This window comes from Haematobia irritans, chromosome 4, assembly GCF_050003625.1.
Source record: "Haematobia irritans isolate KBUSLIRL chromosome 4, ASM5000362v1, whole genome shotgun sequence".
Classification (NCBI taxonomy): domain Eukaryota; kingdom Metazoa; phylum Arthropoda; class Insecta; order Diptera; family Muscidae; genus Haematobia; species Haematobia irritans.
This window is the reverse complement of record NC_134400.1, coordinates 113,934,923-114,077,900: the sequence shown is the minus strand read 5'-3', so window position 1 is coordinate 114,077,900 and position 142,978 is coordinate 113,934,923. Positions and strand designations below refer to the sequence as shown.

Below are 142,978 nucleotides of genomic sequence, written 5' to 3'. Positions count from 1 at the left end.
GAATTAAAGTCCTTTTCGCTCTAGGACGCTTAGTTTAGGAGATATGGGCAAAAGAAGTTTTTCATATAAAAATTTCAATTTTTTTTAGGTTTTGGGTGGATTTTTCAATTTTTTGAGGGTGGTCACGAATTAAAGTCCTTTTCGCTCTAGGACGCATATTTAAGGAGATATGGACAAAAGAAGTTTTTCATATAAAAATTTAAATTTTTTTAGGTTTTGGGTGGATTTTTCAATTTTTTGAGGGTGGTCATGAATTAAAGTCCTTTTCGCTCTAGGACGCATATGTAAGGAGATATTGGCAAAAGAAGTTTTTCATATAAAAATTTCAATTTTTTTAGGTTTTGGGTGGATTTTTCAATTTTTTGAGGGTGGTCACGAATTAAAGTCCTTTTCGCTCTAGGACGCATATGTAAGGAGATATGGGCAAAAGAAGTTTTTCATATAAAAATTTAATTTTTTTTAGGTTTTGGGTGGATTTTTCAATTTTTTGGGGGTGGTCATGAATTAAAGTCCTTTTCGCTCTAGGATGCATATTTAAGGAGATATGGGCAAAAGAAGTTTTTCATATAAAAATTTCAATTTTTTTAGGTTTTGGGTGGATTTGTCAATTTTTTGGGGGTGGTCACGAATTAAAGTCCTTTAAGCTCTAGGACGCTTAGTTTAGGAGATATGGGCAAAAGAAGTTTTTCATATAAAAATTTAATTTTTTTTAGGTTTTGGGTGGATTTTTCAATTTTTTGAGGGTGGTCATGAATTAAAGTCCTTTTCGCTCTAGGACGCTTAGTTTAGGAGATATGGGCAAAAGAAGTTTATCATATAAAAATTTAAATTTTTTTTAGGTTTTGGGTGGATTTTTCAATTTTTTGAGGGTGGTCATGAATTAAAGACCTTTTCGCTCTAGGACGCTTAGTTTAGGAGATATGGGCAAAAGAAGTTTTTCATATAAAAATTTCAATTTTTTTATGTTTTGGGTGGATTTTTCAATTTTTTGGGGGTGGTCACGAATTAAAGTCCTTTTCGCTCTAGGACGCTTAGTTTAGGAGATATGGGCAAAAGAAGTTTTTCATATAAACATTTCAATTTTTTTTTAGGTTTTGGGTGGATTTTTCAATTTTTTGGGGGTGGTCACGAATTAAAGTCCTTTTCGCTCTAGGACGCATATTTAAGGAGATATGGGCAAAAGAAATTTTTCATATAAAAATTTCAATTTTTTTTAGGTTTTAGGTGGATTTTTCAATTTTTTGAGGGTGGTCACGAATTAAAGTCCTTTTCGCTCTAGGACGCATATTTAAGGAGATATGGGCAAAAGAAGTTTTTCATATAAAAATTTCAATTTTTTTAGGTTTTGGGTGGATTTTTCAATTTTTTGGGGGTGGTCACGAATTAAAGTCCTTTTCGCTCTAGGACGCATATTTAAGGAGATATGGGCAAAAGAAGTTTTTCATATAAAAATTTCAATTTTTTTAGGTTTTGGGTGGATTTTTCAATTTTTTGGGGTGGTCACGAATTAAAGTCCTTTCGCTCTAGGACGCATATTTAAGGAGATATGGGCAAAAGAAGGTTAGGTTAGGTTAGGTTAAAGTGGCAGCCCGATTAAGATTCAGGCTCACTTAGACTATTCAGTCCATTGTGATACCACATTAACTAAAAGTACCTATTACATATGGGCACTTCTAGTTTTAACCGCTGAACCTTCTTGATTATTTTTCTTTGTTGAACCAACCAGATTGTTCCAAAAACAGTAGCAGACTGCTTAAGTTAACGTTTTCCAGATCCGCCAGTAATCTGAAGCTATATGCTCCTAAAAGTTGCTTGCGCTTTACACAAAATGCAGGACACTCACACAAGAGGTGTTTAATTGATTCTTTTTCCTCCGCATCTAGGACGCATATTTAAGGAGATATGGACAAAAGAAGTTTTTCATATAAAAATTTCAATTTTTTTAGGTTTTGGGTGGATTTTTCAATTTTTTGAGGGTGGTCACGAATTAAAGTTCTTTTCGCTCTAGGACGCTTAGTTTAGGAGATATGGGCAAAAGAAGTTTTTCATATAAAAATTTCAATTTTTTTAGGTTTTGGGTGGATTTTTCAATTTTTTGAGGGTGGTCATGAATTAAAGTCCTTTTCGCTCTAGGACGCTTAGTTTAGGAGATATGGGCAAAAGAAGTTTTTCATATAAAAATTTAAATTTTTTTTAGGTTTTGGGTGGATTTTTCAATTTTTTGAGGGTGGTCATGAATTAAAGTCCTTTTCGCTCTAGGACGCTTAGTGTAGGAGATATGGGCAAAAGAAGTTTTTCATATAAAAATTTCAATTTTTTTAGGTTTTGGGTGGATTTTTCAATTTTTTGGGGGTGGTCACGAATTAAAGTCCTTTTAGCTCTAGGACGCTTAGTTTAGGAGATATGGGCAAAAGAAGTTTTTCATATAAAAATTTCAATTTTTTTAGGTTTTGGGTGGATTTTTCAATTTTTTGAGGGTGGTCACGAATTAAAGTCCTTTTCGCTCTAGGACGCATATTTAAGGAGATATGGGCAAAAGAAGTTTTTCATATAAAAATTTCAATTTTTTTAGGTTTTGGGTGGATTTTTCAATTTTTTGGGGGTGGTCATGAATTAAAGTCCTTTTCGCTCTAGGACGCTTAGTTTAGGAGATATGGGCAAAAGAAGTTTTTCATATAAAAATTTCAATTTTTTTAGGTTTTGGGTGGATTTTTCAATTTTTGTGGGGGTGGTCACGAATTAAAGTCCTTTAAGCTCTAGGACGCTTAGTTTAGGAGATATGGGCAAAAGAAGTTTTTCATATAAAAATTTAATTTTTTTTAGGTTTTGGGTGGATTTTTCAATTTTTTGAGGGTGGTCATGAATTAAAGTCCTTTTCGCTCTAGGACGCTTAGTTGGAGATATGGGCAACAGAAGTTTTTCATATAAAAATTTCAATTTTTTTAGGTTTTGGGTGGATTTTTTTAATTTTTTGAGGGTGGTCACGAATTAAAGTCCTTTTCGCTCTAGGGCGCATATTTAAGGAGACATGGGCAAAAGAAGTTTTTCATATAAAAATTTCAATTTTTTTAGGTTTTGGGTGGATTTTTCAATTTTTGGGGGGTGGTCACGAATTAAAGTCCTTTTCGCTGTAGGACGCTTAGTTTAGGAGATATGGGCAAAAGAAGTTTTTCATATAAAAATTTAATTTTTTTTAGGTTTTGGGTGGATTTTTCAATTTTTTGGGGGTGGTCATGAATTAAAGTCCTTTTCGCTCTAGGATGCATATTTAAGGAGATATGGGCAAAAGAAGTTTTTCATATAAAAATTTCAATTTTTTTAGGTTTTGGGTGGATTTGTCCATTTTTTGGGGGTGGTCACGAATTAAAGTCCTTTAAGCTCTAGGACGCTTAGTTTAGGAGATATGGGCAAAAGAAGTTTTTCATATAAAAATTTAATTTTTTTTAGGTTTTGGGTGGATTTTTAAATTTTTTGAGGGTGGTCATGAATTAAAGTCCTTTTCGCTCTAGGACGATTAGTTTAGGAGATATGGGCAAAAGAAGTTTTTCATATAAAAATTTTAATTTTTTTAGGTTTTGGGTGGATTTTTCAATTTATTGGGGGTGGTCACGAATTAAAGTCCTTTTCGCTCTAGGACGCTTAGTTTAGGAGATATGGGCAAAAGAAGTTTTTCATATAAAAATTTCAATTTTTTTTAGGTTTTGGGTGGATTGTTCAATTTTTTGAGGGTGGTCACGAATTAAAGTCCTTTTCGCTCTAGGACGCATATTTAAGGAGATATGGGCAAAAGAAGTTTTTCATATAAAAATTTCAATTTTTTTTAGGTTTTGGGTGGATTTTTCAATTTTTTGGGGGTGGTCACGAATTAAAGTCCTTTTCGCTCTAAGACGCATATGTAAGGAGATATGGGCAAAAGAAGTTTTTCATATAAAAATTTCAATTTTTTTAGGTTTTGGGTGGATTTTTCAATTTTTTGAGGGTGGTCATGAATTAAAGTCCTTTTCGCTCTAGGACGCTTAGTTTAGGAGATATGGGCAAAAGAAGTTTTTCATATAAAAATTTAAATTTTTTTAGGTTTTGGGTGGATTTTTCAATTTTTTGAGGGTGGTCGTGAATTAAAGTCCTTTTCGCTCTAGGACGCTTAGTTTAGGAGATATGGGCAAAAGAAGTTTTTCATATAAAAATTTAAATTTTTTTTAGGTTTTGGGTGGATTTTTCAATTTTTTGAGGGTGGTCATGAATTAAAGTCCTTTTCGCTCTAGGACGCTTAGTTTAGGAGATATGGGCAAAAGAAGTTTTTCATATAAAAATTTCAATTTTTTTAGGTTTTGGGTGGATTTTTCAATTTTTTGGGGGTGGTCACGAATTAAAGTCCTTTTCGCTCTAGGACGCTTAGTTTAGGAATTAAAGTCACGAATTAAAGTCCTTTTCGCTCTAGGACGCATATTTAAGGAGATATGGGCAAAAGAAATTTTTCATATAAAAATTTCAATTTTTTTTAGGTTTTAGGTGGATTTTTCAATTTTTTGAGGGTGGTCACGAATTAAAGTCCTTTTCGCTCTAGGGCGCATATTTAAGGAGATATGGGCAAAAGAAGTTTTTCATATAAAAATTTCATTTTTTTTAGGTTTTGAGTGGATTTTTCAATTTTTTGAGGGTGGTCACGAATTAAAGTCATTTTCGCTCTAGGACGCTTAGTTTAGGAGATATGGGCAACAGAAGTTTTTCATATAAAAATGTCAATTTTTTTAGGTTTTGGGTGGATTTTTTAATTTTTTGAGGGTGGTCACGAATTAAAGTCCTTTTCGCTCTAGGACGCATATTTAAGGAGATATGGGCAAAAGATGTTTTTCATATAAAAATTTCAATTTTTTTTAGGTTTTGGGTGGATTTTTCAATTTTTTGGGGGTGGTCACGAATTAAAGTCCTTTTCGCTCTAGGACGCATATGTAAGGAGATATGGACAAAAGAAGTTTTTCATATAAAAATTTAATTTTTTTTTAGGTTTTGGGTGGATTTTTCAATTTGTTGAGGGTGGTCATGAATTAAAGTCCTTTTCGCTCTAGGACGCTTAGTTTAGGAGATATGGGCAAAAGAAGTTTTTCATATAAAAATTTCAATTTTTTTAGGTTTTGGGTGGATTTTTCAATTTTTTGGGGGTGGTCACGAATTAAAGTCCTTTTAGCTCTAGGACGCTTAGTTTAGGAGATATGGGCAAAAGAAGTTTTTCATATAAAAATTTCAATTTTTTTAGGTTTTGGGTGGATTTTTCAATTTTTTGAGGGTGGTCACGAATTAGAGTCCTGTTCGCTCTAGGACGCATATTTAAGGAGATATGGGCAAAAGAAGTTTTTCATATAAAAATTTCAATTTTTTTAGGTTTTGGGTGGATTTTTCAATTTTTTGGGGGTGGTCACGAATTAAAGTCCTTTTAGCTCTAGGACGCTTAGTTTAGGAGATATGGGCAAAAGAAGTTTTTAATATAAAAATTTAATTTTTTTTTGGTTTTGGGTGGATTTTTCAATTTTTTGAGGGTGGTCATGAATTAAAGTCCTTTTCGCTCTAGGATGCATATTTAAGGAGATATGGGCAAAAGAAGTGTTTCATATAAAAATTTCAATTTTTTTAGGTTTTGGGTGGATTTGTCAATTTTTTGGGGGTGGTCACGAATTAAAGTCCTTTAAGCTCTAGGACGCTTAGTTTAGGAGATATGGGCAAAAGAAGTTTTTCATATAAAAATTTAATTTTTTTTAGGTTTTGGGTGGATTTTTCAATTTTTTGAGGGTGGTCATGAATTAAAGTCCTTTTCGCTCTAGGACGATTAGTTTAGGAGATATGGGCAAAAGAAGTTTTTCATATAAAAATTTTAATTTTTTTAGGTTTTGGGTGGATTTTTCAATTTTTTGGGGGTGGTCACGAATTAAAGTCCTTTTCGCTCTAGGACGCTTAGTTTAGGAGATATGGGCAAAAGAAGTTTTTCATATAAAAATTTCAATTTTTTTTAGGTTTTGGGTGGATTGTTCATTTTTTTGAGGGTGGTCACGAATTAAAGTCCTTTTCGCTCTAGGACGCATATTTAAGGAGATATGGGCAAAAGAAGTTTTTCATATAAAAATTTCAATTTTTTTTAGGTTTTGGGTGGATTTTTCAATTTTTTGGGGGTGGTCACGAATTAAAGTCCTTTTCGCTCTAAGACGCATATGTAAGGAGATATGGGCAAAAGAAGTTTTTCATATAAAAATTTCAATTTTTTTAGGTTTTGGGTGGATTTTTCAATTTTTTGAGGGTGGTCATGAATTAAAGTCCTTTTCGCTCTAGGACGCTTAGTTTAGGAGATATGGGCAAAAGAAGTTTTTCATATAAAAATTTAAATTTTTTTAGGTTTTGGGTGGATTTTTCAATTTTTTGAGGGTGGTCGTGAATTAAAGTCCTTTTCGCTCTAGGACGCTTAGTTTAGGAGATATGGGCAAAAGAAGTTTTTCATATAAAAATTTAAATTTTTTTTAGGTTTTGGGTGGATTTTTCAATTTTTTGAGGGTGGTCATGAATTAAAGTCCTTTTCGCTCTAGGACGCTTAGTTTAGGAGATATGGGCAAAAGAAGTTTTTCATATAAAAATTTCAATTTTTTTAGGTTTTGGGTGGATTTTTCAATTTTTTGGGGGTGGTCACGAATTAAAGTCCTTTTCGCTCTAGGACGCTTAGTTTAGGAATTAAAGTCACGAATTAAAGTCCTTTTCGCTCTAGGACGCATATTTAAGGAGATATGGGCAAAAGAAATTTTTCATATAAAAATTTCAATTTTTTTTAGGTTTTAGGTGGATTTTTCAATTTTTTGAGGGTGGTCACGAATTAAAGTCCTTTTCGCTCTAGGGCGCATATTTAAGGAGATATGGGCAAAAGAAGTTTTTCATATAAAAATTTCATTTTTTTTAGGTTTTGAGTGGATTTTTCAATTTTTTGAGGGTGGTCACGAATTAAAGTCATTTTCGCTCTAGGACGCTTAGTTTAGGAGATATGGGCAACAGAAGTTTTTCATATAAAAATGTCAATTTTTTTAGGTTTTGGGTGGATTTTTTAATTTTTTGAGGGTGGTCACGAATTAAAGTCCTTTTCGCTCTAGGACGCATATTTAAGGAGATATGGGCAAAAGATGTTTTTCATATAAAAATTTCAATTTTTTTTAGGTTTTGGGTGGATTTTTCAATTTTTTGGGGGTGGTCACGAATTAAAGTCCTTTTCGCTCTAGGACGCATATGTAAGGAGATATGGACAAAAGAAGTTTTTCATATAAAAATTTAATTTTTTTTTAGGTTTTGGGTGGATTTTTCAATTTTTTGAGGGTGGTCATGAATTAAAGTCCTTTTCGCTCTAGGACGCTTAGTTTAGGAGATATGGGCAAAAGAAGTTTTTCATATAAAAATTTCAATTTTTTTAGGTTTTGGGTGGATTTTTCAATTTTTTGAGGGTGGTCATGAATTAAAGTCCTTTTCGCTCTAGGACGCTTAGTTTAGGAGATATGGGCAAAAGAAATTTTTCATATAAAAATTTCAATTTTTTTTAGGTTTTAGGTGGATTTTTCAATTTTTTGAGGGTGGTCATGAATTAAAGTCCTTTTCGCTCTAGGACGCTTAGTTTAGGAGATATGGGCAAAAGAAGTTTTTCATATAAAAATTTCAATTTTTTTTAGGTTTTGGGTGGATTTTTAAATTTTTTGAGGGTGGTCACGAATTAAAGTCCTTTTCGCTCTAGGACGCATATGTAAGGAGATATTGGCAAAAGAAGTTTTTCATATAAAAATTTCAATTTTTTTAGGTTTTGGGTGGATTTTTCAATTTTTTGAGGGTGGTCACGAATTAAAGTCCTTTTCGCTCTAGGACGCATATGTAAGGAGATATGGGCAAAAGAAGTTTTTCATATAAAAATTTAAATTTTTTTAGGTTTTGGGTGGATTTTTCAATATTTTGAGGGTGGTCATGAATTAAAGTCCTTTTCGCTCTAGGACGCTTAGTTTAGGAGATATGGGCAAAAGAAGTTTTTCATATAAAAATTTAAATTTTTTTAGGTTTTGGGTGGATTTTTCAATTTTTTGAGGGTGGTCATGAATTAAAGTCCTTTTCGCTCTAGGACGCTTAGTTTAGGAGATATGGGCAAAAGAAGTTTTTCATATAAAAATTTAAATTTTTTTTAGGTTTTGGGTGGATTTTTCAATTTTTTGAGGGTGGTCATGAATTAAAGACCTTTTCGCTCTAGGACGCTTAGTTTAGGAGATATGGGCAAAAGAAGTTTTTCATATAAAAATTTCAATTTTTTTATGTTTTGGGTGGATTTTTCAATTTTTTGGGGGTGGTCACGAATTAAAGTCCTTTTAGCTCTAGGACGCTTAGTTTAGGAGATATGGGCAAAAGAAGTTTTTCATATAAACATTTCAATTTTTTTTTAGGTTTTGGGTGGATTTTTCAATTTTTTGGGGGTGGTCACGAATTAAAGTCCTTTTCGCTCTAGGACGCATATTTAAGGAGATATGGGCAAAAGAAATTTTTCATATAAAAATTTCAATTTTTTTTTAGGTTTTAGGTGGATTTTTCAATTTTTTGAGGGTGGTCACGAATTAAAGTCCTTTTCGCTCTAGGACGCATATTTAAGGAGATATGGGCAAAAGAAGTTTTTCATATAAAAATTTCAATTTTTTTAGGTTTTGGGTGGATTTTTAAATTTTTTGGGGTGGTCACGAATTAAAGTCCTTTCGCTCTAGGACGCATATTTAAGGAGATATGGGCAAAAGAAGGTTAGGTTAGGTTAGGTTAAAGTGGCAGCCCGATTAAGATTCAGGCTCACTTAGACTATTCAGTCCATTGTGATACCACATTAACTAAAAGTACCTATTACATATGGGCACTTCTAGTTTTAACCGCTGAACCTTCTTGATTATTTTTCTTTGTTGAACCAACCAGATTGTTCCAAAAACAGTAGCAGACTGCTTAAGTTAACGTTTTCCAGATCCGCCAGTAATCTGAAGCTATATGCTCCTAAAAGTTGCTTGCGCTTTACACAAAATGCAGGACACTCACACAAGAGGTGTTTAATTGATTCTTTTTCCTCCGCATCTAGGACGCATATTTAAGGAGATATGGACAAAAGAAGTTTTTCATATAAAAATTTCAATTTTTTTAGGTTTTGGGTGGATTTTTCAATTTTTTGAGGGTGGTCACGAATTAAAGTCCTTTTCGCTCTAGGACGCTTAGTTTAGGAGATATGGGCAAAAGAAGTTTTTCATATAAAAATTTCAATTTTTTTAGGTTTTGGGTGGATTTTTCAATTTTTTGGGGGTGGTCACGAATTAAAGTCCTTTTCGCTCTAGGACGCTTAGTTTAGGAGATATGGGCAAAAGAAATTTTTCATATAAAAATTTCAATTTTTTTAGGCTTTAGGTGGATTTTTCAATTTTTTGAGGGTGGTCACGAATTAAAGTCATTTTCGCTCATTTCAATTTTTTGAGGGTGGTCACGAATTAAAGTCCTTTTCGCTCTAGGACGCATATTTAAGGAGATATGGGCAAAAGAAGTTTTTCATATAAAAATTTAATTTTTTTTAGGTTTTGGGTGGATTTTTCAATTTTTTGGGGGTGGTCACGAATTAAAGTCCTTTTCGCTCTAGGACGCATATTTAAGGAGATATGGGCAAAAGAAGTTTTTCATATAAAAATTTCAATTTTTTTAGGTTTTGGGTGGATTTTTCAATTTTTTGAGGGTGGTCATGAATTAAAGTCCTTTTCGCTCTAGGACGCTTAGTTTAGGAGATATGGGCAAAAGAAGTTTTTCATATAAAAATTTAAATTTTTTTTAGGTTTTGGGTGGATTTTTCAATTTTTTGAGGGTGGTCATGAATTAAAGTCCTTTTCGCTCTAGGACGCTTAGTGTAGGAGATATGGGCAAAAGAAGTTTTTCATATAAAAATTTAAATTTTTTTAGGTTTTGGGTGGATTTTTCAATTTTTTGGGGGTGGTCACGAATTAAAGTCCTTTTAGCTCTAGGACGCTTAGTTTAGGAGATATGGGCAAAAGAAGTTTTTCATATAAAAATTTCAATTTTTTTTAGGTTTTGGGTGGATTTTTCAATTTTTTGGGGGTGGTCACGAATTAAAGTCCTTTTCGCTCTAGGACGCATATTTAAGGAGATATGGGCAAAAGAAATTTTTCATATAAAAATTTAAATTTTTTTAGGTTTTAGGTGGATTTTTCAATTTTTTGAGGGTGGACGAATTAAAGTCCTTTTCGCTCTAGGACGCATATTTAAGGAGATATGGGCAAAAGAAGTTTTTCATATAAAAATTTAAATTTTTTTAGGTTTTGGTGGATTTTTCAATTTTTTGGGGGTGGTCACGAATTAAAGTCCTTTTCGCTCTAGGACGCATATTTAAGGAGATATGGGCAAAAGAAGTTTTTCATATAAAAATTTCAACTTTTTTTAGGTTTTGGGTGGATTTTTCAATTTTTTGAGGGTGGTCACGAATTAAAGTCCTTTTCGCTCTAGGACGCATATGTAAGGAGATATGGGCAAAAGAAGTTTTTCATATAAAAATTTCAATTTTTTTAGGTTTTGGGTGGATTTTTCAATTTTTTGAGGGTGGTCATGAATTAAAGTCCTTTTCGCTCTAGGACGCTTAGTTTAGGAGATATGGGCAAAAGAAGTTTTTCATATAAAAATTTAAATTTTTTTAGGTTTTGGGAGGATTTTTCAATTTTTTGAGGGTGGTCATGAATTAAAGTCCTTTTCGCTCTAGGACGCTTAGTTTAGGAGATATGGGCACAAGAAGTTTTTCATATAAAAATTTAAATTTTTTTAGGTTTTGGGTGGATTTTTCAATTTTTTGGGGGTGGTCACGAATTAAAGTCCTTTTCGCTCTAGGACGCTTAGTTTAGGAGATATGGGCAAAAGAAGTTTTTCATATAAAAATTTTCAATTTTTTTTAGGTTTTGGGTGGATTTTTCAATTTTTTGGGGGTGGTCACGAATTAAAGTCCTTTTCGCTCTAGGGCGCATATTTAAGGAGATATGGACAAAAGAAGTTTTTCATAAAAAAAATTTCAATTTTTTTAGGTTTTGGGTGGATTTTTCAATTTTTTGAGGGTGGTCATGAATTAAAGCCCTTTTCGCTCTAGGACGCTCGTTTAGGAGATATGGGCAAAAGAAGTTTTTCATATAAAAATTTCAATTTTTTTAGGTTTTGGGTGGATTTTTCAATTTTTTGGGGGTGGTCACGAATTAAAGTCCTTTTAGCTCTAGGACGCTTAGTTTAGGAGATATGGGCAAAAGAAGTTTTTCATATAAAAATTTCAATTTTTTTAGGTTTTGGGTGGATTTTTCAATTTTTTGAGGGTGGTCACGAATTAGAGTCCTTTTCGCTCTAGGACGCATATTTAAGGAGATATGGGCAAAAGAAGTTTTTCATATAAAAATTTCAATTTTTTTAGGTTTTGGGTGGATTTTTCAATTTTTTGGGGGTGGTCACGAATTAAAGTCCTTTTAGCTCTAGGACGCTTAGTTTAGGAGATATGGGCAAAAGAAGTTTTTAATATAAAAATTTAATTTTTTTTTGGTTTTGGGTGGATTTTTCAATTTTTTGAGGGTGGTCATGAATTAAAGTCCTTTTCGCTCTAGGATGCATATTTAAGGAGATATGGGCAAAAGAAGTGTTTCATATAAAAATTTCAATTTTTTTAGGTTTTGGGTGGATTTGTCAATTTTTTGGGGGTGGTCACGAATTAAAGTCCTTTAAGCTCTAGGACGCTTAGTTTAGGAGATATGGGCAAAAGAAGTTTTTCATATAAAAATTTAATTTTTTTTAGGTTTTGGGTGGATTTTTCAATTTTTTGAGGGTGGTCATGAATTAAAGTCCTTTTCGCTCTAGGACGATTAGTTTAGGAGATATGGGCAAAAGAAGTTTTTCATATAAAAATTTTAATTTTTTTAGGTTTTGGGTGGATTTTTCAATTTTTTGGGGGTGGTCACGAATTAAAGTCCTTTTCGCTCTAGGACGCTTAGTTTAGGAGATATGGGCAAAAGAAGTTTTTCATATAAAAATTTCAATTTTTTTTAGGTTTTGGGTGGATTGTTCAATTTTTTGAGGGTGGTCACGAATTAAAGTCCTTTTCGCTCTAGGACGCATATTTAAGGAGATATGGGCAAAAGAAGTTTTTCATATAAAAATTTCAATTTTTTTTAGGTTTTGGGTGGATTTTTCAATTTTTTGGGGGTGGTCACGAATTAAAGTCCTTTTCGCTCTAAGACGCATATGTAAGGAGATATGGGCAAAAGAAGTTTTTCATATAAAAATTTCAATTTTTTTAGGTTTTGGGTGGATTTTTCAATTTTTTGAGGGTGGTCATGAATTAAAGTCCTTTTCGCTCTAGGACGCTTAGTTTAGGAGATATGGGCAAAAGAAGTTTTTCATATAAAAATTTAAATTTTTTTAGGTTTTGGGTGGATTTTTCAATTTTTTGAGGGTGGTCGTGAATTAAAGTCCTTTTCGCTCTAGGACGCTTAGTTTAGGAGATATGGGCAAAAGAAGTTTTTCATATAAAAATTTAAATTTTTTTTAGGTTTTGGGTGGATTTTTCAATTTTTTGAGGGTGGTCATGAATTAAAGTCCTTTTCGCTCTAGGACGCTTAGTTTAGGAGATATGGGCAAAAGAAGTTTTTCATATAAAAATTTCAATTTTTTTAGGTTTTGGGTGGATTTTTCAATTTTTTGGGGGTGGTCACGAATTAAAGTCCTTTTCGCTCTAGGACGCTTAGTTTAGGAATTAAAGTCACGAATTAAAGTCCTTTTCGCTCTAGGACGCATATTTAAGGAGATATGGGCAAAAGAAATTTTTCATATAAAAATTTCAATTTTTTTTAGGTTTTAGGTGGATTTTTCAATTTTTTGAGGGTGGTCACGAATTAAAGTCCTTTTCGCTCTAGGGCGCATATTTAAGGAGATATGGGCAAAAGAAGTTTTTCATATAAAAATTTCATTTTTTTTAGGTTTTGAGTGGATTTTTCAATTTTTTGAGGGTGGTCACGAATTAAAGTCATTTTCGCTCTAGGACGCTTAGTTTAGGAGATATGGGCAACAGAAGTTTTTCATATAAAAATGTCAATTTTTTTAGGTTTTGGGTGGATTTTTTAATTTTTTGAGGGTGGTCACGAATTAAAGTCCTTTTCGCTCTAGGACGCATATTTAAGGAGATATGGGCAAAAGATGTTTTTCATATAAAAATTTCAATTTTTTTTAGGTTTTGGGTGGATTTTTCAATTTTTTGGGGGTGGTCACGAATTAAAGTCCTTTTCGCTCTAGGACGCATATGTAAGGAGATATGGACAAAAGAAGTTTTTCATATAAAAATTTAATTTTTTTTTAGGTTTTGGGTGGATTTTTCAATTTTTTGAGGGTGGTCATGAATTAAAGTCCTTTTCGCTCTAGGACGCTTAGTTTAGGAGATATGGGCAAAAGAAGTTTTTCATATAAAAATTTCAATTTTTTTAGGTTTTGGGTGGATTTTTCAATTTTTTGAGGGTGGTCATGAATTAAAGTCCTTTTCGCTCTAGGACGCTTAGTTTAGGAGATATGGGCAAAAGAAATTTTTCATATAAAAATTTCAATTTTTTTTAGGTTTTAGGTGGATTTTTCAATTTTTTGAGGGTGGTCATGAATTAAAGTCCTTTTCGCTCTAGGACGCTTAGTTTAGGAGATATGGGCAAAAGAAGTTTTTCATATAAAAATTTCAATTTTTTTTAGGTTTTGGGTGGATTTTTAAATTTTTTGAGGGTGGTCACGAATTAAAGTCCTTTTCGCTCTAGGACGCATATTTAAGGAGATATGGACAAAAGAAGTTTTTCATATAAAAATTTCAATTTTTTTAGGTTTTGGGTGGATTTTTCAATTTTTTGAGGGTGGTCATGAATTAAAGTCCTTTTCGCTCTAGGACGCATATGTAAGGAGATATTGGCAAAAGAAGTTTTTCATATAAAAATTTCAATTTTTTTAGGTTTTGGGTGGATTTTTCAATTTTTTGAGGGTGGTCACGAATTATAGTCCTTTTCGCTCTAGGACGCATATGTAAGGAGATATGGGCAAAAGAAGTTTTTCATATAAAAATTTAAATTTTTTTAGGTTTTGGGTGGATTTTTCAATTTTTTGAGGGTGGTCATGAATTAAAGTCCTTTTCGCTCTAGGACGCTTAGTTTAGGAGATATGGGCAAAAGAAGTTTTTCATATAAAAATTTAAATTTTTTTAGGTTTTGGGTGGATTTTTCAATTTTTTGAGGGTGGTCATGAATTAAAGTCCTTTTCGCTCTAGGACGCTTAGTTTAGGAGATATGGGCAAAAGAAGTTTTTCATATAAAAATTTAAATTTTTTTTAGGTTTTGGGTGGATTTTTCAATTTTTTGAGGGTGGTCATGAATTAAAGACCTTTTCGCTCTAGGACGCTTAGTTTAGGAGATATGGGCAAAAGAAGTTTTTCATATAAAAATTTCAATTTTTTTATGTTTTGGGTGGATTTTTCAATTTTTTGGGGGTGGTCACGAATTAAAGTCCTTTTCGCTCTAGGACGCTTAGTTTAGGAGATATGGGCAAAAGAAGTTTTTCATATAAACATTTCAATTTTTTTTTAGGTTTTGGGTGGATTTTTCAATTTTTTGGGGGTGGTCACGAATTAAAGTCCTTTTCGCTCTAGGACGCATATTTAAGGAGATATGGGCAAAAGAAATTTTTCATATAAAAATTTCAATTTTTTTTTAGGTTTTAGGTGGATTTTTCAATTTTTTGAGGGTGGTCACGAATTAAAGTCCTTTTCGCTCTAGGACGCATATTTAAGGAGATATGGGCAAAAGAAGTTTTTCATATAAAAATTTCAATTTTTTTAGGTTTTGGGTGGATTTTTAAATTTTTTGGGGTGGTCACGAATAAAAGTCCTTTCGCTCTAGGACGCATATTTAAGGAGATATGGGCAAAAGAAGGTTAGGTTAGGTTAGGTTAAAGTGGCAGCCCGATTAAGATTCAGGCTCACTTAGACTATTCAGTCCATTGTGATACCACATTAACTAAAAGTACCTATTACATATGGGCACTTCTAGTTTTAACCGCTGAACCTTCTTGATTATTTTTCTTTGTTGAACCAACCAGATTGTTCCAAAAACAGTAGCAGACTGCTTAAGTTAACGTTTTCCAGATCCGCCAGTAATCTGAAGCTATATGCTCCTAAAAGTTGCTTGCGCTTTACACAAAATGCAGGACACTCACACAAGAGGTGTTTAATTGATTCTTTTTCCTCCGCATCTAGGACGCATATTTAAGGAGATATGGACAAAAGAAGTTTTTCATATAAAAATTTCAATTTTTTTAGGTTTTGGGTGGATTTTTCAATTTTTTGAGGGTGGTCACGAATTAAAGTCCTTTTCGCTCTAGGACGCTTAGTTTAGGAGATATGGGCAAAAGAAGTTTTTCATATAAAAATTTCAATTTTTTTAGGTTTTGGGTGGATTTTTCAATTTTTTGGGGGTGGTCACGAATTAAAGTCCTTTTCGCTCTAGGACGCTTAGTTTAGGAGATATGGGCAAAAGAAATTTTTCATATAAAAATTTCAATTTTTTTAGGCTTTAGGTGGATTTTTCAATTTTTTGAGGGTGGTCACGAATTAAAGTCATTTTCGCTCATTTCAATTTTTTGAGGGTGGTCACGAATTAAAGTCCTTTTCGCTCTAGGACGCATATTTAAGGAGATATGGGCAAAAGAAGTTTTTCATATAAAAATTTAATTTTTTTTAGGTTTTGGGTGGATTTTTCAATTTTTTGGGGGTGGTCACGAATTAAAGTCCTTTTCGCTCTAGGACGCATATTTAAGGAGATATGGGCAAAAGAAGTTTTTCATATAAAAATTTCAATTTTTTTAGGTTTTGGGTGGATTTTTCAATTTTTTGAGGGTGGTCATGAATTAAAGTCCTTTTCGCTCTAGGACGCTTAGTTTAGGAGATATGGGCAAAAGAAGTTTTTCATATAAAAATTTAAATTTTTTTTAGGTTTTGGGTGGATTTTTCAATTTTTTGAGGGTGGTCATGAATTAAAGTCCTTTTCGCTCTAGGACGCTTAGTGTAGGAGATATGGGCAAAAGAAGTTTTTCATATAAAAATTTAAATTTTTTTAGGTTTTGGGTGGATTTTTCAATTTTTTGGGGGTGGTCACGAATTAAAGTCCTTTTAGCTCTAGGACGCTTAGTTTAGGAGATATGGGCAAAAGAAGTTTTTCATATAAAAATTTCAATTTTTTTTAGGTTTTGGGTGGATTTTTCAATTTTTTGGGGGTGGTCACGAATTAAAGTCCTTTTCGCTCTAGGACGCATATTTAAGGAGATATGGGCAAAAGAAATTTTTCATATAAAAATTTAAATTTTTTTAGGTTTTAGGTGGATTTTTCAATTTTTTGAGGGTGGACGAATTAAAGTCCTTTTCGCTCTAGGACGCATATTTAAGGAGATATGGGCAAAAGAAGTTTTTCATATAAAAATTTAAATTTTTTTAGGTTTTGGTGGATTTTTCAATTTTTTGGGGGTGGTCACGAATTAAAGTCCTTTTCGCTCTAGGACGCATATTTAAGGAGATATGGGCAAAAGAAGTTTTTCATATAAAAATTTCAACTTTTTTTAGGTTTTGGGTGGATTTTTCAATTTTTTGAGGGTGGTCACGAATTAAAGTCCTTTTCGCTCTAGGACGCATATGTAAGGAGATATGGGCAAAAGAAGTTTTTCATATAAAAATTTCAATTTTTTTAGGTTTTGGGTGGATTTTTCAATTTTTTGAGGGTGGTCATGAATTAAAGTCCTTTTCGCTCTAGGACGCTTAGTTTAGGAGATATGGGCAAAAGAAGTTTTTCATATAAAAATTTAAATTTTTTTAGGTTTTGGGAGGATTTTTCAATTTTTTGAGGGTGGTCATGAATTAAAGTCCTTTTCGCTCTAGGACGCTTAGTTTAGGAGATATGGGCACAAGAAGTTTTTCATATAAAAATTTAAATTTTTTTAGGTTTTGGGTGGATTTTTCAATTTTTTGGGGGTGGTCACGAATTAAAGTCCTTTTCGCTCTAGGACGCTTAGTTTAGGAGATATGGGCAAAAGAAGTTTTTCATATAAAAATTTTCAATTTTTTTTAGGTTTTGGGTGGATTTTTCAATTTTTTGGGGGTGGTCACGAATTAAAGTCCTTTTCGCTCTAGGGCGCATATTTAAGGAGATATGGACAAAAGAAGTTTTTCATAAAAAAAATTTCAATTTTTTTAGGTTTTGGGTGGATTTTTCAATTTTTTGAGGGTGGTCATGAATTAAAGCCCTTTTCGCTCTAGGACGCTCGTTTAGGAGATATGGGCAAAAGAAGTTTTTCATATAAAAATTTCAATTTTTTTAGGTTTTGGGTGGATTTTTCAATTTTTTGGGGGTGGTCACGAATTAAAGTCCTTTTCGCTCTAGGACGCTTAGTTTAGGAGATATGGGCAAAAGAAATTTTTCATATAAAAATTTCAATTTTTTTAGGTTTTGGGTGGATTTTTCAATTTTTTGAGGGTGGTCACGAATTAAAGTCCTTTTCGCTCTAGGGCGCATATTTAAGGAGATATGGGCAAAAGAAGTTTTTCATATAAAAATTTCATTTTTTTTTAGGTTTTGGGTGGATTTTTCAATTTTTTGAGGGTGGTCACGAATTAAAGTCATTTTCGCTCTAGGACGCTTAGTTTAGGAGATATGGGCAACAGAAGTTTTTCATATAAAAATTTCAATTTTTTTTAGGTTTTGGGTGGATTTTTTAATTTTTTGAGGGTGGTCACGAATTAAAGTCCTTTTCGCTCTAGGACGCATATTTAAGGAGATATGGGCAAAAGAAGTTTTTCATATAAAAATTTCATTTTTTTTAGGTTTTGGGTGGATTTTTCAATTTTTTGAGGGTGGTCACGATTAAAGTCCTTTTCGCTCTAGGACGCACATTTAAGGAGATATGGGCAAAAGAAGTTTTTCATATAAAAATTTCAATTTTTTTAGGTTTTGGGTGGATTTTTCAATTTTTTGAGGGTGGTCATGAATTAAAGTCCTTTTCGCTCTAGGACGCTTAGTTTAGGAGATATGGGCAAAAGAAATTTTTCATATAAAAATTTCAATTTTTTTTAGGTTTTAGGTGGATTTTTCAATTTTTTGAGGGTGGTCATGAATTAAAGTCCTTTTCGCTCTAGGACGCTTTGTTTAGGAGATATGGGCAAAAGAAGTTTTTCATATAAAAATTTCAATTTTTTTTAGGTTTTGGGTGGATTTTTAAATTTTTTGAGGGTGGTCACGAATTAAAGTCCTTTTCGCTCTAGGACGCATATTTAAGGAGATATGGACAAAAGAAGTTTTTCATATAAAAATTTCAATTTTTTTAGGTTTTGGGTGGATTTTTCAATTTTTTGAGGGTGGTCATGAATTAAAGTCCTTTTCGCTCTAGGACGCATATGTAAGGAGATATTGGCAAAAGAAGTTTTTCATATAAAAATTTCAATTTTTTTAGGTTTTGGGTGGATTTTTCAATTTTTTGAGGGTGGTCACGAATTAAAGTCCTTTTCGCTCTAGGACGCATATGTAAGGAGATATGGGCAAAAGAAGTTTTTCATATAAAAATTTAAATTTTTTTAGGTTTTGGGTGGATTTTTCAATTTTTTGAGGGTGGTCATGAATTAAAGTCCTTTTCGCTCTAGGACGCTTAGTTTAGGAGATATGGGCAAAAGAAGTTTTTCATATAAAAATTTAAATTTTTTTAGGTTTTGGGTGGATTTTTCAATTTTTTGAGGGTGGTCATGAATTAAAGTCCTTTTCGCTCTAGGACGCTTAGTTTAGGAGATATGGGCAAAAGAAGTTTTTCATATAAAAATTTAAATTTTTTTTAGGTTTTGGGTGGATTTTTCAATTTTTTGAGGGTGGTCATGAATTAAAGACCTTTTCGCTCTAGGACGCTTAGTTTAGGAGATATGGGCAAAAGAAGTTTTTCATATAAAAATTTCAATTTTTTTATGTTTTGGGTGGATTTTTCAATTTTTTGGGGGTGGTCACGAATTAAAGTCCTTTTCGCTCTAGGACGCTTAGTTTAGGAGATATGGGCAAAAGAAGTTTTTCATATAAACATTTCAATTTTTTTTTAGGTTTTGGGTGGATTTTTCAATTTTTTGGGGGTGGTCACGAATTAAAGTCCTTTTCGCTCTAGGACGCATATTTAAGGAGATATGGGCAAAAGAAATTTTTCATATAAAAATTTCAATTTTTTTTTAGGTTTTAGGTGGATTTTTCAATTTTTTGAGGGTGGTCACGAATTAAAGTCCTTTTCGCTCTAGGACGCATATTTAAGGAGATATGGGCAAAAGAAGTTTTTCATATAAAAATTTCAATTTTTTTAGGTTTTGGGTGGATTTTTAAATTTTTTGGGGTGGTCACGAATTAAAGTCCTTTCGCTCTAGGACGCATATTTAAGGAGATATGGGCAAAAGAAGGTTAGGTTAGGTTAGGTTAAAGTGGCAGCCCGATTAAGATTCAGGCTCACTTAGACTATTCAGTCCATTGTGATACCACATTAACTAAAAGTACCTATTACATATGGGCACTTCTAGTTTTAACCGCTGAACCTTCTTGATTATTTTTCTTTGTTGAACCAACCAGATTGTTCCAAAAACAGTAGCAGACTGCTTAAGTTAACGTTTTCCAGATCCGCCAGTAATCTGAAGCTATATGCTCCTAAAAGTTGCTTGCGCTTTACACAAAATGCAGGACACTCACACAAGAGGTGTTTAATTGATTCTTTTTCCTCCGCATCTAGGACGCATATTTAAGGAGATATGGACAAAAGAAGTTTTTCATATAAAAATTTCAATTTTTTTAGGTTTTGGGTGGATTTTTCAATTTTTTGAGGGTGGTCACGAATTAAAGTCCTTTTCGCTCTAGGACGCTTAGTTTAGGAGATATGGGCAAAAGAAGTTTTTCATATAAAAATTTCAATTTTTTTAGGTTTTGGGTGGATTTTTCAATTTTTTGGGGGTGGTCACGAATTAAAGTCCTTTTCGCTCTAGGACGCTTAGTTTAGGAGATATGGGCAAAAGAAATTTTTCATATAAAAATTTCAATTTTTTTAGGCTTTAGGTGGATTTTTCAATTTTTTGAGGGTGGTCACGAATTAAAGTCATTTTCGCTCATTTCAATTTTTTGAGGGTGGTCACGAATTAAAGTCCTTTTCGCTCTAGGACGCATATTTAAGGAGATATGGGCAAAAGAAGTTTTTCATACAAAAATTTAATTTTTTTTAGGTTTTGGGTGGATTTTTCAATTTTTTGGGGGTGGTCACGAATTAAAGTCCTTTTCGCTCTAGGACGCATATTTAAGGAGATATGGGCAAAAGAAGTTTTTCATATAAAAATTTCAATTTTTTTAGGTTTTGGGTGGATTTTTCAATTTTTTGAGGGTGGTCATGAATTAAAGTCCTTTTCGCTCTAGGACGCTTAGTTTAGGAGATATGGGCAAAAGAAGTTTTTCATATAAAAATTTAAATTTTTTTTAGGTTTTGGGTGGATTTTTCAATTTTTTGAGGGTGGTCATGAATTAAAGTCCTTTTCGCTCTAGGACGCTTAGTGTAGGAGATATGGGCAAAAGAAGTTTTTCATATAAAAATTTAAATTTTTTTAGGTTTTGGGTGGATTTTTCAATTTTTTGGGGGTGGTCACGAATTAAAGTCCTTTTAGCTCTAGGACGCTTAGTTTAGGAGATATGGGCAAAAGAAGTTTTTCATATAAAAATTTCAATTTTTTTTAGGTTTTGGGTGGATTTTTCAATTTTTTGGGGGTGGTCACGAATTAAAGTCCTTTTCGCTCTAGGACGCATATTTAAGGAGATATGGGCAAAAGAAATTTTTCATATAAAAATTTAAATTTTTTTAGGTTTTAGGTGGATTTTTCAATTTTTTGAGGGTGGACGAATTAAAGTCCTTTTCGCTCTAGGACGCATATTTAAGGAGATATGGGCAAAAGAAGTTTTTCATATAAAAATTTAAATTTTTTTAGGTTTTGGTGGATTTTTCAATTTTTTGGGGGTGGTCACGAATTAAAGTCCTTTTCGCTCTAGGACGCATATTTAAGGAGATATGGGCAAAAGAAGTTTATCATATAAAAATTTCAACTTTTTTTAGGTTTTGGGTGGATTTTTCAATTTTTTGAGGGTGGTCACGAATTAAAGTCCTTTTCGCTCTAGGACGCATATGTAAGGAGATATGGGCAAAAGAAGTTTTTCATATAAAAATTTCAATTTTTTTAGGTTTTGGGTGGATTTTTCAATTTTTTGAGGGTGGTCATGAATTAAAGTCCTTTTCGCTCTAGGACGCTTAGTTTAGGAGATATGGGCAAAAGAAGTTTTTCATATAAAAATTTAAATTTTTTTAGGTTTTGGGTGGATTTTTCAATTTTTTGAGGGTGGTCATGAATTAAAGTCCTTTTCGCTCTAGGACGCTTAGTTTAGGAGATATGGGCACAAGAAGTTTTTCATATAAAAATTTAAATTTTTTTAGGTTTTGGGTGGATTTTTCAATTTTTTGGGGGTGGTCACGAATTAAAGTCCTTTTCGCTCTAGGACGCTTAGTTTAGGAGATATGGGCAAAAGAAGTTTTTCATATAAAAATTTTCAATTTTTTTTAGGTTTTGGGTGGATTTTTCAATTTTTTGGGGGTGGTCACGAATTAAAGTCCTTTTCGCTCTAGGGCGCATATTTAAGGAGATATGGACAAAAGAAGTTTTTCATAAAAAAAATTTCAATTTTTTTAGGTTTTGGGTGGATTTTTCAATTTTTTGAGGGTGGTCATGAATTAAAGCCCTTTTCGCTCTAGGACGCTCGTTTAGGAGATATGGGCAAAAGAAGTTTTTCATATAAAAATTTCAATTTTTTTAGGTTTTGGGTGGATTTTTCAATTTTTTGGGGGTGGTCACGAATTAAAGTCCTTTTCGCTCTAGGACGCTTAGTTTAGGAGATATGGGCAAAAGAAATTTTTCATATAAAAATTTCAATTTTTTTAGGTTTTGGGTGGATTTTTCAATTTTTTGAGGGTGGTCACGAATTAAAGTCCTTTTCGCTCTAGGGCGCATATTTAAGGAGATATGGGCAAAAGAAGTTTTTCATATAAAAATTTCATTTTTTTTTAGGTTTTGGGTGGATTTTTCAATTTTTTGAGGGTGGTCACGAATTAAAGTCATTTTCGCTCTAGGACGCTTAGTTTAGGAGATATGGGCAACAGAAGTTTTTCATATAAAAATTTCAATTTTTTTTAGGTTTTGGGTGGATTTTTTAATTTTTTGAGGGTGGTCACGAATTAAAGTCCTTTTCGCTCTAGGACGCATATTTAAGGAGATATGGGCAAAAGAAGTTTTTCATATAAAAATTTCATTTTTTTTAGGTTTTGGGTGGATTTTTCAATTTTTTGAGGGTGGTCACGATTAAAGTCCTTTTCGCTCTAGGACGCACATTTAAGGAGATATGGGCAAAAGAAGTTTTTCATATAAAAATTTCAATTTTTTTTAGGTTTTGGGTGGATTTTTTAATTTTTTGAGGGTGGTCACGAATTAAAGTCCTTTTCGCTCTAGGACGCATATTTAAGGAGATATGGGCAAAAGAAGTTTTTCATATAAAAATTTCAATTTTTTTAGGTTTTGGGTGGGTTTTTCAATTTTTTGAGGGTGGTCACGAATTAAAGTCCTTTTCGCTCTAGGACGCTTAGTTTAGGAGATATGGGCAAAAGAAGTTTATCATATAAAAATTTCAATTTTTTTTAGGTTTTGGGTGGGTTTTTCAATTTTTTGGGTGTGGTCACGAATTAAAGTCCTTTTCGCTCTAGGACGCATATTTAAGGAGATATGGACAAAAGAAGTTTTTCATATAAAAATTTCAATTTTTTTAGGTTTTGGGTGGATTTTTCAATTTTTTGAGGGTGGTCATGAATTAAAGTCCTTTTCGCTCTAGGACGCATATTTAAGGAGATATGGGCAAAAGAAGTTTTTCATATAAAAATTTCAATTTTTTTAGGTTTTGGGTGGATTTTTCAATTTTTTGAGGGTGGTCACGAATTAAAGTCCTTTTCGCTCTAGGACGCTTAGTTTAGGAGATATGGGCAAAAGAAGTTTTTCATATAAAAATTTCAATTTTTTTAGGTTTTGGGTGGATTTTTTAATTTTTTGAGGGTGGTCACGAATTAAAGTCCTTTTCGCTCTAGGGCGCATATTTAAGGAGATATGGGCAAAAGAAGTTTTTCATATAAAAATTTCAATTTTTTAGGTTTTGGGTGGATTTTTCAATTTTTTGGGGGTGGTCACGAATTAAAGTCCTTTTCGCTCTAGGACGCTTAGTTTAGGAGATATGGGCAAAAGAAGTTTGTCATATAAAAATTTAAATTTTTTTAGGTTTTGGGTGGATTTTTCAATTTTTTGAGGGTGGTCATGAATTAAAGTCCTTTTCGCTCTAGGGCGCATATTTAAGGAGATATGGGCAAAAGAAGTTTTTCATATAAAAATTTCAATTTTTTTAGGTTTTGGGTGGATTTTTCAATTTTTTGAGGGTGGTCATGAATTAAAGTCCTTTTCGCTCTAGGACGCTTAGTTTAGGAGATATGAGCAAAAGAAGTTTTTCATATAAAAATTTCAATTTTTTTAGGTTTTGGGTGGATTTTTCAATTTTTTGAGGGTGGTCATGAATTAAAGTCCTTTTCGCTCTAGGACGCTTAGTTTAGGAGATATGGGCAAAAGAAGTTTTTCATATAAAAATTTCAATTTTTTTAAGTTTTGGGTGGATTTTTAAATTTTTTGGGGGTGGTCACGAATTAAAGTCCTTTTCGCTCTAGGACGCTTAGTTTAGGAGATATGGGCAAAAGAAGTTTTTCATATAAAAATTTCAATTTTTTTAGGTTTTGGGTGGATTTTTCAATTTTTTGGGGGTGGTCACGAATTAAAGTCCTTTTCGCTCTAGGACGCATATTTAAGGAGATATGGGCAAAAGAAGTTTTTCATATAAAAATTGCAATTTTTTTTAGGTTTTGGGTGGATTTTTCAATTTTTTGAGGGTGGTCATGAATTAAAGTCCTTTTCGCTCTAGGACGCTTAGTTGGAGATATGGGCAACAGAAGTTTTTCATATAAAAATTTCAATTTTTTTAGGTTTTGGGTGGATTTTTTAATTTTTTGAGGGTGGTCACGAATTAAAGTCCTTTTCGCTCTAGGGCGCATATTTAAGGAGACATGGGCAAAAGAAGTTTTTCATATAAAAATTTCAATTTTTTTAGGTTTTGGGTGGATTTTTCAATTTTTGGGGGGTGGTCACGAATTAAAGTCCTTTTCGCTTTAGGACGCTTAGTTTAGGAGATATGGGCAAAAGAAGTTTTTCATATAAAAATTTAATTTTTTTTAGGTTTTGGGTGGATTTTTCAATTTTTTGGGGGTGGTCATGAATTAAAGTCCTTTTCGCTCTAGGATGCATATTTAAGGAGATATGGGCAAAAGAAGTTTTTCATATAAAAATTTCAATTTTTTTAGGTTTTGGGTGGATTTTTCAATTTTTTGAGGGTGGTCACGAATTAAAGTCCTTTTCGCTCTAGGACGCATATTTAAGGAGATATGGGCAAAAGAAGTTTTTCATATAAAAATTTAAATTTTTTAGGTTTTGGGTGGATTTTTAAATTTTTTGGGGGTGGTCACGAATTAAAGTCCTTTTCGCTCTAGGGCGCATATTTAAGGAGATATGGGCAAAAGAAGTTTTTCATATAAAAATTTCAATTTTTTTAGGTTTTGGGTGAATTTTTCAATTTTTTGGGGGTGGTCACGAATTAAAGTCCTTTTCGCTCTAGGACGCATATTTAAGGAGATATGGGCAAAAGAAGTTTTTCATATAAAAATTTCAATTTTTTTAGGTTTTGGGTGGATTTTTCAATTTTTTGGGGGTGGTCACGAATTAAAGTCCTTTTCGCTCTAGGACGCTTAGTTTAGGAGATATGGGCAAAAGAAGTTTTTCATATAAAAATTTCAATTTTTTTAGGTTTTGGGTGGATTTTTCAATTTTTTGAGGGTGGTCACGAATTAAAGTCCTTTTCGCTCTAGGACGCATATTTAAGGAGATATGGGCAAAAGAAGTTTTTCATATAAAAATTTCAATTTTTTTAGGTTTTAGGTGGATTTTTCAATTTTTTGAGGGTGGTCACGAATTAAAGTCCTTTTCGCTCTAGGACGCATATTTAAGGAGATATGGGCAAAAGAAGTTTTTCATATAAAAATTTCAATTTTTTTAGGTTTTGGGTGGATTTTTCAATTTTTTGAGGGTGGTACGAATTAAAGTCCTTTTCGCTCTAGGACGCTTAGTTTAGGAGATATGGGCAAAAGAAGTTTTTCATATAAAAATTTAAATTTTTTTAGGTTTTGGGTGGGTTTTTCAATTTTTTGAGGGTGGTCACGAATTAAAGTCCTTTTCGCTCTAGGACGCATATTTAAGGAGATATGGGCAAAAGAAGTTTTTCATATAAAAATTTCAATTTTTTTTAGGTTTTGGGTGGATTTTTCAATTTTTTGGGGGTGGTCACGAGTTAAAGTCCTTTTCGCTCTAGGACGCATATTTAAGGAGATATGGACAAAAGAAGTTTTCCATATAAAAATTTCAATTTTTTTAGATTTTGGGTGGATTTTTCAATTTTTTGGGGGTGGTCACGAATTAAAGTCCTTTTCGCTCTAGGATGCTTAGTTTAGGAGATATGGGCAAAAGAAGTTTTTCATATAAAAATTTTATTGTAAATAGATTGCAAATAAAGATATAAAGAGAAAAAAAAAATTTAATTTTTTTAGGTTTTGGGTGGATTTTTCAATTTTTGAGGGTGGTCATGAATTAAAGTTCTTTTCGCTCTAGGACGCATATTTAAGGAGATATGGACAAAAGAAGTTTTTCATATACAAATTTAAATTTTTTTAGGTTTTGGGTGGATTTTTCAATTTTTTGAGGGTGGTCACGAATTAAAGTCCTTTTCGCTCTAGGACGCATATTTAAGGAGATATGGGCAAAAGAAGTTTTTCATATAAAAATTTCAATTTTTTTTAGGTTTTGGGTGGATTTTTTAATTTTTTGAGGGTGGTCACGAATTAAAGTCCTTTCCGCTCTAGGACGCATATTTAAGGAGATATGGGCAAAAGAAGTTTTTCATATAAAAATTTCAATTTTTTTAGGTTTTGGGTGGATTTTTCAATTTTTTGAGGGTGGTCACAAATTAAAGTCCTTTTCGCTCTAGGACGCATATTTAAGTAGATATGGGCAAAAGAAGTTCTTCATATAAAAATTTCATTTTTTTTAGGTTTTGGGTGGATTTTTTAATTTTTTGAGGGTGGTCACGAATAAAAGTCCTTTTCGCTCTAGGACGCATATTTTAGGAGATATGGGCAAAAGAAGTTTTTCATATAAAAATTTCAATTTTTTTAGGTTTTGGGTGGGTTTTTCAATTTTTTGGGGGAGGTCACGAATTAAAGTCCTTTTCGCTCTAGGACGCATATTTAAGGAGATATGGACAAAAGAAGTTTTTCATATAAAAATTTCAATTTTTTTAGGTTTTGGGTGGATTTTTCAATTTTTTGAGGGTGGTCATGAATTAAAGTCCTTTTCGCTCTAGGGCGCATATTTAAGGAGATATGGGCAAAAGAAGTTTTTCATATAAAAATTTCAATTTTTTTAGGTTTTGGGTGGATTTTTCAATTTTTTGGGGGTGGTCACGAATTAAAGTCCTTTTCGCTCTAGGACGCATATTTAAGGAGATATGGGCAAAAGAAGTTTTTCATATAAAAATTTCAATTTTTTTTAGGTTTTGGGTGGATTTTTCAATTTTTTGAGGGTGGTCATGAATTAAAGTCCTTTTCGCTCTAGGACGCTTAGTTGGAGATATGGGCAACAGAAGTTTTTCATATAAAAATTTCAATTTTTTTAGGTTTTGGGTGGATTTTTTAATTTTTTGAGGGTGGTCACGAATTAAAGTCCTTTTCGCTCTAGGGCGCATCTTTAAGGAGATATGGGCAAAAGAAGTTTTTCATATAAAAATTTCAATTTCTTTAGGTTTTGGGTGGATTTTTCAATTTTTGGGGGGTGGTCACGAATTAAAGTCCTTTTCGCTTTAGGACGCTTAGTTTAGGAGATATGGGCAAAAGAAGTTTTTCATATAAAAATTTAATTTTTTTTAGGTTTTGGGTGGAGTTTTCAATTTTTTGGGGGTGGTCATGAATTAAAGTCCTTTTTCGCTCTAGGATGCATATTTAAGGAGATATGGGCAAAAGAAGTTTTTCATATAAAAATTTCAATTTTTTTAGGTTTTGGGTGGATTTTTCAATTTTTTGAGGGTGGTCACGAATTAAAGTCCTTTTCGCTCTAGGACGCATATTTAAGGAGATATGGGCAAAAGAAGTTTTTCACATAAAAATTTAAATTTTTTAGGTTTTGGGTGGATTTTTAAATTTTTTGGGGGTGGTCATGAATTAAAGTCCTTTTCGCTCTAGGGCGCATATTTAAGGAGATATGGGCAAAAGAAGTTTTTCATATAAAAATTTAAATTTTTTTAGGTTTTGGGTGAATTTTTCAATTTTGTGGGGGTGGTCACGAATTAAAGTCCTTTTCGCTCTAGGACGCATATTTAAGGAGATATGGGCAAAAGAAGTTTTTCATATAAAAATTTAAATTTTTTTAGGTTTTGGGTGGATTTTTCAATTTTTTGGGGGTGGTCACGAATTAAAGTCCTTTTCGCTCTAGGACGCTTAGTTTAGGAGATATGGGCAAAAGAAGTTTTTCATATAAAAATTTCAATTTTTTTAGGTTTTGGGTGGATTTTTCAATTTTTTGGGGGTGGTCACGAATTAAAGTCCTTTTCGCTTTAGGACGCTTAGGTTAGGTTAGGTTATGTGGCAGCCCGATGTATCAGGCTCACTTAGACTATTCAGTCCATTGTGATACCACAGTGGTGAACTTCTCTCTTGTCACTGAGTGCTGCCCGATTCCATGTTAAACTCAATGACAAGGGACCTCCTTTTTATAGCCGAGTCCGAACGGCGTTCCACATTCTAGTGAAACCACTTAGAGAAGCTTTGAAACCCTCAGAAATGTCACCAGCATTACTGAGGTGGGATAATCCACCGCTGAAAAACTTTTTGGTGTTCGGTCGTAGCAGGAATCGAACCCACGACCTTGTGTATGCAAGGCGGGCATGCTAACCATTGCACCACGGTGGCTTTAGGACGCTTAGTTTAGGAGATATGGGCAAAAGAAGTTTTTCATATAAAAATTTCAATTTTTTTAGGTTTTGGGTGGATTTTTCAATTTTTTGAGGGTGGTCACGAATTAAAGTCCTTTTCGCTCTAGGACGCATATTTAAGGAGATATGGGCAAAAGAAGTTTTTCATATAAAAATTTCAATTTTTTTAGGTTTTAGGTGGATTTTTCAATTTTTTGAGGGTGGTCGCGAATTAAAGTCCTTTTCGCTCTAGGACGCATATTTAAGGAGATATGGGCAAAAGAAGTTTTTCATATAAAAATTTCAATTTTTTTTAGGTTTTGGGTGGATTTTTTAATTTTTTGAGGGTGGTCACGAATTAAAGTCCTTTTCGCTCTAGGACGCATATTTAAGGAGATATGGGCAAAAGAAGTTTTTCATATAAAAATTTCAATTTTTTTAGGTTTTGGGTGGATTTTTCAATTTTTTGAGGCGGTCACGAATTAAAGTCCTTTTCGCTCTAGGACGCTTAGTTTAGGAGATATGGGCAAAAGAAGTTTTTCATATAAAAATTTCAATTTTTTTAGGTTTTGGGTGGGTTTTTCAATTTTTTGAGGGTGGTCACGAATTAAAGTCCTTTTCGCTCTAGGACGCATATTTAAGGAGATATGGGCAAAAGAAGTTTTTCATATAAAAATTTCAATTTTTTTTAGGTTTTGGTGGATTTTTTAATTTTTTGAGGGTGGTCACGAATTAAAGTCCTTTTCGCTCTAGGACGCATATTTAAGGAGATATGGGCAAAAGAAGTTTTTGATATAAAAATTTCAATTTTTTTAGGTTTTGGGTGGATTTTTCAATTTTTTGAGGGTGGTCACGAATTAAAGTCCTTTTCGCTCTAGGACGCTTAGTTTAGGAGATATGGGCAAAAGAAGTTTTTCATATAAAAATTTCAATTTTTTTAGGTTTTGGGTGGATTTTTCAATTTTTTGAGGGTGGTCACGAATTAAAGTCCTTTTCGCTCTAGGGCGCATATTTAAGGAGATATGGGCAAAAGAAGTTTTTCATATAAAAATTTCAATTCTTTTAGGTTTTGGGTGGATTTTTCAATTCTTTGGGGGTGGTCACGAATTAAAGTCCTTTTCGCTCTAGGACGCTTAGTGTAGGAGATATGGGCAAAAGAAGTTTTTCATATAAAAATTTCAATTTTTTTAGGTTTTGGGTGGATTTTTCAATTTTTTGAGGGTGGTCGTGAATTAAAGTCCTTTTCGCTCTAGGGCGCATATTTAAGGAGATATGGGCAAAAGAAGTTTTTCATATAAAAATTTCAATTTTTTTAGGTTTTGGGTGGATTTTTCAATTTTTTGAGGGTGGTCATGAATTAAAGTCCTTTTCGCTCTAGGACGCTTAGTTTAGGAGATATGGACAAAAGAAGTTTTTCATATAAAAATTTCAATTTTTTTTAGGTTTTGGGTGGATTTTTTAATTTTTTGAGGGTGGTCACGAATTAAAGTCCTTTTCGCTCTAGGACGCATATTTAAGGAGATATGGGCAAAAGAAGTTTTTCATATAAAAATTTCAATTTTTTTTAGGTTTTAGGTGGATTTTCAATTTTTTGAGGGTGGTCATGAATTAAAGTCCGTTTCGCTCTAGGACGCTTAGTTTAGGAGATATGGACAAAAGAAGTTTTTCATATAAAAATTTCAATTTTTTTTAGGTTTTGGGTGGATTTTTTAATTTTTTGAGGGTGGTCACGAATTAAAGTCCTTTTCGCTCTAGGACGCATATTTAAGGAGATATGGGCAAAAGAAGTTTTTCATATAAAAATTTAAATTTTTTTTAGGTTTTGGGTGGATTTTTCAATTTTTTGAGGGTGGTCATGAATTAAAGTCCTTTTCGCTCTAGGACGCATAATTAAGCAGATATGGGCAAAAGAAGTTTTTCATATAAAAATTTCAATTTGTTTAGGTTTTGGGTGGATTTTTTAATTTTTTTGAGGGTGGTCACGAATTAAAGTCCTTTTCGCTCTAGGACGCATATTTAAGGAGATATGGGCAAAAGAAGTTTTTCATATAAAAATTTAAATTTTTTTAGGTTTTGGGTGAATTTTTTGAGAGTGGTCACGAATTAAAGTCCTTTTCGCTCTAGGACGCATATTTAAGGAGATATGGACAAAAGAAGTTTTTCATATAAAAATTTCAATTTTTTTAGGTTTTGGGTGGATTTTTCAATTTTTTGAGGGTGGTCACGAATTAAAGTCCTTTTCGCCCTAGGACGCTTAGTTTAGGAGATATGGGCAAAAGAAGTTTTTCATATAAAAATTTCAATTTTTTTAGGTTTTGGGTGGATTTTTCAATTTTTTGAGGGTGGTCACGAATTAAAGTCCTTTTCGCTCTAGGGCGCATATTTAAGGAGATATGGGCAAAAGAAGTTTTTCATATAAAAATTTCAATTCTTTTAGGTTTTGGGTGGATTTTTCAATTCTTTGGGGGTGGTCACGAATTAAAGTCCTTTTCGCTCTAGGACGCTTAGTGTAGGAGATATGGGCAAAAGAAGTTTTTCATATAAAAATTTCAATTTTTTTAGGTTTTGGGTGGATTTTTCAATTTTTTGAGGGTGGTCGTGAATTAAAGTCCTTTTCGCTCTAGGGCGCATATTTAAGGAGATATGGGCAAAAGAAGTTTTTCATATAAAAATTTCAATTTTTTTAGGTTTTGGGTGGATTTTTCAATTTTTTGAGGGTGGTCATGAATTAAAGTCCTTTTCGCTCTAGGACGCTTAGTTTAGGAGATATGGACAAAAGAAGTTTTTCATATAAAAATTTCAATTTTTTTAGGTTTTGGGTGGATTTTTTAATTTTTTGAGGGTGGTCACGAATTAAAGTCCTTTTCGCTCTAGGACGCATATTTAAGGAGATATGGGCAAAAGAAGTTTTTCATATAAAAATTTCAATTTTTTTAGGTTTTGGGTGGATTTTTCAATTTTTTGAGGGTGGTCATGAATTAAAGTCCTTTTCGCTCTAGGACGCATAATTAAGCAGATATGGGCAAAAGAAGTTTTTCATATAAAAATTTCAATTTTTTTTAGGTTTTGGGTGGATTTTTTAATTTTTTGAGGGTGGTCACGAATTAAAGTCCTTTTCGCTCTAGGACGCATATTTAAGGAGATATGGGCAAAAGAAGTTTTTCATATAAAAATTTAAATTTTTTTTAGGTTTTGGGTGGATTTTTCAATTTTTTGAGGGTGGTCATGAATTAAAGTCCTTTTCGCTCTAGGACGCATAATTAAGCAGATATGGGCAAAAGAAGTTTTTCATATAAAAATTTCAATTTTTTTTAGGTTTTGGGTGGATTTTTTAATTTTTTGAGGGTGGTCACGAATTAAAGTCCTTTTCGCTCTAGGACGCATATTTAAGGAGATATGGGCAAAAGAAGTTTTTCATATAAAAATTTAAATTTTTTTTAGGTTTTGGGTGGATTTTTCAATTTTTTGAGGGTGGTCATGAATTAAAGTCCTTTTCGCTCTAGGACGCTTAGTTTAGGAGATATGGGCAAAAGAAGTTTTTCATATAAAAATTTCAATTTGTTTAGGTTTTGGGTGGATTTTTTAATTTTTTTGAGGGTGGTCACGAATTAAAGTCCTTTTCGCTCTAGGACGCATATTTAAGGAGATATGGGCAAAAGAAGTTTTTCATATAAAAATTTCAATTTTTTTTAGGTTTTGGGTGGATTTTTTAATTTTTTGAGGGTGGTCACGAATTAAAGTCCTTTTCGCTCTAGGACGCATATTTAAGGAGATATGGGCAAAAGAAGTTTTTCATATAAAAATTTAAATTTTTTTAGGTTTTGGGTGAATTTTTCAATTTTTTGAGGGTGGTCACGAATTAAAGTCCTTTTCGCTCTAGGACGCATATTTAAGGAGATATGGACAAAAGAAGTTTTTCATATAAAAAATTTAATTTTTTTAGGTTTTGGGTGGATTTTTCAATTTTTTGAGGGTGGTCACGAATTAAAGTCCTTTTCGCTCTAGGGCGCATATTTAAGGAGATATGGGCAAAAGAAGTTTTTCATATAAAAATTTCAATTTTTTTAGGTTTTGGGTGGATTTTTCAATTTTTTGAGGGTGGTCACGAATTAAAGTCCTTTTCGCTCTAGGACGCTTAGTTTAGGAGATATGGGCAAAAGAAGTTTTTCATATAAAAATTTCAATTTTTTTAGGTTTTGGGTGGATTTTTCAATTTTTTGAGGGTGGTCACGAATTAAAGTCCTTTTCGCTCTAGGGCGCATATTTAAGGAGATATGGGCAAAAGAAGTTTTTCATATAAAAATTTCAATTCTTTTAGGTTTTGGGTGGATTTTTCAATTCTTTGGGGGTGGTCACGAATTAAAGTCCTTTTCGCTCTAGGACGCTTAGTGTAGGAGATATGGGCAAAAGAAGTTTTTCATATAAAAATTTCAATTTTTTTAGGTTTTGGGTGGATTTTTCAATTTTTTGAGGGTGGTCGTGAATTAAAGTCCTTTTCGCTCTAGGGCGCATATTTAAGGAGATATGGGCAAAAGAAGTTTTTCATATAAAAATTTCAATTTTTTTAGGTTTTGGGTGGATTTTTCAATTTTTTGAGGGTGGTCATGAATTAAAGTCCTTTTCGCTCTAGGACGCTTAGTATAGGAGATATGGACAAAAGAAGTTTTTCATATAAAAATTTCAATTTTTTTAGGTTTTGGGTGGATTTTTCAATTTTTTGAGGGTGGTCACGAATTAAAGTCCTTTTCGCTCTAGGACGCTTAGTTTAGGAGATATGGGCAAAAGAAGTTTTTCATATAAAAATTTCAATTTTTTTAGGTTTTGGGTGGATTTTTTAATTTTTTTGAGGGTGGTCACGAATTAAAGTCCTTTTCGCTCTAGGACGCATATTTAAGGAGATATGGGCAAAAGAAGTTTTTCATATAAAAATTTCATTTTTTTTAGGTTTTAGGTGGATTTTTCAATTTTTTGAGGGTGGTCATGAATTAAAGTCCTTTTCGCTCTAGGACGCATAATTAAGCAGATATGGGCAAAAGAAGTTTTTCATATAAAAATTTCAATTTTTTTTAGGTTTTGGGTGGATTTTTTAATTTTTTGAGGGTGGTCACGAATTAAAGTCCTTTTCGCTCTAGGACGCATATTTAAGGAGATATGGGCAAAAGAAGTTTTTCATATAAAAATTTAAATTTTTTTTAGGTTTTGGGTGGATTTTTCAATTTTTTGAGGGTGGTCATGAATTAAAGTCCTTTTCGCTCTAGGACGCTTAGTTTAGGAGATATGGGCAAAAGAAGTTTTTCATATAAAAATTTCAATTTGTTTAGGTTTTGGGTGGATTTTTTAATTTTTTTGAGGGTGGTCACGAATTAAAGTCCTTTTCGCTCTAGGACGCATATTTAAGGAGATATGGGCAAAAGAAGTTTTTCATATAAAAATTTCAATTTTTTTTAGGTTTTGGGTGGATTTTTTAATTTTTTGAGGGTGGTCACGAATTAAAGTCCTTTTCGCTCTAGGACGCATATTTAAGGAGATATGGGCAAAAGAAGTTTTTCATATAAAAATTTAAATTTTTTTAGGTTTTGGGTGAATTTTTCAATTTTTTGAGGGTGGTCACGAATTAAAGTCCTTTTCGCTCTAGGACGCTTAGTTTAGGAGATATGGGCAAAAGAAGTTTTTCATATAAAAATTTAAATTTGTTTAGGTTTTGGGTGGATTTTTTAATTTTTTTGAGGGTGGTCACGAATTAAAGTCCTTTTCGCTCTAGGACGCATATTTAAGGAGATATGGGCAAAAGAAGTTTTTCATATAAAAATTTCAATTTTTTTTAGGTTTTGGGTGGATTTTTTAATTTTTTGAGGGTGGTCACGAATTAAAGTCCTTTTCGCTCTAGGACGCATATTTAAGGAGATATGGGCAAAAGAAGTTTTTCATATAAAAATTTAAATTTTTTTAGGTTTTGGGTGAATTTTTCAATTTTTTGAGGGTGGTCACGAATTAAAGTCCTTTTCGCTCTAGGACGCATATTTAAGGAGATATGGACAAAAGAAGTTTTTCATATAAAAAATTTAATTTTTTTAGGTTTTGGGTGGATTTTTCAATTTTTTGAGGGTGGTCCTTTTCGCTCTAGGACGCTTAGTTTAGGAGATATGGGCAAAAGAAGTTTTTCATATAAAAATTTAAATTTTTTAGGTTTTAGGTGGATTTTTCAATTTTTTGAGGGTGGTCACGAATTAAAGTCCTTTTCGCTCTAGGACGCATATTTAAGGAGATATGGGCAAAAGAAGTTTTTCATATAAAAATTTCAATTTTTTTTAGGTTTTGGGTGGATTTTTTAATTTTTTGAGGGTGGTCACGAATTAAAGTCCTTTTCGCTCTAGGACGCATATTTAAGGAGATATGGGCAAAAGAAGTTTTTCATATAAAAATTTCAATTTTTTTAGGTTTTGGGTGGATTTTTCAATTTTTTGAGGGTGGTCACGAATTAAAGTCCTTTTCGCTCTAGGACGCTTAGTTTAGGAGATATGGGCAAAAGAAGTTTTTCATATAAAAATTTCAATTTTTTTAGGTTTTGGGTGGGTTTTTCAATTTTTTGAGGGTGGTCACGAATTAAAGTCCTTTTCGCTCTAGGACGCATATTTAAGGAGATATGGGCAAAAGAAGTTTTTCATATAAAAATTTCAATTTTTTGTAGGTTTTGGGTGGATTTTTTAATTTTTTGAGGGTGGTCACGAATTAAAGTCCTTTTCGCTCTAGGACGCATATTTAAGGAGATATGGGCAAAAGAAGTTTTTCATATAAAAATTTCAATTTTTTTAGGTTTTGGGTGGATTTTTCAATTTTTTGAGGGTGGTCACGAATTAAAGTCCTTTTCGCTCTAGGACGCTTAGTTTAGGAGATATGGGCAAAAGAAGTTTTTCATATAAAAATTTCAATTCTTTTAGGTTTTGGGTGGATTTTTCAATTTTTTGGGGGTGGTCACGAATTAAAGTCCTTTTCGCTCTAGGACGCTTAGTTTAGGAGATATGGGCAAAAGAAGTTTTTCATATAAAAATTTCAATTTTTTTAGGTTTTGGGTGGATTTTTCAATTTTTTGAGGGTGGTCATGAATTAAAGTCCTTTTCGCTCTAGGAAGCTTAGTTTAGGAGATATGGGCAACAGAAGTTTTTCATATAAAAATTTAAATTTTTTTTTAGGTTTTGGGTGGATTTTTTAATTTTTTGAGGGTGGTCACGAATTAAAGTCCTTTTCGCTCTAGGGCGCATATTTAAGGAGATATGGGCAAAAGAAGTTTTTCATATAAAAATTTCAATTTTTTTAGGTTTTGGGTGGATTTTTAAATTTTTTGAGGGTGGTCACGAATTAAAGTCCTTTTCGCTCTAGGACGCATATTTAAGGAGATATGGGCAAAAGAAGTTTTTCATATAAAAATTTCAATTTTTTTAGGTTTTGGGTGGATTCTTAAATTTTTTGGGGGTGGTCACGAATTAAAGTCCTTTTCGCTCTAGGACGCTTAGTTTAGGAGATATGGGCAAAAGAAGTTTTTCATATAAAAATTTAAATTTTTTTAGGTTTTGGGTGGATTTTTCAATTTTTTGCGGGTGGTCACGAATTAAAGTCCTTTTCGCTCTAGGACACTTAGTTTAGGAGATATAGGCAAAAGAAGTTTTTCATATAAAAATTTCAATTTTTTTAGGTTTTGGATGGATTTTTTAATTTTTTGAGGGTGGTCACGAATTAAAGTCCTTTTCGCTCTAGGACGCATATTTAAGGAGATATGGGCAAAAGAAGTTTTTCATATAAAAATTTCAATTTTTTTAGGTTTTGGGTGGATTTTTCAATTTTTTGGGGGTGGTCACGAATTAAAGTCCTTTTCGCTCTAGGACGCATATTTAAGGAGATATGGGCAAAAGAAGTTTTTCATATAAAAATTTCAATTTTTTTAGATTTTGGGTGGATTTTTCAATTTTTTGAGGGTGGTCATGAATTAAAGTCCTTTTCGCTCTAGGACGCATATTTAAGGAGATATGGGCAAAAGAAGTTTTTCATATAAAAATTTCAATTTTTTTTAGGTTTTGGGTGGATTTTTCAATTTTTTGGGGGTGGTCACGAATTAAAGTCCTTTTCGCTCTAGGACGCATATTTAAGGAGATATGGGCAAAAGAAGTTTTTCATATAAAAATTTCAATTTTGTTAGGTTTTGGGTGGATTTTTCAATTTTTTGGGGGTGGTCACGAATTAAAGTCCTTTTGACTCTAGGACGCATATTTAAGGAGATATGGGCAAAAGAAGTTTTTCATATAAAAATTTCAATTTTTTTAGGTTTTGGGTGGATTTTCCAATTTTTTGAGGGTGGTCATGGATTAAAGTCCATTTCGCTCTAGGACGCATATTTAAGGAGATATGGGCAAAAGAAGTTTTTCATATAAAAATTTCAATTTTTTTTAGGTTTTGGGTGGATTTTTTAATTTTTTGAGGGTGGTCACGAATTAAAGTCCTTTTCGCTCTAGGGCGCATATTTAAGGAGATATGGGCAAAAGAAGTTTTTCATATAAAAATTTCAATTTTTTTAGGTTTTGGGTGGATTTTTCAATTTTTTGAGGGTGGTCACGAATTAAAGTCCTTTTCGCTCTAGGACGCATATTTAAGGAGATATGGGCAAAAGAAGTTTTTTATATAAAAATTTCAATTTTTTTAGGTTTTGGGTGGATTTTTTAATTTGTTGAGGGTGGTCACGAATTAAAGTCCTTTTCGCTCTAGGGCGCATATTTAAGGAGATATGGGCAAAAGAAGTTTTTCATATAAAAATTTCAATTTTTTTTAGGTTTTGGGTGGATTTTTTAATTTTTTGAGGGTGGTCACGAATTAAAATCCTTTTCGCTCTAGGACGCTTAGTTTAGGAGATATGGGCAAAAGAAGTTTTTCATATAAAAATTTCAATTTTTTTAGGTTTTGGGTGGATTTTTCAATTTTTTGAGGGTGGTTAAAGTCCTTTTCGCTCTAGGACGCTTAGTTTAGGAGATATGGGCAAAAGAAGTTTTTCATATAAAAATTTCAATTTTTTTTAGGTTTTGGGTGGATTTTTTAATTTTTTGAGGGTGGTCACGAATTAAAATCCTTTTCGCTCTAGGACGCTTAGTTTAGGAGATATGGGCAAAAGAAGTTTTTCATATAAACATTTCAATTTTTTTAGGTTTTGGGTGGATTTTTCAATTTTTTGGGGGTGGTCACGAATTAAAGTCCTTTTCGCTCTAGGACGCTTAGTTTAGGAGATATGGGCAAAAGAAGTTTTTCATATAAAAATTTCAATTTTTTTAGGTTTTGGGTGGATTTTTCAATTTTTTGGGGGTGGTCACGAATTAAAGTCCTTTTCGCTCTAGGGCGCATATTTAAGGAGATATGGGCAAAAGAAGTTTTTCATATAAAAATTAAAATTTTTTTAGGTTTTGGGTGGATTTTTCAATTTTTTGAGGGTGGTCACGAATTAAAGTCCTTTTCGCTCTAGGACGCTTAGTTTAGGAGATATGGGCAAAAGAAGTTTTTCATATAAAAATTTCAATTTTTTTAGGTTTTGGGTGGATTTTTCAATTTTTTTAGGGTGGTCATGAATTAAAGTCCTTTTCGCTCTAGGACGCATAATTAAGCAGATATGGGCAAAAGAAGTTTTTCATATAAAAATTTCAATTTGTTTAGGTTTTGGGTGGAATTTTTAATTTTTTTGAGGGTGGTCACGAATTAAAGTCCTTTTCGCTCTAGGACGCATATTTAAGGAGATATGGGCAAAAGAAGTTTTTCATATAAAAATTTCAATTTTTTTTAGGTTTTGGGTGGATTTTTTAATTTTTTGAGGGTGGTCACGAATTAAAGTCCTTTTCGCTCTAGGACGCATATTTAAGGAGATATGGGCAAAAGAAGTTTTTCATATAAAAATTTAAATTTTTTTAGGTTTTGGGTGAATTTTTCAATTTTTTGAGGGTGGTCACGAATTAAAGTCCTTTTCGCTCTAGGACGCATATTTAAGGAGATATGGACAAAAGAAGTTTTTCATATAAAAATTTCAATTTTTTTAGGTTTTGGGTGGATTTTTCAATTTTTTGAGGGTACTCACGAATTAAAGTCCTTTTCGCTCTAGGACGCTTAGTTTAGGAGATATGGGCAAAAGAAGTTTTTCATATAAAAATTTAAATTTTTTTAGGTTTTAGGTGGATTTTTCAATTTTTTGAGGGTGGTCACGAATTAAAGTCCTTTTCGCTCTAGGACGCATATTTAAGGAGATATGGGCAAAAGAAGTTTTTCATATAAAAATTTCAATTTTTTTTAGGTTTTGGGTGGATTTTTTAATTTTTTGAGGGTGGTCACGAATTAAAGTCCTTTTCGCTCTAGGACGCATATTTAAGGAGATATGGGCAAAAGAAGTTTTTCATATAAAAATTTCAATTTTTTTAGGTTTTGGGTGGATTTTTCAATTTTTTGAGGGTGGTCACGAATTAAAGTCCTTTTCGCTCTAGGACGCTTAGTTTAGGAGATATGGGCAAAAGAAGTTTTTCATATAAAAATTTCAATTTTTTTGGGTTTTGGGTGGGTTTTTCAATTTTTTGAGGGTGGTCACGAATTAAAGTCCTTTTCGCTCTAGGACGCATATTTAAGGAGATATGGGCAAAAGAAGTTTTTCATATAAAAATTTCAATTTTTTGTAGGTTTTGGGTGGATTTTTTAATTTTTTGAGGGTGGTCACGAATTAAAGTCCTTTTCGCTCTAGGACGCATATTTAAGGAGATATGGGCAAAAGAAGTTTTTCATATAAAAATTTCAATTTTTTTTAGGTTTTGGGTGGATTTTTTAATTTTTTGAGGGTGGTCACGAATTGAAGTCCTTTTCGCTCTAGGGCGCATATTTAAAGAGATATGGACAAAAGAAGTTTTTCATCAAAAAATTTCAATTCTTTTAGGTTTTGGGTGGATTTTTCAATTTTTTGGGGGTGGTCACGAATTAAAGTCCTTTTCGCTCTAGGACGCTTAGTTTAGGAGATATGGGCAAAAGAAGTTTTTCATATAAAAATTTCAATTTTTTTAGGTTTTGGGTGGATTTTTCAATTTTTTGAGGGTGGTCATGAATTAAAGTCCTTTTCGCTCTAGGACGCTTAGTTTAGGAGATATGGGCAACAGAAGTTTTTCATATAAAAATTTAAATTTTTTTTTAGGTTTTGGGTGGATTTTTTAATTTTTTGAGGGTGGTCACGAATTAAAGTCCTTTTCGCTCTAGGGCCCATATTTAAGGAGATATGGGCAAAAGAAGTTTTTCATATAAAAATTTCAATTTTTTTAGGTTTTGGGTGGATTTTTAAATTTTTTGAGGGTAGTCACGAATTAAAGTCCTTTTCGCTCTAGGACGCATATTTAAGGAGATATGGGCAAAAGAAGTTTTTCATATAAAAATTTCAATTTTTTTAGGTTTTGGGTGGATTCTTAAATTTTTTGGGGGTGGTCACGAATTAAAGTCCTTTTCGCTCTAGGACGCTTAGTTTAGGAGATATGGGCAAAAGAAGTTTTTTATATAAAAATTTAAATTTTTTTAGGTTTTGGGTGGATTTTTCAATTTTTTGAGGGTGGTCACGAATTAAAGTCCTTTTCGCTCTAGGACGCATATTTAAGGAGATATGGACAAAAGAAGTTTTTCATATAAAAATTTCAATTTTTTTAGGTTTTGGGTGAATTTTTCAATTTTTTGAGGGTGGTCACGAATTAAAGTCCTTTTCGCTCTAGGACGCTTAGTTTAGGAGATATGGGCAAAAGAAGTTTTTCATATAAAAATTTCAATTTTTTTAGGTTTTGGGTGGATTCTTAAATTTTTTGGGGGTGGTCACGAATTAAAGTCCTTTTCGCTCTAGGGCGCATATTTAAAGAGATATGGACAAAAGAAGTTTTTCATAAAAAAATTTCAATTCTTTTAGGTTTTGGGTGGATTTTTCAATTTTTTGGGGGTCACGAATTAAAGTCCTTTTCGCTCTAGGACGCTTAGTTTAGGAGATATGGGCAAAAGAAGTTTTTCATATAAAAATTTCAATTTTTTTAGGTTTTGGGTGGATTTTTCAATTTTTTGAGGGTGGTCATGAATTAAAGTCCTTTTCGCTCTAGGACGCTTAGTTTAGGAGATATGGGCAACAGAAGTTTTTCATATAAAAATTTAAATTTTTTTTTAGGTTTTGGGTGGATTTTTTAATTTTTTGAGGGTGGTCACGAATTAAAGTCCTTTTCGCTCTAGGGCCCATATTTAAGGAGATATGGGCAAAAGAAGTTTTTCATATAAAAATTTCAATTTTTTTAGGTTTTGGGTGGATTTTTAAATTTTTTGAGGGTAGTCACGAATTAAAGTCCTTTTCGCTCTAGGACGCATATTTAAGGAGATATGGGCAAAAGAAGTTTTTCATATAAAAATTTCAATTTTTTTAGGTTTTGGGTGGATTCTTAAATTTTTTGGGGGTGGTCACGAATTAAAGTCCTTTTCGCTCTAGGACGCTTAGTTTAGGAGATATGGGCAAAAGAAGTTTTTTATATAAAAATTTAAATTTTTTTAGGTTTTGGGTGGATTTTTCAATTTTTTGAGGGTGGTCACGAATTAAAGTCCTTTTCGCTCTAGGACGCATATTTAAGGAGATATGGACAAAAGAAGTTTTTCATATAAAAATTTCAATTTTTTTAGGTTTTGGGTGAATTTTTCAATTTTTTGAGGGTGGTCACGAATTAAAGTCCTTTTCGCTCTAGGACGCTTAGTTTAGGAGATATGGGCAAAAGAAGTTTTTCATATAAAAATTTCAATTTTTTTAGGTTTTGGGTGGATTCTTAAATTTTTTGGGGGTGGTCACGAATTAAAGTCCTTTTCGCTCTAGGACGCTTAGTTTAGGAGATATGGGCAAAAGAAGTTTTTCATATAAAAATTTAAATTTTTTTAGGTTTTGGGTGGATTTTTCAATTTTTTGCGGGTGGTCACGAATTAAAGTCCTTTTCGCTCTAGGACACTTAGTTTAGGAGATATAGGCAAAAGAAGTTTTTCTTATAAAAATTTCAATTTTTTTAGGTTTTGGGTGGATTTTTTAATTTTTTGAGGGTGGTCACGAATTAAAGTCCTTTTCGCTCTAGGACGCATATTTAAGGAGATATGGGCAAAAGAAGTTTTTCATATAAAAATTTCAATTTTTTTAGGTTTTGGGTGGATTTTTCAATTTTTTGGGGGTGGTCACGAATTAAAGTCCTTTTCGCTCTAGGACGCATATTTAAGGAGATATGGGCAAAAGAAGTTTTTCATATAAAAATTTCAATTTTTTTAGATTTTGGGTGGATTTTTCAATTTTTTGAGGGTGGTCATGAATTAAAGTCCTTTTCGCTCTAGGACGCATATTTAAGGAGATATGGGCAAAAGAAGTTTTTCATATAAAAATTTCAATTTTTTTTAGGTTTTGGGTGGATTTTTCAATTTTTTGGGGGTGGTCACGAATTAAAGTCCTTTTCGCTCTAGGACGCATATTTAAGGAGATATGGGCAAAAGAAGTTTTTCATATAAAAATTTCAATTTTGTTAGGTTTTGGGTGGATTTTTCAATTTTTTGGGGGTGGTCACGAATTAAAGTCCTTTTCACTCTAGGACGCATATTTAAGGAGATATGGGCAAAAGAAGTTTTTCATATAAAAATTTCAATTTTTTTAGGTTTTGGGTGGATTTTTCAATTTTTTGAGGGTGGTCATGAATTAAAGTCCATTTCGCTCTAGGACGCATATTTAAGGAGATATGGGCAAAAGAAGTTTTTCATATAAAAATTTCAATTTTTTTTAGGTTTTGGGTGGATTTTTCAATTTTTTGAGGGTGGTTAAAGTCCTTTTCGCTCTAGGACGCTTAGTTTAGGAGATATGGGCAAAAGAAGTTTTTCATATAAAAATTTCAATTTTTTTTAGGTTTTGGGTGGATTTTTTAATTTTTTGAGGGTGGTCACGAATTAAAGTCCTTTTCGCTCTAGGGCGCATATTTAAGGAGATATGGGCAAAAGAAGTTTTTCATATAAAAATTTCATTTTTTTTAGGTTTTGGGTGGATTTTTCAATTTTTTGGGGGTGGTCACGAATTAAAATCCTTTTCGCTCTAGGACGCTTAGTTTAGGAGATATGGGCAAAAGAAGTTTTTCATATAAACATTTCAATTTTTTTAGGTTTTGGGTGGATTTTTCAATTTTTTGGGGGTGGTCACGAATTAAAGTCCTTTTCGCTCTAGGACGCTTAGTTTAGGAGATATGGGCAAAAGAAGTTTTTCATATAAAAATTTCAATTTTTTTAGGTTTTGGGTGGATTTTTCAATTTTTTGGGGGTGGTCACGAATTAAAGTCCTTTTCGCTCTAGGGCGCATATTTAAGGAGATATGGGCAAAAGAAGTTTTTCATATAAAAATTTAAATTTTTTTAGGTTTTGGGTGGATTTTTCAATTTTTTGAGGGTGGTCACGAATTAAAGTCCTTTTCGCTCTAGGACGCTTAGTTTAGGAGATATGGGCAAAAGAAGTTTTTCATATAAAAATTTCAATTTTTTTAGGTTTTGGGTGGATTTTTCAATTTTTTTAGGGTGGTCATGAATTAAAGTCCTTTTCGCTCTAGGACGCATAATTAAGCAGATATGGGCAAAAGAAGTTTTTCATATAAAAATTTCAATTTGTTTAGGTTTTGGGTGGAATTTTTAATTTTTTTGAGGGTGGTCATGAATTAAAGTCCTTTTCGCTCTAGGACGCATATTTAAGGAGATGTGGGCAAAAGAAGTTTTTCATATAAAAATTTCAATTTTTTTTAGGTTTTGGGTGGATTTTTTAATTTTTTGAGGGTGGTCACGAATTAAAGTCCTTTTCGCTCTAGGACGCATATTTAAGGAGATATGGGCAAAAGAAGTTTTTCATATAAAAATTTAAATTTTTTTAGGTTTTGGGTGAATTTTTCAATTTTTTGAGGGTGGTCACGAATTAAAGTCCTTTTCGCTCTAGGACGCATATTTAAGGAGATATGGACAAAAGAAGTTTTTCATATAAAAATTTCAATTTTTTTAGGTTTTGGGTGGATTTTTCAATTTTTTGAGGGTACTCACGAATTAAAGTCCTTTTCGCTCTAGGACGCTTAGTTTAGGAGATATGGGCAAAAGAAGTTTTTCATATAAAAATTTAAATTTTTTTAGGTTTTGGGTGGATTTTTCAATTTTTTGAGGGTGGTCACGAATTAAAGTCCTTTTCGCTCTAGGACGCATATTTAAGGAGATATGGGCAAAAGAAGTTTTTCATATAAAAATTTCAATTTTTTTTAGGTTTTGGGTGGATTTTTTAATTTTTTGAGGGTGGTCACGAATTAAAGTCCTTTTCGCTCTAGGACGCATATTTAAGGAGATATGGGCAAAAGAAGTTTTTCATATAAAAATTTCAATTTTTTTAGGTTTTGGGTGGATTTTTCAATTTTTTGAGGGTGGTCACGAATTAAAGTCCTTTTCGCTCTAGGACGCTTAGTTTAGGAGATATGGGCAAAAGAAGTTTTTCATATAAAAATTTCAATTTTTTTGGGTTTTGGGTGGGTTTTTCAATTTTTTGAGGGTGGTCACGAATTAAAGTCCTTTTCGCTCTAGGACGCATATTTAAGGAGATATGGGCAAAAGAAGTTTTTCATATAAAAATTTCAATTTTTTGTAGGTTTTGGGTGGATTTTTTAATTTTTTGAGGGTGGTCATGAATTAAAGTCCTTTTCGCTCTAGGACGCTTAGTTTAGGAGATATGGGCAAAAGAAGTTTTTCATATAAAAATTTCAATTGTTTTAGGTTTTGGGTGGATTTTTTAATTTTTTGAGGGTGGTCACGAATTGAAGTCCTTTTCGCTCTAGGGCGCATATTTAAGGAGATATGGACAAAAGAAGTTTTTCATATAAAAATTTCAATTCTTTTAGGTTTTGGGTGGATTTTTCAATTTTTTGGGGGTGGTCACGAATTAAAGTCCTTTTCGCTCTAGGACGCTTAGTTTAGGAGATATGGGCAAAAGAAGTTTTTCATATAAAAATTTCAATTTTTTTAGGTTTTGGGTGGATTTTTCAATTTTTTGAGGGTGGTCATGAATTAAAGTCCTTTTCGCTCTAGGACGCTTAGTTTAGGAGATATGGGCAACAGAAGTTTTTCATATAAAAATTTAAATTTTTTTTTAGGTTTTGGGTGGATTTTTTAATTTTTTGAGGGTGGTCACGAATTAAAGTCCTTTTCGCTCTAGGGCCCATATTTAAGGAGATATGGGCAAAAGAAGTTTTTCATATAAAAATTTCAATTTTTTTAGGTTTTGGGTGGATTTTTAAATTTTTTGAGCGTAGTCACGAATTAAAGTCCTTTTCGCTCTAGGACGCATATTTAAGGAGATATGGGCAAAAGAAGTTTTTCATATAAAAATTTCAATTTTTTTAGGTTTTGGGTGGATTCTTAAATTTTTTGGGGGTGGTCACGAATTAAAGTCCTTTTCGCTCTAGGACGCTTAGTTTAGGAGATATGGGCAAAAGAAGTTTTTCATATAAAAATTTAAATTTTTTTAGGTTTTGGGTGGATTTTTCAATTTTTTGAGGGTGGTCACGAATTAAAGTCCTTTTCGCTCTAGGACGCATATTTAAGGAGATATGGACAAAAGAAGTTTTTCATATAAAAATTTCAATTTTTTTAGGTTTTGGGTGAATTTTTCAATTTTTTGAGGGTGGTCACGAATTAAAGTCCTTTTCGCTCTAGGACGCTTAGTTTAGGAGATATGGGCAAAAGAAGTTTTTCATATAAAAATTTAAATTTTTTTAGGTTTTGGGTGGATTTTTCAATTTTTTGCGGGTGGTCACGAATTAAAGTCCTTTTCGCTCTAGGACACTTAGTTCAGGAGATATAGGCAAAAGAAGTTTTTCATATAAAAATTTAAATTTTTTTAGGTTTTGGGTGGTGTTGCTGGAAAACTGTATTTTCTTAAACATCATCGCACTAAATTCATTTATATCAAATTCATTTCATATCAAATGTATTTAAATATTCTTTTAAATTTATAAACTTTTTTTAAATTAATTTCCAAACTGTATTTCTGTACCTATTTAAATTGCGGATAGTATACTTAAGCGTTTTTTTCGATAATTGACAATTTGATTTGTATTACCATTCTCTCACTTGGCTGAGATACATTTAATTTACCACCGCTCTTTCTCTCTTCCGAAATTCGAAAACAATAAGAACATAAACGGATCTTTTCGGGAGTGAAGAATAGCAACAAGTAGACTGCAGAGATTCTAAGTTACTTGCATGAATGTTTAAACCATACACAAATCTACATATATTTATATTTGCGTGGGTGAATGCGTTTATGCTTGACATACAGACATCACTAAGCAGATCTTCTTCATCAAGAAGACTTTTAAGGTTTCTTGGCTGTAAAACTTTTCTTTAAACTCTCTCTCTAGTTTTGACTGTCATACGAGCAACACTAAGTATACTCCGCTTAACTGCCTAACAAATTGTAAATTCTTTTCATTACAGGAAAAAGAAATAAACGATTTTTGTAATTTTCGTTGTAACGAAGACATCTTTTCTATTTCTTTCATTTTTTTATTATTTTGAAGAGTGTTTAAAATTTCTATTAATTAATATAAAAATTTCTGATTATTAATTAGAAATTTTTATATAGTGAGTATAGATTTTCTTAAACATTAATTGGTGCCGAAACCCGGGAACCGTCGGATTATATTCTTTGATTATTTTTATTGATTTAAATTCTGGTGAACGAATAATTTTTGTGCTTGACTTCGAATGCGATCGGTGGTGTTTTATTGATCGATTTGGTGTTATATTCTGATTTTCTGCACACATTTTTTCTTTTTGTTTTGTGGAATTATAGGAGTTTTTTGTCATCATGACTGATTTAGCCGCATTCGTGGAGGAACAACGTGCGTTGTTGAATTTGTTGACGAAATATGAGGCACGTTTTGATGCTAAGACTTCGTCTGAAAAGACACTTGGCTACGTGACTGCATTGGCTCAACGGCTAGAGGATATCTTCAATAGATTCGAGGCTCAGCATGAGACGATTATTAGAACCATGCGTGATGAATCTATGGACCCTACTCATGTTCCGTATATTGACGAGGACGTGTATTTTGAATTTTCTGAGAAATATCTTACTTTCAAGGGGAAGATTTTTGATAGTCATACGGGGAATAGTGTTATGCAATCTCCAATGGCGAGCACGTTTGTGGCCCCACACAGTCGCTCTGACACCACTATTGGCTCCGATTCCAAACTTCCCAAAATTTCGTTACCCAAATTTAATGGGGAATATATGGAATGGATCCCATTTCGGGATATTTATTTTTCGTTAGTTCACCAAAATGATGCTTTGACTAAAATTCAGAAGTTTTACTATTTAAGAAGCACTCTCGGCGGCGAGGCTTCGAATTTAATAAAAAATATTTCTGCGACGGAGGCGAATTACGATACAGCTTGGAAGATTTTGGAGGCAAGGTATCACAACAAGCGTATGCTTGTTGGGAGCCTTATTTCCAAACTTTTTGGTATTCCCAAGTCGGATGGTGGGTTCCAATCCATTAGGACACTCCTTGATTCTGCTCAGGAATGTATTTCTTCCTTGCAGAATTTGTGTATTGACACCAAGACCTGGGATCCAGTCCTTATACATTTGTTGGTGCAAAAATTGGATCTCCAATCTCGTAGAGATTGGGAACAATCCCTTAAATCATCTACCGAAATACCTCCGATTTCGGAACTGTTTTCATTTCTAGAAAGGACATTCCGTACCCTAGAGTCGATGGCCGACGAGTTCTCATATTCAAATACTAAAAGAGTCCCTGTTGTGGATAAGAACAAGAAGTTGAAATCTTCTTCAAAGAACGGGAAGGCCTCATGCAATGTTAGTCAGATTTCTAAGAAGACTTCCATTGTTTGTACATTTTGCGAAAAATCGCATAATCTTTCAAAATGCTTCAGATTTCTAGCTTTATCGCTGAACAATAAAATTAATTTTCTGAATGACAGGAATATTTGTCACAATTGTCTTATGGCCGGACACGACCATAACAATTGTAAATCTCCTTTTCGATGTATGACGTGCAAGAAATCCCACCATACAATGCTTCATCCAGAAGAGTTTGTACGCGAGATGGACGCTTCTGGTGTTGGTGTGGATGGACCTTCTACTGGTCGTGTTACGTCTCATGCAGCGCAAACTTTTCATTCTGTCTTACTTTATACGATAAGGCTAAATGTGTTGACTCACTGTGGCGCATTTTCATTGAGAGCTTTGTTAGACCCTGGATCACAGGGCAGTCTTATTTCAGAATCTGCGGTCCAGCTGATGGGCCTTAGGAGATTTAGGTCTCATTGTAAGGTAGTCGGAGTAGGACAAGGTAGTGAGAACTTGTCCAGATTTTCCGTGGAACTGGACTTGTACACACGGAAACAACAGCTGGTTCTATCTTGTACAGCTCTGGTATTGCCAAATCTTTCCTCATACACTCCAGATCCAGCATCTAGGAACATTTCTCTTCCTAATGTTGAGATCGAGAGTCTGGCTGACCCCTTTTTTTATAAGTCTGATTCCATAGATCTGATTCTTGGCTCAGACATATGCTCCAAAATAAAGATTCCAACGGAATCGTTTATTTATAATGACTTGTTCTTCCAAAACACCCATTTTGGATGGGTTTTTTCGGGACCGAATAATACTGAAACTTCTAATAAAATTAACATACATAATGTTAATTTAGAAAGTATTTTGAAATCTTTCTGGGAACAGGAAGAAATACCTCTAAGGAGGAAACTTTCTAACGAGGAACTAGCTTGCGAGGACCATTTCAGGGCTACCACCACGAGAAATAGAGATGGCAGATATATGGTTAGTCTACCATTTCGATCTGTCCTCTCTGATGGGTCTAGTCCTCGCATTCATAATAATGTTTTCAACGCTTTTCGCCGATTGGGGCAATTGGAAATGTCATTTGTGAGGAAACCCCTGTATTGTGAGAGCTACAGAAATTTCATGCTCGAATATGAGGTCTTGGGGCACATGACCAAGGTTGGTGTTTATCCGAAAGACGTTCGCAGGAACTCTTACTTTTTGCCTCATCATGGTGTGCTGAAAGAAAACAGTAGCACCACGAAACTGAGAGTTGTTTTTGATGGCAGCAGCCACACAGGAGATAACAAGTCACTAAATTCAGAATTATCTCCAGGTCCTGCCCTCCAGAATGACCTTCCAGGTATCATGACTAAATGGAGGAGACACAGGATAGCTGTTTGCTCGGATATTGAGAAAATGTTCCGACAAATTAATGTTTACCAGGAGCACAGAAAGTTTCAACAGATTCTTTGGCGCTTCAATCCACATGAAGAGATTGGTATTTATGAATTAAACACTGTAACATATGGTACTGCCCCCGCCCCCTTTCTCGCCATTCGTGTTTTACGGCAGCTTGCGAAAGACTTTGAACAAACCTATACCAAGGCAGCAAAGATTTTGATCGAAGACTCTTATGTCGACGACATTATTTCTGGGGCAGATTGTTTCGATGATGCATTGTCTTTGTATAAAGATCTATGTACACTTTTAAGAAATGGTGGATTTAATCTACGAAAGTGGATAACAAATTCAAAAGAATTACTTGAACAAATACCGGAAAGTGACAGAGAGACTTCGGCCACATTGAATTTCGATCGGGACAACGTTGTTAAGACCCTTGGTATTCAATGGAATATCTTTTCAGATTCATTTTCATTTACAGTAAATTTGGATCAAAATCCACTTGTCTCTAAACGAATGATTTTATCTGAATCGGCAAGACTTTATGATCCTTTGGGGTGGCTGACACCAACAACTGTAATAGCAAAATCGCTTTTTAAACAGCTTTGGGAATATGGTATCGATTGGGATGAGGAGATTCCTCTTGAAATCAGAAATTGTTGGTTAAGGCATAGAAGTTCACTTTCTCAACTGTCTCGATTGGTTATTCCTAGATGGATTCATTGTACTAGCGATTCCACTATTGACCTGCATTGTTTTTGCGATGCATCAACTACTGCCTATGCTGCAGTTATATATACGGCAGAGTCATAGCATCAGATGGTATTTATATAAATATTCTTCAAGCTAAGTCTAAGGTATCGCCTATCAAGACTGTTTCTATACCAAGGCTGGAACTATGCGCTGCCTCTCTTTGTGTTCAATTGTCACAAAAGGTCAAGGAATCCCTTAAAGATCTTAAAATAGGGAGTATTGTTTACTGGAGCGACAGCTCTACTGTTCTTAGTTGGATTCGGAAATCCCCATCCAATTGGACCGTTTATGTAGCCAATAGGGTTGCCGATATACAAAGGCTTAGTAATCCAGTTCAGTGGAGATATGTTCCCTCTCAACTGAATCCGGCTGATTGTGCCTCGAGAGGAATTTTAGCTGAGGAATTAGTTGAGCAACATTCTTGGTGGTTTGGCCCAAAATTTCTCTATGAATCAGAGTCATCCTGGCCTGAAAACTTGACTAATTTATGCACGTCTGAAGAGGAGAAAGTTAGAAAAGCCTCCACCAATTCTGCTATAAGGAAAACTTATCCTGATATATTTTGTAGATTCTCTAAACTTCAAACACTTTTAAGGGTGGTCTCTTTATGCTTTAGGTTTGTGCATAATTGCAGAAACCCAGATAAAAGGCTAACAGATCCTCTGTCCTTGTCAGAGATTAATATGACTTTGAATATACTAGTTAAAGTGACTCAACGCCTAGATTTTTCAAACGAAATTGCCAGCATTTCTGCTGGAAAATCTATTAATCGTAGCCCCATTTTGAAATTGTTACCATTTCTGGACGAAAATGGTCTTTTAAGAGTAGGGGGGCGCTTACAAAATTCAAATTTTGCATATGATATAAAACATCCATTAATACTTTCAAAGTGTAACCCCTTATCGTATTTAATTATTGTGGATGCACATGAGAGAACTTTACACGGAGGAGTCACCTTAACTATGTCTTTTGTTAATCGTCGATTTTGGATAGTATCAGGCAACCAGCTTGCTAAGGGTGTTGTCCATAGATGTATTAAGTGCTACAAGTACATTGCAAAGACATCCCAGCAGGTAATGGGAAACTTACCTGCGGTTCGGTTGAATATGACAAGGCCTTTTAGACACAGTGGCGTTGATTACGCTGGCCCTATATTAATAAAAAACTCAAATCTACGGTCTTCTACTGTTTCTAAAGGATATATTTGCCTGTTCATTTGTATGGTTACAAAAGCTATACATTTGGAAGCGGTGACAGATATGACTACAACAGCTTTTTTGGCCGCTTTCAAAAGATTTATATCCCGAAGGGGCACATGTACAGATATTTATTCTGATTGTGGCACAAACTTTGTGGGTGCCTCAAAAGAACTTCGAATTCTCCACAACAAAAACTTGAAATCATTGTCGGAAGAACTTCGTCATTACTTAAGTTTGACAAATACTACTTGGCACTTCATCCCACCAGCTTCCCCAAACTTTGGCGGTCTATGGGAAGCTGGTGTAAAATCTGTAAAACATCATCTTAAGAGAGTCACTAACGACCGAAATCTTACATTTGAGGAATTAGCGACGTTGCTCTGCCAAATAGAAAGCTGTCTTAATTCAAGACCTCTTTGTCCTTTATCGTCGGACCCGTCAAATTTCGAAGCGTTAACACCGGCACATTTTCTCGTTGGGGAGCCCACAACTTGTTTGCCAGAACAATCTCTATTAGATACGAATATGAATATCTTGACCAGGTGGAAAATCGTGGAAAAGTTAAAGCAACACTTCTGGATGAGATGGCATCACGAATATTTGAATCGTTTACAAGCGCTGCCTAAATGGCTGAAAACCACAGTTGATCCTAAAGTCGGAGATTTGGTGTTAGTGGCAGACGACAGGTGTGGGCCTGGGCAATGGATACTCGGTCGCATTGTAAATACTCATCCAGGACCCGATGGAAAAACAAGGGTGGTATCAGTTTTAGTGAAAAACAAAACTATAAAAAGACCAATTTCTAAAATTTCTCTACTTCCAGACAATACACCACCATCTGAAAGCAGCTAAATATTGAGAGCATTTAATCTACAAAACACAAAGAAGATACAAAATCTCAAACCACACAAGAATCATGGATGTCGCCTATAAATCTTTAAACGCTGTGAGTCGGAGCATAGCGGAGGCAGCGCCTCGACTAAATTTCTCCCAACGAAAGGCCATCCATTGATTATAAACATTTATGAACATTCGTTCATTGAGGGGGAGAATGTTGCTGGAAAACTGTATTTTCTTAAACATCATCGCACTAAATTCATTTATATCAAATTCATTTCATATCAAATGTATTTAAATATTCTTTTAAATTTATAAACTTTTTTTAAATTAATTTCCAAACTGTATTTCTGTACCTATTTAAATTGCGGATAGTATACTTAAGCGTTTTTTTCGATAATTGACAATTTGATTTGTATTACCATTCTCTCACTTGGCTGAGATACATTTAATTTACCACCGCTCTTTCTCTCTTCCGAAATTCGAAAACAATAAGAACATAAACGGATCTTTTCGGGAGTGAAGAATAGCAACAAGTAGACTGCAGAGATTCTAAGTTACTTGCATGAATGTTTAAACCATACACAAATCTACATATATTTATATTTGCGTGGGTGAATGCGTTTATGCTTGACATACAGACATCACTAAGCAGATCTTCTTCATCAAGAAGACTTTTAAGGTTTCTTGGCTGTAAAACTTTTCTTTAAACTCTCTCTCTAGTTTTGACTGTCATACGAGCAACACTAAGTATACTCCGCTTAACTGCCTAACAAATTGTAAATTCTTTTCATTACAGGAAAAAGAAATAAACGATTTTTGTAATTTTCGTTGTAACGAAGACATCTTTTCTATTTCTTTCATTTTTTTATTATTTTGAAGAGTGTTTAAAATTTCTATTAATTAATATAAAAATTTCTGATTATTAATTAGAAATTTTTATATAGTGAGTATAGATTTTCTTAAACAGGTGGATTTTTTAATTTTTTGAGGGTGGTCACGAATTAAAGTCCTTTTCGCTCTAGGACGCATATTTAAGGAGATATGGGCAAAAGAAGTTTTTCATATAAAAATTTCAATTTTTTTAGGTTTTGGGTGGATTTTTCAATTTTTTGGGGGTGGTCACGAATTAAAGTCCTTTTCGCTCTAGGACGCATATTTAAGGAGATATGGGCAAAAGAAGTTTTTCATATAAAAATTTCAATTTTTTTAGATTTTGGGTGGATTTTTCAATTTTTTGAGGGTGGTCATGAATTAAAGTCCTTTTCGCTCTAGGACGCATATTTAAGGAGATATGGGCAAAAGAAGTTTTTCATATAAAAATTTCAATTTTGTTAGGTTTTGGGTGGATTTTTCAATTTTTTGGGGGTGGTCACGAATTAAAGTCCTTTTCGCTCTAGGACGCATATTTAAGGAGATATGGGCAAAAGAAGTTTTTCATAAAAAATTTCAATTTTTTTAGGTTTTGGGTGGATTTTTCAATTTTTTGAGGGTGGTCATGAATTAAAGTCCTTTTCGCTCTAGGACGCATATTTAAGGAGATATGGGCAAAAGAAGTTTTTCATATAAAAATTTCAATTTTTTTAGGTTTTGGGTGGATTTTTCAATTTTTTGGGGGTGGTCACGAATTAAAGTCCTTTTCGCTCTAGGGCGCATATTTAAGGAGATATGGGCAAAAGAAGTTTTTCATATAAAAATTTCAATTTTTTTAGGTTTTGGGTGGATTTTTCAATTTTTTGAGGGTGGTCACGAATTAAAGTCCTTTTCGCTCTAGGACGCATATTTAAGGAGAAAAAGGTTTTGGGTGGATTTTTCAATTTTTTGGGGGTGGTCACGAATTAAAGTCCTTTTCGCTCTAGGACGCATATTTAAGGAGATATGGGCAAAAGAAGTTTTTCATATAAAAATTTCAATTTTTTTAGGTTTTGGGTGGATTTTTAAATTTTTTGGGGGTGGTCACGAATTAAAGTCCTTTTCGCTCTAGGACGCTTAGTTTAGGAGATATGGGCAAAAGAAGTTTTTCATATAAAAATTTCAATTTTTTTTTAAGTTTTGGGTAGATTTTTAAATTTTTTGGGGGTGGTCATGAATTAAAGTCCTTTTCGCTCTAGGACGCTTAGTTTAGGAGATATATGCAAAAGAAGTTTTTCATATAAAAATTTAAATTTTTTTAGGTTTTGGGTGGATTTTTCAATATTTTGGGGGTGGTCACGAATTAAAGTCCTTTTCGCTCTAGGACGCATATTTAAGGAGATATGGACAAAAGAAGTTTTTCATATAAAAATTTCAATTTTTTTAGGTTTTGAGTGGATTTTTCAATTTTTTGGGGGTGGTCACGAATTAAAGTCCTTTTCGCTCTAGGACGCATATTTAAGGAGATATGGGCAAAAGAAGTTTTTCATATAAAATTTAAATTTTTTTAGGTTTTGGGTGGATTTTTCAATTTTTTGGGGGTGGTCACGAATTAAAGTCCTTTTCGCTCTAGGACGCTTAGTTTAGGAGATATGGGCAAAAGAAGTTTTTCATATAAAAATTTAAATTTTTTTAGGTTTTGGGTGGATTTTTCAATTTTTTGAGGGTGGTCACGAATTAAAGTCCTTTTCGCTCTAGGACGCATATTTAAGGAGATATGGGCAAACGAAGTTTTTCATATAAAAATTTCAATTTTTTTAGGTTTTGGGTGGATTTTTCAATTTTTTGGGGGTGGTCACGAATTAAAGTCCTTTTCGCTCTAGGACGCATAGTTTAGGAGAAGTTTTTCATATAAAAATTTCAATTTTTTAGGTTTTGGGTGGATTTTTCAATTTTTTGGGGGGTGGTCATGAATTAAAGTCCTTTTCGCTCTAGGACGCTTAGTTTAGGAGATATGGGCAAAAGAAGTTTTTCATATAAAAATTTCAATTTTTTTAGGTTTTGGGTGGATTTTTCAATTTTTTGGGGGTGGTCACGAATTAAAGTCCTTTCGCTCTAGGACGCATATTTAAGGAGATATGGGCAAAAGAAGTTTTTCATATAAAAATTTAAACTTTTTTAGGTTTTGGGTGGATTTTTCAATATTTTGAGGGTGGTTATGAATTAAAGTCCTTTTCGCTCTAGGACGCTTAGTTTAGGAGATATGGGCAACAGAAGTTTTTCATATAAAAATTTCAATTTCTTTAGGTTTTGGGTGGATTTTTCAATTTTTTGAGGGTGGTTATGAATTAAAGTCCTTTTCGCTCTAGGACGCTTAGTTTAGGAGATATATGCAAAAGAAGTTTTTCATATAAAAATTTCAATTTCTTTAGGTTTTGGGTGGATTTTTCAATTTTTTGGGGGTGGTCACGAATTAAAGTCCTTTTTCGCTCTAGGACGCATATTTAAGGAGATATGGCCAAAAGAAGTTTTTCATATAAAAATTTCAATTTTTTTAGGTTTTGGGTGGATTTTTCAATTTTTTGAGGGTGGTCATGAATTACAGTCCTTTTCGCTCTAGGACGCTTAGTTTAGGAGATATGGGCAAAAGAAGTTTTTCATATAAAAATTTCAATTTTTTTTAGGTTTTGGGTGGATTTTTCAATTTTTTGGGGGTGGTCACGAATTAAAGTCCTTTTCGCTCTAGGACGCTTAGTTTAGGAGATATATGCAAAAGAAGTTTTTCATATAAAAATTTCAATTTTTTTAGATTTTGGGTGGATTTTTCAATTTTTTGGGGGTGGTCACGAATTAAAGTCCTTTTTGCTCTAGGACGCTTAGTTTAGGAGATATGGGCAACAGAAGTTTTTCATATAAAAATTTCAATTTTTTTAGGTTTTGGGTGGATTTTTCAATTTTTTGAGGGTGGTCACGAATTAAAGTCTTTCGCTCTAGGACGCTTAGTTTAGGAGATATGGGCAAAAGAAGTTTTTCATATAAAAATTTAAATTTTTTTAGGTTTTGGGTGGATTTTTCAATTTTTTGGGGGTGGTCACGAATTAAAGTCCTTTTCGCTCTAGGACGCTTAGTTTAGGAGATATGGGCAACAGAAGTTTTTCATATAAAAATTTCAATTTTTTAGGTTTTGGGTGGATTTTTCAATTTTTTGGGGGTGGTCATGAATTAAAGTCCTTTTCGCTCTAGGACGCTTAGTTTATGAGATATGGGCAAAAGAAGTTTTTCATATAAAAATTTAAATTTTTTTAGGTTTTGGGTGGATTTTTCAATTTTTTGGGGGTGGTCACGAATTAAAGTCCTTTTCGCTCTAGGACGCTTAGTTTAGGAGATATGGGCAACAGAAGTTTTTCATATAAAAATTTCAATTTCTTTAGGTTTTGGGTGGATTTTTCAATTTTTTGGGGGTGGTCACGAATTAAAGTCCTTTTTCGCTCTAGGACGCATATTTAAGGAGATATGAGCAAAAGAAGTTTTTCATACAAAAATTTCAATTTTTTTAGGTTTTGGGTGGATTTTTCAATTTTTTGAGGGTGGTCATGAATTACAGTCCTTTTCGCTCTAGGACGCTTAGTTTAGGAGATATGGGCAATAGAAGTTTTTCATATAAAAATTTCAATTTTTTTAGGTTTTGGGTGGATTTTTCAATTTTTTGGGGGTGGTCACGAATTAAAGTCCTTTTCGCTCTAGGACGCTTAGTTTAGGAGATATATGCAAAAGAAGTTTTTCATATAAAAATTTCAATTTCTTTAGGTTTTGGGTGGATTTTTCAATTTTTTGGGGGTGGTCACGAATTAAAGTCCTTTTTCGCTCTAGGACGCATATTTAAGGAGATATGGCCAAAAGAAGTTTTTCATATAAAAATTTCAATTTTTTTAGGTTTTGGGTGGATTTTTCAATTTTTTGAGGGTGGTCATGAATTACAGTCCTTTTCGCTCTAGGACGCTTAGTTTAGGAGATATGGGCAAAAGAAGTTTTTCATATAAAAATTTCAATTTTTTTTAGGTTTTGGGTGGATTTTTAAATTTTTTGGGGGTGGTCACGAATTAAAGTCCTTTTCGCTCTAGGACGCTTAGTTTAGGAGATATGGGCAACAGAAGTTTTTCATATAAAAATTTAAATTTTTTAGGTTTTAGGTGGATTTTTCAATTTTTTGGGGGTGGTCACGAATTAAAGTCCTTTTCGCTCTAGGACGCTTAGTTTAGGAGATATGGGCAACAGAAGTTTTTCATATAAAAATTTCAATTTCTTTAGGTTTTGGGTGGATTTTTCAATTTTTTGGGGGTGGTCATGAATTAAAGTCCTTTTCGCTCTAGGACGCTTAGTTTAGGAGATATGGGCAACAGAAGTTTTTCATATAAAAATTTCAATTTATTTTAGGTTTTGGGTGGATTTTTCAATTTTTTGAGGGTGGTCATGAATTAAAGTCCTTTTCGCTCTAGGACGCTTAGTTTAGGAGATATGGGCAACAGAAGTTTTTCATATAAAAATTTTAATTTATTTTAGGTTTTGGGTGGATTTTTCAATTTTTTGAGGGTGGTCATGAATTAAAGTCCTTTTCGCTCTAGGACGCATATTTAAGGAGATATGAGCAAAAGAAGTTTTTCATATAAAAATTTCAATTTTTTTAGGTTTTGGGTGGATTTTTCAATTTTTTGAGGGTGGTCACGAATTAAAGTCCTTTTCGCTCTAGGACGCCTAGTTTAGGAGATATGGGCAAAAGAAGTTTTTCATATAAAAATTTAAATTTTTTTAGGTTTTGGGTGGATTTTTCAATTTTTTGGGGGTGGTCACGAATTAAAGTCCTTTTCGCTCTAGGACGCTTAGTTTAGGAGATATGGGCAACAGAAGTTTTTCATATAAAAATTTCAATTTTTTAGGTTTTGGGTGGATTTTTCAATTTTTTGGGGGTGGTCATGAATTAAAGTCCTTTTCGCTCTAGGACGCTTAGTTTAGGAGATATGGGCAAAAGAAGTTTTTCATATAAAAATTTAAATTTTTTTAGGTTTTGGGTGGATTTTTAAATTTTTTGGGGGTGGTCACGAATTAAAGTCCTTTTTCGCTCTAGGACGCATATTTAAGGAGATATGGGCAAAAGAAGTTTTTCATATAAAAATTTCAATTTTTTTAGGTTTTGGGTGGATTTTTCAATTTTTTGAGGGTGGTCATGAATTACAGTCCTTTTCGCTCTAGGACGCTTAGTTTAGGAGATATGGGCAAAAGAAGTTTTTCATATAAAAATTTCAATTTTTTTAGGTTTTGGGTGGATTTTTCAATTTTTTGGGGGTGGTCACGAATTAAAGTCCTTTTCGCTCTAGGACGCTTAGTTTAGGAGATATGGGCAACAGAAGTTTTTCATATAAAAATATAAATTTTTTAGGTTTTAGGTGGATTTTTCAATTTTTTGGGGGTGGTCACGAATTAAAGTCCTTTTCGCTCTAGGACGCTTAGTTTAGGAGATATGGGCAACAGAAGTTTTTCATATAAAAATTTTAATTTATTTTAGGTTTTGGGTGGATTTTTCAATTTTTTGAGGGTGGTCATGAATTACAGTCCTTTTCGCTCTAGGACGCTTAGTTTAGGAGATATGGGCAAAAGAAGTTTTTCATATAAAAATTTCAATTTTTTTTAGGTTTTGGGTGGATTTTTCAATTTTTTGGGGGTGGTCACGAATTAAAGTCCTTTTCGCTCTAGGACGCTTAGTTTAGGAGATATGGGCAACAGAAGGTTTTCATATAAAAATTTCAATTTTTTTAGGTTTTGGGTGGATTTTTAAATTTTTTGAGGGTGGTCACGAATTAAAGTCCTTTTCGCTCTAGGACGCATAGTTAAGGGGATATGGGCAAAAGAAGTTTTTCATATAAAAATTTCAATTTTTTTAGGTTTTGGGTGGATTTTTCAATTTTTTGGGGGTGGTCACGAATTAAAGTCCTTTTCGCTCTAGGACGCATATTTAAGGAGATATGAGCAAAAGAAGTTTTTCATATAAAAATTTAAATTTTTTTAGGTTTTGGGTGGATTTTTCAATTTTTTGAGGGTGGTCACGAATTAAAGTCCTTTTCGCTCTAGGACGCTTAGTTTAGGAGATATGGGCAAAAGAAGTTTATCATATAAACATTTCAATTTTTTTTAGGTTTTGGGTGGATTTTTTCAATTTTTTGGGGGTGGTCACGAATTAAAGTCCTTTTCGCTCTAGGACGCTTAGTTTAGGAGATATATGCCAAAGAAGTTTTTCATATAAAAATTTCAATTTTTTTAGGTTTTGGGTGGATTTTTCAATTTTTTGGGGGTGGTCACGAATTAAAGTCCTTTTCGCTCTAGGACGCTTAGTTTAGGAGATATGGGCAAAAGAAGTTTTTCATATAAAAATTTCAATTTTTTTAGGTTTTGGGTGGATTTTTCAATTTTTTGAGGGTGGTCACGAATTAAAGTCCTTTTCGCTCTAGGACGCATATTTAAGGAGATATGGGAAAAAGAAGTTTTTCATATAAAAATTTGAATTTTTTTAGGTTTTGGGTGGATTTTTCAATTTTTTGGGGGTGGTCATGAATTAAAGTCCTTTTCGCTTTAGGACGCTTAGTTTAGGAGATATGGGCAACAGAAGTTTTCCATATAAAAATTTTAATTTATTTTAGGTTTTGGGTGGATTTTTCAATTTTTTGAGGGTGGTCACGAATTAAAGTCCTTTTCGCTCTAGGACGCATATTTAAGGAGATATGGGCAAAAGAAGTTTTTCATATAAAAATTTCAATTTTTTTAGGTTTTGGGTGGATTTTTCAATTTTTTGAGGGTGGTCACGAATTAAAGTCCTTTTCGCTCTAGGACGCTTAGTTTAGGAGATATGGGCAACAGAAGTTTTTCATATAAAAATTTCAATTTTTTTTAGGTTTTGGGTGGATTTTTCAATTTTTTGGGGGTGGTCACGAATTAAAGTCCTTTTCGCTCTAGGACGCTTAGTTTAGGAGATATATGCAAAAGAAGTTTTTCATATAAAAATTTCAATTTTTTTAGATTTTGGGTGGATTTTTTAATTTTTTGGGGGTGGTCACGAATTAAAGTCCTTTTCGCTCTAGGACGCTTAGTTTAGGAGATATGGGCAACAGAAGTTTTTCATATAAAAATTTCAATTTTTTTAGGTTTTGGGTGGATTTATCAATTTTTTGGGGGTGGTCACGAATTAAAGTCCTTTTCGCTCTAGGACGCTTAGTTTAGGAGATATGGGCAAAAGAAGTTTTTCATATAAAAATTTCAATTTTTTTAGGTTTTGGGTGGATTTTTCAATTTTTTGGGGGTGGTCACGAATTAAAGTCCTTTTCGCTCTAGGACGCTTAGTTTAGGAGATATGGGCAAAAGAAGTTTTTCATATAAAAATTTCAATTTTTTTTAGGTTTTGGGTGGATTTTTCAATTTTTTGGGGGTGGTCACGAATTAAAGTCCTTTTCGCTCTAGGACGCTTAGTTTAGGAGATATATGCAAAAGAAGTTTTTCATATAAAAATTTCAATTTTTTTAGATTTTGGGTGGATTTTTAAATTTTTTGGGGGTGGTCACGAATTAAAGTCCTTTTCGCTCTAGGACGCTTAGTTTAGGAGATATATGCAAAAGAAGTTTTTCATATAAAAATTTCAATTTTTTAGGTTTTGGGTGGATTTTTCAATTTTTTGGGGGTGGTCACGAATTAAAGTCCTTTTCGCTCTAGGACGCATATTTAAGGAGATATGGACAAAAGAAGTTTTTCATATAAAAATTTCAATTTTTTTAGGTTTTGGGTGGATTTTTCAATTTTTTGGGGGTGGTCACGAATTAAAGTCCTTTTCGCTCTAGGACGCATATTTAAGGAGATATGGGCAAAAGAAGTTTTTCATATAAAATTTAAATTTTTTTAGGTTTTGGGTGGATTTTTCAATTTTTAGGGGGTGGTCACGAATTAAAGTCCTTTTCGCTCTAGGACGCTTAGTTTAGGAGATATGGGCAACAGAAGTTTTTCATATAAAAATTTCAATTTTTTTTAGGTTTTGGGTGGATTTTTCAATTTTTTGGGGGTGGTCACGAATTAAAGTCCTTTTCGCTCTAGGACGCTTAGTTTAGGAGATATATGCAAAAGAAGTTTTTCATATAAAAATTTAAATTTCTTTAGATTTTGGGTGGATTTTTCAATTTTTTGGGGGTGGTCACGAATTAAAGTCCTTTTCGCTCTAGGACGCTTAGTTTAGGAGATATGGGCAACAGAAGTTTTTCATATAAAAATTTCAATTTTTTTAGGTTTTGGATGGATTTTTCAATTTTTTGGGGGTGGTCACGAATTAAAGTCCTTTTCGCTCTAGGACGCATATTTAAGGAGATATGGGCAAAAGAAGTTTTTCATATAAAAATTTCAATTTTTTTAGGTTTTGGGTGGATTTTTCAATTTTTTGAGGGTGGTCACGAATTAAAGTCCTCTTCGCTCTAGGACGCTTAGTTTAGGAGATATGGGCAAAAGAAGTTTTTCATATAAAAATTTCAATTTCTTTAGGTTTTGGGTGGATTTTTCAATTTTTTGGGGGTGGTCACGAATTAAAGTCCTTTTCGCTCTAGGACGCTTAGTTTAGGAGATATGGGCAACAGAAGTTTTTCATATAAAAATTTCAATTTTTTAGGTTTTGGGTGGATTTTTCAATTTTTTGGGGGTGGTCACGAATTAAAGTCCTTTTCGCTCTAGGACGCATATTTAAGGAGATATGGACAAAAGAAGTTTTTCATATAAAAATTTAAATTTTTTTAGGTTTTGGGTGGATTTTTCAATTTTTTGGGGGTGGTCACGAATTAAAGTCCTTTTCGCTCTAGGACGCTTAGTTTAGGAGATATGGGCAACAGAAGTTTTTCATATAAAAATTTCAATTTTTTAGGTTTTGGGTGGATTTTTCAATTTTTTGAGGGTGGTCATGAATTAAAGTCCTTTTCGCTCTAGGACGCTTAGTTTAGGAGATATGGGCAAAAGAAGTTTTTCATATAAAAATTTCAATTTTTTTAGGTTTTGGGTGGATTTTTCAATTTTTTGGGGATGGTCACGAATTAAAGTCCTTTTCGCTCTAGGACGCATATTTAAGGAGATATGGGCAAAAGAAGTTTTTCATATAAAAATTTAAATTTTTTTAGGTTTTGGGTGGATTTTTCAATTTTTTGAGGGTGGTCACGAATTAAAGTCCTTTTCGCTCTAGGACGCTTAGTTTAGGAGATATGGGCAACAGAAGTTTTTCATATAAAAATTTCAATTTTTTTAGGTTTTGGGTGGATTTTTCAATTTTTTGAGGGTGGTCACGAATTAAAGTCCTTTTCGCTCTAGGACGCATATTTAAGGAGATATGGGCAAAAGAAGTTTTTCATATAAAAATTTCAATTTTTTTAGGTTTTGGGTGGATTTTTCAATTTTTTGAGGGTGGTCACGAATTAAAGTCCTTTTCGCTCTAGGACGCTTAGTTTAGGAGATATGGGCAAAAGAAGTTTTTCATATAAAAATTTAAATTTTTTTAGGTTTTGGGTGGATTTTTCAATTTTTTGGGGGTGGTCACGAATTAAAGTCCTTTTCGCTCTAGGACGCTTAGTTTAGGAGATATGGGCAACAGAAGTTTTTTATATAAAAATTTCAATTTTTTAGGTTTTGGGTGGATTTTTCAATTTTTTGGGGGTGGTCATGAATTAAAGTCCTTTTCGCTCTAGGACGCTTAGTTTAGGAGATATGGGCAAATGAAGTTTTTCATATAAAAATTTAAATTTTTTTAGGTTTTGGGTGGATTTTTAAATTTTTTGGGGGTGGTCACGAATTAAAGTCCTTTTTCGCTCTAGGACGCATATTTAAGGAGATATGGGCAAAAGAAGTTTTTCATATAAAAATTTCAATTTTTTTAGGTTTTGGGTGGATTTTTCAATTTTTTGAGGGTGGTCATGAATTACAGTCCTTTTCGCTCTAGGACGCTTAGTTTAGGAGATATGGGCAAAAGAAGTTTTTCATATAAAAATTTCAATTTTTTTTAGGTTTTGGGTGGATTTTTCAATTTTTTGAGGGTGGTCATGAATTAAAGTCCTTTTCGCTCTAGGACGCTTAGTTTAGGAGATATGGGCAAAAGAAGTTTTTCATATAAAAATTTCAATTTTTTTAGGTTTTGGGTGGATTTTTCAATTTTTTGGGGGTGGTCACGAATTAAAGTCCTTTTCGCTCTAGGACGCATATTTAAGGAGATATGGGCAAAAGAAGTTTTTCATATAAAAATTTCAATTTTTTTAGGTTTTGGGTGGATTTTTCAATTTTTTGGGGGTGGTCACGAATTAAAGTCCTTTTCGCTCTAGGACGCTTAGTTTAGGAGATATGGGCAACAGAAGTTTTTCATATAAAAATTTCAATTTTTTAGGTTTTGGGTGGATTTTTCAATTTTTTGAGGGTGGTCATGAATTAAAGTCCTTTTCGCTCTAGGACGCTTAGTTTAGGAGATATGGGCAAAAGAAGTTTTTCATATAAAAATTTCAATTTTTTTAGGTTTTGGGTGGATTTTTCAATTTTTTGGGGATGGTCACGAATTAAAGTCCTTTTCGCTCTAGGACGCATATTTAAGGAGATATGGGCAAAAGAAGTTTTTCATATAAAAATTTCAATTTTTTTAGGTTTTGGGTGGATTTTTCAATTTTTTGAGGGTGGTCACGAATTAAAGTCCTTTTCGCTCTAGGACGCTTAGTTTAGGAGATATGGGCAACAGAAGTTTTTCATATAAAAATTTCAATTTTTTTAGGTTTTGGGTGGAATTTTCAATTTTTTGAGGGTGGTCACGAATTAAAGTCCTTTTCGCTCTAGGACGCATATTTAAGGAGATATGGGCAAAAGAAGTTTTTCATATAAAAATTTCAATTTTTTTAGGTTTTGGGTGGATTTTTCAATTTTTTGAGGGTGGTCACGAATTAAAGTCCTTTTCGCTCTAGGACGCTTAGTTTAGGAGATATGGGCAAAAGAAGTTTTTCATATAAAAATTTAAATTTTTTTAGGTTTTGGGTGGATTTTTCAATTTTTTGGGGGTGGTCACGAATTAAAGTCCTTTTCGCTCTAGGACGCTTAGTTTAGGAGATATGGGCAACAGAAGTTTTTTATATAAAAATTTCAATTTTTTAGGTTTTGGGTGGATTTTTCAATTTTTTGGGGGTGGTCATGAATTAAAGTCCTTTTCGCTCTAGGACGCTTAGTTTAGGAGATATGGGCAAAAGAAGTTTTTCATATAAAAATTTAAATTTTTTTAGGTTTTGGGTGGATTTTTAAATTTTTTGGGGGTGGTCACGAATTAAAGTCCTTTTTCGCTCTAGGACGCATATTTAAGGAGATATGGGCAAAAGAAGTTTTTCATATAAAAATTTCAATTTTTTTAGGTTTTGGGTGGATTTTTCAATTTTTTGAGGGTGGTCATGAATTACAGTCCTTTTCGCTCTAGGACGCTTAGTTTAGGAGATATGGGCAAAAGAAGTTTTTCATATAAAAATTTCAATTTTTTTTAGGTTTTGGGTGGATTTTTCAATTTTTTGGGGGTGGTCATGAATTAAAGTCCTTTTCGCTCTAGGACGCTTAGTTTAGGAGATATGGGCAAAAGAAGTTTTTCATATAAAAATTTCAATTTTTTTAGGTTTTGGGTGGATTTTTCAATTTTTTGGGGGTGGTCACGAATTAAAGTCCTTTTCGCTCTAGGACGCATATTTAAGGAGATATGGGCAAAAGAAGTTTTTCATATAAAAATTTCAATTTTTTTAGGTTTTGGGTGGATTTTTCAATTTTTTGGGGGTGGTCACGAATTAAAGTCCTTTTCGCTCTAGGACGCTTAGTTTAGGAGATATGGGCAACAGAAGTTTTTCATATAAAAATTTCAATTTTTTAGGTTTTGGGTGGATTTTTCAATTTTTTGAGGGTGGTCATGAATTAAAGTCCTTTTCGCTCTAGGACGCTTAGTTTAGGAGATATGGGCAAAAGAAGTTTTTCATATAAAAATTTCAATTTTTTTAGGTTTTGGGTGGATTTTTCAATTTTTTGGGGATGGTCACGAATTAAAGTCCTTTTCGCTCTAGGACGCATATTTAAGGAGATATGGGCAAAAGAAGTTTTTCATATAAAAATTTCAATTTTTTTAGGTTTTGGGTGGATTTTTCAATTTTTTGAGGGTGGTCACGAATTAAAGTCCTTTTCGCTCTAGGACGCTTAGTTTAGGAGATATGGGCAACAGAAGTTTTTCATATAAAAATTTCAATTTTTTTAGGTTTTGGGTGGATTTTTCAATTTTTTGAGGGTGGTCACGAATTAAAGTCCTTTTCGCTCTAGGACGCATATTTAAGGAGATATGGGCAAAAGAAGTTTTTCATATAAAAATTTCAATTTTTTTAGGTTTTGGGTGGATTTTTCAATTTTTTGAGGGTGGTCACGAATTAAAGTCCTTTTCGCTCTAGGACGCTTAGTTTAGGAGATATGGGCAAAAGAAGTTTTTCATATAAAAATTTAAATTTTTTTAGGTTTTGGGTGGATTTTTCAATTTTTTGGGGGTGGTCACGAATTAAAGTCCTTTTCGCTCTAGGACGCTTAGTTTAGGAGATATGGGCAACAGAAGTTTTTTATATAAAAATTTCAATTTTTTAGGTTTTGGGTGGATTTTTCAATTTTTTGGGGGTGGTCATGAATTAAAGTCCTTTTCGCTCTAGGACGCTTAGTTTAGGAGATATGGGCAAAAGAAGTTTTTCATATAAAAATTTAAATTTTTTTAGGTTTTGGGTGGATTTTTAAATTTTTTGGGGGTGGTCACGAATTAAAGTCCTTTTTCGCTCTAGGACGCATATTTAAGGAGATATGGGCAAAAGAAGTTTTTCATATAAAAATTTCAATTTTTTTAGGTTTTGGGTGGATTTTTCAATTTTTTGAGGGTGGTCATGAATTACAGTCCTTTTCGCTCTAGGACGCTTAGTTTAGGAGATATGGGCAAAAGAAGTTTTTCATATAAAAATTTCAATTTTTTTTAGGTTTTGGGTGGATTTTTCAATTTTTTGGGGGTGGTCATGAATTAAAGTCCTTTTCGCTCTAGGACGCTTAGTTTAGGAGATATGGGCAAAAGAAGTTTTTCATATAAAAATTTCAATTTTTTTAGGTTTTGGGTGGATTTTTCAATTTTTTGGGGGTGGTCACGAATTAAAGTCCTTTTCGCTCTAGGACGCATATTTAAGGAGATATGGGCAAAAGAAGTTTTTCATATAAAAATTTCAATTTTTTTAGGTTTTGGGTGGATTTTTCAATTTTTTGAGGGTGGTCACGAATTAAAGTCCTTTTCGCTCTAGGACGCTTAGTTTAGGAGATATGGGCAACAGAAGTTTTTCATATAAAAATTTCAATTTTTTTAGGTTTTGGGTGGATTTTTCAATTTTTTGAGGGTGGTCACGAATTAAAGTCCTTTTCGCTCTAGGACGCATATTTAAGGAGATATGGGCAAAAGAAGTTTTTCATATAAAAATTTAAATTTTTTTAGGTTTTGGGTGGATTTTTCAATTTTTTGAGGGTGGTCATGAATTAAAGTCCTTTTCGCTCTAGGACGCTTAGTTTAGGAGATATGGGCAACAGAAGTTTTTCATATAAAAATTTTAATTTATTTTAGGTTTTGGGTGGATTTTTCAATTTTTTGAGGGTGGTCACGAATTAAAGTCCTTTTCGCTCTAGGACGCATATTTAAGGAGATATGGGCAAAAGAAGTTTTTCATATAAAAATTTAAATTTTTTTAGGTTTTGGGTGGATTTTTCAATTTTTTGAGGGTGGTCACGAATTAAAGTCCTTTTCGCTCTAGGACGCATATTTAAGGAGATATGGGCAACAGAAGTTTTTCATATAAAAATTTCAATTTTTTTTAGGTTTTGGGTGGATTTTTCAATTTTTTGAGGGTGGTCATGAATTAAAGTCCTTTTCGCTCTAGGACGCTTAGTTTAGGAGATATGGGCAAAAGAAGTTTTTCATATAAAAATTTCAATTTTTTTAGGTTTTGGGTGGATTTTTCAATTTTTTGGGGATGGTCACGAATTAAAGTCCTTTTCGCTCTAGGACGCATATTTAAGGAGATATGGGCAAAAGAAGTTTTTCATATAAAAATTTCAATTTTTTTAGGTTTTGGGTGGATTTTTCAATTTTTTGAGGGTGGTCACGAATTAAAGTCCTTTTCGCTCTAGGACGCTTAGTTTAGGAGATATGGGCAACAGAAGTTTTTCATATAAAAATTTCAATTTTTTTAGGTTTTGGGTGGATTTTTCAATTTTTTGAGGGTGGTCACGAATTAAAGTCCTTTTCGCTCTAGGACGCATATTTAAGGAGATATGGGCAAAAGAAGTTTTTCATATAAAAATTTCAATTTTTTTAGGTTTTGGGTGGATTTTTCAATTTTTTGAGGGTGGTCACGAATTAAAGTCCTTTTCGCTCTAGGACGCTTAGTTTAGGAGATATGGGCAAAAGAAGTTTTTCATATAAAAATTTAAATTTTTTTAGGTTTTGGGTGGATTTTTCAATTTTTTGGGGGTGGTCACGAATTAAAGTCCTTTTCGCTCTAGGACGCTTAGTTTAGGAGATATGGGCAACAGAAGTTTTTTATATAAAAATTTCAATTTTTTAGGTTTTGGGTGGATTTTTCAATTTTTTGGGGGTGGTCATGAATTAAAGTCCTTTTCGCTCTAGGACGCTTAGTTTAGGAGATATGGGCAAAAGAAGTTTTTCATATAAAAATTTAAATTTTTTTAGGTTTTGGGTGGATTTTTAAATTTTTTGGGGGTGGTCACGAATTAAAGTCCTTTTTCGCTCTAGGACGCATATTTAAGGAGATATGGGCAAAAGAAGTTTTTCATATAAAAATTTCAATTTTTTTAGGTTTTGGGTGGATTTTTCAATTTTTTGAGGGTGGTCATGAATTACAGTCCTTTTCGCTCTAGGACGCTTAGTTTAGGAGATATGGGCAAAAGAAGTTTTTCATATAAAAATTTCAATTTTTTTTAGGTTTTGGGTGGATTTTTCAATTTTTTGGGGGTGGTCATGAATTAAAGTCCTTTTCGCTCTAGGACGCTTAGTTTAGGAGATATGGGCAAAAGAAGTTTTTCATATAAAAATTTCAATTTTTTTAGGTTTTGGGTGGATTTTTCAATTTTTTGGGGGTGGTCACGAATTAAAGTCCTTTTCGCTCTAGGACGCATATTTAAGGAGATATGGGCAAAAGAAGTTTTTCATATAAAAATTTCAATTTTTTTAGGTTTTGGGTGGATTTTTCAATTTTTTGAGGGTGGTCACGAATTAAAGTCCTTTTCGCTCTAGGACGCTTAGTTTAGGAGATATGGGCAACAGAAGTTTTTCATATAAAAATTTCAATTTTTTTAGGTTTTGGGTGGATTTTTCAATTTTTTGAGGGTGGTCACGAATTAAAGTCCTTTTCGCTCTAGGACGCATATTTAAGGAGATATGGGCAAAAGAAGTTTTTCATATAAAAATTTAAATTTTTTTAGGTTTTGGGTGGATTTTTCAATTTTTTGAGGGTGGTCATGAATTAAAGTCCTTTTCGCTCTAGGACGCTTAGTTTAGGAGATATGGGCAACAGAAGTTTTTCATATAAAAATTTTAATTTATTTTAGGTTTTGGGTGGATTTTTCAATTTTTTGAGGGTGGTCACGAATTAAAGTCCTTTTCGCTCTAGGACGCATATTTAAGGAGATATGGGCAAAAGAAGTTTTTCATATAAAAATTTAAATTTTTTTAGGTTTTGGGTGGATTTTTCAATTTTTTGAGGGTGGTCACGAATTAAAGACCTTTTCGCTCTAGGACGCATATTTAAGGAGATATGGGCAACAGAAGTTTTTCATATAAAAATTTCAATTTTTTTTAGGTTTTGGGTGGATTTTTCAATTTTTTGGGGGTGGTCACGAATTAAAGTCCTTTTCTCTCTAGGACGCTTAGTTTAGGAGATATGGGCAAAAGAAGTTTTTCATATAAAAATTTCAATTTTTTTAGGTTTTGGGTGGATTTTTCAATTTTTTGGGGGTGGTCACGAATTAAAGTCCTTTTCGCTCTAGGACGCATATTTAAGGAGATATGGGCAAAAGAAGTTTTTCATATAAAAATTTCAATTTTTTTAGGTTTTGGGTGGATTTTTCAATTTTTTGAGGGTGGTCACGAATTAAAGTCCTTTTCGCTCTAGGACGCTTAGTTTAGGAGATATGGGCAAAAGAAGTTTTTCATATAAAAATTTCAATTTTTTTTAGGTTTTGGGTGGATTTTTCAATTTTTTGGGGGTGGTCATGAATTAAAGTCCTTTTCGCTCTAGGACGCTTAGTTTAGGAGATATGGGCAAAAGAAGTTTTTCATATAAAAATTTCAATTTTTTTAGGTTTTGGGTGGATTTTTCAATTTTTTGGGGGTGGTCACGAATTAAAGTCCTTTTCGCTCTAGGACGCATATTTAAGGAGATATGGGCAAAAGAAGTTTTTCATATAAAAATTTCAATTTTTTTAGGTTTTGGGTGGATTTTTCAATTTTTTGAGGGTGGTCACGAATTAAAGTCCTTTTCGCTCTAGGACGCTTAGTTTAGGAGATATGGGCAACAGAAGTTTTTCATATAAAAATTTCAATTTTTTTAGGTTTTGGGTGGATTTTTCAATTTTTTGAGGGTGGTCACGAATTAAAGTCCTTTTCGCTCTAGGACGCATATTTAAGGAGATATGGGCAAAAGAAGTTTTTCATATAAAAATTTAAATTTTTTTAGGTTTTGGGTGGATTTTTCAATTTTTTGAGGGTGGTCATGAATTAAAGTCCTTTTCGCTCTAGGACGCTTAGTTTAGGAGATATGGGCAACAGAAGTTTTTCATATAAAAATTTTAATTTATTTTAGGTTTTGGGTGGATTTTTCAATTTTTTGAGGGTGGTCACGAATTAAAGTCCTTTTCGCTCTAGGACGCATATTTAAGGAGATATGGGCAAAAGAAGTTTTTCATATAAAAATTTAAATTTTTTTAGGTTTTGGGTGGATTTTTCAATTTTTTGAGGGTGGTCACGAATTAAAGTCCTTTTCGCTCTAGGACGCATATTTAAGGAGATATGGGCAACAGAAGTTTTTCATATAAAAATTTCAATTTTTTTTAGGTTTTGGGTGGATTTTTCAATTTTTTGGGGGTGGTCACGAATTAAAGTCCTTTTCGCTCTAGGACGCTTAGTTTAGGAGATATATGCAAAAGAAGTTTTTCATATAAAAATTTCAATTTTTTTAGATTTTGGGTGGATTTTTCAATTTTTTGGGGGTGGTCACGAATTAAAGTCCTTTTCGCTCTAGGACGCTTAGTTTAGGAGATATGGGCAAAAGAAGTTTTTCATATAAAAATTTCAATTTTTTTTAGGTTTTGGGTGGATTTTTCAATTTTTTGGGGGTGGTCACGAATTAAAGTCCTTTTCGCTCTAGGACGCTTAGTTTAGGAGATATGGGCAAAAGAAGTTTTTCATATAAAAATTTCAATTTTTTTAGGTTTTGGGTGGATTTTTCAATTTTTTGGGGGTGGTCACGAATTAAAGTCCTTTTCGCTCTAGGACGCTTAGTTTAGGAGATATGGGCAACAGAAGTTTTTCATATAAAAATTTCAATTTTTTTTAGGTTTTGGGTGGATTTTTCAATTTTTTGGGGGTGGTCACGAATTAAAGTCCTTTTCGCTCTAGGACGCTTAGTTTAGGAGATATATGCAAAAGAAGTTTTTCATATAAAAATTTCAATTTTTTTAGATTTTGGGTGGATTTTTCAATTTTTTGGGGGTGGTCACGAATTAAAGTCCTTTTTCGCTCTAGGACGCATATTTAAGGAGATATGGGCAAAAGAAGTTTTTCATATAAAAATTTCAATTTTTTTAGGTTTTGGGTGGATTTTTCAATTTTTTGAGGGTGGTCATGAATTACAGTCCTTTTCGCTCTAGGACGCTTAGTTTAGGAGATATGGGCAAAAGAAGTTTTTCATATAAAAATTTCAATTTTTTTAGGTTTTGGGTGGATTTTTCAATTTTTTGGGGGTGGTCATGAATTAAAGTCCTTTTCGCTCTAGGACGCTTAGTTTAGGAGATATGGGCAAAAGAAGTTTTTCATATAAAAAATTCAATTTTTTTAGGTTTTGGGTGGATTTTTCAATTTTTTGGGGGTGGTCACGAATTAAAGTCCTTTTCGCTCTAGGACGCATATTTAAGGAGATATGGGCAAAAGAAGTTTTTCATATAAAAATTTCAATTTTTTTAGGATTTGGGTGGATTTTTCAATTTTTTGAGGGTGGTCACGAATTAAAGTCCTTTTCGCTCTAGGACGCTTAGTTTAGGAGATATGGGCAACAGAAGTTTTTCATATAAAAATTTCAATTTTTTTAGGTTTTGGGTGGATTTTTCAATTTTTTGAGGGTGGTCACGAATTAAAGTCCTTTTCGCTCTAGGACGCATATTTAAGGAGATATGGGCAAAAGAAGTTTTTCATATAAAAATTTAAATTTTTTTAGGTTTTGGGTGGATTTTTCAATTTTTTGAGGGTGGTCACGAATTAAAGTCCTTTTCGCTCTAGGACGCTTAGTTTAGGAGATATGGGCAACAGAAGTTTTTCATATAAAAATTTCAATTTTTTTTAGGTTTTGGGTGGATTTTTCAATTTTTTGGGGGTGGTCACGAATTAAAGTCCTTTTCGCTCTAGGACGCTTAGTTTAGGAGATATATGCAAAAGAAGTTTTTCATATAAAAATTTCAATTTTTTTTTAGATTTTGGGTGGATTTTTCAATTTTTTGGGGGTGGTCACGAATTAAAGTCCTTTTCGCTCTAGGACGCTTAGTTTAGGAGATATGGGCAAAAGAAGTTTTTCATATAAAAATTTCAATTTTTTTTAGGTTTTGGGTGGATTTTTCAATTTTTTGGGGGTGGTCACGAATTAAAGTCCTTTTCGCTCTAGGACGCTTAGTTTAGGAGATATGGGCAAAAGAAGTTTTTCATATAAAAATTTCAATTTTTTTAGGTTTTGGGTGGATTTTTCAATTTTTTGGGGGTGGTCACGAATTAAAGTCCTTTTCGCTCTAGGACGCATATTTAAGGAGATATGGGCAAAAGAAGTTTTTCATATAAAAATTTACATTTTTTTAGGTTTTGGGTGGATTTTTCAATTTTTTGAGGGTGGTCACGAATTACAGTCCTTTTCGCTCTAGGACGCTTAGTTTAGGAGATATGGGCAACAGAAGTTTTTCATATAAAAATTTCAATTTTTTTTAGGTTTTGGGTGGATTTTTCAATTTTTTGGGGGTGGTCACAAATTAAAGTCCTTTTCGCTCTAGGACGCTTAGTTTAGGAGATATATGCAAAAGAAGTTTTTCATATAAAAATTTCAATTTTTTTAGATTTTGGGTGGATTTTTCAATTTTTTGGGGGTGGTCACGAATTAAAGTCCTTTTCGCTCTAGGACGCATATTTAAGGAGATATGGGCAAAAGAAGTTTTTCATATAAAAATTTCAATTTTTTTAGGTTTTGGTGGATTTTTCAATTTTTTGGGGGTGGTCACGAATTAAAGTCCTTTTCGCTCTAGGACGCTTAGTTTAGGAGATATGGGCAAAAGAAGTTTTTCATATAAAAATTTCAATTTTTTTTAGGTTTTGGGTGGATTTTTCAATTTTTAGGGGGTGGTCACGAATTAAAGTCCTTTTCGCTCTAGGACGCTTAGTTTAGGAGATATGGGCAAAAGAAGTTTTTCATATAAAAATTTCAATTTTTTTAGGTTTTGGGTGGTTTTTGCAATTTTTTGGGGGTGGTCACGAATTAAAGTTCTTTTCGCTCTAGGACGCATATTTAAGGAGATATGGACAAAAGAAGTTTTTCATATAAAAATTTAAATTTTTTTAGGTTTTGGGTGGATTTTTCAATTTTTTGAGGGTGGTCACGAATTAAAGTCCTTTTCGCTCTAGGACGCTTAGTTTAGGAGATATGGGCAACAGAAGTTTTTCATATAAAAATTTCAATTTTTTTTAGGTTTTGGGTGGATTTTTCAATTTTTTGGGGGTGGTCACGAATTAAAGTCCTTTTCGCTCTAGGACGCTTAGTTTAGGAGATATATGCAAAAGAAGTTTTTCATATAAAAATTTCAATTTTTTTAGATTTTGGGTGGATTTTTCAATTTTTTGGGGGTGGTCACGAATTAAAGTCCTTTTCGCTCTAGGACGCTTAGTTTAGGAGATATGGGCAACAGAAGTTTTTCATATAAAAATTTCAATTTTTTTAGGTTTTGGGTGGATTTTTAAATTTTTTGGGGGTGGTCACGAATTAAAGTCCTTTTCGCTCTATGACGCATATTTAATGAGATATGGGCAAAAGAAGTTTTTCATATAAAAATTTCAATTTTTTTAGGTTTTGGGTGGATTTTTCAATTTTTTGGGGGTGGTCACGAATTAAAGTCCTTTTCGCTCTAGGACGCTTAGTTTAGGAGATATGGGCAAAAGAAGTTTTTCATATAAAAATTTCAATTTTTTTTAGGTTTTGGGTGGATTTTTCAATTTTTTGGGGGTGGTCACGAATTAAAGTCCTTTTCGCTCTAGGACGCTTAGTTTAGGAGATATATGCAAAAGAAGTTTTTCATATAAAAATTTCAATATTTTTAGATTTTGGGTGGATTTTTCAATTTTTTAGGGGTGGTCACGAATTAAAGTCCTTTTCGCTCTAGGACGCTTAGTTTAGGAGATATGGGCAACAGAAGTTTTTCATATAAAAATTTCAATTTTTTAGGTTTCGGGTGGATTTTTCAATTTTTTGGGGGTGGTCACGAATTAAAGTCCTTTTCGCTCTAGTACGCATATTTAAGGAGATATGGACAAAAGAAGTTTTTCATATAACAATTTAAATTTTTTTAGGTTTTGGGTGGATTTTTCAATTTTTTGGGGGTGGTCACGAATTAAAGTCCTTTTCGCTCTAGGACGCTTAGTTTAGGAGATATGGGCAACAAAAGTTTTTCATATAAAAATTTCAATTTTTTAGGTTTTGGGTGGATTTTTCAATTTTTTGAGGGTGGTCATGAAGTAAAGTCCTTTTCGCTCTAGGACGCTTAGTTTAGGAGATATGGGCAAAAGAAGTTTTTCATATAAAAATTTCAATTTTTTTAGGTTTTGGGTGGATTTTTCAATTTTTTGGGGGTGGTCACGAATTAAAGTCCTTTTCGCTCTAGGACGCATATTTAAGGAGATATGGGCAAAAGAAGTTTTTCATATAAAAATTTAAATTTTTTTAAGTTTTGGGTGGATTTTTCAATTTTTAGAGGGTGGTCACAAATTAAAGTCCTTTTCGCTCTAGGACGCTTAGTTTAGGAGATATGGGCAACAGAAGTTTTTCATATAAAAATTTCAATTTTTTTAGGTTGTGGGTGGATTTTTCAATTTTTTGAGGGTGGTCACGAATTAAAGTCCTTATCGCTCTAGTATGCATATTTAAGGAGATATGGGCAAAAGAAGTTTTTCATATAAAAATTTAAATTTTTTTAGGTTTTGGGTGGATTTTTCAATTTTTTGAGGGTGGTCATGAACAGCGTTGCCAGAATTGTTTCACCAAAAACCGCTAGATTTGTCCAAAAAACTAGCCAAAAAAAGCTAAAAAATTTACAAAAATAGCTAGAAAAAAAGCTAAATTTTTTTGTATCAAAAGTCACATTTTCGATTGAAATTTAACAAACTGTTAGGTTTTAACTCCCAGTTAACAGAAAGTAAAATCGAAATATCTTCTCTCCGGTTAACTTTAACTGAGAATTTTTCAGCAGTTAAGATCCTAACTGACATATGGAATATATAAGCAAGATGTCAGATATGTCCGTAGTACGGTTTAAAAGTTCGTTAGCTAACGGAGCACTAACGGGGTTTCATGAAAATGGGCGTTAAAGGCTTTATTTCACTTAAAATGCATATTATTTTAATTGTATTCATTTTAAGTCCATTTCTGTGAGACTGTAAGAAAATCTAAGTCATATTAGCTCTGCTGGCGTACTCGATACATTTTGATTACTATCACAAATTTTTGCTGGAAGTCCTCCGTTTACATTTCCTTGTAAAAACATTTTTCCCAGTAAACTTGCAATTGTCAGCTGGTTAATCATCAACAAGTCCAATGTGCGATATTTTGCACAATGTTACATAGAACTGCATTAGAAAATATTAATATATTTCGTTTTAACTGAATTAATGATAAATTCGTGAACGTGTACACTTCTCTTAATTTTACCCAAGAGAATAAAACCCATTCTAACTGTCTTGCAAGTTTATACTGAATAACTTTTATTCGAAAACTTCCCAAACCTATTGTTGTCCAATTTTCGTAAATGTAAATCCATTCCATTAATAAATAGCAGATTTGTTTTGATCCTATCACTACGAATTTTTTATTGCAATTTTTTGTTGTTAAAAAAAATAATACCACATTCAAAACTTTATTTCCTTAATTATTTCTATGTTCGGTTCCAAAGATTTTGTACACTAATGATTTTTGTATTGATTCCGAGTCAAATTTTGAATTTATTCGTTTTTTCAGCTTTTTCTTCATAAGCTATCACAGTGTTTTAAAAACGTGCTAACGAAAACTTAAATTTCCAAATTCAGACTCGACTTTAAGTAGAAATTATTTTATGTATACGTTTTTATAATAAAATGTTTAAAAACCTCTTCTATTTTTGAACGTTATTTTGGTTTGTGGTCAAGATACAAAAACTCCACAAATTTAAAGACTATTAATTTTAAGCATTTTTTAGAATTGACCCTAGCCTTCTTTCATGAAAAGATACCCATTTTTAAGTTGAATCAATTAACTATAAGGACAAAACGACTTTATCGGCTTTTGGACAAGGAAAACAGTTTACATAAGAGAAATTCACAAATGCTATTATAACCAAAATTCGTGTTCGTATTTTAAGGACATCAAATCTTTGGCCTCACGACAATATTTTTTCAGTGTACAAAGCAATTCACATCTACTATTTTAATTTAGTAATATCATAATAACTTTAGAATATTATAATAACATAAAAAGGATAAACGAGTCAAATGCTAATATTCCTAATAATTTACTGACAGTTTATATAAGGAATTTGTATGGTAATAGTAGATTTAAAGTTTACGATAAATTTTATGATTACGAGGCAAAAACTTTACAACAGGTGTATTTGCTACAAAATGCCCGCATAATGGCAGTAATAATTATTAATGTTTCAATTGAGATTTGAAAATGTGGAAAAACTTATTCTAGCAGCAAGACTTAGATAAAAACGAAGTTTTATCCATATTTCAATAGGAACATGTCGAAAATAAAAAAGCCAAAAATAGCTAAAAGGGTCATGAAAAAAAGCCAGAAAAAAAGCTAAAAGCTAAATACATTTTTTTCCCGCTAAACGTCTTCAAAAAAAGCCAAATCTAGCGGGAAAAAAGCTAAATTGGCAACGCTGGTCATGAATTAAAGTCCTTTTCGCTCTAGGACGCTTAGTTTAGCAGATATGGGCAACAGAAGTTTTTCATATAAAAATTTTAATTTATTTTAGGTTTTGGGTGGATTTTTCAATTTTTTGAGGGTGGTCACGAATTAAAGTCCTTTTCGCTCTAGGACGCATATTTAAGGAGATATGGGCATAAGAAGGTTTTCATATAAAAATTTAATTTTTTTTAGGTTTTGGGTGGATTTTTCAATTTTTTGGGGGTGGTCACGAATTAAAGTCCTTTTCGCTCTAGGACGCTTAGTTTAGGAGATATGGGCAACAGAAGTTTTTCATATAAAAATTTCAATTTTTTTTAGGTTTTGGGTGGATTTTTCAATTTTTTGGGGGTGGTCACGAATTAAAGTCCTTTTCGCTCTAGGACGCTTAGTTTAGGAGATATATGCAAAAGAAGTTTTTCATATAAAAATTTCAATTTTTTTAGATTTTGGGTGGATTTTTCAATTTTTTGGGGGTGGTCACGAATTAAAGTCCTTTTCGCTCTAGGACGCTTAGTTTAGGAGATATGGGCAACAGAAGTTTTTCATATAAAAATTTCAATTTTTTAGGTTTCGGGTGGATTTTTCAATTTTTTGGGGGTGGTCACGAATTAAAGTCCTTTTCGCTCTAGGACGCATATTTAAGGAGATATGGACAAAAGAAGTTTTTCATATAAAAATTTAATTTTTTTAGGTTTTGGGTGGATTTTTCAATTTTTTGGGGGTGGTCACGAATTAAAGTCCTTTTCGCTCTAGGACGCTTAGTTTAGGAGATATGGGCAACAGAAGTTTTTCATATAAAAATTTCAATTTTTTAGGTTTTGGGTGGATTTTTCAATTTTTTGAGGGTGGTCATGAATTAAAGTCCTTTTCGCTCTAGGACGCTTAGTTTAGGAGATATGGGCAAAAGAAGTTTTTCATATAAAAATTTCAATTTTTTTTAGGTTTTGGGTGGATTTTGCAATTTTTTGGGGGTGGTCACGAATTAAAGTCCTTTTCGCTCTAGGACGCATATTTAAGGAGATATGGGCAAAAGAAGTTTTTCATATAAAAATTTCAATTTTTTTAGGTTTTGGGTGGATTTTTCAATTTTTTGAGGGTGGTCACGAATTAAAGTCCTTTTCGCTCTAGGACGCTTAGTTTAGGAGATATGGGCGGGCAACAGAAGTTTTTCATATAAAAATTTCAATTTTTTTAGGTTTTGGGTGGATTTTTCAATTTTTTGAGGGTGGTCACGAATTAAAGTCCTTATCGCTCTAGTATGCATATTTAAGGAGATATGGGCAAAAGAAGTTTTTCATATAAAAATTTAAATTTTTTTAGGTTTTGGGTGGATTTTTCAATTTTTTGAGGGTGGTCATGAATTAAAGTCCTTTTCGCTCTAGGACGCTTAGTTTAGGAGATATGGGCAACAGAAGTTTTTCATATAAAAATTTTAATTTATTTTAGGTTTTGGGTGGATTTTTCAATTTTTTGAGGGTGGTCACGAATTAAAGTCCTTTTCGCTCTAGGACGCATATTTAAGGAGATATGGGCAAAAGAAGTTTTTCATATAAAAATTTAAATTTTTTTAGGTTTTGGGTGGATTTTTCAATTTTTTGAGGGTGGTCACGAATTAAAGTCCTTTTCGCTCTAGGACGCTTAGTTTAGGAGATATGGGCAACAGAAGTTTTTCATATAAAAATTTCAATTTTTTTTAGGTTTTGGGTGGATTTTTCAATTTTTTGGGGGTGGTCACGAATTAAAGTCCTTTTCGCTCTAGGACGCTTAGTTTAGGAGATATATGCAAAAGAAGTTTTTCATATAAAAATTTCAATTTTTTTAGATTTTGGGTGGATTTTTCAATTTTTTGGGGGTGGTCACGAATTAAAGTCCTTTTCGCTCTAGGACGCTTAGTTTAGGAGATATGGGCAACAGAAGTTTTTCATATAAAAATTTCAATTTTTTAGGTTTCGGGTGGATTTTTCAATTTTTTGGGGGTGGTCACGAATTAAAGTCCTTTTCGCTCTAGGACGCTTAGTTTAGGAGATATGGGCAAAAGAAGTTTTTCATATAAAAATTTCAATTTTTTTTAGGTTTTGGGTGGATTTTTCAATTTTTTGGGGGTGGTCACGAATTAAAGTCCTTTTCGCTCTAGGACGCTTAGTTTAGGAGATATGGGCAAAAGAAGTTTTTCATATAAAAATTTCAATTTTTTTAGGTTCTGGGTGGATTTTTCAATTTTTTGGGGGTGGCCACGAATTAAAGTCCTTTTCGCTCTAGGACGCTTAGTTTAGGAGATATGGGCAACAGAAGTTTTTCATATAAAAATTTAAATTTTTTTAGGTTTTGGGTGGATTTTTCAATTTTTTGGGGGTGGTCACGAATTAAAGTCCTTTTCGCTCTAGGACGCATATTTAAGGAGATATGGGCAAAAGAAGTTTTTCATATAAAATTTAATTTTTTTTTTAGGTTTTGGGTGGATTTTTCAATTTTTTGAGGGTGGTCACGAATTAAAGTCCTTTTCGCTCTAGGACGCTTAGTTTAGGAGATATGGGCAACAGAAGTTTTTCATATAAAAATTTCAATTTTTTTAGGTTTTGGGTGGATTTTTCAATTTTTTGGGGGTGGTCACGAATTAAAGTCCTTTTCGCTCTAGGACGCTTAGTTTAGGAGATATGGGCAACAGAAGTTTTTCATATAAAAATTTCAATTTTTTTAGGTTTTGGGTGGATTTTTCAATTTTTTGGGGGTGGTCACGAATTAAAGTCCTTTTCACTCTAGGACGCATATTTAAGGAGATATGGGCAAAAGAAGTCTTTCATATAAAAATATCAATTTTTTTAGGTTTTGGGTGGATTTTTCAATTTTTTGGGGGTGGTCACGAATTAAAGTCCTTTTCGCTCTAGGACGCATATTTAAGGAGATATGGGCAAAAGAAGTTTTTCATATAAAATTTAAATTTTTTTAGGTTTTGGGTGGATTTTTTTTCAATTTTTTGGGGGTGGTCACGAATTAAAGTCCTTTTCGCTCTAGGACGCTTAGTTTAGGAGATATGGGCAAAAGAAGTTTTTCATATAAAAATTTCAATTTTTTTAGGTTTTGGGTGGATTTTTCAATTTTTTGAGGGTGGTCATGAATTAAAGTCCTTTTCGCTCTAGGACGCATATTTAAGGAGATATGGGCAAAAGAAGTTTTTCATATAAAAATTTCAATTTTTTTAGGTTTTGGGTGGATTTTTCAATTTTTTGGGGGTGGTCACGAATTAAAGTCCTTTTCGCTCTAGGACGCTTAGTTTAGAAGATATGGGCAAAAGAAGTTTTTCATATAAAAATTTCAATTTTTTTTAGGTTTTGGGTTGATTTTTCAATTTTTTGGGGGTGGTCACGAATTAAAGTCCTTTTCGCTCTAGGACGCTTAGTTTAGGAGATATATGCAAAAGAAGTTTTTCATATAAAAATATAAATTTTTTTAGGTTTTGGGTGGATTTTTCAATTTTTTGGGGGTGGTCACGAATTAAAGTCCTTTTCGCTCTAGGACGCTTAGTTTAGGAGATATGGGCAACAGAAGTTTTTCATATAAAAATTTCAATTTTTTAGGTTTTGGGTGGATTTTTCAATTTTTTGGGGGTGGTCACGAATTAAAGTGCTTTTCGCTCTAGGACGCATATTTAAGGAGATATGGACAAAAGAAGTTTTTCATATAAAAATTTCAATTTTTTTAGGTTTTGGGTGGATTTTTCAATTTTTTGGGGGTGGTCACGAATTAAAGTCCTTTTCGCTCTAGGACGCATATTTAAGGAGATATGGGCAAAAGAAGTTTTTCATATAAAATTTAAATTTTTTTAGGTTTTGGGTGGATTTTTCAATTTTTTGGGGGTGGTCACGAATTAAAGTCCTTTTCGCTCTAGGACGCTTAGTTTAGGAGATATGGGCAAAAGAAGTTTTTCATATAAAAATTTCAATTTTTTTAGATTTTGGGTGGATTTTTCAATTTTTTGAGGGTGGTCATGAATTAAAGTCCTTTTCGCTCTAGGACGCTTTGTTTAGGAGATATGGGCAAAAGAAGTTTTTCATATAAAAATTTAAATTTTTTTAGGTTTTGGGTGGATTTTTCAATTTTTTGAGGGTGGTCACGAATTAAAGTCCTTTTCGCTCTAGGACGCATATTTAAGGAGATATGGGCAAAAGAAGTTTTTCATATAAAAATTTCAATTTTTTTAGGTTTTGGGTGGATTTTTCAATTTTTTGGGGGTGGTCACGAATTAAAGTCCTTTTCGCTCTAGGACGCTTAGTTTAGGAGATATGGGCAACAGAAGTTTTTCATATAAAAATTTAAATTTTTTAGGTTTTGGGTGGATTTTTCAATTTTTTGGGGGTGGTCACGAATTAAAGTGCTTTTCGCTCTAGGACGCATATTTAAGGAGATATGGACAAAAGAAGTTTTTCATATAAAAATTTAAATTTTTTTAGGTTTTGGGTGGATTTTTCAATTTTTTGGGGGTGGTCACGAATAAAAGTCCTTTTCTCTCTAGGACGCATATTTAAGGAGATATGGGCAAAAGAAGTTTTTCATATAAAATTTAATTTTTTTTTAGGTTTTGGGTGGATTTTTCAATTTTTTGAGGGTGGTCACGAATTAAAGTCCTTTTCGCTCTAGGACGCTTAGTTTAGGAGATATGGGCAACAGAAGTTTTTCATATAAAAATTTCAATTTTTTTAGGTTTTGGGTGGATTTTTCAATTTTTTGAGGGTGGTCATGAATTAAAGTCCTTTTCGCTCTAGGACGCTTAGTTTAGGAGATATGGGCAAAAGAAGTTTTTCATATAAAAATTTCAATTTTTTTAGGTTTTGGGTGGATTTTTCAATTTTTTGGGGGTGGTCACGAATTAAAGTCCTTTCGCTCTAGGACGCTTAGTTTAGGAGATATGGGCAAAAGAAGTTTTTCATATAAAAATTTCAATTTTTTTAGGTTTTGGGTGGATTTTTCAATTTTTTGAGGGTGGTCATGAATTAAAGTCCTTTTCGCTCTAGGACGCTTAGTTTAGGAGATATGGGCAAAAGAAGTTTTTCATATAAAAATTTCAATTTTTTTAGGTTTTGGGTGGATTTTTCAATTTTTTGGGGGTGGTCACGAATTAAAGTCCTTTTCGCTCTAGGACGCTTAGTTTAGGAGATATGGGCAAAAGAAGTTTTTCATTTAAAAGTTTCAATTTTTTTAGGTTTTGGGTGGATTTTTCAATTTTTTGAGGGTGGTCATGAATTAAAGTCCTTTTCGCTCTAGGACGCTTAGTTTAGGAGATATGGGCAAAAGAAGTTTTTCATATAAAAATTTAAATTTTTTTAGGTTTTGGGTGGATTTTTCAATTTTTTGGGGGTGGTCACGAATTAAAGTCCTTTTCGCTCTAGGACGCATATTTAAGGAGATATGGGCAAAAGAAGTTTTTCATATAAAATTTAAATTTTTTTAGGTTTTGGGTGGATTTTTCAATTTTTTGGGGGTGGTCACGAATTAAAGTCCTTTTCGCTCTAGGACGCTTAGTTTAGGAGATATGGGCAACAGAAGTTTTTCATATAAAAATTTCAATTTTTTTAGGTTTTGGGTGGATTTTTCAATTTTTTGGGGGTGGTCACGAATTAAAGTCCTTTTCGCTCTAGGACGCTTAGTTTAGGAGATATGGGCAACAGAAGTTTTTCATATAAAAATTTAAATTTTTTAGGTTTTGGGTGGATTTTTCAATTTTTTGGGGGTGGTCACGAATTAAAGTGCTTTTCGCTCTAGGACGCATATTTAAGGAGATATGGACAAAAGAAGTTTTTCATATAAAAATTTCAATTTTTTTAGGTTTTGGGTGGATTTTTCAATTTTTTGGGGGTGGTCACGAATTAAAGTCCTTTTCGCTCTAGGACGCTTAGTTTAGGAGATATGGGCAACAGAAGTTTTTCATATAAAAATTTCAATTTTTTTAGGTTTTGGGTGGATTTTTCAATTTTTTGGGGGTGGTCACGAATTAAAGTCCTTTTCGCTCTAGGACGCTTAGTTTAGGAGATATGGGCAACAGAAGTTTTTCATATAAAAATTTAAATTTTTTAGGTTTTGGGTGGATTTTTCAATTTTTTGGGGGTGGTCACGAATTAAAGTCCTTTTCGCTCTAGGACGCATATTTAAGGAGATATGGGCAAAAGAAGTTTTTCATATAAAAATTTCAATTTTTTTAGGTTTTGGGTGGATTTTTCAATTTTTTGGGGGTGGTCACGAATTAAAGTCCTTTTCGCTCTAGGACGCTTAGTTTAGGAGATATGGGCAACAGAAGTTTTTCATATAAAAATTTAAATTTTTTAGGTTTTGGGTGGATTTTTCAATTTTTTGGGGGTGGTCACGAATTAAAGTGCTTTTCGCTCTAGGACGCATATTTAAGGAGATATGGACAAAAGAAGTTTTTCATATAAAAATTTAAATTTTTTTAGGTTTTGGGTGGATTTTTCAATTTTTTGGGGGTGGTCACGAATTAAAGTCCTTTTCGCTCTAGGACGCATATTTAAGGAGATATGGGCAAAAGAAGTTTTTCATATAAAATTTAATTTTTTTTTAGGTTTTGGGTGGATTTTTCAATTTTTTGAGGGTGGTCACGAATTAAAGTCCTTTTCGCTCTAGGACGCTTAGTTTAGGAGATATGGGCAACAGAAGTTTTTCATATAAAAATTTCAATTTTTTTAGGTTTTGGGTGGATTTTTCAATTTTTTGAGGGTGGTCATGAATTAAAGTCCTTTTCGCTCTAGGACGCTTAGTTTAGGAGATATGGGCAAAAGAAGTTTTTCATATAAAAATTTCAATTTTTTTAGGTTTTGGGTGGATTTTTCAATTTTTTGGGGGTGGTCATGAATTAAAGTCCTTTTCGCTCTAGGACGCTTAGTTTAGGAGATATGGGCAAAAGAAGTTTTTCATATAAAAATTTCAATTTTTTTAGGTTTTGGGTGGATTTTTCAATTTTTTGGGGGTGGTCACGAATTAAAGTCCTTTTCGCTCTAGGACGCTTAGTTTAGGAGATATGGGCAAAAGAAGTTTTTCATATAAAAATTTCAACTTTTTTAGGTTTTGGGTGGATTTTTCAATTTTTTGAGGGTGGTCATGAATTAAAGTCCTTTTCGCTCTAGGACGCATATTTAAGGAGATATGGGCAAAAGAAGTTTTTCATATAAAAATTTCAATTTTTTTAGGTTTTGGGTGGATTTTTCAATTTTTTGGGGGTGGTCACGAATTAAAGTCCTTTTCGCTCTAGGACGCTTAGTTTAGAAGATATGGGCAAAAGAAGTTTTTCATATAAAAATTTCAATTTTTTTTAGGTTTTGGGTTGATTTTTCAATTTTTTGGGGGTGGTCACGAATTAAAGTCCTTTTCGCTCTAGGACGCTTAGTTTAGGAGATATATGCAAAAGAAGTTTTTCATATAAAAATATAAATTTTTTTAGGTTTTGGGTGGATTTTTCAATTTTTTGGGGGTGGTCACGAATTAAAGTCCTTTTCGCTCTAGGACGCTTAGTTTAGGAGATATGGGCAACAGAAGTTTTTCATATAAAAATTTCAATTTTTTAGGTTTTGGGTGGATTTTTCAATTTTTTGGGGGTGGTCACGAATTAAAGTGCTTTTCGCTCTAGGACGCATATTTAAGGAGATATGGACAAAAGAAGTTTTTCATATAAAAATTTCAATTTTTTTAGGTTTTGGGTGGATTTTTCAATTTTTTGGGGGTGGTCACGAATTAAAGTCCTTTTCGCTCTAGGACGCATATTTAAGGAGATATGGGCAAAAGAAGTTTTTCATATAAAATTTAAATTTTTTTAGGTTTTGGGTGGATTTTTCAATTTTTTGGGGGTGGTCACGAATTAAAGTCCTTTTCGCTCTAGGACGCTTAGTTTAGGAGATATGGGCAAAAGAAGTTTTTCATATAAAAATTTCAATTTTTTTAGATTTTGGGTGGATTTTTCAATTTTTTAGGGTGGTCATGAATTAAAGTCCTTTTCGCTCTAGGACGCTTAGTTTAGGAGATATGGGCAAAAGAAGTTTTTCATATAAAAATTTAAATTTTTTTAGGTTTTGGGTGGATTTTTCAATTTTTTGGGGGTGGTCATGAATTAAAGTCCTTTTCGCTCTAGGACGCTTAGTTTAGGAGATATGGGCAAAAGAAGTTTTTCATATAAAAATTTCAATTTTTTTAGGTTTTGGGTGGATTTTTCAATTTTTTGAGGGTGGTCATGAATTAAAGTCCTTTTCGCTCTAGGACGCTTAGTTTAGGAGATATGGGCAAAAGAAGTTTTTCATATAAAAATTTCAATTTTTTTAGGTTTTGGGTGGATTTTTCAATTTTTTGGGGGTGGTCACGAATTAAAGTCCTTTTCGCTCTAGGACGCTTAGTTTAGGAGATATGGGCAAAAGAAGTTTTTCATATAAAAATTTCAACTTTTTTAGGTTTTGGGTGGATTTTTCAATTTTTTGAGGGTGGTCATGAATTAAAGTCCTTTTCGCTCTAGGACGCTTAGTTTAGGAGATATGGGCAAAAGAAGTTTTTCATATAAAAATTTCATTTTTTTTAGGTTTTGGGTGGATTTTTCAATTTTTTGGGGGTGGTCACGAATTAAAGTCCTTTTTGGGTGGATTTTTCAATTTTTTTGGGGGTGGTCACGAATTAAAGTCCTTTTCGCTCTAGGACGCATATTTAAGGAGATATGGGCAAAAGAAGTTTTTCATATAAAAATTTAAATTTTTTTAGGTTTTGGGTGAATTTTCAATTTTTTGGGGGTGGTCACGAATTAAAGTCCTTTTCGCTCTAGGACGCTTAGTTTAGGAGATATGGGCAAAAGAAGTTTTTCATATAAAAATTTCAATTTTTTAGGTTTTGGGTGGATTTTTCAATTTTTTGGGGGTGGTCACGAATTAAAGTCCTTTTCGCTCTAGGACGCATATTTAAGGAGATATGGGCAAAAGAAGTTTTTCATATAAAAATTTAAACTTTTTTAGGTTTTGGGTGGATTTTTCAATTTTTTGAGGGTGGTTATGAATTAAAGTCCTTTTCGCTCTAGGACGCTTAGTTTAGGAGATAAGGGCAACAGAAGTTTTTCATATAAAAATTTCAATTTCTTTAGGTTTTGGGTGGATTTTTCAATTTTTTGAGGGTGGTTATGAATTAAAGTCCTTTTCGCTCTAGGACGCTTAGTTTAGGAGATATGGGCAACAGAAGTTTTTCATATAAAAATTTCAATTTCTTTAGGTTTTGGGTGGATTTTTCAATTTTTTGGGGGTGGTCATGAATTAAAGTCCTTTTTCGCTCTAGGACGCATATTTTAGGAGATATGGCCAAAAGAAGTTTTTCATATAAAAATTTCAATTTTTTTAGGTTTTGGGTGGATTTTTCAATTTTTTGAGGGTGGTCATGAATTACAGTCCTTTTCGCTCTAGGACGCTTAGTTTAGGAGATATGGGCAAAAGAAGTTTTTCATATAAAATTTAAATTTTTTTAGGCTTTGGGTGGATTTTTCAATTTTTTGGGGGTGGTCACGAATTAAAGTCCTTTTCGCTCTAGGACGCTTAGTTTAGGAGATATGGGCAACAGAAGTTTTTCATATAAAAATTTAAATTTTTTAGGTTTTAGGTGGATTTTTCAATTTTTTGGGGGTGGTCAAGAATTAAAGTCCTTTTCGCTCTAGGACGCTTAGTTTAGGAGATATGGGCAACAGAAGTTTTTCATATAAAAATTTCAATTTTTTTAGGTTTTGGGTGGATTTTTCAATTTTTTGGGGGTGGTCATGAATTAAAGTCCTTTTCGCTCTAGGACGCTTAGTTTAGGAGATATGGGCAAAAGAAGTTTTTCATATAAAAATTTCAATTTTTTTAGGTTTTGGGTGGATTTTTCAATTTTTTGGGGGTGGTCACGAATTAAAGTCCTTTTCGCTCTAGGACGCTTAGTTTAGGAGATATGGGCAAAAGAAGTTTTTCATATAAAAATTTAAATTTTTTAGGTTTTGGGTGGATTTTTCAATTTTTTGGGGGTGGTCATGAATTAAAGTCCTTTTCGCTCTAGGACGCTTAGTTTAGGAGATATGGGCAAAAGAAGTTTTTCATATAAAAATTTCAATTTCTTTAGGTTTTGGGTGGATTTTTCAATTTTTTGGGGGTGGTCACGAATTAAAGTCCTTTTCGCTCTAGGACGCTTAGTTTAGGAGATATGGGCAAAAGAAGTTTTTCATATAAAAATTTCAATTTTTTTAGGTTTTGGGTGGATTTTTCAATTTTTTGGGGGTGGTCACGAATTAAAGTCCTTTTCGCTCTAGGACGCTTAGTTTAGGAGATATGGGCAACAGAAGTTTTTCATATAAAAATTTCAATTTTTTTAGGTTTTGGGTGGATTTTTCAATTTTTTGAGGGTGGTCACGAATTAAAGTCCTTTTCGCTCTAGGACGCTTAGTTTAGGAGATATGGGCAAAAGAAGTTTTTCATATAAAAATTTAAATTTTTTTAGGTTTTGGGTGGATTTTTCAATTTTTTGGGGGTGGTCACGAATTAAAGTCCTTTTCGCTCTAGGACGCTTAGTTTAGGAGATATGGGCAACAGAAGTTTTTCATATAAAAATTTCAATTTTTTAGGTTTTGGGTGGATTTTTCAATTTTTTGGGGGTGGTCATGAATTAAAGTCCTTTTCGCTCTAGGACGCTTAGTTTAGGAGATATGGGCAAAAGAAGTTTTTCATATAAAAATTTCAATTTTTTTAGGTTTTGGGTGGATTTTTCAATTTTTTGGGGGTGGTCACGAATTAAAGTCCTTTTCGCTCTAGGACGCATATTTAAGGAAATATGGGCAAAAGAAGTTTTTCATATAAAAATTTAAACTTTTTTAGGTTTTGGGTGGATTTTTAAATTTTTTGAGGGTGGTTATGAATTAAAGTCCTTTTCGCTCTAGGACGCTTAGTTTAGGAGATATGGGCAACAGAAGTTTTTCATATAAAAATTTCAATTTCTTTAGGTTTTGGGTGGATTTTTCAATTTTTTGGGGGTGGTCACGAATTAAAGTCCTTTTCGCTCTAGGACGCTTAGTTTAGGAGATATGGGCAACAGAAGTTTTTCATATAAAAATTTCAATTTTTTAGGTTTTGGGTTGATTTTTCAATTTTTTGGGGGTGGTCATGAATTAAAGTCCTTTTCGCTCTAGGATGCATATTTAAGGAGATATGGGCAAAAGAAGTTTTTCATATAAAAATTTCAATTTTTTTAGATTTTGGGTGAATTTTTCAATTTTTTGGGGGTGGTCACGAATTAAAGTCCTTTTCGCTCTAGGACGCTTAGTTTAGGAGATATGGGCAAAAGAAGTTTTTCATATAAAAATTTAAATTTTTTTAGGTTTTGGGTGGATTTTTCAATTTTTTGAGGGTGGTCACGAATTAAAGTCCTTTTCGCTCTAGGACGCATATTTAAGGAGATATGGGCAAAAGAAGTTTTTCATATAAAAATTTCAATTTTTTTAGGTTTTGGGTGGATTTTTCAATTTTTTGGGGGTGGTCACGAATTAAAGTCCTTTTCGCTCTAGGACGCTTAGTTTAGGAGATATGGGCAACAGAAGTTTTTCATATAAAAATTTCAATTTTTTTAGGTTTTGGGTGGATTTTTAAATTTTTTGGGGGTGGTCACGAATTAAAGTCCTTTTCGCTCTAGGACGCATATTTAAGGAGATATGGGCAAAAGAAGTTTTTCATATAAAAATTTCAATTTTTTTAGGTTTTGGGTGGATTTTTCAATTTTTTGGGGGTGGTCACGAATTAAAGTCCTTTTCGCTCTAGGACGCTTAGTTTAGGAGATATGGGCAACAGAAGTTTTTCATATAAAAATTTCAATTTCTTTAGGTTTTGGGTGGATTTTTCAATTTTTTGGGGGTGGTCACGAATTAAAGTCCTTTTCGCTCTAGGACGCTTAGTTTAGGAGATATGGGCAACAGAAGTTTTTCATATAAAAATTTCAATTTTTTTAGGTTTTGGGTGGATTTTTCAATTTTTTGGGGGTGGTCACGAATTAAAGTCCTTTTCGCTCTAGGACGCTTAGTTTAGGAGATATGGGCAACAGAAGTTTTTCATATAAAAATTTCAATTTCTTTAGGTTTTGGGTGGATTTTTAAATGTTTTGGGGGTGGTCACGAATTAAAGTCCTTTTCGCTCTAGGACGCTTAGTTTAGGAGATATGGGCAACAGAAGTTTTTCATATAAAAATTTCAATTTCTTTAGGTTTTGGGTGGATTTTTCAATTTTTTGGGGGTGGTCACGAATTAAAGTCCTTTTCGCTCTAGGATGCATATTGAAGGAGATATGGGCAAAAGAAGTTTTTCATATAAAAATTTAAATTTTTTTAGATTTTGGGTGAATTTTTCAATTTTTTGGGGGTGGTCACGAATTAAAGTCCTTTTCGCTCTAGGACGCTTAGTTTAGGAGATATGGGCAAAAGAAGTTTTTCATATAAAAATTTAAATTTTTTTAGGTTTTGGGTGGATTTTTCAATTTTTTGAGGGTGGTCACGAATTAAAGTCCTTTTCGCTCTAGGACGCATATTTAAGGAGATATGGGCAAAAGAAGTTTTTCATATAAAAATTTAAATTTTTTTAGGTTTTGGGTGGATTTTTCAATTTTTTGAGGGTGGTCACGAATTAAAGTCCTTTTCGCTCTAGGACGCTTAGTTTAGGAGATATGGGCAACAGAAGTTTTTCATATAAAAATTTCAATTTTTTAGGTTTTGGGTTGATTTTTCAATTTTTTGGGGGTGGTCATGAATTAAAGTCCTTTTCGCTCTAGGATGCATATTTAAGGAGATATGGGCAAAAGAAGTTTTTCATATAAAAATTTCAATTTTTTTAGATTTTGGGTGAATTTTTCAATTTTTTGGGGGTGGTCACGAATTAAAGTCCTTTTCGCTCTAGGACGCTTAGTTTAGGAGATATGGGCAAAAGAAGTTTTTCATATAAAAATTTAAATTTTTTTAGGTTTTGGGTGAATTTTTCAATTTTTTGAGGGTGGTCACGAATTAAAGTCCTTTTCGCTCTAGGACGCATATTTAAGGAGATATGGGCAAAAGAAGTTTTTCATATAAAAATTTAAATTTTTTTAGGTTTTGGGTGGATTTTTCAATTTTTTGGGGGTGGTCACGAATTAAAGTCCTTTTCGCTCTAGGACGCTTAGTTTAGGAGATATGGGCAACAGAAGTTTTTCATATAAAAATTTCAATTTTTTTAGGTTTTGGGTGGATTTTTCAATTTTTTGAGGGTGGTCACGAATTAAAGTCCTTTTCGCTCTAGGACGCTTAGTTTAGGAGATATGGGCAAAAGAAGTTTTTCATATAAAAATTTAAATTTTTTTAGGTTTTGGGTGGATTTTTCAATTTTTTGGGGGTGGTCACGAATTAAAGTCCTTTTCGCTCTAGGACGCTTAGTTTAGGAGATATGGGCAACAGAAGTTTTTCATATAAAAATTTCAATTTTTTAGGTTTTGGGTGGATTTTTCAATTTTTTGGGGGTGGTCATGAATTAAAGTCCTTTTCGCTCTAGGACGCTTAGTTTAGGAGATATGGGCAAAAGAAGTTTTTCATATAAAAATTTCAATTTTTTTAGGTTATGGGTGGATTTTTCAATTTTTTGGGGGTGGTCACGAATTAAAGTCCATTTCGCTCTAGGACGCATATTTAAGGAAATATGGGCAAAAGAAGTTTTTCATATAAAAATTTAAACTTTTTTAGGTTTTGGGTGGATTTTTAAATTTTTTGAGGGTGGTTATGAATTAAAGTCCTTTTCGCTCTAGGACGCTTAGTTTAGGAGATATGGGCAACAGAAGTTTTTCATATAAAAATTTCAATTTCTTTAGGTTTTGGGTTGATTTTTCAATTTTTTGCGGGTGGTCATGAATTAAAGTCCTTTTCGCTCTAGGATGCATATTTAAGGAGATATGGGCAAAAGAAGTTTTTCATATAAAAATTTCAATTTTTTTAGATTTTGAGTGAATTTTTCAATTTTTTGGGGGTGGTCACGAATTAAAGTCCTTTTCGCTCCAGGACGCTTAGTTTAGGAGATATGGGCAAAAGAAGTTTTTCATATAAAAATTTAAATTTTTTTAGGTTTTGGGTGGATTTTTCAATTTTTTGAGGGTGGTCACGAATTAAAGTCCTTTTCGCTCTAGGACGCATATTTAAGGAGATATGGGCAAAAGAAGTTTTTCATATAAAAATTTAAATTTTTTTAGGTTTTGGGTGGATTTTTCAATTTTTTGGGGGTGGTCACGAATTAAAGTCCTTTTCGCTCTAGGACGCGTAGTTTAGGAGATATGGGCAACAGAAGTTTTTCATATAAAAATTGCAATTTTTTTGGTTTTGGGTGGATTTTTAAATTTTTTGGGGGTGGTCACGAATTAAAGTCCTTTTCGCTCTAGGACGCATATTTAAGGAGATATGGGCAAAAGAAGTTTTTCATATAAAAATTTCATTTTTTTTAGGTTTTGGGTGGATTTTTCAATTTTTTGGGGGTGGTCACGAATTAAAGTCCTTTTCGCTCTAGGACGCTTAGTTTAGGAGATATGGGCAACAGAAGTTTTTCATATAAAAATTTCAATTTCTTTAGGTTTTGGGTGGATTTTTCAATTTTTTGGGGGTGGTCACGAATTAAAGTCCTTTTCGCTCTAGGACGCTTAGTTTAGGAGATATGGGCAACAGAAGTTTTTCATATAAAAATTTCAATTTTTTAGGTTTTGGGTTGATTTTTCAATTTTTTGGGGGTGGTCATGAATTAAAGTCCTTTTCGCTCTAGGATGCATATTTAAGGAGATATGGGCAAAAGAAGTTTTTCATATAAAAATTTCAATTTTTTTAGATTTTGGGTGAATTTTTCAATTTTTTGGGGGTGGTCACGAATTAAAGTCCTTTTCGTTCTAGGACGCTTAGTTTAGGAGATATGGGCAAAAGAAGTTTTTCATATAAAAATATAAATTTTTTTAGGTTTTGGGTAGATTTTTCAATTTTTTGAGGGTGGTCACGAATTAAAGTCCTTTTCGCTCTAGGACGCATATTTAAGGAGATATGGGCAAAAGAAGTTTTTCATATAAAAATTTAAATTTTTTTAGGTTTTGGGTGGATTTTTCAATTTTTTGAGGGTGGTCACGAATTAAAGTCCTTTTCGCTCTAGGACGCTTAGTTTAGGAGATATGGGCAACAGAAGTTTTTCATATAAAAATTTAAATTTTTTAGGTTTTGGGTTGATTTTTCAATTTTTTGGGGGTGGTCATGAATTAAAGTCCTGTTCGCTCTAGGATGCATATTTAAGGAGATATGGGCAAAAGAAGTTTTTCATATAAAAATTTCAATTTTTTTAGATTTTGGGTGAATTTTTCAATTTTTTGGGGGTGGTCACGAATTAAAGTCCTTTTCGCTCTAGGACGCTTAGTTTAGGAGATATGGGCAACAGAAGTTTTTCATATAAAAATTTCAATTTTTTTAGGTTTTGGGTGGATTTTGCAATTTTTTGAGGGTGGTCACGAATTAAAGTCCTTTTCGCTCTAGGACGCATATTTAAGGAGATATGGGCAAAAGAAGTTTTTCATATAAAAATTTAAATTTTTTTAGGTTTTGGGTGGATTTTTCAATTTTTTGGGGGTGGTCACGAATTAAAGTCCTTTTCGCTCTAGGACGCTTAGTTTAGGAGATATGGGCAACAGAAGTTTTTCATATAAAAATTTCAATTTTTTTAGGTTTTGGGTGGATTTTTAAATTTTTTGGGGGTGGTCACGAATTAAAGTCCTTTTCGCTCTAGGACGCATATTTAAGGAGATATGGGCAAAAGAAGTTTTTCATATAAAAATTTAAATTTTTTTTTAGGTTTTGGGTGGATTTTTCAATTTTTTGGGGGTGGTCACGAATTAAAGTCCTTTTCGCTCTAGGACGCTTAGTTTAGGAGATATGGGCAACAGAAGTTTTTCATATAAAAATTTCAATTTTTTTAGGTTTTGGGTGGATTTTTCAATTTTTTGGGGGTGGTCACGAATTAAAGTCCTTTTCGCTCTAGGACGCATATTTAAGGAGATATGGGCAAAAGAAGTTTTTCATATAAAAATTTAAATTTTTTTAGGTTTTGGGTGGATTTTTCAATTTTTTGGGGGTGGTCACGAATTAAAGTCCTTTTCGCTCTAGGACGCATATTTAAGGAAATATGGGCAAAAGAAGTTTTTCATATAAAAATTTAAACTTTTTTAGGTTTTGGGTGGATTTTTAAATTTTTTGAGGGTGGTCACGAATTAAAGTCCTTTTCGCTCTAGGACGCTTAGTTTAGGAGATATGGGCAACAGAAGTTTTTCATATAAAAATTTCAATTTCTTTAGGTTTTGGGTGGATTTTTCAATTTTTTGGGGGTGGTCACGAATTAAAGTCCTTTTCGCTCTAGGACGCTTAGTTTAGGAGATATGGGCAACAGAAGTTTTTCATATAAAAATTTCAATTTTTTAGGTTTTGGGTTGATTTTTCAATTTTTTGGGTGTGGTCATGAATTAAAGTCCTTTTCGCTCTAGGATGCATATTTAAGGAGATATGGGCAAAAGAAGTTTTTCATATAAAAATTTCAATTTTTTTAGATTTTGGGTGAATTTTTCAATTTTTTGGGGGTGGTCATGAATTAAAGTCCTTTTCGCTCTAGGATGCATATTTAAGATATGGGCAAAAGAAGTTTTTCATATAAAAATTTCAATTTTTTTAGGTTTTGGGTGAATTTTTCAATTTTTTGGGGGTGGTCACGAATTAAAGTCATTTTCGCTCTAGGACGCTTAGTTTAGGAGATATGGGCAAAAGAAATTTTTCATATAAAAATTTAAATTTTTTTAGGTTTTGGGTGGATTTTTCAATTTTTTGAGGGTGGTCACGAATTAAAGTCCTTTTCGCTCTAGGACGCATATTTAAGGAGATATGGGCAAAAGAAGTTTTTCATATAAAAATTTAATTTTTTTTAGGTTTTGGGTGGATTTTTCAATTTTTTGGGGGTGGTCACGAATTAAAGTCCTTTTCGCTCTAGGACGCTTAGTTTAGGAGATATGGGCAAAAGAAGTTTTTCATATAAAAATTTAAATTTTTTTTAGGTTTTGGGTGGATTTTTCAATTTTTTGGGGATGGTCACGAATTAAAGTCCTTTTCGCTCTAGGACGCTTAGTTTAGGAGATATGGGCAACAGAAGTTTTTCATATAAAAATTTCAATTTTTTTAGGTTTTGGGTGGATTTTTCAATTTTTTGGGGGTGGTCACGAATTAAAGTCCTTTTCGGTCTAGGACGCTTAGTTTAGGAGATATGGGCAACAGAAGTTTTTCATATAAAAATTTCAATTTTTTTAGGTTTTGGGTGGATTTTTCAATTTTTTGGGGGTGGTCACGAATTAAAGTCCTTTTCGCTCTAGGACGCTTAGTTTAGGAGATATGGGCAAAAGAAGTTTTTCTTAAAGTCCTTTTCGCTCTAGGACGCATATTTAAGGAGATATGGACAAAAGAAGTTTTTCATATAAAAATTTCAATTTTTTTAGGTTTTGAGTGGATTTTTCAATTTTTTGGGGGTGGTCACGAATTAAAGTCCTTTTCGCTTTAGGACGCATATTTAAGGAGATATGGGCAAAAGAAGTTTTTCATATAAAATTTAAATTTTTTTAGGTTTTGGGTGGATTTTTCAATTTTTTGAGGGTGGTCACGAATTAAAGTTCTTTTCGCTCTAGGACGCTTAGTTTAGGAGATATATGCAAGAGAAGTTTTTCATATAAAAATTTCAATTTTTTTAGATTTTGAGTGGATTTTTCAATTTTTTGGGGGTGGTCACGAATTAAAGTCCTTTTCGCTCTAGGACGCATATTTAAGGAGATATGGACAAAAGAAGTTTTTCATATAAAAATTTCAATTTTTTTAGGTTTTGAGTGGATTTTTCAATTTTTTGGGGGTGGTCACGAATTAAAGTCCTTTTCGCTTTAGGACGCATATTTAAGGAGATATGGGCAAAAGAAGTTTTTCATATAAAATTTAAATTTTTTTAGGTTTTGGGTGGATTTTTCAATTTTTTGAGGGTGGTCACGAATTAAAGTTCTTTTCGCTCTAGGACGCTTAGTTTAGGAGATATGGGCAAAAGAAGTTTTTCATATAAAAATTTCAATTTTTTAGGTTTTGGGTGGATTTTTCAATTTTTTGAGGGTGGTCATGAATTAAAGTCCTTTTCGCTCTAGGACGCTTAGTTTAGGAGATATGGGCAACAGAAGTTTTTCATATAAAATTTAAATTTTTTTAGGTTTTGGGTGGATTTTTCAATTTTTTGAGGGTGGTCACGAATTAAAGTTCTTTTCGCTCTAGGACGCTTAGTTTAGGAGATATGGGCAAAAGAAGTTTTTCATATAAAAATTTCAATTTTTTAGGTTTTGGGTGGATTTTTCAATTTTTTGAGGGTGGTCATGAATTAAAGTCCTTTTCGCTCTAGGACGCTTAGTTTAGGAGATATGGGCAACAGAAGTTTTTCATATAAAAATTTCAATTTTTTGAGGTTTTGGGTGGATTTTTCAATTTTTTGGGGGTGGTCACGAATTAAAGTCCTTTTCGCTCTAGGACGCATATTTAAGGAGATATGGGCAAAAGAAGTTTTTCATATAAAAATTTAATTTTTTTTAGGTTTTGGGTGGATTTTTCAATTTTTTGGGGGTGGTCACGAATTAAAGTCCTTTTCGCTCTAGGACGCATATTTAAGGAGATATGGGCAAAAGAAGTTTTTCATATAAAAATTTCAATTTTTTTAGGTTTTGGGTGGATTTTTCAATTTTTTGCGGGTGGTCACGAATTAAAGTCCTTTTCGCTCTAGGACGCTTAGTTTAGGAGATATGGGCAAAAGAAGTTTTTCATATAAAAATTTCAATTTTTTTTAGGTTTTGGGTAGATTTTTAAATTTTTTGGGGGTGGTCATGAATTAAAGTCCTTTTCGCTCTAGGACGCTTAGTTTAGGAGATATGGGCAAAAGAAGTTTTTCATATAAAAATTTAAATTTTTTTAGGTTTTGGGTGGATTTTTCAATTTTTTGAGGGTGGTCACGAATTAAAGTCCTTTTCGCTCTAGGACGCATATTTAAGGAGATATGGGCAAAAGAAGTTTTTCATATAAAAATTTCAATTTTTTTAGATTTTGGGTGAATTTTTCAATTTTTTGGGGGTGGTCACGAATTAAAGTCCTTTTCGCTCTAGGACGCTTAGTTTAGGAGATATGGGCAAAAGAAGTTTTTCATATAAAAATTTCAATTTTTTTAGGTTTTGGGTGGATTTTTCAATTTTTTGAGGGTGGTCACGAATTAAAGTCCTTTTCGCTCTAGGACGCATATTTAAGGAGATATGGGCAAAAGAAGTTTTTCATATAAAAATTTAATTTTTTTTAGGTTTTGGGTGGATTTTTCAATTTTTTGGGGGTGGTCACGAATTAAAGTCCTTTTCGCTCTAGGACGCTTAGTTTAGGAGATATGGGCAACAGAAGTTTTTCATATAAAAATTTCAATTTTTTTAGGTTTTGGGTGGATTTTTAAATTTTTTGGGGGTGGTCACGAATTAAAGTCCTTTTCGCTCTAGGACGCATATTTAAGGAGATATGGGCAAAAGAAGTTTTTCATATAAAAATTTCAATTTTTTTAGGTTTTGGGTGGATTTTTCAATTTTTTGGGGGTGGTCACGAATTAAAGTCCTTTTCGCTCTAGGACGCTTAGTTTAGGAGATATGGGCAAAAGAAGTTTTTCATATAAAAATTAAAATTTTTTTTAGGTTTTGGGTGGATTTTTCAATTTTTTGGGGGTGGTCACGAATTAAAGTCCTTTTCGCTCTAGGACGCTTAGTTTAGGAGATATGGGCAACAGAAGTTTTTCATATAAAAATTTCAATTTTTTTAGGTTTTGGGTGGATTTTTCAATTTTTTGGGGGTGGTCACGAATTAAAGTCCTTTTCGCTCTAGGACGCATATTTAAGGAGATATGGGCAAAAGAAGTTTTTCATATAAAAATTTCAATTTTTTTAGGTTTTGGGTGGATTTTTCAATATTTTGGGGGTGGTCACGAATTAAAGTCCTTTTCGCTCTAGGACGCTTAGTTTAGGAGATATGGGCAAAAGAAGTTTTTCATATAAAAATTTCAATTTTTTTTAGGTTTTGGGTAGATTTTTAAATTTTTTGGGGGTGGTCATGAATTAAAGTCCTTTTCGCTCTAGGACGCTTAGTTTAGGAGATATATGCAAAAGAAGTTTTTCATATAAAAATTTCAATTTTTTTTGATTTTGGGTGGATTTTTCAATTTTTTGGGGGTGGTCACGAATTAAAGTCCTTTTCGCTCTAGGACGCATATTTAAGGAGATATGGACAAAAGAAGTTTTTCATATAAAAATTTCAATTTTTTTAGGTTTTGAGTGGATTTTTCAATTTTTTGGGGGTGGTCACGAATTAAAGTCCTTTTCGCTCTAGGACGCATATTTAAGGAGATATGGGCAAAAGAAGTTTTTCATATAAAATTTAAATTTTTTTAGGTTTTGGGTGGATTTTTCAATTTTTTGGGGGTGGTCACGAATTAAAGTCCTTTCCGCTCTAGGACGCTTAGTTTAGGAGATATGGGCAAAAGAAGTTTTTCATATAAAAATTTCAATTTTTTAGGTTTTGGGTGGATTTTTCAATTTTTTGAGGGTGGTCATGAATTAAAGTCCTTTTCGCTCTAGGACGCTTAGTTTAGGAGATATGGGCAAAAGAAGTTTTTCATATAAAAATTTAAATTTTTTTAGGTTTTGGGTGGATTTTTCAATTTTTTGAGGGTGGTCACGAATTAAAGTCCTTTTCGCTCTAGGACGCATATTTAAGGAGATATGGGCAAAAGAAGTTTTTCATATAAAAATTTCATTTTTTTTAGGTTTTGGGTGGATTTTTCAATTTTTTGGGGGTGGTCACGAATTAAAGTCCTTTTCGCTCCAGGACGCATATTTAAGGAGATATGGGCAAAAGAAGTTTTTCATATAAAAATTTCAATTTTTTTAGGTTTTGGGTGGATTTTTCAATTTTTTGGGGGTGGTCACGAATTAAAGTCCTTTTCGCTCTAGGACGCATATTTAAGGAGATATGGGCAAAAGAAGTTTTTCATATAAAAATTTCAATTTTTTTAGGTTTTGGGTGGATTTTTCAATTTTTTGGGGGTGGTCACGAATTAAAGTCCTTTTCGCTCTAGGACGCATATTTAAGGAGATATGGACAAAAGAAGTTTTTCATATAAAAATTTCAATTTTTTTAGGTTTTGAGTGGATTTTTCAATTTTTTGAGGGTGGTCACGAATTAAAGTTCTTTTCGCTCTAGGACGCTTAGTTTAGGAGATATGGGCAAAAGAAGTTTTTCATATAAAAATTTCAATTTTTTAGGTTTTGGGTGGATTTTTCAATTTTTTGAGGGTGGTCATGAATTAAAGTCCTTTTCGCTCTAGGACGCTTAGTTTAGGAGATATGGGCAAAAGAAGTTTTTCATATAAAAAATTAATTTTTTTTAGGTTTTGGGTGGATTTTTCAATTTTTTTGAGGGTGGTCACGAATTAAAGTCCTTTTCGCTCTAGGACGCATATTTAAGGAGATATGGGCAAAAGAAGTTTTTCATATAAAAATTTAAACTTTTTTAGGTTTTGGGTGGATTTTTCAATTTTTTGAGGGTGGTTATGAATTAAAGTCCTTTTCGCTCTAGGACGCTTAGTTTAGGAGATATGGGCAACAGAAGTTTTTCATATAAAAATTTCAATTTCTTTAGGTTTTGGGTGGATTTTTTGAGGGTGGTTATGAATTAAAGTCCTTTTCGCTCTAGGACGCTTAGTTTAGGAGATATGGGCAACAGAAGTTTTTCATATAAAAATTTCAATTTCTTTAGGTTTTGGGTGGATTTTTCAATTTTGTGGGGGTGGTCACGAATTAAAGTCCTTTTTCGCTCTAGGACGCATATTTAAGGAGATATGGCCAAAAGAAGTTTTTCATATAAAAATTTCATTTTTTTTAGGTTTTGGGTGGATTTTTCAATTTTTTGAGGGTGGTCATGAATTACAGTCCTTTTCGCTCTAGGACGCTTAGTTTAGGAGATATGGGAAAAAGAAGTTTTTCATATAAAATTTCATTTTTTTTTAAACTTTTTTAGGTTTTGGGTGGATTTTTCAATTTTTTGAGGGTGGTTATGAATTAAAGTCCTTTTCGCTCTAGGACGCTTAGTTTAGGAGATATGGGCAACAGAAGTTTTTCATATAAAAATTTCAATTTCTTTAGGTTTTGGGTGGATTTTTCAATTTTTTGAGGGTGGTTATGAATTAAAGTCCTTTTCGCTCTAGGACGCTTAGTTTAGGAGATATGGGCAACAGAAGTTTTTCATATAAAAATTTCAATTTCTTTAGGTTTTGGGTGGATTTTTCAATTTTTTGGGGGTGGTCACGAATTAAAGTCCTTTTTCGCTCTAGGACGCATATTTAAGGAGATATGGCCAAAAGAAGTTTTTCATATAAAAATTTCATTTTTTTAGGTTTTGGGTGGATTTTTCAATTTTTTGAGGGTGGTCATGAATTACAGTCCTTTTCGCTCTAGGACGCTTAGTTTAGGAGATATGGGCAAAAGAAGTTTTTCATATAAAATTTCATTTTTTTTTAGGTTTTGGGTGGATTTTTCAATTTTTTGGGGGTGGTCACGAATTAAAGTCCTTTTCGCTCTAGGACGCTTAGTTTAGGAGATATGGGCAACAGAAGTTTTTCATATAAAAATTTTAATTTATTTTAGGTTTTGGGTGGATTTTTCAATTTTTTGAGGGTGGTCATGAATTAAAGTCCTTTTCGCTCTAGGACGCATATTTAAGGAGATATGGGCAAAAGAAGTTTTTCATATAAAAATTTAAATTTTTTTAGGTTTTGGGTGGATTTTTCAATTTTTTGGGGGTGGTCACGAATTAAAGTCCTTTTCGCTCTAGGACGCTTAGTTTAGGAGATATGGGCAAAAGAAGTTTTTCATATAAAAATTTCAATTTTTTTAGGTTTTGGGTGGATTTTTCAATTTTTTGGGGGTGGTCACGAATTAAAGTCCTTTTCGCTCTAGGACGCATATTTAAGGAGATATGAGCAAAAGAAGTTTCTCATATAAAAATTTCAATTTTTTTAGGTTTTGGGTGGATTTTTCAATTTTTTGAGGGTGGTCACGAATTAAAGTCCTTTTCGCTCTAGGACGTTTAGTTTAGGAGATATGGGCAACAGAAGTTTTTCATATAAAAATTTCAATTTTTTAGGTTTTGGGTGGATTTTTAAATTTTTTGGGGGTGGTCATGAATTAAAGTCCTTTTCGCTTTAGGACGCTTAGTTTAGGAGATATGGGCAAAAGAAGTTTTTCATATAAAAATTTCAATTTTTTTAGGTTTTGGGTGGATTTTTCAATTTTTTGGGGGTGGTCACGAATTAAAGTCCTTTTCGCTCTAGGACGCATATTTAAGGAGATATGGGCAAAAGAAGTTTTTCATATAAAAATTTAAACTTTTTTAGGTTTTGGGTGGATTTTTCAATTTTTTGAGGGTGGTTATGAATTAAAGTCCTTTTCGCTCTAGGACGCTTAGTTTAGGAGATATGGGCAACAGAAGTTTTTCATATAAAAATTTCAATTTCTTTAGGTTTTGGGTGGATTTTTCAATTTTTTGGGGGTGGTCACGAATTAAAGTCCTTTTCGCTCTAGGACGCTTAGTTTAGGAGATATGGGCAACAGAAGTTTTTCATATAAAAATTTCAATTTTTTAGGTTTTGGGTGGATTTTTCAATTTTTTGGGGGTGGTCATGAATTAAAGTCCTTTTCGCTCTAGGACGCATATTTAAGGAGATATGGGCAAAAGAAGTTTTTCATATAAAAATTTCAATTTTTTTAGATTTTGGGTGAAATTTTCAATTTTTTGGGGGTGGTCACGAATTAAAGTCCTTTTCGCTCTAGGACGCTTAGTTTAGGAGATATGGGCAAAAGAAGTTTTTCATATAAAAATTTAAATTTTTTTAGGTTTTGGGTGGATTTTTCAATTTTTTGAGGGTGGTCACGAATTAAAGTCCTTTTCGCTCTAGGACGCATATTTAAGGAGATATGGGCAAAAGAAGTTTTTCATATAAAAATTTAAATTTTTTTAGGTTTTGGGTGGATTTTTCAATTTTTTGGGGGCGGTCACGAATTAAAGTCCTTTTCGCTCTAGGACGCTTAGTTTAGGAGATATGGGCAACAGAAGTTTTTCATATAAAAATTTCAATTTTTTTAGGTTTTGGGTGGATTTTTCAATTTTTTGGGGGTGGTCACGAATTAAAGTCCTTTTCGCTCTAGGACGCATATTTAAGGAGATATGGGCAAAAGAAGTTTTTCATATAAAAATTTCAATTTTTTTAGGTTTTGGGTGGATTTTTCAATTTTTTGGGGGTGGTCACGAATTAAAGTCCTTTTCGCTCTAGGACGCTTAGTTTAGGAGATATGGGCAAAAGAAGTTTTTCATATAAAAATTTCAATTTTTTTTAGGTTTTGGGTAGATTTTTAAATTTTTTGGGGGTGGTCATGAATTAAAGTCCTTTTCGCTCTAGGACGCTTAGTTTAGGAGATATATGCAAAAGAAGTTTTTCATATAAAAATTTCAATTTTTGTAGATTTTGGGTGGATTTTTCAATTTTTTGGGGGTGGTCACGAATTAAAGTCCTTTTCGCTCTAGGACGCATATTTAAGGAGATATGGACAAAAGAAGTTTTTCATATAAAAATTTCAATTTTTTTAGGTTTTGAGTGGATTTTTCAATTTTTTGGGGGTGGTCACGAATTAAAGTCCTTTTCGCTCTAGGACGCATATTTAAGGAGATATGGGCAAAATAAATTTTTCATATAAAATTTAAATTTTTTTAGGTTTTGGGTGGATTTTTCAATTTTTTGGGGGTGGTCACGAATTAAAGTCCTTTTCGCTCTAGGACGCATATTTAAGGAGATATGGACAAAAGAAGTTTTTCATATAAAAATTTCAATTTTTGTAGGTTTTGAGTGGATTTTTCAATTTTTTGGGGGTGGTCACGAATTAAAGTCCTTTTCGCTCTAGGACGCATCTTTAAGGAGATATGGGCAAAAGAAGTTTTTCATATAAAATTTAATTTTTTTTAGGTTTTGGGTGGATTTTTCAATTTTTTGGGGGTGGTCACGAATTAAAGTTCTTTTCGCTCTAGGACGCTTAGTTTAGGAGATATGGGCAAAAGAAGTTTTTCATATAAAAATTTCAATTTTTTAGGTTTTTGGTGGATTTTTCAATTTTTTGAGGGTGGTCATGAATTAAAGTCCTTTTCGCTCTAGGACGCTTAGTTTAGGAGATATGGGCAAAAGAAGTTTTTCATATAAAAATTTAAATTTTTTTAGGTTTTGGGTGGATTTTTCAATTTTTTGAGGGTGGTCACGAATTAAAGTCCTTTTCGCTCTAGGACGCATATTTAAGGAGATATGGGCAAAAGAAGTTTCTCATATAAAAATTTAAATTTTTTTAGGTTTTGGGTGGATTTTTCAATATTTTGGGGGTGGTCACGAATTAAAGTCCTTTTCGCTCTAGGACGCTTAGTTTAGGAGATATGGGCAACAGAAGTTTTTCATATAAAAATTTCAATTTTTTAGGTTTTGGGTGGATTTTTCAATTTTTTGGGGGTGGTCATGAATTAAAGTCCTTTTCGCTCTAGGACGCTTAGTTTAGGAGATATGGGCAAAAGAAGTTTTTCATATAAAAATTTCAATTTTTTTAGGTTTTGGGTGGATTTTTCAATTTTTTGGGGGTGGTCACGAATTAAAGTCCTTTTCGCTCTAGGACGCATATTTAAGGAGATATGGGCAAAAGAAGTTTTTCATATAAAAATTTAAACTTTTTTAGGTTTTGGGTGGATTTTTCAATTTTTTGAGGGTGGTTATGAATTAAAGTCCTTTTCGCTCTAGGACGATTAGTTTAGGAGATATGGGCAACAGAAGTTTTTCATATAAAAATTTCAATTTCTTTAGGTTTTGGGTGGATTTTTCAATTTTTTGAGGGTGGTTATGAATTAAAGTCCTTTTCGCTCTAGGACGCTTAGTTTAGGAGATATGGGCAACAGAAGTTTTTCATATAAAAATTTCAATTTCTTTAGGTTTTGGGTGGATTTTTCAATTTTTTGGGGGTGGTCACGAATTAAAGTCCTTTTTCGCTCTAGGACGCATATTTAAGGAGATATGGCCAAAAGAAGTTTTTCATATAAAAATTTCAATTTTTTTAGGTTTTGGGTGGATTTTTCAATTTTTTGAGGGTGGTCATGAATTACAGTCCTTTTCGCTCTAGGACGCTTAGTTCAGGAGATATGGGCAAAAGAAGTTTTTCATATAAAATTTCAATTTTTTTTAGGTTTTGGGTGGATTTTTCAATTTTTTGGGGGTGGTCACGAATTAAAGTCCTTTTCGCTCTAGGACGCTTAGTTTAGGAGATATGGGCAACAGAAGTTTTTCATATAAAAATTTCAATTTTTTAGGTTTTAGGTGGATTTTTCAATTTTTTGGGGGTGGTCACGAATTAAAGTCCTTTTCGCTCTAGGACGCTTAGTTTAGGAGATATGGGCAACAGAAGTTTTTCATATAAAAATTTTAATTTATTTTAGGTTTTGGGTGGATTTTTAAATTTTTTGAGGGTGGTCATGAATTAAAGCCCTTTTCGCTCTAGGACGCATATTTAAGGAGATATGAGCAAAATAAGTTTTTCATATAAAAATTTCAATTTTTTTAGGTTTTGGGTGGATTTTTCAATTTTTTGAGGGTGGTCACGAATTAAAGTCCTTTTCGCTCTAGGACGCTTAGTTTAGGAGATATGGGCAAAAGAAGTTTTTCATATAAAAATTTAAATTTTTTTAGGTTTTGGGTGGATTTTTCAATTTTTTGGGGGTGGTCACGAATTAAAGTCCTTTTCGCTCTAGGACGCTTAGTTTAGGAGATATGGGCAACAGAAGTTTTTCATATAAAAATTTCAATTTTTTTAGGTTTTGGGTGGATTTTGCAATTTTTTGGGGGTGGTCACGAATTAAAGTCCTTTTCGCTCTAGGACGCATATTTAAGGAGATATGGGCAAAAGAAGTTTTTCATATAAAAATTTAAACTTTTTTAGGTTTTGGGTGGATTTTTCAATTTTTTGAGGGTGGTTATGAATTAAAGTCCTTTTCGCTCTAGGACGCTTAGTTTAGGAGATATGGGCAAAAGAAGTTCTCATATAAAAATTTAAATTTCTTTAGGTTTTGGGTGGATTTTTCAATTTTTTGGGGGTGGTCACGAATTAAAGTCCTTTTCGCTCTAGGACGCTTAGTTTAGGAGATATGGGCAACAGAAGTTTTTCATATAAAAATTTCAATTTTTTAGGTTTTGGGTGGATTTTTCAATTTTTTGGGGGTGGTCATGAATTAAAGTCCTTTTCGCTCTAGGACGCATATTTAAGGAGATATGGGCAAAAGAAGTTTTTCATATAAAAATTTCAATTTTTTTAGATTTTGGGTGAATTTTTCAATTTTTTGGGGGTGGTCACGAATTAAAGTCCTTTTCGCTCTAGGACGCTTAGTTTAGGAGATATGGGCAAAAGAAGTTTTTCATATAAAAATTTCAATTTTTTTAGGTTTTGGGTGGATTTTTCAATTTTTTGGGGGTGGTCACGAATTAAAGTCCTTTTTCGCTCTAGGACGCATATTTAAGGAGATATGGCCAAAAGAAGTTTTTCATATAAAAATTTCAATTTTTTTAGGTTTTGGGTGGATTTTTCAATTTTTTGAGGGTGGTCATGAATTACAGTCCTTTTCGCTCTAGGACGCTTAGTTTAGGAGATATGGGCAAAAGAAGTTTTTCATATAAAATTTCAATTTTTTTTAGGTTTTGGGTGGATTTTTCAATTTTTTGGGGGTGGTCACGAATTAAAGTCCTTTTCGCTCTAGGACGCTTAGTTTAGGAGATATGGGCAACAGAAGTTTTTCATATAAAAATTTCAATTTTTTAGGTTTTAGGTGGATTTTTCAATTTTTTGGGGGTGGTCACGAATTAAAGTCCTTTTCGCTCTAGGACGCTTAGTTTAGGAGATATGGGCAACAGAAGTTTTTCATATAAAAATTTTAATTTATTTTAGGTTTTGGGTGGATTTTTAAATTTTTTGAGGGTGGTCATGAATTAAAGCCCTTTTCGCTCTAGGACGCATATTTAAGGAGATATGAGCAAAAGAAGTTTTTCATATAAAAATTTCAATTTTTTTAGGTTTTGGGTGGATTTTTCAATTTTTTGAGGGTGGTCACGAATTAAAGTCCTTTTCGCTCTAGGACGCTTAGTTTAGGAGATATGGGCAAAAGAAGTTTTTCATATAAAAATTTAAATTTTTTTAGGTTTTGGGTGGATTTTTCAATTTTTTGGGGGTGGTCACGAATTAAAGTCCTTTTCGCTCTAGGACGCTTAGTTTAGGAGATATGGGCAACAGAAGTTTTTCATATAAAAATTTCAATTTTTTTAGGTTTTGGGTGGATTTTGCAATTTTTTGGGGGTGGTCACGAATTAAAGTCCTTTTCGCTCTAGGACGCATATTTAAGGAGATATGGGCAAAAGAAGTTTTTCATATAAAAATTTAAACTTTTTTAGGTTTTGGGTGGATTTTTCAATTTTTTGAGGGTGGTTATGAATTAAAGTCCTTTTCGCTCTAGGACGCTTAGTTTAGGAGATATGGGCAAAAGAAGTTCTCATATAAAAATTTAAATTTCTTTAGGTTTTGGGTGGATTTTTCAATTTTTTGGGGGTGGTCACGAATTAAAGTCCTTTTCGCTCTAGGACGCTTAGTTTAGGAGATATGGGCAACAGAAGTTTTTCATATAAAAATTTCAATTTTTTAGGTTTTGGGTGGATTTTTCAATTTTTTGGGGGTGGTCATGAATTAAAGTCCTTTTCGCTCTAGGACGCATATTTAAGGAGATATGGGCAAAAGAAGTTTTTCATATAAAAATTTCAATTTTTTTAGATTTTGGGTGAATTTTTCAATTTTTTGGGGGTGGTCACGAATTAAAGTCCTTTTCGCTCTAGGACGCTTAGTTTAGGAGATATGGGCAAAAGAAGTTTTTCATATAAAAATTTCAATTTTTTTAGGTTTTGGGTGGATTTTTCAATTTTTTGGGGGTGGTCACGAATTAAAGTCCTTTTCGCTCTAGGACGCATATTTAAGGAGATATGGGCAAAAGAAGTTTTTCATATAAAAATTTCAATTTTTTTAGGTTTTGGGTGGATTTTTCAATTTTTTGGGGGTGGTCACGAATTAAAGTCCTTTTCGCTCTAGGACGCTTAGTTTAGGAGATATGGGCAAAAGAAGTTTTTCATATAAAAATTTCAATTTTTTTTAGGTTTTGGGTTGATTTTTAAATTTTTTGAGGGTGGTTATGAATTAAAGTCCTTTTCGCTCTAGGACGCTTAGTTTAGGAGATATGGGCAACAGAAGTTTTTCATATAAAAATTTCAATTTCTTTAGGTTTTGGGTGGATTTTTCAATTTTTTGAGGGTGGTTATGAATTAAAGTCCTTTTCGCTCTAGGACGCTTAGTTTAGGAGATATATGCAAAAGAAGTTTTTCATATAAAAATTTAAATTTCTTTAGGTTTTGGGTGGATTTTTCAATTTTTTGGGGGTGGTCACGAATTAAAGTCCTTTTTCGCTCTAGGACGCATATTTAAGGAGATATGGCCAAAAGAAGTTTTTCATATAAAAATTTCATTTTTTTTAGGTTTTGGGTGGATTTTTCAATTTTTTGAGGGTGGTCATGAATTACAGTCCTTTTCGCTCTAGGACGCTTAGTTTAGGAGATATGGGCAAAAGAAGTTTTTCATATAAAAATTTCAATTTTTTTTAGGTTTTGGGTGGATTTTTCAATTTTTGGGGGTGGTCACGAATTAAAGTCCTTTTCGCTCTAGGACGCTTAGTTTAGGAGATATGGGCAACAGAAGTTTTTCATATAAAAATTTAAATTTTTTAGGTTTTAGGTGGATTTTTCAATTTTTTGGGGGTGGTCATGAATTAAAGTCCTTTTCGCTCTAGGACACTTAGTTTAGGAGATATGGGCAACAGAAGTTTTTCATACAAAAATTTTAATTTATTTTAGGTTTTGGGTGGATTTTTCAATTTTTTGAGGGTGGTCATGAATTAAAGTCCTTTTCGCTCTAGGACGCATATTTAAGGAGATATGAGCAAAAGAAGTTTTTCATATAAAAATTTAAATTTTTTTAGGTTTTGGGTGGATTTTTCAATTTTTTGAGGGTGGTCACGAATTAAAGTCCTTTTCGCTCTAGGACGCTTAGTTTAGGAGATATGGGCAAAAGAAGTTTTTCATATAAAAATTTAAATTTTTTTAGGTTTTGGGTGGATTTTTCAATTTTTTGGGGGTGGTCACGAATTAAAGTCCTTTTCGCTCTAGGACGCTTAGTTTAGGAGATATGGGCAACAGAAGTTTTTCATATAAAAATTTCAATTTTTTAGGTTTTGGGTGGATTTTTCAATTTTTTGGGGGTGGTCATGAATTAAAGTCCTTTTCGCTCTAGGACGCTTAGTTTAGGAGATATGGGCAAAAGAAGTTTTTCATATAAAAATTTCAATTTTTTTAGGTTTTGGGTGGATTTTTAAATTTTTTGGGGGTGGTCACGAATTAAAGTCCTTTTCGCTCTAGGACGCATATTTAAGGAGATATGGGCAAAAGAAGTTTTTCATATAAAAATTTAAACTTTTTTAGGTTTTTGGTGGATTTTTCAATTTTTTGGGGGTGGTTATGAATTAAAGTCCTTTTCGCTCTAGGACGCTTAGTTTAGGAGATATGGACAAAAGAAGTTTTTCATATAAAAATTTCAATTTCTTTAGGTTTTGGGTGGATTTTTCAATTTTTTGAGGGTGGTTATGAATTAAAGTCCTTTTCGCTCTAGGACGCTTAGTTTAGGAGATATGGGCAACAGAAGTTTTTCATATAAAATTTAAATTTCTTTAGGTTTTGGGTGGATTTTTCAATTTTTTGGGGGTGGTCACGAATTAAAGTCCTTTTTCGCTCTAGGACGCATATTTAAGGAGATATGGGCAAAAGAAGTTTTTCATATAAAAATTTCAATTTTTTTAGGTTTTGGGTAGATTTTTCAATTTTTTGAGGGTGGTCATGAATTGCAGTCCTTTTCGCTCTAGGACGCTTAGTTTAGGAGATATGGGCAAAAGAAGTTTTTCATATAAAAATTTCAATTTTTTTTAGGTTTTGGGTTGATTTTTAAATTTTTTGAGGGTGGTTATGAATTAAAGTCCTTTTCGCTCTAGGACGCTTAGTTTAGGAGATATGGGCAACAGAAGTTTTTCATATAAAAATTTCAATTTCTTTAGGTTTTGGGTGGATTTTTCAATTTTTTGAGGGTGGTTATGAATTAAAGTCCTTTTCGCTCTAGGACGCTTAGTTTAGGAGATATATGCAAAAGAAGTTTTTCATATAAAAATTTAAATTTCTTTAGGTTTTGGGTGGATTTTTCAATTTTTTGGGGGTGGTCACGAATTAAAGTCCTTTTTCGCTCTAGGACGCATATTTAAGGAGATATGGCCAAAAGAAGTGTTTCATATAAAAATTTCATTTTTTTTAGGTTTTGGGTGGATTTTTCAATTTTTTGAGGGTGGTCATGAATTACAGTCCTTTTCGCTCTAGGACGCTTAGTTTAGGAGATATGGGCAAAAGAAGTTTTTCATATAAAAATTTCAATTTTTTTTAGGTTTTGGGTGGAATTTTAAATTTTTTGGGGGTGGTCACGAATTAAAGTCCTTTTCGCTCTAGGACGCTTAGTTTAGGAGATATGGGCAACAGAAGTTTTTCATATAAAAATTTAAATTTTTTAGGTTTTAGGTGGATTTTTCAATTTTTTGGGGGTGGTCATGAATTAAAGTCCTTTTCGCTCTAGGACACTTAGTTTAGGAGATATGGGCAACAGAAGTTTTTCATACAAAAATTTTAATTTATTTTAGGTTTTGGGTGGATTTTTCAATTTTTTGAGGGTGGTCATGAATTAAAGTCCTTTTCGCTCTAGGACGCATATTTAAGGAGATATGAGCAAAAGAAGTTTTTCATATAAAAATTTCAATTTTTTTAGGTTTTGGGTGGATTTTTCAATTTTTTGAGGGTGGTCACGAATTAAAGTCCTTTTCGCTCTAGGACGCTTAGTTTAGGAGATATGGGCAAAAGAAGTTTTTCATATAAAAATTTAAATTTTTTTAGGTTTTGGGTGGATTTTTCAATTTTTTGGGGGTGGTCACGAATTAAAGTCCTTTTCGCTCTAGGACGCTTAGTTTAGGAGATATGGGCAACAGAAGTTTTTCATATAAAAATTTCAATTTTTTAGGTTTTGGGTGGATTTTTCAATTTTTTGGGGGTGGTCATGAATTAAAGTCCTTTTCGCTCTAGGACGCTTAGTTTAGGAGATATGGGCAAAAGAAGTTTTTCATATAAAAATTTAAATTTTTTTAGGTTTTGGGTGGATTTTTCAATTTTTTGGGGGTGGTCACGAATTAAAGTCCTTTTCGCTCTAGGACGCATATTTAAGGAGATATGGGCAAAAGAAGTTTTTCATATAAAAATTTAAATTTTTTTTTGGTTTTGGGTGGATTTTTCAATTTTTTGACGCTTAGTTTAGGAGATATGGGCAACAGAAGTTTTTCATATAAAAATTTCAATTTTTTTAGGTTTTGGGTGGATTTTTCAATTTTTTGAGGGTGGTCATGAATTACAGTCCTTTCCGCTCTAGGACGCTTAGTTTAGGAGATATGGGCAAAAGAAGTTTTTCATATAAAAATTTCAATTTTTTTTAGGTTTTGGGTGGATTTTTCATTTTTTGGGGGTGGTCACGAATTAAAGTCCTTTTCGCTCTAGGACGCTTAGTTTAGGAGATATATGCAAAAGAAGTTTTTCATATAAAAATTTCAATTTTTTTAGATTTTGGGTGGATTTTTCAATTTTTTGGGGGTGGTCACGAATTAAAGTCCTTTTTGCTCTAGGACGCTTAGTTTAGGAGATATGGGCAAAAGAAGTGTTTCATATAAAAATTTCAATTTTTTTTAGGTTTTGGGTGGATTTTTCAATTTTTTGAGGGTGGTCACGAATTAAAGTCTTTTTCGCTCTAGGACGCATATTTAAGGAGATATGAGCAAAAGAAGTTTTTCATATAAAAATTTCAATTTTTTTAGGTTTTGGGTGGATTTTTCAATTTTTTGAGGGTGGTCACGAATTAAAGTCCTTTTCGCTCTAGGACGCATATTTAAGGAGATATGGGCAAAAGAAGTTTTTCATATAAAAATTTCAATTTTTTTAGGTTTTGGGTGGATTTTTCAATTTTTTGGGGGTGGTCACGAATTAAAGTCCTTTTCGCTCTAGGACGCATATTTAAGGAGATATGGGCAAAAGAAGTTTTTCATATAAAAATTTAAACTTTTTTAGGTTTTTGGTGGATTTTTCAATTTTTTGGGGGTGGTTATGAATGAAAGTCCTTTTCGCTTTAGGACGCTTAGTTTAGGAGATATGGGCAACAGAAGTTTTTCATATAAAAATTTCAATTTCTTTAGGTTTTGGGTGGATTTTTCAATTTTTTGAGGGTGGTTATGAATTAAAGTCCTTTTCGCTCTAGGACGCTTAGTTTAGGAGATATGGGCAACAGAAGTTTTTCATATAAAATTTAAATTTCTTTAGGTTTTGGGTGGATTTTTCAATTTTTTGGGGGTGGTCACGAATTAAAGTCCTTTTTCGCTCTAGGACGCATATTTAAGGAGATATGGGCAAAAGAAGTTTTTCATATAAAAATTTCAATTTTTTTAGGTTTTGGGTGGATTTTTCAATTTTTTGAGGGTGGTCATGAATTACAGTCCTTTTCGCTCTAGGACGCTTAGTTTAGGAGATATGGGCAAAAGAAGTTTTTCATATAAAAATTTCAATTTTTTTTAGGTTTTGGGTGGATTTTTCAATTTTTTGGGGGTGGTCACGAATTAAAGTCCTTTTCGCTCTAGGACGCTTAGTTTAGGAGATATGGGCAACAGAAGTTTTTCATGTAAAAATTTCAATTTTTTAGGTTTTAGGTGGATTTTTCAATTTTTTGGGGGTGGTCACGAATTAAAGTCCTTTTCGCTCTAGGACGCTTAGTTTAGGAGATATGGGCAACAGAAGTTTTTCATATAAAAATTTTAATTTATTTTAGGTTTTGGGTGGATTTTTCAATTTTTTGAGGGTGGTCACGAATTAAAGTCCTTTTCGCTCTAGGACGCATATTTAAGGAGATATGAGCAAAAGAAGTTTTTCATATAAAAATTTAAAATTTTTTTTGGTTTTGGGTGGATTTTTCAATTTTTTGAGGGTGGTCACGAATTAAAGTCCTTTTCGCTCTAGGACGCATATTTAAGGAGATATGAGCAAAAGAAGTTTTTCATATAAAAATTTCAATTTTTTTAGGTTTTGGGTGGATTTTTCAATTTTTTGAGGGTGGTCATGAATTACAGTCCTTTTCGCTCTAGGACGCTTAGTTTAGGAGATATGGGCAAAAGAAGTTTTTCATATAAAAATTTCAATTTCTTTTAGGTTTTGGGTGGATTTTTCAATTTTTTGGGGGTGGTCACGAATTAAAGTCCTTTTCGCTCTAGGACGCTTAGTTTAGGAGATATGGGCAACAGAAGTTTTTCATATAAAAATTTAAATTTTTTAGGTTTTAGGTGGATTTTTCAATTTTTTGGGGGTGGTCACGAATTAAAGTCCTTTTCGCTCTAGGACGCTTAGTTTAGGAGATATGGGCAACAGAAGTTTTTCATATAAAAATTTTAATTTATTTTAGGTTTTGGGTGGATTTTTCAATTTTTTGAGGGTGGTCACGAATTAAAGTCCTTTTCGCTCTAGGACGCATATTTAAGGAGATATGAGCAAAAGAAGTTTTTCATATAAAAATTTAAATTTTTTTTTGGTTTTGGGTGGATTTTTCAATTTTTTGAGGGTGGTCACGAATTAAAGTCCTTTTCGCTCTAGGACGCATATTTAAGGAGATATGAGCAAAAGAAGTTTTTCATATAAAAATTTCAATTTTTTTAGGTTTTGGGTGGATTTTTCAATTTTTTGAGGGTGGTCATGAATTACAGTCCTTTTCGCTCTAGGACGCTTAGTTTAGGAGATATGGGCAAAAGAAGTTTTTCATATAAAAATTTCAATTTTTTTTAGGTTTTGGGTGGATTTTTCAATTTTTTGAGGGTGGTTATGAATTAAAGTCCTTTTCGCTCTAGGACGCTTAGTTTAGGAGATATGGGCAACAGAAGTTTTTCATATAAAATTTAAATTTCTTTAGGTTTTGGGTGGATTTTTCAATTTTTTGGGGGTGGTCACGAATTAAAGTCCTTTTTCGCTCTAGGACGCATATTTAAGGGGATATGGGCAAAAGAAGTTTTTCATATAAAAATTTCAATTTTTTTAGGTTTTGGGTGGATTTTTCAATTTTTTGAGGGTGGTCATGAATTACAGTCCTTTTCGCTCTAGGACGCTTAGTTTAGGAGATATGGGCAAAAGAAGTTTTTCATATAAAAATTTCAATTTTTTTTAGGTTTTGGGTGGATTTTTCAATTTTTTGGGGGTGGTCACGAATTAAAGTCCTTTTCGCTCTAGGACGCTTAGTTTAGGAGATATGGGCAACAGAAGTTTTTCATATAAAAATTTAAATTTTTTAGGTTTTAGGTGGATTTTTCAATTTTTTGGGGGTGGTCACGAATTAAAGTCCTTTTCGCTCTAGGACGCTTAGTTTAGGAGATATGGGCAACAGAAGTTTTTCATATAAAAATTTTAATTTATTTTAGGTTTTGGGTGGATTTTTCAATTTTTTGAGGGTGGTCACGAATTAAAGTCCTTTTCGCTCTAGGACGCATATTTAAGGAGATATGAGCAAAAGAAGTTTTTCATATAAAAATTTAAATTTTTTTTTGGTTTTGGGTGGATTTTTCAATTTTTTGAGGGTGGTCACGAATTAAAGTCCTTTTCGCTCTAGGACGCATATTTAAGGAGATATGAGCAAAAGAAGTTTTTCATATAAAAATTTCAATTTTTTTAGGTTTTGGGTGGATTTTTCAATTTTTTGAGGGTGGTCATGAATTACAGTCCTTTTCGCTCTAGGACGCTTAGTTTAGGAGATATGGGCAAAAGAAGTTTTTCATATAAAAATTTCAATTTTTTTTAGGTTTTGGGTGGATTTTTCAATTTTTTGGGGGTGGTCACGAATTAAAGTCCTTTTCGCTCTAGGACGCTTAGTTTAGGAGATATATGCAAAAGAAGTTTTTCATATAAAAATTTCAATTTTTTTAGATTTTGGGTGGATTTTTCAATTTTTTGGGGGTGGTCACGAATTAAAGTCCTTTTTGCTCTAGGACGCTTAGTTTAGGAGATAAAACAAATAACTCCATAGTTGCAGAACTACACAAAAATAACATTATAGATAATTGGCAAAACAGAAATTTACATTGCTCTGCTGCCACAGCACCACGGATATATGGCCTCCCAAAGGTACATAAAGAAAATATGCCTCTTCGTCCTATAGTATCGTCCATAAGTGTTCCGTGTTATAATATGTCAAAATATATTGGGAGCATTTTAAAACATATTGTTTCAACAAAATACAATATTAAAAACTCTACGCAGCTAAAACACAATTTAAAGGAAGTGAAGATAGAGAGAAACGAAATAATAATATCTTTGGATGTAATCTCTTTATTCACAAATATTCCAGTGCATACAGCGGTACAAATTATAATGAAACAATGGGAGAAAATAAAGCTAAAAACTAAAATCTCGAGATCTACTTTCCTAAGGATTCTAAATTTCTGCCTACTAGAAAACAACTATTTCATGTATGACAACAAAATCTATAATCAAATTTTCGGAATGCCAATGGGAAATCCCTTATCACCTATAATAGCAGACATAGTATTGGACAACTTACTTGACAACGCACTAGCAGATCTACAAATTAAGGACATAAATATCAAATACATAACAAAATATGTAGATGATATTTTAGCAATAATAGATAAGGACGACGCTGAAACTATATTAAATACATTCAACCAATACCATCCGAAAATTCAGTTCACCATTGAAAAAGAAAAGGATAATAAAATTGCATATTTGGACACAAAATTACACAACATAGACGGGAACATAAAATTCGACTGGTACGCTAAAGAAATATCAACCGGGAGAATTATGAATTATAACGCCACACAACCTAGATCCCAAATATTAAACACAGCTAAAAACTTAATATATAGAATATTGACCCTAAGTGACGAAAATTATCATAACAAAAATATAGGGGAAATCCATAAGATATTAACTAATAACAGTTTTCCAAGGTCAATAATTGAACATTTAATAAAGGAAACCAAAAGAAAAATAAGCAAAGATACATATGATTTTACAATAAAGAACAACAATGACCAAAATGATAACAATGAACGGATTTTTCACGGTGTAAAATACATCCCTGGATTAATTGACAACGCGAACTTGAGAGAAACAATATCAACAAAAAACATATGTTTTGCTTTCAAGCCACACAATACATTAAGCGCCGTTTTCACAAAAGTAAAGACACCAATACAAAAAGAACAACAACATGACGTGGTATACGAAATCAGCTGCAAAGGTAGTGATAAAGAGAATGTGAAATGTGATCGCATATACATTGGAACTACGAAGAGAGCACTGGAGACAAGAATTGGAGAGCATAAAGCGGACATAGAAAAACGAAAAGAAAGAACAGCATTATCACAACACATAAAGAACACGGGACACACAGCTGATTTTGAAAACTACAGAATACTTGACAAAGAGAAAAGAGAGAAAAAACGAATGACAATTGAAAGCTTAAGAATACAACAAAATATAAGACGAACAATGAACTTAAAAGAAGATACTGACAACATAAGTGCTGCTTACAGTGTTGCAATCCTGAAACCCCGGCTGTGATATTAGTTTTAATTTATGTTTTATGTTGTTTTATATGTTTCGTGTATACTGTAATTCAATGTAACTTAAGTTAAAACAATATTGTAAGTGGATATGTTTATGGTGTTTGTAAATGTACAAAATTATAACGTGTTTTTATTTAATAGACGAATTCCCCTGAAGAAGACAACAAACAATTGTCGAAACGTTGGGAAAAATGCAATAAAGTCTTTTTATTTGCGGAAAATAACCTTAGGTCTGATAGCTTAAACATATGGTAAAATTCTAAAACTAAAAAACGGACCAAAATAATAAATCAAAAACATGGGCAAAAGAAGTTTTTCATATAAAAATTTCAATTTTTTTTAGGTTTTGGGTGGATTTTTCAATTTTTTGAGGGTGGTCACGAATTAAAGTCTTTTTCGCTCTAGGACGCATATTTAAGGAGATATGAGCAAAAGAAGTTTTTCATATAAAAATTTCAATTTTTTTAGGTTTTGGGTGGATTTTTCAATTTTTTGAGGGTGGTCACGAATTAAAGTCCTTTTCGCTCTAGGACGCATATTTAAGGAGATATGGGCAAAAGAAGTTTTTCATATAAAAATTTCCATTTTTTTAGGTTTTGGGTGGATTTGTCAATTTTTTGAGGGTGGTCACGAATTAAAGTCCTTTTCGCTCTAGGACGCATATTTAAGGAGATATGAGCAAAAGAAGTTTTTCATATAAAAATTTCAATTTTTTTAGATTTTGGGTGGATTTTTCAATTTTTTGGGGGTGGTCACGAATTAAAGTCCTTTTTGCTCTTGGACTCTTAGTTTAGGAGATATGGGCAACAGAAGTTTTTCATATAAAAATTTCAATTTTTTTAGGTTTTGGGTGGATTTTTCAATTTTTTGAGGGTGGTCACGAATTAAAGTCTTTCGCTCTAGGACGCATATTTAAGGAGATATGGGCAAAATAAGTTTTTCATATAAAATTTAAATTTTTTTAGGTTTTGGGTGGATTTTTCAATTTTTTGGGGGTGGTCACGAATTAAAGTCCTTTTCGCTCTAGGACGCTTAGTTTAGGAGATATGGGCAAAAGAAGTTTTTCATATAAAAATTTCAATTTTTTTAGGTTTTGGGTGGATTTTTCAATTTTTTGAGGGTGGTCATGAATTAAAGTCCTTTTCGCTCTAGGACGCATATTTAAGGAGATATGGGCAAAAGAAGTTTTTCATATAAAAATTTAAATTTTTTTAGGTTTTGGGTGGATTTTTCAATTTTTTGGGGGTGGTCACGAATTAAAGTCCTTTTCGCTCTAGGACGCTTAGTTTAGAAGATATGGGCAAAAGAAGTTTTTCATATAAAAATTTCAATTTTTTTTAGGTTTTGGGTGGATTTTTCAATTTTTTGGGGGTGGTCACGAATTAAAGTCCTTTTCGCTCTAGGACGCTTAGTTTAGGAGATATATGCAAAAGAAGTTTTTCATATAAAAATATAATTTTTTTTAGGTTTTGGGTGGATTTTTCAATTTTTTGGGGGTGGTCACGAATTAAAGTCCTTTTCGCTCTAGGACGCATATTTAAGGAGATATGGGCAAAAGAAGTTTTTCATATAAAAATTTAAATTTTTTTAGGTTTTGGGTGGATTTTTCAATTTTTTGAGGGTGGTCACGAATTAAAGTCCTTTTCGCTCTAGGACACTTAGTTTAGGAGATATGGGCAACAGAAGTTTTTCATATAAAAATTTCAATTTTTTTTAGGTTTTGGGTGGATTTTTCAATTTTTTGGGGGTGGTCACGAATTAAAGTCCTTTTCGCTCTAGGACGCTTAGTTTAGGAGATATGGGCAACAGAAGTTTTTCATATAAAAATTTCAATTTTTTTAGGTTTTGGGTGGATTTTTCAATTTTTTGGGGGTGGTCACGAATTAAAGTCCTTTTCGCTCTAGGACGCATATTTAAGGAGATATGGGCAAAAGAAGGTTTTCATATAAAAATTTAAATTTTTTTAGGTTTTGGGTGGATTTTTCAATTTTTTGGGGGTGGTCACGAATTAAAGTCCTTTTCGCTCTAGGACGCTTAGTTTAGGAGATATGGGCAACAGAAGTTTTTCATATAAAAATTTCAATTTTTTTAGGTTTTGGGTGGATTTTTCAATTTTTTGGGGGTGGTCACGAATTAAAGTCCTTTTCGCTCTAGGACGCATATTTAAGGAGATATGGGCAAAAGAAGTTTTTCATATAAAAATTTAAATTTTTTTAGGTTTTGGGTAGATTTTTCAATTTTTTGGGGGTGGTCACGAATTAAAGTCCTTTTCGCTCTAGGACGCTTAGTTTAGGAGATATGGGCAAAAGAAGTTTTTCATATAAAAATTTCAATTTTTTAGGTTTTGGGTGGATTTTTCAATTTTTTGGGGGTGGTCACGAATTAAAGTCCTTTTCGCTCTAGGACGCTTAGTTTAGGAGATATGGGCAACAGAAGTTTTTCATATAAAAATTTTAATTTATTTTAGGTTTTGGGTGGATTTTTCAATTTTTTGAGGGTGGTCACGAATTAAAGTCCTTTTCGCTCTAGGACGCATATTTAAGGAGATATGGGCAACAGAAGTTTTTCATATAAAAATTTAATTTTTTTTAGGTTTTGGGTGGATTTTTCAATTTTTTGGGGGTGGTCACGAATTAAAGTCCTTTTCGCTCTAGGACGCTTAGTTTAGGAGATATATGCAAAAGAAGTTTTTCATATAAAATTTTACATTTTTTTTAGGTTTTGGGTGGATTTTTCACGAATTAAAGTCCTTTTCGCTCTAGGACGCTTAGTTTAAGAGATATATGCAAAAGAAGTTTTTCATATAAAAATTTCAATTTTTTTAGATTTTGGGTGGATTTTTCAATTTTTTGGGGGTGGTCACGAATTAAAGTCCTTTTCGCTCTAGGACGCTTAGTTTATGAGATATGGGCAAAAGAAGTTTTTCATATAAAAATTTCAATTTTTTTTAGGTTTTGGGTGGATTTTTCAATTTTTTGGGGGTGGTCACGAATTAAAGTCCTTTTCGCTCTAGGACGCTTAGTTTAGGAGATATGAGCAAAAGAAGTTTTTCATATAAAAATTTCAATTTTTTTAGGTTTTGGTGGATTTTTCAATTTTTTGAGGGTGGTCATGAATTAAAGTCCTTTTCGCTCTAGGACGCATATTTAAGGAGATATGGGCAAAAGAAGTTTTTCATATAAAAATTTCAATTTTTTTTAGGTTTTGGGTGGATTTTTCAATTTTTTGAGGGTGGTCACGAATTAAAGTCTTTTTCGCTCTAGGACGCATATTTAAGGAGATATGAGCAAAAGAAGTTTTTCATATAAAAATTTCAATTTTTTTAGGTTTTGGGTGGATTTTTCAATTTTTTGAGGGTGGTCACGAATTAAAGTCCTTTTCGCTCTAGGACGCATATTTAAGGAGATATGGGCAAAAGAAGTTTTTCATATAAAAATTTCCATTTTTTTAGGTTTTGGGTGGATTTTTCAATTTTTTGAGGGTGGTCATGAACTAAAGTCCTTTTCGCTCTAGGACGCTTAGTTTAGGAGATATGGGCAACAGAAGTTTTTCATATAAAAATTTCAATTTTTTTAGGTTTTGGTGGATTTTTCAATTTTTTGAGGGTGGTCATGAATTAAAGTCCTTTTCGCTCTAGGACGCATATTTAAGGAGATATGAGTCCTTTTCGCTCTAGGACGCATATTTAAGGAGATATGGGCAAAAGAAGTTTTTCATATAAAAATTTCCATTTTTTTAGGTTTTGGGTGGATTTTTCAATTTTTTGAGGGTGGTCATGAACTAAAGTCCTTTTCGCTCTAGGACGCTTAGTTTAGGAGATATGGGCAACAGAAGTTTTTCATATAAAAATTTTAATTTATTTTAGGTTTTGGGTGGATTTTTCAATTTTTTGAGGGTGGTCACGAATTAAAGTCCTTTTCGCTCTAGGACGCATATTTAAGGAGATATGGGCAAAAGAAGTTTTTCATATAAAAATTTAAATTTTTTTAGGTTTTGGGTGGATTTTTCAATTTTTTGAGGGTGGTCACGAATTAAAGTCCTTTTCGCTCTAGGACACTTAGTTTAGGAGATATGGGCAACAGAAGTTTTTCATATAAAAATTTCATTTTTTTTAGGTTTTGGGTGGATTTTTCACTTTTTTGGGGGTGGTCACGAATTAAAGTCCTTTTCGCTCAAGGACGCTTAGTTTAGGAGATATATGCAACAGAAGTTTTTCATATAAAAATTTCAATTTTTTTAAATTTTGGGTGGATTTTTCAAGTTTTTGGGGGTGGTCACGAATTAAAGTCCTTTTCGCTCTAGGACGCTTAGTTTAGGAGATATGGGCAACAGAAGTTTTTCATATAAAAATTTCAATTTTTTAGGTTTTGGGTGGATTTTTCAATTTTTTGGGGGTGGTCACGAATTAAAGTCCTTTTCGCTCTAGGACGCATATTTAAGGAGATATGGGCAAAAGAAGATTTTCATATAAAAATTTAAATTTTTTTAGGTTTTGGGTGGATTTTTCAATTTTTTGGGGGTGGTCACGAATTAAAGTCCTTTTCGCTCTAGGACGCTTAGTTTAGGAGATATGGGCAACAGAAGTTTTTCATATAAAAATTTCAATTTTTTTAGGTTTTGGGTGGATTTTTCAATTTTTTTGGGGGTGGTCACGAATTAAAGTCCTTTTCGCTCTAGGACGCTTAGTTTAGGAGATATGGGCAAAAGAAGTTTTTCATATAAAAATTTCAATTTTTTAGGTTTTGGGTGGCTTTTTCAATTTTTTGGGGGTGGTCACGAATTAAAGTCCTTTTCGCTCTAGGACGCTTAGTTTAGGAGATATGGGCAACAGAAGTTTTTCATATAAAAATTTTAATTTATTTTAGGTTTTGGGTGGATTTTTCAATTTTTTGAGGGTGGTCACGAATTAAAGTCCTTTTCGCTCTAGGACGCGTATTTAAGGAGATATGGGCAACAGAAGTTTTTCATATACAAATTTAATTTTTTTTAGGTTTTGGGTGGATTTTTCAATTTTTTGGGGGTGGTCACGAATTAAAGTCCTTTTCGCTCTAGGACGCTTAGTTTAGGAGATATATGCAAAAGAAGTTTTTCATATAAAAATTTACATTTTTTTAGGTTTTGGGTGGATTTTTCACGAATTAAAGTCCTTTTCGCTCTAGGACGCTTAGTTTAGGAGATATATTCAAAAGAAGTTTTTCATATAAAAATTTCAATTTTTTTAGATTTTGGGTGGATTTTTCAATTTTTTGGGGGTGGTCACGAATTGAAGTCCTTTTCGCTCTAGGACGCTTAGTTTATGAGATATGGGCAAAAGAAGTTTTTCATATAAAAATTTCAATTTTTTTAGGTTTTGGGTGGATTTTTCAATTTTTTGGGGGTGGTCACGAATTAAAGTCCTTTTCGCTCTAGGACACTTAGTTTAGGAGATATGGGCAAAAGAAGTTTTTCATATAAAAATTTCAATTTTTTTAGGTTTTGGGTGGATTTTTCTATTTTTTGGGGGTGGTCACGAATTAAAGTCCTTTTCGCTCTAGGACGCATATTTAAGGAGATATGGGCAAAAGAAGTTTTTCATATAAAAATTTCAATTTTTTTAGGTTTTGGGTGGATTTTTCAATTTTTTTGGGGTGGTCACGAATTAAAGTCCTTTTCGCTCTAGGACGCTTAGTTTAGGAGATATGGGCAAAAGAAGTTTTTCATATAAAAATTTCAATTTTTTTAGGTTTTGGGTGGATTTTTCAATTTTTTGGGGGTGGTCACGAATTAAAGTCCTTTTCGCTCTAGGACGCATATTTAAGGAGATATGGACAAAAGAAGTTTTTCATATAAAAATTTAAATTTTTTTAGGTTTTGGGTGGATTTTTCAATTTTTTGAGGGTGGTCATGAATTAAAGTCCTTTTCGCTCTAGGACGCATATTTAAGGAGATATGGGCAAAAGAAGTTTTTCATATAAAAATTTCAATTTTTTTTAGGTTTTGGGTGGATTTTTCAATTTTTTGAGGGTGGTCACGAATTAAAGTATTTAAGGAGATATGAGCAAAAGAAGTTTTTCATATAAAAATTTCAATTTTTTTAGGTTTTGGGTGGATTTTTCAATTTTTTGAGGGTGGTCACGAATGAAAGTCCTTTTCGCTCTAGGACGCATATTTAAGGAGATATGGGCAAAAGAAGTTTTTCATATAAAAATTTCCATTTTTTTAGGTTTTGGGTGGATTTTTCAATTTTTTGAGGGTGGTCACGAATTAAAGTCCTTTTCGCTCTAGGACACTTAGTTTAGGAGATATGGGCAACAGAAGTTTTTCATATAAAAATTTAAATTTTTTTTAGGTTTTGGGTGGATTTTTCAATTTTTTTGGGGTGGTCACGAATTAAAGTCCTTTTCGCTCTAGGACGCTTAGTTTAGGAGATATATGCAAAAGAAGTTTTTCATATAAAAATTTCAATTTTTTTAGATTTTGGGTGGATTTTTCAAGTTTTTGGGGGTGGTCACGAATTAAAGTCCTTTTCGCTCTAGGACGCTTAGTTTAGGAGATATGGGCAACAGAAGTTTTTCATATAAAAATTTCAATTTTTTTAGGTTTTGGGTGGATTTTTCAATTTTTTGGGGGTGGTCACGAATTAAAGTCCTTTTCGCTCTAGGACGCATTTAAGGAGATATGGGCAAAAGAAGGTTTTCATATAAAAATTTCAATTTTTTTAGGTTTTGGGTGGATTTTTCAATTTTTTGGGGGTGGTCACGAATTAAAGTCCTTTTCGCTCTAGGACGCTTAGTTTAGGAGATATGGGCAACAGAAGTTTTTCATAATAAATTTCAATTTTTTTAGGTTTTGGGTGGATTTTTCAATTTTTTGGGGGTGGTCACGAATTAAAGTCCTTTTCGCTCTAGGACGCATATTTAAGGAGATATGGGCAAAAGAAGTTTTTCGTATAAAAATTTAAATTTTTTTAGGTTTTGGGTAGATTTTTCAATTTTTTGGGGGTGGTCACGAATTAAAGTCCTTTTCGCTCTAGGACGCTTAGTTTAGGAGATATGGGCAAAAGAAGTTTTTCATATAAAAATTTCAATTTTTTAGGTTTTGGGTGGATTTTTCAATTTTTTGGGGGTGGTCATGAATTAAAGTCCTTTTCGCTCTAGGACGCTTAGTTTAGGAGATATGGGCAACAGAAGTTTTTCATATAAAAATTTTAATTTATTTTAGGTTTTGGGTGGATTTTTCAATTTTTTGAGGGTGGTCACGAATTAAAGTCCTTTTCGCTCTAGGACGCATATTTAAGGAGATATGGGCAACAGAAGTTTTTCATATAAAAATTTAATTTTTTTTTAGGTTTTGGGTGGATTTAAGTCCTTTTCGCTCTAGGACGCATATTTAAGGAGATATGGGCAAAAGAAGTTTTTCATATAAAAATTTCAATTTTTTTAGGTTTTGGGTGGATTTTTCAATTTTTTGAGGGTGGTCATGAATTAAAGTCCTTTTCGCTCTAGGACGCTTTGTTTAGGAGATATGGGCAACAGAAGTTTTTCATATAAAAATTTTAATTTATTTTAGGTTTTGGGTGGATTTTTCAATTTTTTGAGGGTGGTCATGAATTAAAGTCCTTTTCGCTCTAGGACGCTTAGTTTAATTTTTTTTTTAGGTTTTGGGTGGATTTTTCAATTTTTTGAGGGTGGTCATGAATTAAAGTCCTTTTCGCTCTAGGACGCTTAGTTTAGTAGATATGGGCAAAAGAAGTTTTTCATATAAAAATTTCAATTTTTTTAGGTTTTGGGTGGATTTTTCAATTTTTTGAGGGTGGTCACGAATTAAAGTCCTTTTCGCTCTAGGACGCTTAGTTTGTGAGATATGGGCAACAGAAGTTTTTCATATAAAAATTTCATTTTTTTTAGGTTTTGGGTGGATTTGTCAATTTTTTGGGGGTGGTCACGAATTAAAGTCCTTTTCGCTCTAGGACGCTTAGTTTAGGAGATATGGGCAAAAAAAGTTTTTCATATAAAAATTTCAATTTTTTTAGGTTTTGGGTGGATTTTTCAATTTTGTCAATTTTTTGAGGGTGGTCATGAATTAAATTCCTTTTCGCTCTAGGACGCTTAGTTTAGGAGATATGGGCAACAGAAGTTTTTCATATAAAAATTTCAATTTTTTAGGTTTTGAGTGGATTTTTCAATTTTTTAGGGGTGGTCACGAATTAAAGTCCTCTTCGCTCTAGGACGAATATTTAAGGAGATATGGACAAAAGAAGTTTTTCATATAAAAATTTCAATTTTTTTAGGTTTTGGGTGGATTTTTCAATTTTTTGGGGGTGGTCACGAATTAAAGTCCTTTTCGCTCTGGGACGCATATTTAAGGAGATATGGGCAAAATAAGTTTTTCATATAAAAATTTCAATTTTTTTAGGTTTTGGGTGGATTTTTCAATTTTTTGAGGGTGGTCACGAATTAAAGTCCTTTTCGCTCTAGGACGCATATTTAAGGAGATATGGGCAAAAGAAGTTTTTCATATAAAATTTAAATTTTTTTAGGTTTTGGGTGGATTTTTCAATTTTTTGGGGGTGGTCACGAATTAAAGTCCTTTTCGCTCTAGGACGCTTAGTTTAGGAGATATGGGCAAAAGAAGTTTTTCATATAAAAATTTCAATTGTTTTAGGTTTTGGGTGGATTTTCCAATTTTTTGAGGGTGATCATGAATTAAAGTCCTTTTCGCTCTAGGACGCTTAGTTTAGGAGATATGGGCAAAAGAAGTTTTTCATATAAAAATTTCAATTTTTTTTAGGTTTTGGGTGGATTTTTCAATTTTTTGAGGGTGGTCATGAATTAATGTCCTTTTCGCTCTAGGACGCTTAGTTTAGGAGATATGGGCAAAAGAAGGTTTTCATATAAAAATTTAAATTTTTTAGGTTTTGGGTGGATTTTTCAATTTTTTGAGGGTGGTCACGAATTAAAGTCCTTTTCGCTCTAGGACGCATATTTAAGGAGATATGGACAAAAGAAGTTTTTCATATAAAAATTTAAATTTTTTTAGGTTTTGGGTGGATTTTTCAATTTTTTGAGGGTGGTCACGAATTAAAGTCCTTTTCGCTCTAGGACGCTTAGTTTAGGAGATATGGGCAAAAGAAGTTTTTCATATAAAAATTTCAATTTTTTTAGGTTTTGGGTGGATTTTTCAATTTTTTGGGGGTGTTCACGAATTAAAGTCCTTTTCGCTCTAGGACGCTTAGTTTAGGAGATATGGGCAAAAGAAATTTTTCATATAAAAATTTAAATTTTTTTAGGTTTTGGGTGGATTTTTCAATTTTTTGGGGGTGGTCACGAATTAAAGTCCTTTTCGCTCTAGGACGCTTAGTTTAGGATATATGGGCAAAATAAGTTTTTCATATAAAAATTTCATTTTTTTTAGGTTTTGGGTGGATTTTTAAATTTTTTGAGGGTGGTCATGAATTAAAGTCCTTTTCGCTCTAGGACGCTTAGTTTAGGAGATATGGGCAACAGAAGTTTTTCATATAAAAATTTTAATTTATTTTAGGTTTTGGGTGGATTTTTAAATTTTTTGAGGGTGGTCACGAATTAAAGTCCTTTTCGCTCTAGGACGCATATTTAACGAGATATGGGCAAAAGAAGTTTTTCATATAAAAATTTCAATATTTTTAGGTTTTGGGTGGATTTGTCAATTTTTTGAGGGTGGTCATGAATTAAAGTCCTTTTCGCTCTAGGACGCTTAGTTTAGGAGATATGGGCAAAAGAAGTTTTTCATATAAAAATTTTAATTTATTTTAGGTTTTGGGTGGATTTTTCAATTTTTTGAGGGTGGTCACGAATTAAAGTCCTTTTCGCTCTAGGACGCATATTTAAGGAGATATGGGCAAAAGAAGTTTTTCATATAAAAATTTCAATATTTTTAGGCTTTGGGTGGATTTGTCAATTTTTTGAGGGTGGTCACGAATTGAAGTCCTTTTCGCTCTAGGACGCATATTTAAGGAGATATGGACAAAAGAAGTTTTTCATATAAAAATTTCAATTTTGTTAGGTTTTGGGTGGATTTTTCAATTTTTTGAGGGTGGTCATGAATTAACGTCATTTTCGCTCTAGGACGCATATTTAAGGAGATATGGGCAAAAGAAGTTTTTCATATAAAAATTTCAATTTTTTTAGGTTTTGGGTGGATTTTTCAATATTTTGGGGGTGGTCACGAATTAAAGTTCTTTTCGCTCTAGGACGCCTAGTTTAGGAGATATCGGCAAAAGAAGCTTTTCATATAAAAATTTAAATTTTTTTTAGGTTTTGGGTGGATTTTTAAATTTTTTGGGGGTGGTCACGAATTAAAGTCCTTTTCGCTCTAGGACGCATATTTAAGGAGATATGGGCAAAAGAAGTTTTTCAGATAAAAATTTAAATTTTTTTAGGTTTTGGGTGGATTTTTCAATTTTTTGGGGGTGGTCACGAATTAAAGTCCTTTTCGCTCTAGGACGCATATTTAAGAAGATATGGGCAAAAGAAGTTTTTCATATAAAAATTTCAATTTTTTAGGTTTTGGGTGGGTTTTTCAATTTTTTGGGGGTGTTCACGAATTAAAGTCCTTTTCGCTCTAGGACGCTTAGTTTAGGAGATATGGGCAAAAGAAGTTTTTCATATAAAAATTTCAATTTTTTAGGTTTTGAGTGGATTTTTCAATTTTTTAGGGGTGGTCACGAATTAAAGTCCTTTTCGCTCTAGGACGAATATTTAAGGAGATATGGACAAAAGAAGTTTTTCATATAAAAATTTCAATTTTTTTAGGTTTTGGGTGGATTTTTCAATTTTTTGGGGGTGGTCACGAATTAAAGTCCTTTTCGCTCTGGGACGCATATTTAAGGAGATATGGGCAAAATAAGTTTTTCATATAAAAATTTCAATTTTTTTAGGTTTTGGGTGGATTTTTCAATTTTTTGAGGGTGGTCACGAATTAAAGTCCTTTTCGCTCTAGGACGCATATTTAAGGAGATATGGGCAAAAGAAGTTTTTCATATAAAATTTAAATTTTTTTAGGTTTTGGGTGGATTTTTCAATTTTTTGGGGGTGGTCACGAATTAAAGTCCTTTTCGCTCTAGGACGCTTAGTTTAGGAGATATGGGCAAAAGAAGTTTTTCATATAAAAATTTCAATTGTTTTAGGTTTTGGGTGGATTTTCCAATTTTTTGAGGGTGATCATGAATTAAAGTCCTTTTCGCTCTAGGACGCTTAGTTTAGGAGATATGGGCAAAAGAAGTTTTTCATATAAAAATTTCAATTTTTTTTAGGTTTTGGGTGGATTTTTCAATTTTTTGAGGGTGGTCATGAATTAATGTCCTTTTCGCTCTAGGACGCTTAGTTTAGGAGATATGGGCAAAAGAAGGTTTTCATATAAAAATTTAAATTTTTTAGGTTTTGGGTGGATTTTTCAATTTTTTGAGGGTGGTCACGAATTAAAGTCCTTTTCGCTCTAGGACGCATATTTAAGGAGATATGGACAAAAGAAGTTTTTCATATAAAAATTTAAATTTTTTTAGGTTTTGGGTGGATTTTTCAATTTTTTGAGGGTGGTCACGAATTAAAGTCCTTTTCGCTCTAGGACGCTTAGTTTAGGAGATATGGGCAAAAGAAGTTTTTCATATAAAAATTTCAATTTTTTTAGGTTTTGGGTGGATTTTTCAATTTTTTGGGGGTGTTCACGAATTAAAGTCCTTTTCGCTCTAGGACGCTTAGTTTAGGAGATATGGGCAAAAGAAATTTTTCATATAAAAATTTAAATTTTTTTAGGTTTTGGGTGGATTTTTCAATTTTTTGGGGGTGGTCACGAATTAAAGTCCTTTTCGCTCTAGGACGCTTAGTTTAGGATATATGGGCAAAATAAGTTTTTCATATAAAAATTTCATTTTTTTTAGGTTTTGGGTGGATTTTTAAATTTTTTGAGGGTGGTCATGAATTAAAGTCCTTTTCGCTCTAGGACGCTTAGTTTAGGAGATATGGGCAACAGAAGTTTTTCATATAAAAATTTTAATTTATTTTAGGTTTTGGGTGGATTTTTAAATTTTTTGAGGGTGGTCACGAATTAAAGTCCTTTTCGCTCTAGGACGCATATTTAACGAGATATGGGCAAAAGAAGTTTTTCATATAAAAATTTCAATTTTTTTTAGGTTTTGGGTGGATTTTTCAATTTTTTGAGGGTGGTCATGAATTAATGTCCTTTTCGCTCTAGGACGCTTAGTTTAGGAGATATGGGCAAAAGAAGTTTTTCATATAAAGTCCTTTCAAATTAAAGTCCTTTTCGCTCTAGGACGCTTAGTTTAGGAGATATATGCAAAAGAAGTTTTTCATATAAAAGTTTCAATTTTTTTTAGATTTTGTGTGGATTTTTCAATTTTTTGGGGGTGGTCACGAATTAAAGTCCTTTTCGCTCTAGGACGCTTAGTTTAGGAGATATGGGCAACAGAAGTTTTTCATATAAAAATTTAAATTTTTTTAAGTTTTGGGTGGATTTTTCAATTTTTTGTGGGTGGTCACGAATTAAAGTCCTTTTCGCTCTAGGACGCATATTTAAGGAGATATGGGCAAAAGAAGTTTTTCATATAAAAATTTCAATTTTTTTAGGTTTTGGGTGGATTTTTCAATTTTTTGAGGGTGGTCATGAATTAAAGTCCTTTTCGCTCTAGGACGCTTAGTTTAGGAGATATGGGCAACAGAAGTTTTTCATATAAAAATTTAAATTTTTTAGGTTTTGGGTGGATTTTTCAATTTTTTGGGGGTGGTCACGAATTAAAGTCCTTTTCGCTCTAGGACGCATATTTAAGGAGATATGGACAAAAGAAGTTTTTCATATAAAAATTTCAATTTTTTTAGGTTTTGGGTGGATTTTTCAATTTTTTGAGGGTGGTCATGAATTAAAGTCCTTTTCGCTATAGGACGCTTAGTTTAGGAGATATGGGCAACAGAAGTTTTTCATATAAAAATTTAAATTTTTTAGGTTTTGGGTGGATTTTTCAATTTTTTGAGGGTGGAGATATGGACAAAAGAAGTTTTTCATATAAAAATTTAAATTTTTTTAGGTTTTGGGTGGATTTTTCAATTTTTTGGGGGTGGTCACGAATTAAAATCCTTTTCGCTCTAGGACGCTTAGTTTAGGAGATATGGGCAAAAGAAGTTTTTCATATAAAAATTGCAATTTTTTTAGGTTTTGGGTGGACTTTTCAATTTTTTGAGGGTGGTTATGAATTAAGGTCCTTTTCGCTCTAGGACGCGTAGTTTAGGAGATATGGGCAGCAGAAGTTTTTCATATAAAAATTTTAATTTATTTTAGGTTTTGGGTGGATTTTTAAATTTTTTGAGGGTGGTCACGAATTAAAGTCCTTTTCGCTCTAGGACGCATATTTAAGGAGATATGGGCAACAGAAGTTTTTCATATAAAAATTTAATTTTTTTTAGGTTTTGGGTGGATTTTTCAATTTTTTGGGGGTGGTCACGAATTAAAGTCCTTTTCGCTCTAGGACGCTTAGTTTAGGAGATATATGCAAAAGAAGTTTTTCATATAAAAATTTCAATTTTTTTTAGGTTTTGGGTGGATTTTTCAATTTTTTGAGGGTGGTCATGAATTAATGTCCTTTTCGCTCTAGGACGCTTAGTTTAGGAGATATGGGCAAAAGAAGTTTTTCATATAAAGTCCTTTCAAATTAAAGTCCTTTTCGCTCTAGGACGCTTAGTTTAGGAGATATATGCAAAAGAAGTTTTTCATATAAAAGTTTCAATTTTTTTTAGATTTTGTGTGGATTTTTCAATTTTTTGGGGGTGGTCACGAATTAAAGTCCTTTTCGCTCTAGGACGCTTAGTTTAGGAGATATGGGCAAAAGAAGTTTTTCATATAAAAATTTCAATTTTTTAGGTTTTGAGTGGATTTTTCAATTTTTTAGGGGTGGTCACGAATTAAAGTCCTTTTCGCTCTAGGACGAATATTTAAGGAGATATGGACAAAAGAAGTTTTTCATATAAAAATTTCAATTTTTTTAGGTTTTGGGTGGATTTTTCAATTTTTTGGGGGTGGTCACGAATTAAAGTCCTTTTCGCTCTGGGACGCATATTTAAGGAGATATGGGCAAAATAAGTTTTTCATATAAAAATTTCAATTTTTTTAGGTTTTGGGTGGATTTTTCAATTTTTTGAGGGTGGTCACGAATTAAAGTCCTTTTCGCTCTAGGACGCATATTTAAGGAGATATGGGCAAAAGAAGTTTTTCATATAAAATTTAAATTTTTTTAGGTTTTGGGTGGATTTTTCAATTTTTTGGGGGTGATCATGAATTAAAGTCCTTTTCGCTCTAGGACGCTTAGTTTAGGAGATATGGGCAAAAGAAATTTTTCATATAAAAATTTCAATTGTTTTAGGTTTTGGGTGGATTTTCCAATTTTTTGAGGGTGATCATGAATTAAAGTCCTTTTCGCTCTAGGACGCTTAGTTTAGGAGATATGGGCAAAAGAAGTTTTTCATATAAAAATTTCAATTTTTTTAGGTTTTGGGTGGATTTTTCAATTTTTTGAGGGTGGTCATGAATTAATGTCCTTTTCGCTCTAGGACGCTTAGTTTAGGAGATATGGGCAAAAGAAGGTTTTCATATAAAAATTTAAATTTTTTAGGTTTTGGGTGGATTTTTCAATTTTTTGAGGGTGGTCACGAATTAAAGTCCTTTTCGCTCTAGGACGCATATTTAAGGAGATATGGACAAAAGAAGTTTTTCATATAAAAATTTAAATTTTTTTAGGTTTTGGGTGGATTTTTCAATTTTTTGAGGGTGGTCACGAATTAAAGTCCTTTTCGCTCTAGGACGCTTAGTTTAGGAGATATGGGCAAAAGAAGGTTTTCATATAAAAATTTCAATTTTTTTAGGTTTTGGGTGGATTTTTCAATTTTTTGGGGGTGTTCACGAATTAAAGTCCTTTTCGCTCTAGGACGCTTAGTTTAGGAGATATGGGCAAAAGAAATTTTTCATATAAAAATTTAAATTTTTTTAGGTTTTGGGTGGATTTTTCAATTTTTTGGGGGTGGTCACGAATTAAAGTCCTTTTCGCTCTAGGACGCTTAGTTTAGGATATATGGGCAAAATAAGTTTTTCATATAAAAATTTCATTTTTTTTAGGTTTTGGGTGGATTTTTAAATTTTTTGAGGGTGGTCATGAATTAAAGTCCTTTTCGCTCTAGGACGCTTAGTTTAGGAGATATGGGCAACAGAAGTTTTTCATATAAAAATTTTAATTTATTTTAGGTTTTGGGTGGATTTTTAAATTTTTTGAGGGTGGTCACGAATTAAAGTCCTTTTCGCTCTAGGACGCATATTTAACGAGATATGGGCAAAAGAAGTTTTTCATATAAAAATTTCAATATTTTTAGGTTTTGGGTGGATTTGTCAATTTTTTGAGGGTGGTCATGAATTAAAGTCCTTTTCGCTCTAGGACGCTTAGTTTAGGAGATATGGGCAACAGAAGTTTTTCATATAAAAATTTTAATTTATTTTAGGTTTTGGGTGGATTTTTCAATTTTTTGAGGGTGGTCACGAATTAAAGTCCTTTTCGCTCTAGGACGCATAATTAAGGAGATATGGGCAAAAGAAGTTTTTCATATAAAAATTTCAATATTTTTAGGTTTTGGGTGGATTTGTCAATTTTTTGAGGGTGGTCACGAATTGAAGTCCTTTTCGCTCTAGGACGCATATTTAAGGAGATATGGACAAAAGAAGTTTTTCATATAAAAATTTCAATTTTTTTAGGTTTTGGGTGGATTTTTCAATTTTTTGGGGGTGGTCACGAATTAAAATCCTTTTCGCTCTAGGACGCTTAGTTTAGGATATATGGGCAAAATAAGTTTTTCATATAAAAATTTCATTTTTTTTAGGTTTTGGGTGGATTTTTAAATTTTTTGAGGGTGGTCATGAATTAAAGTCCTTTTCGCTCTAGGACGCTTAGTTTAGGAGATATGGGCAACAGAAGTTTTTCATATAAAAATTTTAATTTATTTTAGGTTTTGGGTGGATTTTGCAATTTTTTGAGGGTGGTCACGAATTAAAGTCCTTTTCGCTCTAGGACGCATATTTAAGGAGATATGGGCAAAAGAAGTTTTTCATATAAAAATTTCAATATTTTTAGGTTTTGGGTGGATTTGTCAATTTTTTGAGGGTGGTCATGAATTAAAGTGCTTTTCGCTCTAGGACGCTTAGTTTAGGAGATATGGGCAACAGAAGTTTTTCATATAAAAATTTTAATTTATTTTAGGTTTTGGGTGGATTTTTCAATTTTTTGAGGGTGGTCACGAATTAAAGTCCTTTTCGCTCTAGGACGCATATTTAAGGAGATATGGGCAAAAGAAGTTTTTCATATAAAAATTTCAATATTTTTAGGTTTTGGGTGGATTTGTCAATTTTTTGAGGGTGGTCACGAATTGAAGTCCTTTTCGCTCTAGGACGCATATTTAAGGAGATATGGACAAAAGAAGTTTTTCATATAAAAATTTCAATTTTTTTAGGTTTTGGGTGGATTTTTCAATTTTTTGGGGGTGGTCACGAATTAAAATCCTTTTCGCTCTAGGACGCTTAGTTTAGGAGATATGGGCAAAAGAAGTTTTTCATATAAAAATTGCAATTTTTTTTAGGTTTTGGGTGGACTTTTCAATTTTTTGAGGGTGGTTATGAATTAAGGTCCTTTTCGCTCTAGGACGCGTAGTTTAGGAGATATGGGCAGCAGAAGTTTTTCATATAAAAATTTTAATTTATTTTAGGTTTTGGGTGGATTTTTAAATTTTTTGAGGGTGGTCACGAATTAAAGTCCTTTTCGCTCTAGGACGCATATTTAAGGAGATATGGGCAACAGAAGTTTTTCATATAAAAATTTAATTTTTTTTAGGTTTTGGGTGGATTTTTCAATTTTTTGGGGGTGGTCACGAATTAAAGTCCTTTTCGCTCTAGGACGCTTAGTTTAGGAGATATATGCAAAAGAAGTTTTTCATATAAAAATTTCAATTTTTTTTAGGTTTTGGGTGGATTTTTCAATTTTTTGAGGGTGGTCATGAATTAATGTCCTTTTCGCTCTAGGACGCTTAGTTTAGGAGATATGGGCAAAAGAAGTTTTTCATATAAAGTCCTTTCAAATTAAAGTCCTTTTCGCTCTAGGACGCTTAGTTTAGGAGATATATGCAAAAGAAGTTTTTCATATAAAAGTTTCAATTTTTTTTAGATTTTGTGTGGATTTTTCAATTTTTTGGGGGTGGTCACGAATTAAAGTCCTTTTCGCTCTAGGACGCTTAGTTTAGGAGATATGGGCAACAGAAGTTTTTCATATAAAAATTTAAATTTTTTTAAGTTTTGGGTGGATTTTTCAATTTTTTGTGGGTGGTCACGAATTAAAGTCCTGTTCGCTCTAGGACGCATATTTAAGGAGATATGGGCAAAAGAAGTTTTTCATATAAAAATTTCAATTTTTTTAGGTTTTGGGTGGATTTTTCAATTTTTTGAGGATGGTCATGAATTAAAGTCCTTTTCGCTCTAGGACGCTTAGTTTAGGAGATATGGGCAACAGAAGTTTTTCATATAAAAATTTAAATTTTTTAGGTTTTGGGTGGATTTTTCAATTTTTTGGGGGTGGTCACGAATTAAAGTCCTTTTCGCTCTAGGACGCATATTTAAGGAGATATGGACAAAAGAAGTTTTTCATATAAAAATTTCAATTTTTTTAGGTTTTGGGTGGATTTTTCAATTTTTTGAGGGTGGTCATGAATTAAAGTCCTTTTCGCTATAGGACGCTTAGTTTAGGAGATATGGGCAACAGAAGTTTTTCATATAAAAATTTAAATTTTTTAGGTTTTGGGTGGATTTTTCAATTTTTTGAGGGTGGAGATATGGACAAAAGAAGTTTTTCATATAAAAATTTAAATTTTTTTAGGTTTTGGGTGGATTTTTCAATTTTTTGGGGGTGGTCACGAATTAAAATCCTTTTCGCTCTAGGACGCTTAGTTTAGGAGATATGGGCAAAAGAAGTTTTTCATATAAAAATTGCAATTTTTTTAGGTTTTGGGTGGACTTTTCAATTTTTTGAGGGTGGTTATGAATTAAGGTCCTTTTCGCTCTAGGACGCGTAGTTTAGGAGATATGGGCAGCAGAAGTTTTTCATATAAAAATTTTAATTTATTTTAGGTTTTGGGTGGATTTTTAAATTTTTTGAGGGTGGTCACGAATTAAAGTCCTTTTCGCTCTAGGACGCATATTTAAGGAGATATGGGCAACAGAAGTTTTTCATATAAAAATTTAATTTTTTTTAGGTTTTGGGTGGATTTTTCAATTTTTTGGGGGTGGTCACGAATTAAAGTCCTTTTCGCTCTAGGACGCTTAGTTTAGGAGATATATGCAAAAGAAGTTTTTCATATAAAAATTTCAATTTTTTTTAGGTTTTGGGTGGATTTTTCAATTTTTTGAGGGTGGTCATGAATTAATGTCCTTTTCGCTCTAGGACGCTTAGTTTAGGAGATATGGGCAAAAGAAGTTTTTCATATAAAGTCCTTTCAAATTAAAGTCCTTTTCGCTCTAGGACGCTTAGTTTAGGAGATATATGCAAAAGAAGTTTTTCATATAAAAGTTTCAATTTTTTTTAGATTTTGTGTGGATTTTTCAATTTTTTGGGGGTGGTCACGAATTAAAGTCCTTTTCGCTCTAGGACGCTTAGTTTAGGAGATATATGCAAAAGAAGTTGTTTAGGTGGGACAGTAGTGAAGCACAACTGGAGGAGGAATGAAATACTTCTCGGAGCCAAAACAAAGACCTGCGCTATTGTAGTTTTTGTTTCTCCAAACGAATTGAAATGTGTCCAAATTAGAAGAACGTGAAGAATTATGGAAGAATAAAACAATATTTTGTTAGGATTGCAAAGATGAGAGAGGATTTATTTCTAGTCTTGTTACCAGTGCGAAAGATGAACAACGATAGATCATACAATTCAATTTTTTATCGGAAGTTCTATCTTCAGCATGAGTATCGATGATTTCGTTAAAATACATTTCAACTATAATCGATAATTGACTTTAGATACTTGGAATAATTGGGAATTATTCGCTTAGTTTTCAGGAATTTAAAGTAAACTACTTTAAGATAAAATTATACTATTATGTAAAAATACTATTTATGCATTTTGGCATAAACAATGCCGCCCGCCTTGATGTAAGGATACGAAAGAAATCATAGTTCTCATGCTTTAGATACTTTACTTATGTAATGAGCAATTCAAAAAATAAAAATGTTAAGAAAAATGAAACCGTAAAGACAATGAATTCAAATTGAGAGCTTAAACGTATATGTACAAAAATTCATATAAGTTCACTTTTTGGTTCTTAAAACTATGATAATGTATAAATACAAATTTTGTTATTAAGTAGTTTACATAATTTCTTTGTTTCGGAGGTAGAGAGTTGTGAGTGCTATATTATACATGTAGGGATTAATCAGAACAGAGACCATATAAGGTCCATCCGAATATAGTATTTTGAGCGGTAGGAAGCCCACTGCGGTTTAGTATTCCCTCGCTGACTATATTAGAATATATATCTACTCCAAGAACAATATCGACTGGTGCCGATCGATAAAACTCAGGATCAGCTAAAACTAGATTATTAAAGTGTTTTAAAAAAGAATTGGATACGGAACGACGAGGAGTAGTACTGGAGACCCGATTATTGGTTTTGAGGATTGCCTGTAGTTGGATTTCAGGATTGTATGTGGATATTAAAGTGAGCGGACATATCGATTCGGTGTCGAGTGTCAAAATGGTCAAAGCCAATTTATCAACAATCCTCGTAGATATATAGCTGGATCTAGCACCAGAATCGAGAAGACATCTCACTTTATGTGTTTGTCCTTTGCAGACGATTTTTACCACAATCGTGGGTAGCAGTGTGATGGAGTTCTGTCGTAGAATGGCGGATAGAGAAGTTTTCTCAGTTGTGGTGTTTGATCGATTGGATAATGTGTTTCTCTCTTCGTTGTTTTGAGAAACGGATCGGTTGGACGATGATTTCGTATGCTTGGTAGAGTCTCTTTTCCGTGAAGTCGATTGTTGTTTTTGGAGCCTAGGGTTAGTGTGGATTAACGTGTGGTGCTTTTCGTGACAGATTTTACAACCTGTTCTGGTAAAGCAAGATCCTTCAGAGTGTGTATGTGCCAGACAATTTATACAGTACCCATAAGATTTAACAACGTGCTCCCGTTGGTTGACGTTCATGGATAGAAACCGACGGCATTTCCGTAAAGCATGTGGACACCTGCAAAGCCGGCAGAGGTATTGCTGTTTTCCGTTCGGTTTAGTTTTACGTTTGAGACGGTGAGAAGGCATTGTATACTGCAACAGACAAAGGCGTTGAAAAAAATGGATTCTATGAATAAAGTGCGGTTGACAAGAGTTCAGTTTGTGAATTAAGAGTTGTTAGGAGGCAATATGACCAATTTAGTTATAGGTCTGGTAATTATACCACGTTCAGTTCGGATGTCGGCAACCCGAACCCTATTATCACTTCCAGCAAATGTCTTCACTATACGACCAAGTCGCCACGCGTTTGGAGGCAGGTTTTCATCTCGTACAACAACAAGCATATCTTCTTGAAGGTTTTCGGATGGGGTTTTCCACTTTTGGCGTTTATGGAGCTCCTTTAAATATTCATTTTTCCATCGTATACAAAATTCTTGATGAATGGATTTCATTTTTTGCCATCTGTTTACTAGGGAGAGAGAAGTTTCTCGAATATTCGGATCTAAGGGGGCTAGGATAGGCGAACCAATGAGGAAATGACCTGGTGTCAGAGCATCGAAATCGTCAGGATTCTGCGACATCGGGGAGAGGGGACGAGAATTCAAACAGGATTCTATGCGCGATAAAAGAGTCAGAAACTCTTCAAAGGTATGCTTGGAATTTGCAGCAATTTTGCGGAAGTGTAGCTTGAAACTTTTGACCCCTGCTTCCCAGAGACCTCCCATGTGCGGCGCTCCTGGCGGGATAAAGTGCCATGAAATATTCTGGTGTGCATAATTGGAGAGAATAGCCTGTTTCGACGTTTGCAAAAATTCCCTGGCAATGATTTTTGATGCTCCGACGAATGTGGTGCCATTGTCGGAATGAAGATGTAGAGGACAACCACGACGAGAGACAAACCTGCTAAAGGCGGCTAAAAATGTTGAGGTGGAAAGGTCAGATGTCGCCTCCAAATGAATGGCCTTAGTTGAAAAGCACACAAAGACGCATACGTATCCTTTACTGATACGACATGCTCTACCACTATAACTCTTAATGTCGAACGGTCCCGCGAAATCTAAACCAGTGTGGGCAAAGGGACGAGTGATGTCTACTCTCTCTGGAGGCAAAGCGGACATTATCTGGGTCTGACAACGACGTTTATAAATTACACAAGTTTTACAATTATGTATAGTAGTCTTTATCAGGTTCTTAACCTTGGGGATCCAGAATTGCATCCTGAGTAATCTGAGCACTAATTGGTTCCCTCCATGTAAAGAAATATCATGAATAAAACGTACAAGTAGACGAGCATATTGACAATTGTAGGGAAGCAGTACCGGATGTCTCTCATTATAGCTTAACGATGGTGCTGAGGCGAGTCTTCCACAGAGTCGTAGAATACCCTCAGAATCGCAAAATGGATTCAGATTTAAAATTGGACTCGCCTTGGGAACTGGCATCTTGGAAAACAAGGCCTTATACTCATTTGGGTAATAAGCCCTTTGACTTACGGATATAAGCCGATTTTGGGTCATAATGATCTCCGAAGGTGATATGTCCGTTGAAATAATGTGATACCTGGATCGATACTTGGGATGTGTGCGGAAATAGAAACGATACATATACGAAATGACTCGTATAGCTTTGGGAAGTGAAGAGAAATGATCGAGGACATCTTCAAAGCTCTGGAAGTAATTAAAATTGACCCGTAAAGTCCTTTTCTCAATATCGAGACTCTCGCGGTCTCTATTGGCCCACTTCGGCCAATTGTATTCACTCTTTCGGAGCCAATCGGGACCCTGCCACCACAGCTGGTTGTCTATAATTTCCTGGGGGTATATGCCCCGGCTGGCTAGGTCGGCAGGATTGGACTCAGAACTGACATGTGACCAATGGGAAGGGTCAATGACCTCAACGATCTTGGAAACCCGGTTGGCAACGAAGGTAGTCCAAGAGCATGGGGCCTTAGCTAGCCAAGAAAGGACGATAGTAGAATCTGTCCAGCAAAATGTAGAATAATTAGTTATATTCAATTGAGGGATGATGGAATCAATCATTTCTGCCAACAATGTGGCACCGCAGAGTTCCAAGCGGGGAATAGATAGGGTCTTAATAGGTGCGACCCTGGTTTTGGACGCCACCAAATTCGTGGATATCAAATCGCCTGAGGATATGCGAACATATAGGACAGCAGCGTACGCTTTCTCCGAAGCGTCACAAAACCCATGGAACTGGACCTCATTTCCCGGGACATATCGAAACCACCGGGGAATCTTAATCGAATTAATAATCGGATAATTTAACTGGAATAGCTGCCATTGAGATAGAGTATGTGGAGATATCCGTTCGTCCCAATCAGTTTTATCCATCCAAATTTTCTGCATAATCATTTTGGCAATGACAATGCAAGGTGAAAGCCATCCCGCCGGATCGAACAACTTAGAAATTCGAGACAACACCTCCCGCTTAGAAAAGGTATTATCCTCGGAAAAGCCCTCCACATCAAAGAAAAAGGAATCGGACAGCGCATTCCAACGGATCCCTAAAGGTTTCGCGGTACTTCTATTGTCCAATTGAAGGAAATCACCGCAAAGCAAATCATCATGAGGTATATCGGCGAGGATATCCTTCGAATTAGCCGTCCACTTCTTCATGGAGAATCCAGCCGATTCCAACGCTTGCACTAGCTGTTGTCTGTATAGTTTGGCATCATCAATTGAATGAGCGCCCACCAGTGCATCATCGACATACATAGAATTCCGGAGGATGTCACTGGCCAAAGGATAAATATCTTGTACATCGTCCGCTAATTGCAAAAGAGTACGGATCGCTAAGTATGGGGCACAGTTCACCCCGAATGTGACGGTCTTCAACTCGTAATCTTGGATAGGACAATCAGGATGGAAGCGGAATATTATGCGCTGGAATGGAGTATGACGGGGGTCAACTAGAATTTGGCGATACATTTTAGTGATATCACCGTTAAAAACGAATCGAAAAAATCTCCATCGCAACATAAGAAGGGTTAAATCATTCTGTAGCGTCGGTCCAATGTGTAAGATATCGTTGAGACTTAACCCATTGGATGTTGGGAATGAAGCATTGAACACAACTCTCACCTTAGTGGTTGTGCTTTCCGGTTTTATCACCGCGTGGTGCGGCAAATAATAACAAGTTGAAGACCCCGCCGGATCCGTAGGGGATATCGCATTCATATGTCCCAGATTAATATATTCCCTAAGGACATTATCGTATTCTTCTTTGAGCTGAGGTGCTCGAAGGAGTCGCGCCTCGTTTCTGTAGAACCGGGCAGCCGCGTTGTTTCTTGAGAAGCCGATGCTACTTCTTCCAGAAGAATTGTCCTTAAACGGGAGTGAAACCACGTATCTTCCATTTGAAGTACGCCTTGTCGTTCGACGGTATAAGTCCTCGCAAAATTGGTCGGATGGAGATAGGAACCTTCTTCTCGGGAGTTCCTCTACCTCCCAAAAACGTGTAAGCTCATCCGATAAAGATATTTCGCTAAAATGAGCGAATACGGAGGAAGACGTTTTGGAGGATTCGACAGCCACAGGACCCGTAAGGATCCATCCAAATACTGTCTCCTGAGCCATCAGGGAGCCACAAACCTTATTCCGAACCCCTGTCAACATAATTGACGGAAAAATATCTCCTCCCAACAAAATATCGATTTTAGAGCTCTGAAAGAAATTAGGGTCTGCTAATGGAATGTTCGGAAGACTACTGTTAAAATCAGCCTCGATTGTACTAGAAGGTAGCGATCCGGACAAATATGGCACAACCAACGCCGATGTCGGTATTTCTATCTCGTCATCAGTGGTAGAACCTAAGACGAACGTGCACTGCTTCTGTATAGAAGCCGAGATCGTGTTATTGAGACCTGTCACTCGTGCACAGACCCGTTTGAATGGTAGTCTCATTGAGTTGAATAACTTCTCGGATATAAAGGTGCCCTGAGAACCAGAGTCTACCAAAGCTCGGGCACCGTATGAAAGCCCATTATAGCATACTCGTACCAGGGCAGTCCCCAGCAAAACATTACTTGAGCCTGTGGCAAAGCAAGTTTGGATATTGTTTTCGGGATAATTGGTGGACTGTAAAGACGATGATGATGACGGATGAAGAAAACGATCAGAAGATACATTGGAGGTAATAGGCTGGGTAACTGATGACTGAGTAGTAGTCTCTGTAGATGTAGAAGGAGAGTTCACTACATCTTTGTGTAGCAGTGTGTTGTGTTTCTTGCCGCACTTGTAGCAGGAAAACTTACTGGTGCAATTTTTCAAAGAGTGAACTTTGGAAAAGCAATTCAAACATAAACCACCTTTCTTAACCGCAGATAGCCTCTGGGTTTGTGGCATTTGGAGAAATTTGGGGCATTTGCGAATGACGTGAGCCTCTTTAGGGCAAAAAGGACATTTTGGCTCCACGACATTTTGCTGAAACGTGCGAACAGTGCCCGAATTCGGCCTAACGTTCGAGCTCAAAGACGCTCTATTATTCGGTCTAGATGAATGACTAGATGAATCCCCGGATCTCCTCAATTCGGATACGGATTCAAGAGTACGATGACGATTTGTCAAAAAAATGTCCAGACCAGACCATTTCGGTATAGACGTCTTATCAAGCAGCGTCTGCTCCCATAAAGTAAGCGTAGAATTCGGTAGGCAATTGGAACATACAAAAACAAATATGGGGTCCCAACTTGCCACATCGATCTCGTATAGTTTGAGCAGCGCGATACACGAATTAATGTCCCTTTGTAACACCTTGAGTGAATTGGCCGATTCGGTAGATATAGCCGAAAGTCCGAATAGCTTCTTAAGTTGTAAATTGACGAGCACTCTCCTGTTCTCGTAGCGCGAATAGAGGCTGGACCAGGCAATAGAAAAACTCTCACTTGTAAGTGGCACTTTGGATACAATATCATTGGCCTCACCCCTAGTTCGTTGGTTCAAATGGAAAAGTTTTTCCACCAAACTGAGCCTAGGATTCTTTATACAGGTGGCCTCAAAGATGTCACGGAATGTAGGCCAGGAAGAATAGTCCCCGGAAAATGTTGGAATTTCACACGGAGGCAACTTTAAGCCAAAACTAGAATCCGGATTTGTTTGGGCACCCGGTATTACCGTCAGCTCCTGTATCAGTTCACGAATCTTAGTGCTACACCTGCAGTAGGTCACATAAGCACTGGTGTACTTATGTCTGACTGTAATAAGCTCCTGGTTCTCCTCTTTCGTTTCGGTAGCGGCATCTTCGTCCACGTCCTGATCCGACGCTTCGATATCTACCAAACATTGCTCGTAGGAGAACTTGAGTCTCTCCCATATCGAAACCAGCTCCTCCTTATGCACCTCTAACGCATGGACGGAGTTCATGGGAAACTCTTTGTCATTCAAGTTAGCCTCGAAGACCACGAGTGTGTCCGCTATACGAATAAACCTCGCAAGGGACATGGCCGATAACAAGGACGATTGGAATTTGTCGATAATCAGGAATCCGGTATGGGTAAACCCAGAGAAACTGCCTGACCACGATACAAAATGTCACGAAACTATAAACCGAATGATCCGAAATTAAACGTCAGGCACCCGTGACACTTCGTTCCACGGAAGTACAGATCGGCTAAGAATGGGCCCCTTATCGCAAGCTTACTCACAGATCGGAATAACAAAGCGAAACAAAGATAGCGTAATGAATTCAATTGTTAAGGTATTCCAGCATTTATCCATACAAGAAAAATCATATCATAAGCGCTTAGTATAAACGAAATAATAACCAAGCCAATAGCCTTCTATATTTATTATAATCCCAACTATTATAAATATCCAAACAAATAATAAATAGATCTCGATCCACAGATACAACCTATTGCGGACATCCACTTTGGAAAAAGTTCGTTGGGAAACTGTCTGATAATTAAAGGGAAACAAGATACTAGATTGTTCGAGTCATTGACCTTCAAAATTAAGGGAACGAAATGGAATGGTCCACTTTGATGAGTAGATTCCATAAAATAGCAATACGATTCTCCATAAAAAGTGTAAAATAATAATCAAAACAAACTCAGACTACGAGAACAAAATAATCCATGAGACAATCCAGTCTGTTTTGATGTGTGCATTCCGCAAAATAGAAAAAGAATCCTCATAAAAAGAGGAAAGTAAGAATCAAAACAAAACCCACTCTATGGGAATTTTCATGTGTGGATCTTACAAAATAATAATAGCAATCCCCAAAAAAGAGGAAAATAATTACCAAAACAAAACTCAGGATACGGGAACAAAATAATCGATGGCTCACAATGCAGTTTGTTTTGATTTGTGGGTTCCACAAAATAGTAATGAGAACTACTTATAAAAAAGAAAAACCATAATCAAAACAAAACGCAGTTTACAGAATGAAATGCCCTTATGTGTGTATTCCACCAAATAGTCATAAAAATATTCATAAGAAGAGGACAATAATAATGGAAACAAGACCCAACAGAATCTCCTTATGTGTAGTGTAAATATGAGAATTGGGAAAAAGTCAACAAATTATGAAAATGGAAGATGAGTAGTAAACTACGAGAATCTGAATGAAGAAGAACAAAGTTCTCGTTCTAAAGCGCTCTAGCCTTAAGAGAAATGGATCAAGAATCTTAAGACGACATAAGAGCAGCATTAGCATAAGAAAATCTCCATCGACTCTGGAGAGTAATGAAGCGGTATATGTGAGTTACTTAAAGAAATATTAACAGGGATATTCTCTGTAAACGGTATAAGGGGTCTGCTAAGATGGGGGGTCATACATACATATATCAAGAGCGCTGTAAAAGACAAAATGTGGGCAAACATACATAAGTCTTCATACAGCTATTGTTACAAGTTCTGGCACCAAATTTGCTATTGTGGAATTAATGTTACGAGAAATTTATTATATTAATGGACTATGTTATATCAACAGCGCTGTAAAAGACAAATTGTGGGCAAACATACATAAGTCTTCATACAGCTATTGTTACAAGTTCTGGCACCAAATTTGCTATTGTGGAATTAATGTTAGGATAAATTTATTATATTAATGGACGATGTTAGGATTCGGTCCACAAATAAATTTCATACAGTACAGTAATGCAAAATATCCAACTCATATAAAAATCCATCCGAGCACTCTAATAGCGTTTTTGCAAGCAGTGTTTTTTGAGGACTCACCAAATTATCTCATTGATATATTCCCGTTCCAAAAATATTGCCGATTTATACTCTTAGATCATATGCACCTTGTGTCAATACTTCATGTTCGATATGCAGTTACAGGGCCCCTGTCCGATAAAATCCGCAATTCTCAAAAATACTCCTTACAATTTTTCCAATTACTTCAGAAATATTAACAATATACTACGAACTTTTCCAAATTTACAATCTATCGAAATTTACAACGCACGTGGTACACTTATTCGCACTCCACTCATATATGAACTGCCGAACAAAGAAAATATGTAAACTGACCTGTTAGAATTTGAAGATGAGTGATGGAGAGTGAGCACTGGTAGAAATCTCTCAGAGTATTTCCTAGGCGATGATGTCTCCAAAAGTACACACACTTATCCGGCTCGTGTAGGACCAAATGTTTAGGTGGGACAGTAGTGAAGCACAACTGGAGGAGGAATGAAATACTTCTCGGAGCCAAAACAAAGACCTGCGCTATTGTAGTTTTTGTTTCTCCAAACGAATTGAAATGTGTCCAAATTAGAAGAACGTGAAGAATTATGGAAGAATAAAACAATATTTTGTTAGGATTGCAAAGATGAGAGAGGATTTATTTCTAGTCTTGTTACCAGTGCGAAAGATGAACAACGATAGATCATACAATTCAATTTTTTATCGGAAGTTCTATCTTCAGCATGAGTATCGATGATTTCGTTAAAATACATTTCAACTATAATCGATAATTGACTTTAGATACTTGGAATAATTGGGAATTATTCGCTTAGTTTTCAGGAATTTAAAGTAAACTACTTTAAGATAAAATTATACTATTATGTAAAAATACTATTTATGCATTTTGGCATAAACAGAAGTTTTTCATATAAAAATTTCAATTTTTTTAAGTTTTGGGTGGATTTTTCAATTTTTTGGGGGTGGTCACGAATTAAAGTCCTTTTCGCTCTAGGACGCATATTTAAGGAGATACGGGCCAAAGAAGTTTTTCATATAAAAATTTCAATTTTTTTAGGTTTTGGGTGGATTTTTCAATTTTTTGAGGGTGGTCATGAATTAAAGTCCTTTTCGCTCTAGGACGCTTAGTTTAGGAGATATGGGCAAAAGAAGTTTTTCATATAAAAATTTCAATTTTTTTTAGGTTTTGGGTGGATTTTTCAATATTTTGGGGGTGGTCACGAATTACAGTTCTTTTCGCTCTAGGACGCCTAGTTTAGGTGATATGGGCAAAACAAGTTTTTCATATAAAAATTAAAATTTTTTTAGGTTTTGGGTGGATTTTTCAATTTTTTGAGGGTGGTCATGAATTAAAGTCCTTTTCGCTCTAGGACGCTTAGTTTAGGAGATATGGGCAACAGAAGTTTTTCATATAAAAATTTTAATTTATTTTAGGTTTTGGGTGGATTTTTCAATTTTTTGAGGGTGGTCACGAATTAAAGTCATTTTCGCTCTAGGACGCATATTTAAGGAGATATGGGCAAAAGAAGTTTTTCATATAAAAATTTCAATATTTTTAGGTTTTGGGTGGATTTGTCAATTTTTTGGGGGTGGTGACGTATTAAAGTCCTTTTCGCTCTAGGACGCTTAGTTTAGGAGATATGGGCAAAAGAAGTTTTTCATATAAAAATTTCAA

The 142,978-nt window shown here is 33.1% G+C and overlaps 4 protein-coding genes across 4 annotated transcripts; 2 read left to right on the top strand and 2 right to left on the bottom strand.

Moving 5' to 3' along the window:
- Window positions 1-46,220: 46,220 nt before the first annotated feature.
- On the top strand, window positions 46,221-51,427 carry LOC142235724 (uncharacterized). The gene is made up of 3 exons (XM_075306984.1): window positions 46,221-49,062; window positions 49,105-49,281; window positions 49,470-51,427. The coding sequence occupies exons 1-3, from the start codon at window positions 46,221-46,223 to the stop codon at window positions 51,425-51,427; spliced, it is 4,977 nt and encodes a 1,658-aa protein (XP_075163099.1).
- Window positions 51,428-51,491: 64 nt separating this feature from the next.
- On the top strand, window positions 51,492-113,860 carry LOC142235723 (uncharacterized). The gene is made up of 2 exons (XM_075306983.1): window positions 51,492-51,521; window positions 112,532-113,860. Exons 1-2 carry the CDS (start codon window positions 51,492-51,494, stop codon window positions 113,858-113,860), a joined length of 1,359 nt encoding a protein of 452 aa, XP_075163098.1.
- Window positions 113,861-132,750: 18,890 nt separating this feature from the next.
- Window positions 132,751-142,188, bottom strand: LOC142236556 (uncharacterized). Its single transcript, XM_075307785.1, has 2 exons — window positions 141,634-142,188; window positions 132,751-134,230 (listed from the first exon to the last, which is right to left on the bottom strand). The coding sequence occupies exon 2, from the start codon at window positions 134,222-134,224 to the stop codon at window positions 133,334-133,336; it is 891 nt and encodes a 296-aa protein (XP_075163900.1). The 5' UTR covers window positions 134,225-134,230; window positions 141,634-142,188; the 3' UTR covers window positions 132,751-133,333.
- On the bottom strand, window positions 134,305-139,518 carry LOC142235722 (uncharacterized). Its single transcript, XM_075306982.1, has one exon. The coding sequence runs from the start codon at window positions 139,516-139,518 to the stop codon at window positions 134,305-134,307; it is 5,214 nt and encodes a 1,737-aa protein (XP_075163097.1).
- Window positions 142,189-142,978: the final 790 nt, after the last annotated feature.

Bases quoted from the DNA above. Each gene is read 5' to 3' on its own strand.
- LOC142235724 (XM_075306984.1), top strand. From the start codon at position 46,221: ATGACTGATTTAGCCGCATTCGTGGAGGAACAACGTGCGTTGTTGAAT. The intron at 49,063-49,104 runs GTATTCAATGGA...TTTCATTTACAG, and splicing joins CAACGTTGTTAAGACCCTTG to TAAATTTGGATCAAAATCCA. The intron at 49,282-49,469 runs GTTGGTTAAGGC...ATATTCTTCAAG, and splicing joins TCCTCTTGAAATCAGAAATT to CTAAGTCTAAGGTATCGCCT.
- LOC142235723 (XM_075306983.1), top strand. From the start codon at position 51,492: ATGGATGTCGCCTATAAATCTTTAAACGCT. The intron at 51,522-112,531 runs GTGAGTCGGAGC...AACTCTACGCAG, and splicing joins CCTATAAATCTTTAAACGCT to CTAAAACACAATTTAAAGGA.
- LOC142236556 (XM_075307785.1), bottom strand. From the start codon at position 134,224: ATGCCTTCTCACCGTCTCAAACGTAAAACTAAACCGAACGGAAAACAG.
- LOC142235722 (XM_075306982.1), bottom strand. From the start codon at position 139,518: ATGAACTCCGTCCATGCGTTAGAGGTGCATAAGGAGGAGCTGGTTTCG.